Source organism: Capra hircus, chromosome 7, assembly GCF_001704415.2.
Source record: "Capra hircus breed San Clemente chromosome 7, ASM170441v1, whole genome shotgun sequence".
In the NCBI taxonomy this organism is placed as follows: Eukaryota; Metazoa; Chordata; class Mammalia; order Artiodactyla; family Bovidae; genus Capra; species Capra hircus.
This window is the reverse complement of record NC_030814.1, coordinates 66419794-66559371: the sequence shown is the minus strand read 5'-3', so window position 1 is coordinate 66559371 and position 139578 is coordinate 66419794. Positions and strand designations below refer to the sequence as shown.

Genomic DNA, 139578 nt, shown 5'->3' with positions numbered 1-139578 from the left:
CCCGCCCCCTCCCGCACCGGCCGCCCGGAGCGTCTGGACTCCACCCCTCCCCCCTCGGCCAATAAGAGGCGTCCCAGTAGCGCCCGGCCCCTGGAGCAGCGCTGTGCGTGGTGGTCGCGCCCGAGGCTGCGCCAGTGCGCCAGCCAGGCCCCCAGGGAGGGATGGATCCCCGGCCGCGGCGGCGGCGGCGGCGCAGTTGCTGCCCGCTGGTCTCCGTCTTTCTGCGAGACCCAAGCTCGGGGCGCGTGTATAAGCGCGGGAAGCTGATCGGCAAGGTGGGGACTCCAGCACTCCAACTCGGCGGCAAAGGGGGCCGGGCGGAGCCCGGGTCCCAGCCCGGCGGTGCGCAAGTGAGATCTCGACCCGCAGATGAGCCAGTGTGCGCCCTGGCTTTTGTCTCTGCGTGTCCGCGTGTCTGCGGGAGTTTGGAGGCTGGTGCGGGGCTGGCGTGGGTGGACGCCCGGGTCTGCGATGAACTCGCTGTGCGGCGCGCGTTGTGTGGCGGGAATCGGTGTTGGGCGTGCAGTGCTGTGTCGTGGGTTATGCGTCCAGGGTATGGGTGCGTTGTGTGTTTTGGAGCCCTTGTCCCTGTGCGTGTGTGTCTGCGTGTGTCATAGGTCTGTGCTTTCTGTGTGCGGGCTTTGTAGCATGTGTCCGGGTACTGTGTTGGGGTTCTGTGGACTGCGTGTCCAGGTATGGAGGCGTCTGTAATGTATCTGTGTGTCTTCGTGTTCATCTGTGTGTGTTGCTTTGGGGATGCAGGTAGGAAGGTGTGAGCTGTGTGTGTGTGTGAGAAGGCCTAGCCATCTGTCCTCACACCTGTACGCACCCAGCTTGACTCTCCTGCCCTACAGGGCGCCTTCAGCCGCTGCTACAAGCTGACCGACATGTCCACCAGCGCTGTGTTCGCGCTCAAAGTGGTGCCTCGCGGAGGGGGCGGGGCTGCGCGGCTAAACGCCCGCGGCAAGGTACTCTCTGCGCGTCAGTGCCTGGGGGCCCCAGGACAGAAGCGGGTCCCCAGAGAGATCCCTGCCCTGGGGTGTGGAGCTCGCCTGTGGGGGCATGAATGCCTCGGGTGTGGGCGCCCACCGGGTGTATACACATGGTGCCCTGCCTGCAGGTGGAACGCGAGATCGCTCTACACAGCCGCCTGCGACATCGCAATATCGTGGCCTTCCACGGCCACTTCGCTGACCGGGACCATGTATACATGGTGTTGGAATACTGCAGTCGCCAGGTGCGGGGGCGGAGTGAGAGGGAGGCATGTCCCCTCCCACCCGTGTCTGCTGAGCTCATCTGTCCCCCCACCCTTGTCTGTCTCTCCTTACCTGTTTTAACCTGAGACCACACCAGGCCCACCTATGCACCTCTGCCCACCCAAAGGCTCTCTTGACCCACCTAGGCACATCTTAGCCCATCTGTGCTTCTCCTGAACTCACCCAGGCCCCACTTGCCCACACCTGTCTCCAACTGGGCAGCCCTGCCCCCTTCCCCAGGTTCAGGGCTCCCAGGGCCACTCACATGGTGTAGCCCAGAGTCCAGATGTCTGATTGGCAGGAATGCCTGTTCCTGGACCCAACTGAACTTAGCTGCACCTTCACAGACCTCTTGAACTCAGCCCACTTAAATACACCTAAGCTCATCTGTGCCGAGCGTGTACCCACCTTGTGTTTATCTCTGGCCTACAAGCTCATGGTGGCCCCTCCGTCCACTGAACTCCTGTGCTCATCCTCGGGCTCAGAGCTCACCAATGCCCATGCCACAATAGCCACGTTCACCTGGGCCCGGCTGAATTTTCCTTTGCCTTCTTGGGTCCCTGGAACTCACCTGTGTCTCCTCGACGGTGGTGTGGCACCTGTCGGGCCCCTGCAGTCTCTGGCCCACGTGCTGCAGGCACGGCAGACGCTGACGGAGCCCGAGGTGCGCTACTATCTTCGAGGCCTGGTCAGCGGCCTGAGCTACCTGCACCAGAGGCGCATCGTCCACCGGGACCTGAAGCTCAGTACGGGCGGTGCTACAGGGCGGCGCTTCGGGGCGGGGTGAAGGCGGGGCTTCCACTGAAGCCACGCTCCTTCCTCATCGCCCGCTGCATCCCCCTCCACAAGGTAACTTCTTCCTGAACAAGAACATGGAGGTGAAGATCGGAGACCTGGGGCTGGCCACCAGGATGGGGCCAGGGGGCCGCTGCCACAGGTGACTGGAAGCTCTGAGTGGGCTCTCTGGGTGGGTGCAGGTGGGCCTGGTCTGGTGTGGGGCCCCCCAGTCTTCCTCAGCCCCCGTTATGCTCCCAGAGTGCTCTGCGGGACCCCGAACTTCCTGGCTCCGGAGGTAGTGTCCAGAAACGGACATTCCTGCCAGTCGGACATCTGGGCTCTGGGCTGCATCATGTGAGTTGCTCTGGGAGCCCCAGGCCTAGGGAAAGGGGGCCGGAATGCCCAGGTGGGGACAGGCACCAGCAGGTAAGGACAGGTGTAAGCATATATGGAGGAGGTTGAGTGTGGGGACAGGCAGGTATGAGCAAACATAGGACCTCAGTGTATGCAGCTGGGGGGCAGGCAGGAGCAGGCACCTGCCGTCACTTGAGCCTACAGGTATGAATAGGGATACAGGAGGGTGTATGTGCAGCAGAGGACGGGTTTGAACCTGCCCTGAGGTGTGGACAGGTGTGTGCAGGTTTTAGGTACACGGGCAGACTAGGACATTTGTACTGACATGAGGTATATGCAGGATTGGAACAGGTGTGAGCAAGCATAAATTAAAACTGGAAAGGTCTATGCAGGTGTCCAGGTGTGACCCAGGTGCAGGCAGGTGTACAGACAGATGCTGGTGTCTTCTGTGCAGACAAGAATGACTAGGTGAGAGTGGACGCAGGGCAGGTGTGAGAAAACGAGTGTGAAGCAGGAATGGTGTCAGGGATTGAGGGTAGGGGTACACAGGTAAGTGTGAACCAACCCTGGATGCCCAGAATAGATCCAAGCAGGTGCCCTGCTTCCTGCCCCCAACCCGGCCAGGTACATGGTGCTGACTGGCGTCCCTCCCTTCGTGGCGGCTCCCCTGTCGGAGATGTACCAGAACATCCGAGATGGCCGCTACCCCGAGCCTGCACACCTGTCTGCCAATGCGCGCCGCCTCATCGCCCGCCTGCTGGCCCCCAATCCGGCCGAGCGGCCCAGCCTGGACCACCTGCTGCAGGATGACTTTTTCACACAGGTGCGGGGTGTCAGCAGGACAGGGTGGCCCCTCTCTGGGGTGTCTCAGTAGCCCCAGGTGAGGGTCAGGACCCCCAGGTAGCACAGGTACTCAGGAGCAGCCTGCTGACCTCCAGCTCCCCACTCTAAAGGGCTTCACCCCGGACCGGCTGCCACCCCACTCCTGCCACAGCCCGCCCATCTTCGTCATCCCCCAGCCTCTGGGCAGACTTTTCCGAAAGGTGGGCCAGCTGCTACTGCCCCAGTGCCGGGCGCCCTGTGAGTACCTCTCCTTCCCCCATCACCTGCTCCTCCCTGCCCTGCATCTCACACACCTGTCATATCCCCTTCCTGCTCTGAAACCATCTCCATGGCAGATGCCCTCCATGTGGGGCCAGGCTCTGCCCCCACCCCCAAATCCTTGTGCTCCCTGCAGGTCCCTTGGCTTCTCAGAAGGCCTCAGGTCCTGGAGAAGATGGTTCAGACCCTGACTCCATGGAGTGGGGCAGTGAGGTGAGGGCCGGGAGCAAGGAGGTAGTGGGGAATGCAGAGGGCGTCCTCACAGCTGGCTAGGCACGGGGAGAAGTCACGAAGTCTCCATGGGGAGGCCAGAGACCGCCACCAGTTCCTAACATCTCCTTCTCCCTCCCCAGGACTCCCTGTTGGAGAGTGGGGCTCTGTGCCCCCGAGGGCCCCATCCAGCTGCTGGCCCAGGGGACCCTCCAGAGTGCCCTGGCGGGTGAGCATGCTCCATCCTAGACAGGAACTGTGGGCAGGGGTGAGGGTTGCGAAGTGCGGGGTGAGGACTGTGCCTTGCTAGCATCACAGCCCTTCTCCTGGCCTCAGTTTCCCCACGCGTAATGTGAGGACAGTGTCTGGACTCCTGGGTTGAACATGGGACTTTTCTGGATGTGGGAGCTGGGGGTGGGGTTGTCCTCCAGATCCTGTGTCCCCCAACAGAGATCTGTCTCCCCAGGGCCCAAGGGGAGTCCAAGGCAGGAGGTAGAGGCAGCCATCAGAAACCTGCAGCTCTGCCTGGATTCGGGCCCCCCAGGTAGGGGCGGCACAAGATTTGCTGAGAAGCCAGGAAGACAGACTTCCAGCTTCCCCTGGCCCGCCCCCTGGGCTGCTGGATTTCCCTAGGCTCCCCATTCCCGCCTTTTTCCTCTTCCAAGGATTCAATCCGGGCTGCCACATGGCCTTGAGGGTTTTTATTTTTAATGCCAAAAAAAAAAAAAATGCTTAATGAAATAAAGCAAAGCCCTGCAGTGTTTTGGACCTTACACGTGTTTCAGATTTATTCATTGCTAAAAGCAGCTGTGACCCCAGAGTCCCCCAGTTTTCTCCCCTCAAGGCAAGAGTAGCTTGGGTTGTTTTTGTTTTTCGGCCACACCATGTGTTATGCAGGATCTTAGTTCTCGCCGTCAGGGATTGAACTGGCTCCCCTGCAGTAGAAACGGAATCTTAACCACTGGACCGCCAGGAAGCCCCAAAAGTTGGTTTTCTATGCCCTGGACTTTTCTCCCATCTCCTGTGCCTCCACCAGGCCCCTTCAGGAACCCCTCCTCATGTCACTTCCTTCTTGTGCCCAGCCATGCAGGACCCCCCAGGAGAGCAGCAGCCTGTCTTCTGGGCCCCCAAGTGGGTGGACTATTCTAGCAAGTATCGCTTTGGCTACCAACTGTCAGACGGTGGCAACAGGGTCTTGGTTCGGGATAGCACCCACACCCACATGGCCCTGCACCACCCAGGGGGATAGGTCATGGAGTTCCTACCCACTGTGGGGCCAAGCCCTCCCTGCTTCGCCTTTCTTCATTCACTCAAGTATTTAATAAACACCTACTGTGCATACCTACAGGTGTGTACTGCCTGCTGGGGGAGAACAATGCTAAACAAATGCATCTCTAAATTGATTTTAGTGGCAGTTTTCTGAAGAAAATAAAGCAGATGAGGTGACAGATTCAGGGGGTGGAGGCAAATCCACAGAGTGGTTGTGGAGGGAGGGGATTTCTGGGGAAGTGATGCTCAGGTGAGACAGGAAGGATGAGAAAGGGCCTGTCAGGAACAGCATCAGAGGCACAGAGAACAGCATGTGCAAAGCCCCCAAGATGGGACCCAGTGCGGTGGGTTTGAGGAGTGGCATGGAGGCAGACATGAAGTCACAGAGCCTCACGGGTGACTGCTGGGGTTGGGGCAAGAAGGAGGAGTCTGACTTGTACTTTTATTAACAGGAGACCAGCAGGGAGGTGGCTGGATTAGCTGGGTGGACAAAGATGGTAATGGGCTGGGGTGGTGGCTGTGGAGGGGTGAGCAAGGGCTGCAATCTGGGTGTAGTTTGCAGGTTTGTGGGGGGCGATGGAGCGGCCACCAGGCAAGAGAGGAAGGTGGCAAGAGGGAAGATGGGGGGAGCCATCGGGATCTCAGCATGGACAGCCAAGTCTGAGGTGCCATGGGTCTGGAGTTCAGGGCCGGGGTCAGGACTGGATGGATAGAGAGGGCTTGGACCCTGCAGAGCTGGTTTCAAATCATGGTCCAAGGGTCTACAGGAGCAGGTGTCCTTGGGTGTGAGGTGCCCAGGATGGAGACCCTGACTCCGTGGTCACCGCCCTGTGCCCCCCAACAACAACCAGGTGAGCTATGCACCCCACTTGGGAAAGCTGCAGATGTTTACCCTGAGGAATTGGGCGCCCTGCTGTTCCCCAGGGTACAAGGTTCCCTGCTGGCTGTCCTGCGGCTCTTTGCCTGGTCCATGCGGTAGTGGCTTCAAGAGGTGAGGGTGGACGTGGGGGAGCCAGGGGGGCAAGGCGGTGGGGACCCCCGGCCCTGAGGCCTCCCAGCTGGCTCTGTCCACAGGAGGGGCCTGCCCATGCCCAGCTGGCCGGTAGCACCCGGCCTCTGCCTGCTGTGCTTCCTGGTGTCCGGGCAGGTGGTGCTGCTGCTCTTCAGTGACGGGATGGTGCAGGGGGTCAAGGGGCCCCTCAAATGGGCCTGGTGTGTTGGATGCTTTTGGGAGAGAGCCCTAGGAAGCAGTTGGTTCCTGGTGGAGCCAGGAACTGAGACTTATGACTCCCAAGCATAAAACTGGAAATAAAATGTGTTCAAATGATGGCAGAATGTCACTGGGGATCATGGTCCCATGTGGTCACCGGTAGCAGCTGGCAAAATGTCATCTCATTACAGAATCAGTTGTAGGTTTTCCTGAGCGATTCTGGCAATCTCCGAGAAATTGTAGCTGCTCTTAAAACAGACTTCCAACGCAGTAGTATACAATCCTTACTATCATAGAAAAATTAGTATGATTTTATTTTACAATGAAAACCCCATCTCTGTTTAGACCAGAGTGCCCTGACCTGGGCTGGATCTCAGAGGGCAGGACTGGCTTCAAATGGCCATGCCCAGCAGCGGGGAGAGCTGGCACCAGTGGGGAGCTGCTGTTCCCCAGGACGCAGGCTTGAGTAGGAGGTCTCACTGGGTGGGTTTGGGCAGTGGGTCCCATCTGAGCCTTGGTCTCCCTGTCTATGCAGTACAGCTCTGGCTCCTGGCCTGGAGTCCCCACAGGTGGGGCATCCGCTGAAACTCAGGTCAGGGCACCCCCAGTCTCCTGTCCACTTGCCCCCCCAGGGCCGGGGCCTCTTCTCCCTTCCACCCCAGCTTCTCCCCACATTGGCAGGTCAGCAGCAGCGGAGATCGGGAACAACTCGTGTTGAGCGGGGGTGGTGAGGAGCTGCTGCTCACACAGTCTGGGAACTGGGCCAGCCTGGCACCTCCTACCCGCTGGGCATCCTGCGGGGCCATGGCTGTGCCCCAGGCACCCACCAGCACTTTCAGCATGCCATCCTCATGCTACAGAGCATCTAGTGATCCCGAGGGTCAGAGTGGACCTCTGCATGTTGATACCCAGGACCCAGGGTCCATTTCTGCTCCTGTTGCTCCCCTTTCCCTCCTGAGGGACGTCCTTGGGGCAGCATAGGGAGCGTGCAGGGGGTGGGGGGACCTCGCTTCGCCTCTTGGCATGACTGTTCAACCCAGACTTGTGTCTGGATTTGTTCTTTTTCCATTAAAGGAGACTTGACTCTGCAGCCTGCCCCATCTGCCTCTCTTTGGGGCATTTGAGGAACTTTGGCGAGGGGGCACCCAAACCCGACATGATCTGAGCCCACTGCTCTCTGTGACACAGATAGATGGGCCAGATTGTCACCAACACAGAAATCCTTACCAAAGTGTGGTTCTGCCATGACCAAAACTCTGAAGTATGGAACACTGCTTAACAGATGGGCAGGGAAGACACAGATGGGGAGGCTGGGAAAATGGTGACCTCTGTCACGCCAGGGCAAGATATTTGGCACCTTTGCCCTAGGGAGGACCGGAGTCGTGGTGTGCTCCTAGAGCTGGAGGCTCTAGTTAATGGACAGCTGGTCGTTGTGTGTGAGAGGATAGTGTCAGAAAGATGAGTTCGGGAAAGAGCTGGCTGGCGAGCCAACAGAAATGAGAGAACTCAGAGGCTTGAGTCTGGCTGGTCTGGAAAAGACAATTGCTTCCTGAACCCAGATTGTAGGAGGAGGTGTTCTTCAATCCATCAGGCGCCCTGTGCTGGGTCAGGATCAGGTGGGGTGAAGCAAATCCCAAGGCTTTTTGTTTTGTTTTTAAGATATTTTTTGATACGGACCATTTTTAAGATCTCTGTTGCACGTGTTACAATATTGCTTCTGTTTTATGTTTTGGGTTTCTTGGCCATGAGGCATGTGGTATCTTAGCTCCCCAACCAGGGAGGTTCCAATCCTAAGGTTTTGAACAAAGGTTCTGAGCCCTTTGTTGACATCCTTGCCAACTGGTGTGGCTGCATTGTGGAGGCGGGAGGTTCAAGCCCATCTGCTGTGCTCAATGGGCAGATGTCTCAGGGGCTGGAGGCATGGCCCAGGCAGAGCTGCAGCCCTCATTCAGGTGGCCCCTCACAGCCCCAGAAGGATCCCAGGGCCCACAGACACCCACCTGCAGGCAGGGCACAGGGGCAACTGAAGAGGGACGAGACCTGTGCCAGCCACGGAGCAGGTCAGAGTTGGGAACCTGAGCCCACCCCTGGCAGGCTTTTCCCTTTGAACTGCCTGCTTGGAAAGAATCAGTGCAGGAGACCCAGGCTCAGTCCCTGGGTGGGTAGACTCCTTGGAGAAGGGAATGACAACCCACTCCAGTCTTCTTGCCTGGAGAATTCCATAGACAGAGGAGCCTGCTGCTGCTGCTGCTAAGTTGCTTCAGTTGTGTCTGACTCTGTGTGACCCCATAGATGGCAGCCCACCAGGCACCCCTGTCCCCGGGATTCTCCAGGCAACAACCCTAGAGTGGGTTGCCATTTCCTTCTCCAATGCATGAAAGTGAAAAGTGAAAGTGAAGTTGCTCAGTCATGTCCGACTCTTAGTGACCCCATAGACTGCAGCCTACCAGGCTCCTGCGTCCATGGGATTTTCCAGGCAAGAGTACTGGAGTGGGGTGCCGTTGCATTCTCCACAGAGGAGCCTGGCAGGCTACAATCCACTGGGTCGCAAAAAATCAGATACGACTGAGCAACTCACACACCTGCTATCAGTTTCCAAATTGCAACCTGACAGTGAAGCTAAATCCCCAGGGCTGATGCCTCTCATCTCTGGTCCTCTTCCTTCCTGGTCTTCTTCCTTCCTTCCTTCCTTCTCTGGATCTTTCTACCCATTTTCAGGCACTTATGCCCCTGTGGCTTCCCTGGTGGCTCAGCTGATAAAGACTGCCCACAGTGCAGAAGACCTGCTTTCAATCCCTGGGTTGGGAAGATCCCCTGGAGAAGGGAATGGCTACCCACTCCAGTATTCTGGCCTGGAGAATCCCATGGACTGTATAGTCCATGGGGTCTCGAAGAGTCAGACAGGACCGAGTGACTTTCAGTATATTCCTATGGAAAAAATTAAACCATCAGTGTTGCTCTTTCTCTCAACCCTGTGACTCGGTGCATTCCTGCCTCTGGGTGGAAAGACCCACTTGATGATTTTGTGGAAGAACGGAGTAAAGGGAGGGAACCAAGGGGCTGCGGGTCCATCAGGAGAGGTTGCAGGCCTGAGTGTGGTCAGACCTGGGAAGAGAAGCTGTTCTGCATAAAAGAGAGAGAGTTTAGAATCTCCCTGGATTCCCTGGAGAATCTGGAGGAATGGGGTGTGAGCAGAGAAGTACACAAACCGTGTGTGGATTGTGTGTGTTGTTTTTTTTTACTTTGCTACTATCATTACTACTGAGGTAACATGAGATGAAATTCACCGTTAAAGGGCGCAGCTCATGGCACTGAATGCATTCACACTGTTGCACAGTCACCACCCCTGTCTAGCTCCAGAACAGTCCATCACGCCAGAACACCTGTCCTCATCAGCAGTCACTCCTCACCCCCTCCACTCCCTCAGCCCCTGACAACCAAGAACCCACTCTCTGTGCCTGTGGATCTGCCTGGAGATCCACATTTCCCATTTTCTGTTCTGGACATTTCCCATCAACAGAATCACATGCTGTGTGGCCTTTTGTGTTTGGCTTCTCTCACCGAGTATCATAGTCTTTTTTTTTTTTTAATTAAAAAAAATTTATTTATTTGGCCTTGCTGCATAGCATGTGGGATCTTAGATCCCAGACCAGGGATGGAATCCGTTCCCTCTACAGTGCAAACCTGCAGTCTTAACCACTGGACCTCCAGAGAAGTCCCGAGCACGGTATTTTCAAGGTCCATCCACACTGCAGTGTGTCAGAACGTCACTCTTTTTCCTGGCTAATACTCTAATGTATAAATGGATGTTTCAAGTCACTCAGTTTGGGGGTGATGCATTACCCAGCAATAGTTAACTAATACACATGCCAAAACATGAAAAGGACCCAGCCCCTTTGCTGCCCAGAACATTTGTTTCTGGGAGTGGAGGGGAGGCAAAACATCCACGGTCCATTTAACTGTGCATCTTGCAAAATGACCTACCTAGAGTATTTATTTCCATCTGTTTGTGGGCGTAAGAACAGCAACAATCTGTGAAAATCACCCACACCCCGAGCCTACAATGGTGGTTTATTAAAAATAAACCAACCACGGAATATATTAATTTCATAACCTCCCAGGCCGATTCTTATTTCTAGGTATGAGAACTTCGAGAGATGGCAAAGTGCCCACACCACCCTCACACTGAAAATTTCTGGAATCTTCTTCAGAGAGGTTGACTGTGTGTCTTAAGAAGTAAAATTATTAGAATTATTAGCCTCACCTTTTGGGGCATTTACAACTGGCTGGAGCTTCATGAAATGGAAATAAATTCATTCCAGGGATGACCAGGCCTTTTTTTTTCTTTTAAGAAACCATGCAAAGCCTATTTAAACCTGAAGAGTGAGGGAAAATTTGGCTTCACTCAATTCTACCCTTTTCTCCCAATCTAAAGCGTCGGTAGAACCCAGCCTCTGGACTACCTCTTCATTGGTCTGTGAGAGTATGTCATGATGCCTCCTCCAATCACCAGCAAGTGAGGCGGGACCAGGGCTGTAGCATCCCGGGCAGGCACGCTGGTTGGTGCCATGGCAACCTGGTGTGCCATCACAAAGCCTAGCAGGCTCCAGGTCCTGACTGCGGGCATCTGGTTCCCAATCTACTCTAATTCTCAAAGTTCACCTAAGTGCTGGGGGCTTTCCTCTCCCCATTTAATAGATGAGAAGACTGAGGCACATGGGTTGCTAGGAGAACAGCTGTAAGTAGGTCAACCTGAATAACATCAGACCGCCTCACTGAAGAGTTTAAAAAATTCTGATGACTCCGGGAAATCATGCTGAGCAAAAAACAAAAACAATGTCACAGTCTCATATACTGTAAGATTGTGTTTATATAGCACTTTTGAAATGATATCCTTTTTGAAATGGAGGACATTTGAGTGGTTGCCAAGGTTAGGGAAATAGGCCACTGTGGTGGTATATACAAGTACCTACCCTACTGATACAACTGTAGACAACTAAATACACACACATACCCAAACACAAGAAAAACTGAGGAACTTGGAAATCTGATTTAGATATAAATGTATCCTGGTTGAGATACCGACTGTCGTTTTGCAAACGCAAACTTTGGGGGAGACTGGACAGAGTGTATACAGGATCAGCATTATTTCTTAAAACTCCAGGGGAATCTACAATGATCTCAATAAAAATTTCAATTAAAAACTCTGTATTGGACTTCCCTGGCAGTGCAGTGGTTAAGACTCCTTGCTTCCATAGCAGGGGTGCAGGTTTGATCCCTGATCCGGGAGCTAAGATCCCACATGCCAGCGTAGCTCAATGAAAATTAAAAATAAACCCCAAAAACTCTATTCCTTGGTTCCTCAATAAACTAAACATAGAATTACCAAATAATTCAGTAATTTTATTCCTAGGTCTCTATGCAACTAAGCCTGTGTGCCTCAAATACTGAAGCCAGTACTCAACAATGAAGACCTAGCACAGCCAAAAATTTTTCTTTAATTTTTTAACACAAAAACATTTAATTAAAAAAATTCATTCCTCAAGGATGAATGGATGACAAAAGGTGGTCCATATATACACTAGAATATTCTTCAGTCATAAAAGGAGAGAAGCCCTGACACTCCCTACACTGTGGATGAAACTTGAGAACACGATGCTCAATGAGGGAAGCAGACACACGAGGACACACAGGGTGTGATTCCACTGATGGCAAATGTCCAGAACAGGCCGATCTACAGACACAGATCCTGCTTGTCAGGGACTGGTGGGTGCGAAGTGACTGCTAATGGAGGTGGGATTTCTTTTTGGAGTGATGAGAATATTCTGGATTGAGATAGGGGTGATGGATGGGCCAAATTGTGAATATACTCAATCTACACGTCAAAGCGGTAAATTTTGTTATGTTTACTACAATTGAAAAAATATCCTGCTGCCCACATGGCACCCAGACTAATTATAGCATAACTAGGGGGACTCAGGCTTGGATATTTTTTAAACCTCCTCATCCACACTGAGGATCTGTGTTGGGAACCACTGGTTAGAGTACATGAACAATCCATGAGAGCCAGATCTCCAGGGAGTATGCGCCGGACGCAGATTGAAACCAACTAACTTGTAAACAATATCAATACACTTGAGGAAAGGGAAATGCTGCCTTGAGAGTTACTGTTAAGAAATCAGCCTTACCATGAGGACTCCCCTGGTGGACAGTGACTAAGACTCTGCTCTCCCAATGGAGGTTTGATCCCTGGTCAGGTAACTAGATCCCACATGTCTTAACTTTTTTTTTAAAAAAGTTATTGTTAATAATTTTAAGTTCTGATGGTGACATTGTGGCTACCTGTGTTACTCAGTAAGCATCCTGGCCTTGCGGACAAATGCAGTTTACTACAGAGCCTGGTGGAGGTGGGGCAGGTGGAGAGAAACAGCCAAGAATTGCTGGGGAATTTGAGAATTGGTTATTTGCTGAAGCTGGGTCCTTTGGATTGACCCTCTCTACTTGGATTTACATGTGACATTTCCAACACTAAAAAGTTTCACGAGTCAAGCATAAGTCATTTTAGCTGGGATATGAGTCCATCTTAAGGGTTGCTTGAAATAAACGAAAATCAGATGTTCCAACTCTGCAAGCGGAACCCTCCATGTGGGTGGGTATGTGGGGAGATTCCAGGACACAGCCTGTTCAGGGCCAATTTGGTCCAATCCCTGAGAAACAGGATGAACAGTTCTCACTGGGGGAGGGGAGGTTCCTGCCACCAGGGGAGACTTTAGAACATTTTCATCATCAGAACTGGGAAAGGGGGGCTCCTGACATCGAATGGAGGGGCAGGGATGCTGGTCAACCCTCTCAGTGTCCAGGATGCCCCTCAGAGGATGATCCAGGCCCCAAATGACCACAGTGCCTAGGGGGAGAACTTACATTAATTATTTGGAAAAATAAACTCCAAGCCCTGCTCACACTGGACACCAGGGTAAATTCCCAACAGTCAGATGGTGTAAACCAGGTGGCCTCCAGCGTCTGTGTCACCTCCTCTCCCACTCAGGTGTGTATTTAAATGTGCGCAGTATCTCAGGACCTCAGGAGGTCAGGCGGTTAGGGATCTGGTTAGGCTAAAGAAAAAACCCTCAGTTTCATTTGGGTAGGGGGCAGCGGTCCCTGTCGGGTCCGCAAACGTTTCGGGTTGCTGAGCGATGGATTGTGGGCTGTAGAAGGGGACCGGCTTGTGTCCTGAGGAGCCCGCAGGCGTGGGCCAAGGGCAGTTACGCCCACTTTACATAAATAATAAGGAGCGGGCTCTGCCGCTGTATCGGGCAGAGTGTCATGCGCGGCTCCGGCCACACGGTGGCGACAGAGGACAGGCAGTTCTCGTCCCTCCCGGCCGCTGGAGAGGCCCGGCTGGGAATGGCGCAAGGGGTTAGTAGCAGCAAAAGTGCTTGGGGCTTTCTGGCTTCCTCCAGCTTCCGCCCCGGAGCAAACCCGCTCCTGGAATGGCAAGGATCAAGGCGTTCAGTCCATATCCATAAATGTGTGTGGAATTAATTCTGCTCCAGGTTCACGAACCTGCCAGTCCCCACCTCACATCCTGGTGCTGCTCAGTCCCTAAGTGGTGTCCCAGCCTCTCGGAACTCATGGACTGCAGCACACCAGGCTCTGCTGTCCCCGGCTATCTCCCTGAGTTTGCTCAAATTCATGTCCAATTGAGTGGTGATGCCATCCAACCATCTTATCCTCTGCTGCCCCCTACTCCTCCTGTCCTCAATCTTTCCCAGCATCAGGGTCTTTTCCAATGAGCTGGCTCTTCACATCAAGTGGCCAAACCATAGCTTTGACTTTACCGACCTTTGTTAACAAAGTGAGGTCTCTGCTTTTTAATATATTGTCCACATCCTGTTAGGCTGCTCTGCACCTTTAAAGTCAGGGTGGAATTTAGGAACCACAGGAGGGACCTCTCCAGCATATATGTATCTCCCCGCAAATCAGTGGGTTCTCATCCCCCTCCATACCTCATAGAGTTACCACATGAAGCAAATAAAAACATAGCATGTTCTGTTAAATCTAAATTTCAGGTAAATAACTGAATGATCATCAGGAAGAGGGGTGTCCCAGGCAATATTGGAGACACATTTTGACTAAAAGCATGATCCACTGTGTATTAGAAATTCAAGTTCACTGGGTGTCCTCTATCTTCTAGGATGCATTATTTCAGCTCTGGCCTCTGGCTTCGGTGTCTCTTGGACATGCCCTCATTCTCATGGGGTGTTTTGAGGATGTCCTTACTTTCTGGCACCGCAAGATGTCTAGGCTCATTTTATAGTTTCCCTGTGCAGGGTATAGAATCAGCCATTTCTCCAAGGTGCAGGGGCAGCTTTTAATAACAGCTGTGTGAGTTTCCTATATTGAAACAAAGCACCACACATGTGGGGGCTTAAAGCAACACAAATTTATTCTCCCTAACAGTCCTGGAGGCCATAAGTCCTCAGATTCACACGTGGGCAGGGTTGTCCCCTCTGGAGGCTCCTGGAGAACACTGGCTCCCCCCTTTTCCAGCTTCTAGAGGAGCTGCATCCCTGGCTTGCAGCCCCTTCCTCCATCCTCACAGCTAACAGTGCAAATCTCCTGTCTCTCTGCCTCTGACCCTCCCTCTCCCTCTTATAAGGGTCCTGTGATGACACTGGGCTCCCCCTGGGGAATCCAGGGTTATCCGCATCTCAGGGGCCTTAACCCCACCTGCAGAGTCCCCTCTGCCGCATGAGGTGACACGTCCACAGGCCCTGGGATCAGGATGTGATGTCTTTGGGATTATTATGCTGCTGACCACATCAGCCCACAGGTTTTCCCTCACCCTTTGGCTTTGTCACCTTGGGGCCACTCTGATCAGGACTTCCACTCCTTGTTACTCTCATCACAATCTCTGGGCATACTGGCCTTCCTGTTTCTCTGTTTTAAGAGTCTACATAGTAAACAGCTTCCCTAGATGCTATCTCAATTTAAAGTAAAGCCAAACAACATTTAAGATTCAATCTCTTGGTTGCACAAGACACATTTCAGATGCTGGGTCACCCATGTGGCTGATGGCTCCTGTACCAGTCGGTACAGGTCTACAACAGTCCCATCATAACAAGATGCCCTATGGGACAATCCTGAACTGGAACGTTCCAGAGAGATGTGGCCCACAGAGGAACCTCCAGCCACCTGGGGCTATTTACATTTGAATTCTCTTGGCCGAAGTTCGGTACGGGCTGGTGTGTCTTTCTTCTTGTAAAGGGGAAGGTCCAAGGGTGAGGAAGACCATGGCAAAAAATGGGGACCCAATAAAAGTCCTGACACAGGTGGGAGAGATCAAAGGAGGAATTCCAAGGCCTGGCTCCAATTCACCTTTTCAACTCATCTCCCATTATTCTCACCTGTCCCTCTGACCAACCACTCTGTGTTCCCTGGAAGTGTCCTGGGATCTCATCACCTCCAAGTCTTTGCCATGCTATCTGCACCTGACTGTGCCATCCAGTCAACCCCTCAATCTAGCCCACCTACCATATCAGTTTCCCAGGGCAGCTTTTAAAAATTACCTTAAAGTGGGTGAAGGAAATGGCAACCCACTCTAGTATTCTTGCCTGGAGAATCCCAGGGACGGGGGAGCCTGGTGGGCTGCCGCCTATGGGGTCGCACAGAGTCGGACACGACTGAAGCGACTTAGCACCAGCAGCAGCAACAGCAGCAGGAGGGCGGGTTAAGACAACAGGTAAATGTTTTTCTTGTTCTGGAGGCCAGAAGTCAGGAATCAAGGTGTGGCAGGACTGTGATTCCTCTGAAGACTCCAGGGCGGGTGGTGGGCAGTCCTTCCTGCCTCTTCCAGCTTCTGGGTACTCTAGGCGTCCTGGGCTTGTGGCTGCATCAACCCCAGTCTCACCTCCAGTGTCACACAGCTTCTTCCCACATGTCTGTGATCCTGCTGTGTCTCTTACAAAGACATTAGATTTAGGGCCACCCTAACGCAGGATAAAGGTTTTTCTGATAGCTCAGAGGGTAAAGAATCCATCTGTGATGCAGGAGACACAGGAGACACGGGTTCAATCCCTGGGTTGGGAAGATTCCCCTGGTGGAGGAAATGGCAACCCACTCCAGTATTCTTGCCTGGAGAATCCCATGGACAGAGGGGCCTCCAGGGTCACACAGCTTCTGCTGGCATATCTGTGACTTCTGCTCTCTTATAAGGACACTCTCTTACAGGGCCACCCTGATGCAGGATGATCTCAAGATTCTTGACTATAGCTGCAAAGACTGGTCTGTAAACTCCCACCTGTAGGTTCCACGGCTGTATCTTTTGGAGGCCAATGTACCAATGCACTCCAAGACTGGAGCCTCACCAGTGCCAGGAGTGTGGACCTAGGTGTTTCCCCATTTACAGATGGGGACATTCCAGCAGGACTAGACTGGTACCCTGGATGCACGAGGTCTGTCTTGAGACCCACCTGGGTTCCACAGTCTGGGGTGACTACTCTCAACCAGAACGTCCAAGGTGGCCTCCATTTGCTCTTGGGGGTGCCCTCTCCATCTCTGGCTGCTTCCTCTCTGTCCCTGTTGCCCCTTCAGATGCTCCTGTTATCCCAAACTCTTGGCCTCCTGAAAGCCCTCCAGGATGCTCTGTTGTCTTCCTAGTTTCCCTAGTGGGCTGTGTTCTCCAGGTCCCTCAGTGCCTGTTCCCTGAGCCAGCAGCCTGTGGTCACCTGGCCCCTGGGCTTGTCGCTGGAGCAGTCCTGGGCCCCTCCCTGTCAGCACATCCCATCCTCAACTCACTCCACAGCTTCCTCCCACCTCTGGAGCTCTGGTGGCCCCTGCCAGCGGCCCACAGTCCAATATGTGGTTCCCCAGTCTTTGCCTCTGGGCCAGTCCGTCTTGAAGAACCATATCTGGCAGCCCCACACCCCAGAGTCCTCTGCTCCCAACTAGATGCCTGGGGGACAACACCTGAGGCTTACCATTCAGATGTTCCTTGGGCCCAGGAGACCTCAGGACCCCTCCTGGGAGGAAGACCTGCCCCTCTCCTCTATACAATGTCATCCTGCTGGGCATGGGAGTGCCACAGCAGCAGGCAGGTGCCCCAGGAAGCAACCAATATCACCACTCCCCTACATGGCTCACAGCTGTCCCCATGGTTGGTTGTCCCCTAGGATGTGGGGTCCTGAGGATAAGAGGACCTGGCTGGACCACCTCTCTGTAGAACCCCGATAAGATGCCAACAGCACCTGGCTTGTGGAAAAGCCTAGAAGCGGGATATCCTGAGCCCTAATGCTTTGACCTGGAAGACTAGGTGGGTGGGGCTGGATCTGAGCCCCCACCCCGATCCCTCCCCCATGCCCACCCACCCCACACCAGGCCAAGGTCTCACATGTAGTAAAAAGACTTTATTAAGAAGGCTTTGAAGTCAAAAAATAAAACTCTTGATACAATTTTCTGAACCCTTAGGTCAGCTCAGCAAATATATAATCAGTAATTTAGCTGTGTAAGATTAAAGGTCCGTTACTTTATTTAAAATAAAATATATTTTAGTCTTAAAATTTATTCCATAAAGTACATATTTCCCTATAAATTCCCTACATATACACAAGAGGTAAAAAGTAAAAGTTTTTTTAAAAAAAAAAAAACAAAAATTAAAAACTGTCAACAGAAACCACAGCAGAAAGGGATTAATAATTAAAAAAAAGTTAGAAAGTTCCGGACACCCCTCGCCCCCTCCCCTCCCCACCCCCCTCCGGCCTGCGCGCGGCTTACATACTACAGGGTAACCATATGATCCCCCCAAAGGGAGCCATCCTCCTCCTGGAAGTTTCTACAGAGGTTGAGACTGTGGGAAAACAAACACTGTCAAATTGATATCCGCTACATACAAAAGAAGTACAACCCAGAGTTGTAAAAATCGTGTTTTGTTTTTTCTTAAAAAGATCACCTTGGGCTGGGGGCAGGGGTTGGGGGGGACAGGGGGTAGGGAGTGTCTTAAATAAAAAGTGCAAGCAGGCAAGCAGGCCTTTTCTCTCTGGTTTATTTTAACCTGTCGACTCAATACTGTCATTTGTTAAGAACTGAGGTGCCGCTTGGCCGCGTCGTCTCCACGCCTGGGACCGGAAGAGTTAAAGCTCGTCTGTAAACACTGGCCACGCAGCCCACTGCCCCACCCCCTGCCTCCCCTCCAGGCCCTGCGCACCCACCCTGCACCCATTGATGGCCCAGGGGTGGGGGTGGGACCGCGGGCGCGCCAGGGGCCCAGCTAGGAAAAGATATGGATGGCCTGGGTGGCGGGCGTGCGGCAGGCTGGGCACTCTGGCTCGCTCTTGCCGCAGATGCGGACGGCGCAGTCCATGCAGAAGAGGTTGTGGCCGCAGGGTACCAGAGCGGCCATCACCTCGCCCTCGGCACACACCACGCACTCCCGCGCCGGGGCCGCAGGTGCCGGGGCCACTGGGGGCTTACGGCCACTCTCGGGGGCACTGGAGTCCAGCGCCGAGCACGAGGAGGCCGAGGAGCTGCTGGGCAGCGAGGTGGCTGCAGAGAAGCTGGCACTGCTTGAGAAGGACGTCAGGGAGCCCTGTGGGGGCCGCCAGGGCAGGGCACCTACTGGGTCCGGCGTAGGCCGGCGGGCCAGCGGGAGCTCCAGGCCCAGGCCACCGGGCTCGGGCAGCGTGGGTGAGTGGCGTGGTGTGCCGGTCCCGCTGCTGCGTCGGGCACCCGGGGCTGGCGGCGCGGGGGCCCCATTGACCGCTGAGCAGCCACCAAAGGCCGGCAGCGGGGTGGCCCGCTCGAAAGGCGCCCAGATGGTGGCCGCGGTGGGCACGGTCAGGTCCAGCGCCAGGAAGTCGAAGCCAAAGTCGCAGTCCTCGGGGGCGGGTGGCCCCGTGGGGGCCCCAGGACCGTCCCCACCGAAGGTGAAACCCCCGTTGCCAGAAGTGCTGTAGGGGCTGGCGGGGCCGGTGTCCGGCACCGGCACAGGCACCGGCGGCCCCCCGCGGCTGCCCGCGTAGAAGGACTCAGGGCCTCCCGGGGCGCCCAGCGCAGTGTCCCCACGAAGGCTGGCTGTGGGTGCTGGGGGCCGGCGGCCCGGGTTGGGGGCTTTGGCCCAGAGGCCTGCGGCCGCCCCGAGCAGGTCCAAGCAGACATCTGTGCCGTTGGAGTGGAAGTCGCTGTCAGGGCTGGCGTCGGTGAAGGCCCCCGTGCGCAGTGTGATATGGGCCTCGATCTCCTCGCGTGCCCGGTCCACGTTCTCAGGCATGCCCGTCACGGCAAACACCGGCTCCTTGTCACGCCCAGGCGTTACGATGTACGTATGCGTCCGTTGCTGGATGCGCTTGATGGTGGCGCCCTTGGGCCCCACCACCAGCCCCACCACGCGGTAGGGCACGCGCACCTGGATCGTGGTCTGTCCAGGCAGGTTGGGTGGGCCCTGTGCCGTACCCGGCAGCCCGCCCGCCTTGCTCCGCGTGGCCCGGATCACAGAGAAGTGCTCGGCAGCCGACAGGATCTCACGCTTGGCCATCTCCACGTCCTCCTTGCGGCCGGTCACGATAAAGACTGGCTCCTCCCCTCGCACTGGAGTCTTGATGTACGTATTCGTCTTGGCTCTCAGAGCCTTGATCTTGCACCCTGGGGTAGGGGAGGGGGAGACATGATGAGGGTGGGGACCCCTCCTCCGGACAGTCCCTCCAGGGCCGCAGCTGCATTGGACAGCCGGTGACCTGGGTGGGCGCCCCACCTTCCAGCTGTAACACCAGACTGCCACTCTACACGTCCTTCCTCCTCTATAGAGACACTGGTCACTGGATTCAGGGCCACCCCAACCTATCATGACCACACTCCACATCTGCCAAGACTCTTGCCCGGTAACGTCACATTCTGACATTCCAGGTAGACATGGATTTGGGGGGACACCTTTCAACCTACAACAGGGCCTCTCTTTGCCTTTTTGACAATCCCCCTGCTATGCGGCAGGGGTTTGTAGGACCAGAGCGGACACTGAGGCTGCGTGGAGGGAGGTACACAGAGTGTCCCTGAGATTACAGTCACGTGAAGACGGAGCCCAGGGCTGGAGGAAGGTGGTCACAAGCCCCAGGATGCCAAAGCTCGTGAGCACCACTGGAAGCCTGGAGGCCAGAGAAGACCCTCCACTGGAACCTCTGGAAGGAGCATGCCCCCCACCGACACCCCAATTTCAGACTCCCACCCTGCAGAGCATTCAGTTCTAGTTTCAAGCCATTCGGTCCACTGTACCGGACAGAGGACACTAACGCAGATTCTCTCACACCAACTCTCAGACTGCCTGGAGGGGAACCCAAGGCCTGGGTGGTGGGAACTTCTCATCACAAGACCCTCCCCCAACAGCAGATCCTGCGCCCCAGGTCAAAACACCTCCACAGGCCCCCCAGTGGTCCCAGCCACTGAGGGAAAGCCGGGGACATGCCCTGGGGGTTCATCACTGCTGCCCAGGTGACCCTGGGCCGTAGTCTGAGGGTTGACCCTGCAGAAAAGGGCTGGGACATCTGTTGAGGAGAGGGTCAGTCACGCAGGGTCCTTGACTTGGCACCTCACTCAGCATCTAGGCAGCCCTCCCAGGGCTAAGGGGAAGCTACCCATGAGAAATCGAAATGCCAGGTGTGGTTTCAACCAGGCCCCTGACACCCCACCCCCACCCCAGGGCCTTCTGAGACATTCTGAACGGGGCCCAGGAGACTGGGAGTCCCCCCACCCTCTAAGCACTGCGAAGCCAGAAGGACACAAGAATATTGTTTCCCTGCGGCACAGAGGGCGGCTCTGAGTGGAGTTAACAGTGTGGCTAAGTTCTCAACAAGAAAAGATACAAAGTTAGCCGGCAAGCCTTCTGCGCTGATGAAGTCAGAGTGATGGAGCCTGGGTCCGGGGCAGGCACCCTCACCCACAGCTGAATAAAAGCAGGGTAGGTGAGCAGGGGTCTGCCATCTCTCAGCCTCACCTCTTGGTCCCTGGCCATTTCCTCCATGCCCACCCGAGGTCCTCCCTTTGGTGGCTGCCCAGCCTTTCTGGTTACTCCAAAGGCACCCTGACCTGTGCCTGCCCCGATGGTCTCCTCCCTACTTTGCTGCTGGGAAGGGCCTCTCCTGCAGTCCCCTTGCACCTGACCTTTCCCATGTGCAACTTTACTTTCATATTCTCTTCCTTCTTTGCATCACATCAGAGCCTGGCATACCTTCCTCCAGGGAAGCCCACCCTGACTATACTGGGACAGGCCCCAGTACACACTTTTCGGACCTTATGTCTAACTTTCTGAACTCTCTGAGACTGGGGGACTGTGATGTAAGGCTGGTACACTGGGGGTACTTTGGGCATCTGAGGGACCGTTCCATGCCTCAATTTCCTCATCTGTCAAAAGAGAGCAGAAACAGACCCAGCCTCACAGGTTTTGGGCAGGATCTAATGGGCCAGGGACTGGAGCCTGCCCTCGTGGGGGAGCCTCAAGGGGGGTGGAACCCTGCAGCTTCCTGTTCATGGGACCCCATCCTGCCCTGACCTGAGAGCAGCCTCGGGTGGAGCCCTCAGTGGCCAAACAGAACCCTGCTCACGATCCCCACTTCAGCTGTGATAGCCACTGGACCCCCCACTAAGACCCCTAGAGGTGGCAGAGCTTGGGGGCATGGAACTGCACAAGACAGGAAAACTGGGGCTCCAGGAGTGACCCTGAGGGCTACTGCCAATTGGTGGGTACAGCAGAAATGCAGATTCCTGGGCCCTGCCCCTACCAAGGATTCCAACTCAGAGAACTGGGGAGGGCGGGTGACTTCCCCCAGCCTCAGCAAGCCCCATAGCGGCCGGACCTGCCCTCAGAGAGGCAGGGCCTTGGGTCCCCACAGGCAGCCTAGTTGCAGGCAGTCCTGCTTCCTGCTGCTCACATGAGCCTGGACCAGGATCCAGGCCACCCCTGCACTGAGTGTACTAGGCATTCAAGGAACCAAGTCCCACGGGAGCTCATGCAGGTGACCACAGACCACACTTACCCAGGGAACCTCTCAAGGCCACGTGGGAAGGAGGCTGTGTGCTGGGGGAGCACTCCTGGCTAAGGGGACAGTGGGGAAAGCATTCCACAAGCAGGTGGGTGCTGGGACAACCCAGTGGGGTGCTGTCCCAGAGCAAGGCTGAGTCACAGTCGGATGTCTGGGGACAAAGCTGGCTCCCGTGTGAAATAGGGACCCGTTGTGCAAGCAGGGAAGGCTGCAACCCCCAACCTGGGCCTGGGGATGGCTCTCTTCCTACGCTCTCCACTCTGGGTGGGTAGATAAGAATATCAAGGCATGGCCCCCATCACCCTAGGATCATCCCACAGGGATGGGGCCACACACAGGCAGAGAATAGCTAGCAGAGGCCCCTGAGGGACAATGAAGGGGACCCTAGGTGGCTGGCAGGTCAGGCCTGGTGCTGAAGACCCAACCCCAACATCCCAGTCATGGCCACACTGCAAACTATGGCAAGGGGAGCCAGGCAGGAGGGCACCGGGGTGGATGGGGGTGGGTCTTGGAAGGAACTGGGCCAAGGTCAATGGCAGCAGATATGTGCCAGCCCTGCCCACTTCTGATGACGGGCTGGGGTGACACCCCCCAACTGGTCCTTCTGAGTTTCCACTTTTTTGTTTGTGGAAAGGGGTCAGCTCCTGACACACCCAACCCTGGAGCCAGTTCTCTCCCAGCTCACCTTTTCTCCCCACAGTGCAAAAAGAGCCTGAGAGACTAGAGTGCAAATTTCGGCCCTACCAGCTGGCTCTGGCTGCACTTCCACCTCTGCCGCTTTACCCTCCTGGCCTGGAGGTGGCAGGTCCTCTTTAGGGGATACCAAGGGGCAAGCTGAGGCCCCCACTAAGTGGGTCCTCTCAGTCCCTCAGGCCTCTCAGCCTCAGGGACCAGCGAGCACCACAGGGGTCATGGTCCCTACCCCTTGCCCAGAAGTTGCACAAACCTAGCGGGGAGAAGACTGAGGCTCACGGAGCAGCATGGAGTTGTCCAGAAAAGGGAGAGCCCAGGTCTGTGGCTCTGGTTGCCAGAGGAGGCTGGACAAATGCACACCCCCTCCATGAACTCCAGGGAAGGGGCGGCCTTGGACCAGGGGTCAGACAGAAGAGTAAGTTCAGGGCAGGCCACGACCCTTGCACTCGGGCCAGCAGAGCAGGAAAAAGGGACAGGCTCCATGTTCAGGGACCCACAGGGTAGATGGGGCGGGGTGGGGGATTGTGACTGGAAGAAGGGCATAGTGTGTCTTCCAGGCTAGGCTTGAGAACTGGTGAGGGAAGACGGGAGCCACAGATACTTCAAGAGTCGGGAGCAAGGGCTGCTGAAGTTGCTGACCTGTTCTGGCATTTGTGCTCCACCCGGAGGCCCTGCACCCGACTTATTACGGGGCGGTGACTGTGTGTCGGCCGGGACTGGGCAGAGAACCAGCATCTTGCTTGAGAATTTTCACAAAAACCTCCATTGAGGTGCTCTCCCCCACCTCCTGTCGCAGGGAGGAGCCATTCTAGATTCAGGGAAAGCTCAGGGGGGTCCCTGCCTTGCTGCCTGCCATCAGTGGGAACCCAGGCGGACACCTGGTAAACGGGTACCAGAGGCACAAGTAAGAGACAGGGCGGAGCCTGACAACTCAGCCACCAGGCGGCTCAGATAAGACCAGGGCTCGGGGCTCTCTGCCTACTGCCCATGCCCCCAGGTGCTGCCGGGTGCATCCACAGGGTCTTGCCCTCATGCTCCACCATCCACGGATCAGCCTAGTGACCTTGGGTGGCATCCCTGGCCTCAAGTCTCCACATCTGCCCACAATGGGCTTCTGGACACTTGGCATGGGGCGGTTATCTTCTTCCAGGTCCCAGTGAGGTTACAGGGCACAGGGCAGGGAGGGGACAGTGCTGGGAGGGGACAGGGCAGGGAGGGGAAGTGTTCAGTTGGGGTCTCTTGGTGCCTGCCCATAGCCAAGGACCCCCTTATGGCAGTCCCCCGACCTAGCACCACACCTGGCCCTCCTTGTGTCCACATGAAGGGCAGACAAATGACTGACTGAATGTACCTGTGGTCGAAGCAGCAGGCTTGCTGGCCCTAAGGCCCCACCCACCCGGAACTAGTAGAGGGTGGTGTCCAGGTATTCCTGTGGTCCTCTGCCTGTGGCAGTTAGGGTGACAGGTCATCTTGCAATTCAAGCCCCCCACACCTTTGTCTAGCTCTTGTGACCCAGGTCCCAGAGGCAGGGTCCCCCAGCCCCATCACAAGCCCCGCCCAGGCCCCACCCCAAGTTCTAGAACCTGGCTGACCAACAGGGAGGCCTGAGCCCAGAGGTGTGGGCAAGAGAAAGTTGAGGCTGGTGGGCAGGCAGCTAAGAGGGTGGGTGGGTGTGTGCTGGGACGGGCACTGCCCACCACCCTCCAGCCCGCCCGCCCCGCAGCTCCAGGGCCAATGAGCGGCCGCCGGCCTGATGTCACCCAGCCTGGCTCTCTAACAAAGAGAACAATGGGGCGGCTGCAAAGACCTCCCGACAATGCTGCTTCGGGACCCCCACACCCTGGCCAGAGGAGGGCTGTCCGGTTGGATCCCCCCAAGTGGCTTTCACAAGGGGTCCTTGTGCACACCCTAGATCCCTGACTGGGGGCTGACAGCGGGAGGGATATTCGCTCACCCTGTCCTGCTCCCCACCCCTAGCAGGGTGCCCAGGCTGGCAAGTTCTAAGGTGTACCCTCTCTTTGTGCCACCAAATCTCTCTCCTGACCCTGCCAGAATGCCCTCGCCCCTAGCCCCCCTCACACAAGAGCGAACCGCCCCGGGCCATTTCTGGGTGTGGAGAGGGCACTGCCCGTCCCCAACCTCCTTATCCCCGGGATGGAACCTCCGGGAGCCCAGGGCCCAGCAGTGAGCTGCACGCAGGGCGCTCTCCAGGCTGGAGGAGCCCAGACAAAGGCAGCAGCGGGGCCGGAGGGCCGAGGGGAGGAGCGCGGGCCGCGCCCAACTTTCTCCCGCGGCCAGCGGCAGGACAAAGGCGCACAGGCGGCCACCGAGGCCCGAGCCCACGCGGGGCGTGGCCGGGGTCTGGTGTCCAGCTGTCGGCTGGGCTGGGCGGCCCCTCTGGAGGCGAGTCGCGCGGGAACCCCTGGGGCGGCGCCCCCGACGGCGGCCACTCACCCTGGCGACCCACGATCTCGGCGACGTGCTCGGAGCTGGGCACGGGCACGCACTCGGTCATGTTCACGCTCTTCTTGCGGCTGCCGATCACGCTCATCTGCTCCGCCAGCAGCGTCGGGGGGCCCAGCGCCGCGGGGTGGGGCGCGAAGCCTGCGAACACGTCGGGCGGCGACGGCCGAGGCGGCGGCGGGGGACTCACGTCCGGCTCCAGCAGCGGCAGCGGGCCGGGGGCCACGGCCACCCCGGGCGCCCCCGTCTCAGGCCCGTCGGGGGGCGCCGGCTCCGCCGCGGCCCCGCCGTCTGCGCCCCCAGTCGCTGCACGCGCTCCGTCTCCGCCGCCCGCGGTCGCCCCCTCCTCGTCCTGGTCGCCCGCGCCCCCCAGCCCCAGCCCCGAGAGCTGGTCCAAGGCCAGGCGCAGCGCGGCGGCCGCGTCGTCGGGCTCGGGCGGCGGCCGGGGCGCGGGCGCGGCCTCATCGGCGCCCTCGGGCGGGGGCGGCGGCGGCGGCGGCGGGGGACCCGGGCTGGGGTCCCCGCAGACCGGCGCCCCGGGTTCGCCGCCGCGCGCGCCCCCGCCGCCGTCGGGCTGTCCGGTGGAGCTAGGCATGGCGGCGCTAGCGCTCGGGCCCGCGCTCCCGCCTCCCGGCCGCCGGCCGCCCCCGCCGCCGCCGCCGCCCGCGCCGCCGCCCTCCGCCTCTGGGAGCTCGGCCGCCGGCCGCCGGCATCCAGCAGCGGGGCGGGGCGGCGGCGGGGCTGCTCGGGCGCGGGCGGCGGCGGCGCGGCGCGGCGCGGCTCTGCTTGCTTTTCGGCGGCGGAGGCTAGTCGGCGGCGGCGGCGGCGGCGCGGACGCTCCTTCCCTCCGCCCTCCCGCCGCCTCCCTCGGGCCGCCGGCCGCCCCGCCCCGGCCCCGCCCCCGTGACGCGGCCTCCGCCAACAATGGGGCGCCGGGCAGGGCGCACGCGCGGGGCGGGCGGGGGTGTCACGTGGCGCGGACACCGCTGCCGCGGGCGCTCGGGCGGGCTGGGCGCGCTGGCACGTGAGGGCGCGGCCGCAGGTAGGTGCCTGCGGCGGCCCGGGCCCAGGGTGCGCAAGGGCGTCCGGCCCCATCCTCGCCTCTGCGCCGGGGTCCCGGGCTCCCCACTCGGAGACCCCTAGCGCCCCGGCCTGGCTCGGTACTCCAATCCCCTTCCTCTCCGCGGCCCCCGTGCACACCTGGCCTCTGGGCACCCCCGGGAGGTCACGGGCACCCACATCCCCTAAGTGGTGGTGTTTCCGGGCTTTGGCTGGTTTCCACAGGCCAGAGCCCTCGGACGTGAGCGCCGCTGGGTAAGATTCCCCGAGAGCGGCCCCGCGTGTCCACGCGTAAAGCCATCCTGTCCTAGTGGCCTTCAGCGGCCCTTCGGGGGCTTCTTTTTGCCTTTGGGGCGAAAGAGCCTTCCGGTTTCCCTTTACATGTAAATAGATGGGCTGGAAGGAGGCTTGGCCCGCCGAGTCGCCAAGGGGACCTTGGCCCTAGTCCCTGGCTGGATGCCGCGGAACCGCAGGACAGTTGCATGGGCTCTTTGGGTGCGAGAGGGGACGGCCTGCCCCTTTGCCCAACACTGGTCTCTGCCTTGGGTCTGCTGCCATCCTCACCGGACTTGGATTCCTGCCCCGAATTCCATGGAGTCCCTCAGCCATAGCTGCACCTAGTCTCTTCTCTTCGTGGACTCGTCTCTCCTGGCAGGTGCCCCCTGCCCCTTGAAGCCCTCAGCTCCTTGCCTCCTCCTAATGCCTTTCCCGACCCCAGGCTACATTCCACCCAGCTTCTCTCCTGGGGTGTGAGAGGAACTTTTTTCCTTTTCTGTGTTTGAATGCTCTCAAGTATTGATTACTTCATCCTGACTTATGTGTGTCCCCTCCCCGCTAGGACTGGGCTCCTGGAGGCAGGCACTGGAGCTACAGAACTGCTGGGCTCCCAGGAAGCACTCAGTGTGTGACCCCGGCACTCCCTCCCATGCCTCCCTCTGTTCCAGCCACAGGCTTTGTCCTGTCTCCTCACCCAAAGTTCTGCTGGCTTTAGCGGGTGTTCAGGGAACAGGGGGACCTGCCCTGGCCCACCTGGCCAGCCTCAAGTCCCCCTGGGGGCAGGGCGTGGGGAGGGGCCTTGGTGCCTGCTCATCCTTCCCCCTTCCTGGGACCCCACCCAGGGTGGCATGCTGGAAAGGGGTTTGGGTGGGGAGAGGAGAGGCCAGGAATGGAGGAGACAGTGTTTGAGCTGGGGCAGAGTGGTATCCAGCCCTTACTGGTGACAGATGGGGAACAGGCCAGAGTGGCTTGTCCTGGGTGCATCCCTGTGGGTGGTCATGCATGCACACATGTGTTCTTCAGACAAGCTCGGACTGGTGAGAGTTAACAGCACAGTAGCAGGAGTTCAACATCAGCAGGAACTCTCCCAGAAAGTCAAGCAAAGAGACAAAAGGTGGGGGAAGAGAAAATAGAGGAAAGTGGACAGAAGTTGTCCAGGAAATAATGGGATAGTGGAGCCAGAGCCTCCAAATAGCTAGGACCCCACAACTTGTTTGGGGACTCAGGTGTCCTGGGACCACTAAGGGCTTTCGGGTCACATTCCAAAGGATCATTAAGAAAGCCGAGGTTCCTAGGGAAAGTGATGGCTGACCCCAAGGTCCATATCAAGAGGAAGGAGAAATCAGGATGTTTCAGGTCGCAGGTCATCACAAATTAGCTTAGTATACTGCAGGATGCACTCCAGCAAAAAAAAGGGAGTAAGTAAATGAAGAAACAGGTGCTGCGCTAGGAAGGTGAGTTTCGTGGGGCTGGATGATCATCTGAGGGGTTTGACTGAGGCCACTGAGGGGAACTGATCATCAGAAGCAAAGATTACGATTTTAAAAGAAGGCTGTCAGGCAAGAAATGGACAAGAATGAAAAGGGGGAATGGGGACTCTGGGGCCTTGATTTCAACATGCAGTTGGAGACACCTGAACAATGACCTGTTGTATGTGTAGATTTGTTCATGATGGCCCTGTGGTGATGTGCTTTAAAAGTCCTTTTAATAAAAAATAAAAGTCCGTTCAGAACTGCAAACCACCAATCTCTTAAGTGCTTTTCATGCTGAAGTATTTAGGGGCAGGGGGTGGTGTCTCCTTCGAAATGTACCAGAAATAAGATGAAGGGGAGGGATGGACAGAAAGGTGGATGGGGGTTGGGGGAAGCTACAAATGAAATGGCAGTCCTGGACCCCTGGGCAGGGTACTCCCCTTGGCACTGTTGACATTTGTGGCAGGGTCTTTCTTGATGGCTCAGAGGTAAAGAATCCCACCTGCCAATGCAGGAGATATGGGTTCGATCTGTGGGTGAGGAAGATCTGGAGGAGATAGCAACCCACCCCAGTATTTTTGCTGGGAAGTTGCATGGACAGAGGATCCTGGGTGGGGGGGGCTACAATCCATGGAGTTGCTGAGTTGAACACGACTGAGCAACTAATCAACAGCATCCGCAGGGAATGGGGGGACGCTGTGGGATATGAAGCAGCCTTCCTGGCCCTACCCACTATATGCCTAGAGTCGTCACCTCTCCTCTACTCCCTGGAGTAGTTTTCTGTGGCGCCATCTCTCCAGCCTCCACGCCTGAATCACAGGGTGTTCATCTCCCTGTGTGGCTATGTCCTCACTTTTTATAAGGGCACCAGGCATTGGATTCAGGGTTACTCTACTCTGTGTGACCTCATCTTAATAGTGACGTCTGCAAAGATCCTATTTCCACACGAGGTCCTGCTCACAGATTTAGGGGCTGGGATCCGGATGTTTCTTTTGAGGGGACAATGCGATGCATCAGACCTCCCTGGGTGCAGAATCACCAAGCTGAGAACCGCTAATCACCCCCACACACACACCCACGCATCTGGCATGGGGGGCCTGGATGGTCACTTAAAATGCTCTCAACCCTGCTCTTAAAGTCTAGTAGATCAGAATGAAACTGTTGCAAAAGGTCCCTGATGGGTCGGCTGACACCCAAATTGGTGAGGATGAATTTCTCTACTCGGTCTACTGAATCAAACGCTCATCTTTTCCAGAAACATCTGTGCAGACACACCCAGAAATGTTTTACCAGCTATCTGGGTGCCCTTCAGCCTGGTCAAGTTGACCCCGAAAATTAACATCATGGCGTGGTTATGTCTGGCTTCTCACTGACCAGAGTGTTCTCAGGGCCCGTCCACACCCATGGTAGCAGGTGTTAGGGCTTCTTTTTGTGGCCAAGTGACGCTCCTGTGTCTGGAGAAGCTGGATTTTTGTATTCACCATTGGATAGACACTTTGGCCATCATTTAAAAAAAATAAAATTATTTATGGCCATGCTGGCTTTTCATTGCTGCAAAGGCTTTTCTCTGCTTGCAGAGTGGTGGCTACTCTGTAGTTGAGATTCAGGGTTTCTCACTGTTGTGGCTTCTCTTGTCGTGGAGCATGGGCTCCAGAACACGCCAGCATCAGTTCTGGCGCAGAAGCTTAGTTGCTGGGACATGTTGGCATCTTCCTGGATCAGGGATCAAACCCATGTCTCACACATTGGCAGAGGAATTCTTTACCACTGAGTGATCAGGAAAGCCCTGGCAGTCACTTTTTGAAAAGCCTCACCTGATCTTATTCAGTGGGTATCATCCCGATCCCTCCAACCCCACCGAGGATCAGCATCCCTATTCTGAACAGTGTGGAGGTGTTCTGTTACTGTCGTCATGGCCCCCAGCCCCATGTGGCCAGGGCAGCTGAGGAATGCAGTGCCTAAGTTGTGACTGGTGGGAGTCCCGCTGCTTCCTCTGACCAGAAAGTCCCTGTTGCCAGGCATCACTGTCCCGTCACCCCCGGCCCATGAACCTGGGGGATCCTGAGGTGATAGGTTTCCAGGGCTTCCATAACAACTCTTTATCCCCTGAAGGGATAGCAGCGACAAGGCCCAAGAGGCTACAGTGAGCTGGGGGAAGCTGAGGTTGCAGGGGCTTGGCCACATGGCCAGGCAGGAGCTGCCTCCACTGAACAGGAAACTTATCTTCAGGGTAATGTCCCCCAAAGTCACCCTGGGGCCTGTGGACACATCACCTCATAGGGCAGAGAAAACTTTGCAGGAGGGATTAAGTTAAGGCCCCTAAGATGGGGATGACCCTGGACTCCCTGGGGGTCCTAGTGTCAACACAAGGTCCTTCAAGAGGGGGGCAGGAGATGCTGCACTGCTGTGAGGATAGAGGGAGGAAGGGGCCACAAGCTGGGGATGCAGCACCTCTAGGAGCTGGAAAAGGCAGGAGCCGGTGCTCCCCTGGAGTCTCTGGTGGGACTGGCCCTGCCCATGCCTGTAAGAGCCACAGAGTAGGAGTGAGGAGGGCCCAGGCCACCAAAGCCCTGACCAGTTGTGGATGCAGACAGAAGCTCTGAGGGTCCAGGCTAGGTGGCTGGGCAGTGGAGGAGCCAGGGTTCTCCCAGCTCCTGAGTCTGGCTTTGGGTCAGAAGAAAAGCCAGCCATGACCATTCCCCTAGGGGTGGAGGGGCTGCTGGAGTGGGGTGGGTGGGACCAGCTCTCTTGCTCACACTGCTGGGGCCTGACCATCAGGAGACCCCGCTTAGGGCCACGGGGAAGCCATCCACCATCCTTCCCACTCTCTGGCTCAGGGAGATGATGAATTTGAGGGAAGCTCCCGGCACGTGGACACAAAACCCCTGGATCTGGACTGACACAAAGCCCTAGGCCATACTCGCCTGACACGCTTTATTCGACACCACCCACAGAAGCCTCCCACAGTCTCCTGGCTCTCCTCAGGGCTGCAGCGGAGGGCTTTTACTGGGGCCTGTGGCTACCTGGGCAGTGGTGCTGCAGCCTCCACGGGGCAGTGCCCAGTCTTCAAGGCTTTGTGCTTTGACTGAACTTGGGAGGACAGGGTCAGCCAGCCTCCCGGGCTGGTGTCCTCAAGAGGGAGCCAGCAGTGTGACCCGGCCCCTGGAGGTTCCCAAGGCCACTACCACCCCGCCAGCAGGCCACCAACAGCCCAGGGAGTCCGGACGAGTCCAAACGAGGCAGTGACCCGGGCCTCTCCTGACAGTCATGGCCACAGGTACGGCAGGCATGGGACAGGTCTGGTGTTCACAGGCCACACTGGCCATGGCTCAAGCCTCCAGGCTGATGGATGGGCTGCAGGGAGGGTGCTGGCTGGGATCCACTCAGGTAGCAGGGTCTCCCTTCGCCCAGGCCCTTGGGCTGCTTGGACTGGGGCAACACGACTCCGCTCACCTTGTTCTGCGGAGGCCGCTGCCCAAGCTGGCCAGAGATGCACCTGATGAGACCCAGGCCCAAGGGTGGCGCTAGCCTGGAGCCTGGCCCGAGTCTGGCTGTGAGCAGTTAGTTCTCCGTCAGGCTAGGCCAGGTCGGAGACAGCGAGGTCTTCAGACGCTGAGGCCCGAGTTCTCGTCTGTGTGCGGCCAACACAAAGTTCGCAGCAACAGAGATGTTTGGCCCCCGGGGGACCATGAGTTTATTGTGGGTGTGCTGCCCGGCTGGTGGGCCTGGGGAGCCATCCTGTACTGCCTCTGGGAGCGCTGACATGTAGCCTGGGACATCACCCCTCACGGGCACAAGTCAGAGGCGAGACTGTTCCACATAGGTTTCTCCAGTCCTAGGAAGCCTCGCAGACAGCCTGGTGGCAGTTGTCCTGTGTGAGGAGCTCAGGGCAGTGGCCGTGGGGACCAGGTTGGCCTGAGTGCGGTGTGGAGCAACCACCTGAGCAGGGGCCTCCTGCGGACGGGCCGGGCACTTCAGAGAAGCAGATGTGGGGGGTCCGTCAGGCGAGGGGCTGTCCTTCAGCCGAGCTCCTGTGGCCCAGGGGAGGGGGCACACCAGGGCAGGGTGAGGGCCGAGTCTGAGGTGGCCCCATGCGGGCAGACTGGCAGGTGGGGCCCCTGCAGAAACAGATTGAGTGGCGTGAGTGCCTGGCCAGTCCAGAGCTGCCGCCGCAGGCACAAAAGGCCAGGCCTGGTGGCACCTGCTCTAGACGTGCTCCATTTCTGGGTCCTGGTCGGGCTCCTCCTCCTCCTCGTCCTCGTCTTCCTCCTCATCAGCACCCGCCCTGTCCAACGGTGCCTCACCGTCCCGGGCCAGCTCCTCCACGTGGGCCAGCATGTCGGCCATCAGCGCCTCCTCCAGCCGCTTGCGGACTTGCTGCACCAGCTCTTCCTGCTTCCTGGGGACACACGGACCCAGTGGCCAGGGTTTCCCGGTTTCAGACAGACCCGAGCCCCACGCTGTCCCACCTGCATTTGCCGCTGCCCCTCCCCAAACCAGCTCTGCTGAGAGGGCCGCTGTCAACCTGGGCCCACAACCCCTGGGCCCTCCCTGCCTCTATGCCTGCCCCTTCTATATGGACGAGACTTCCTACCATCACCAGCCCATCCTCGGTGCCCCCACACTGATGGCCAAGAGGGCCCCCTCCAGGCAGGACCAAGGCCACAGTCCTGCCTGGGCCCTGTGGTCCCCACCTTGCTGACTCTATTTCTCCAAGTGGATCTTTAAACGTCACCCAGACACACAGTTGTGTCTTGACCTATCACTTCTGTCACCTCCTACCCACTCCTTCCACATGAGGCCTGTGTGTGTGGTCTAAGCAGGGGTGCTCACCTCTCACGAGGCTCCCCTCTCACCAACCCCCAGCACTCTAGGTGCAGCTGCTCTGCCTTGCAGTCTCCTGCCCACCCCCCACCCAGAGCCCCTTGAGGGGCTCACAGCCCAGCACAGAGAAGCTGCTGCATGGCCAAGAGACCTGGGCTCTCTGGAGCACATAGCCTTTGGGGAGGGAGGAGCAAGGGGCAAACTACCTGATGTCCTCATCAGTCACCATAAAGGCCTTGCACAGCGGCTGGGCCGTGTTGAGCCACACCCCAGGGTTCTTCTCCACAGCGGCCGAGAGCTGCCCGGTGATGGGCGTGGTGCTGGTGTGCAGGGCACTGGCGATGGCCGACAGCAGTGTCTCGTCTGTGCAGCCGGGACCCACTCCTGCTGGGCATGGGAGATGGTTACCAGCCTTGCCCCCTCAGCCCTTCTACAGGTTTGTCCCGAACCTCTCTCTGCAGTGGGCAGCCTGCGGTGACACAGGAACACAAGCTGCCCTCGCAGTGACAGCAGGGAAACCAGACCCCCAAGGCTTCTCAGGACCAGTGACAGTCCCGTCCCCAGGGTCAAGTGCACCCTGGCTGGCCCCAGGCTGGGGGAGCCAGAGCCTTGTCCCTCCTCTGTCCCCTGCTCCCTCTGTGGCAGGTCACCTTGCAGACCCTTGGGGAGGTCCATGGTCTTCACCAGCTCCTCTGCGATGTCAAAGGCATTCAGGCCGCTCAGCTTCTTCTCCCAGAAAAGCTGCCACCAGACACATATCAGGCGAGGGGATTCCCAGGCCACCCGCCCCCACAGCAGGCAACACGGGGGCTGGGGTTTCAGCGTGACCTCTGACCCCACACTTGCTGGGGCTATTTGCACCCCAGGGCGGAGAAACCCCAACCCCATTTCCGGCAGGATGAACACCCCAGACATCTGACTTGCTGTTGGATGGTCTGTGGTCCCTTCACCCCAGGATTGGGGGTCAGGAGGCCGTCTCCACCTGGGCTGAGCCCGGGCCCGAGGCCCTGGGCATACAGTGGGCTCGCACCCTCAGGCTTTACCTTGAGACCCAGGAAGGGTGTCTAAGGGGTGAAGACCTAAATGGGAGGGTGGGAACACAGAGGGTTCTGACCTGTTACCCGGAAGGCTGCAGCCCACATGGCACCAAGGGCACTGCCCATAGTGAGACCCTGCCCTGCAGGTCTCCCAAGTGTCGCCCCTGTGCCAGCCATGGCCTCCCGACCTGGGCCAGTACCCCCACATCTCGCTATCTATTGGGTGTTTGTAACACATGCAAAAATGTGCTAAGTCTTGGTTTTTGGAAAACAGTAACACTGCATATGTGAAACATCACTGACCTGTTCGTGACAGTGGTGCCCAGGAGGCCCCTTGTGTGTGTGTGTGTGTGTGTGTGTGTGTGTGTGTGAGAGCGGGGAGACTGCTTCCTGTGGGAGTGCACTCCAGGATGACAGTTCCTGATCAACAGTGCTGGGGGCCCTGGGCCTACCAACTGGGCTCTGAAGAGTGGACCAAGCTCCAGAGCCCACCTGACCCAGAGGCATGCCGCAAGTGTCAAGGTGTGTGTGCGGGCTCACCTGCCGGGGCTGTTCCACAGCCTTCTGGGGGTCGCTCTTCACCTTGTTGCTGGGGTGGTTGGTGATCTTGGTCACTGGCTGCTTGAAGATGGATGCTGTTTGCCTGACTGGGAGGGCTGTGTTCAGGTCAGGCTTGCCCTGTGGACATGGGATGGGGCAGGTCCTCAGAGTGCCTTCCTGTCAGTGAGAAAGCTGTGCTCCAGGGCTTCAGGGTCCCCAGCACACCCTCCAGCACCTCTGGACCAGAGACAATGCTATGCCCAGGCCTGGGCTGATGTGCTGCCCTTGGTGAGCTTGGCTGGGGGCTGTGGACACACACCTGCCCCCTCCTGCCTCATGGCCCCGTTCTCTGCAGAGCATGGGCCGGTGCCCTTAGCCACTTCTGTCCTGCAATCAGGGCAGGGGACAAAGTCCCTGAACACTTGTTTATTGGAGACTTGTAGACACTCCAGGCGCCAGGGGCCCAAGCACAGACTGCAGCTGGGCCTTTCCTGGGTAGGTGACGGGCAGGTCCCGATCTTCCTTCTGCTTTTCCATAGCTGCTGAGTCTCCGCCAAGGAGCAGCCACGCATCTAATTCCAGGACAGGGGGTGGTGGTGGTGGGGGGGGGTGAGCTCCCCCCGCTGCCCCCAGCAGCAGCTCCCATGGGCTCACCTTGACCTGGCTCGGGGAGTCGTAGCGCACCCGCTGCCGGCCCTTGTTCACCTTGCTCATTAGCATCTTGCCCGTGCGGAAGTCAAAGGTGCTCAAGTCCATGGAGCCGCCCAGGTAGCGTGCCAGCTGAGGCTTGCTTCGGAACTTCTTCCCGCTTGGGCTGCGGACATAGAGGGTCAGCGGAGGCCAGGCACCCATTCCCCCAGCACAGCAGATGCCAAGGCCAAGAGCAGGGACAGATGCTCCTGCCTATGGCAGGATGGGGCCAGCCCTGGGAGCCTGGCTGACATTTCTGGAACATTCCGGAAGCAGACAGTGTTGTTGGGAAGCATGAGCCCCGGCTGTGAGGCTCTGCAACCTGTGCAGCCCGTGGACCGGGCCAGGCCTTGCCTCACCTCTCAGAGCTCACACCACAGGTGACCAGCATGGGACCCTGCACCAGCAGTAAGGACTGGTCACTGGGGACAAGGACGGGTGCGGCCGCTTTGAGAAACAGTCCAGCAGTTTCTCTAATGGTTACAGAGCAAGTCCACCTCTAAGTATCCAAGAGGAATCACGAAACACGTGGCAAAAACACTGATGCCTCGTCACTCACGGAAGCTGACTTACACTGGCCAAGGGAAATGGCCTGGATGTCCCCCGACCAGGGGACCTCACTCAGCCACGAAAATCCCAAGAACTAGTGAGTTGTACACGTGAAGGCTCCAGCAGGCCTGGCACCCATCCAAATCATCCTTGTTGCTCTCCGTCCCTGCCACTCTCCATCTGAGGCTGATAAGGGCTGCATTTTGTAGACCTCCCCTGAAGGCCTTTAGTCTGAGCTCATGCCAGCCCACACCTGCCCCCTCCAGGTGTCCCTGAGTACTGCAGACCAGCGACAAAAGCAGGCAGCACGGAACCCATGCTAAATATCAGCTGGGCAATGCCAGCTCTGCCCTCCACACCTCCCACCCCAGGGTTCCAAGGCCGCTGGGGACTCTTCTGGAAGATCTGCTTTTCCCTTACTCCCTGTGCTGGCTGACATGAACAGAGTTCATATCCTGACTCCAGCTTCATGGGCCGAGGCAGGACCTAGACAAGCCCTCGCCCCCACCCACTGCTGTCCTGCTCACACAAGGCCAGGGAAACAGAAATCCAGGCTGCAGATCTAGGGCTGGGGAGCAGGGGTATGGGGCAGAGGTAGTTGAGGTCTAGGGCTGTTTCTGGAAGAACAGAAGGATCTACTATGACCATGGTGACAGCTGCACTATGTGTGATCTGTATGCTTTACACACGTGACAGTACTGATGTCTCCTACCTCAGTAAAGCTGTCACAATAGTGAAAGTGAGGCCAAGTAGGTGGGGGCTGCCAGCAGCTGGAGAGCTAATGGATGTGGGTCTCTTCTAGGTGACAAGAACGTTCCAGAACTACAGTGGTGATGGCTGCACCATGTGTGTGAATGTTCTAAAAACTGCTGAGCTGGACACTTTAAAAAACTGAATCATGCAAAACATGAACTATATATCCTTTTTAAAAACAGTTTTTGCAGACTTATATTGGTACATAAAGATGTCTGAGGTATTTTATCCAACAAAACAAAAAAATCTAGATTTGGTAAAACCTGACATACAACAAGAGTGGCCATTCTACAGAACAAGGCCCACCCCGGGGAGCAGATCGACAGCCAGAAGCCAGATGGAGGGTCCCCTGAAGCACTGGGGTGTTGTGGGGGTGGGAGCCAGTGCCCAGTGTGGACACAGGGCTGTGGGAGGGGTGAGGAGTGGGCAGCAACCCCAGACCTATAAGGGAGCTTGTGACCCAAGATGCCTTGTGAGGTCTTAAGAGCAAGACACAGCTGGTTCCAGCCAAGCTGAGCCTGCTGTTCAGGGAAGGGGGCCGATCTGCTGAGCACCACCTGTTTTCCTAAGGGTATTCCAAATTTTAAAACGAGCTCCGCAAAGTCCTCTCTGTTCCACTCACCCTAAAGAGTGACGCTAACTGCCAAGTCCTCAACTTCCTGCCTGGACTGTAAATGACAGCCACAGCTGTAGTCAGCTGCTTCATTCTCATCTCCCAGTCCTCAGGGCCCGGTTGCCAAGCTGGAGGCGAGTGTGTGTGTATAATCCCTCCCCAAGTATGTGAGGTGACACCACCTCTCCTGCAAAGAACACTGTCTCCCCACTACTCTGTGGACCAAGACACCAAGGTTCCATGTGCCCAGGGGCCGGGCTAGGATCCAAGGGCAGCTATGTCCGACTCAACAGTCCTGAGAGCTGCCTTCCCTCTGCGAGAAGAGTACCAGGGAAATCCACGTGCTCCTGCCCGGGCACCTGGCTCCACATCGGGGGCTGAGAAGGCCAAGGATCCATATCCCAGAGAACACTGTGGGTTTCCTATCACAGCCCCCAGATCACCCACTTCCTGGGACCATGCAGATTACCTAGACCAGAGGCCTGGGAGAGGCACTGGACCCCACACCCCCATTCTGTCACCTCTCATGGGATCTGTCCAGTCCCATTCTGGAGGCTTTCCCTACCACCAGATCCCAGTGCTCAGGACCAGGGCCTTGGAGTGGGGTGCCACTGTCTGAGGCCCAGACAGGCTCCCAGGTAGGGAGCAGGTGGGGACAAGACCTAAGATGATGGCAGTACGGGGCCTTTCAGCCACCCTGGCCACGGTTCAGCTCCTGAGCCTCCTCGCAGGCTCCTCCCACTGCCTGGACACTCCTCCTGGCTCCAAGGCCCGGCTCAGCTCTGGACCACCTATTCAGACAAGCCCTCACTGACCTACCCCCAGCTCAGCTAGGCACACTGTCATTCACCCCTCAGAGACCCCTGCATCTCTGCATATGTCATCACCTGTAACTATGAAAGCAATGGGGCACTTGATGACTGGGGCACCAGCTGTCACCCAGGAGAGGAGACCTAGGGCTTGTTCCCAGCTGAATAGTCAGCAGTTGCTACAAAGGCGTCTACTAAATTAACAATGGATTAAAGGCACAGAGACCTGCCTCAGTCTTTGGATCTAAAAGGAAGAAGTAAGTACACAAGTGTGTTTGGAATTAAATAAGGGCACGTGGTTCCTAGCCAGAGGCCACTTCAGGCACCTGGGAGGACAGAACCAGGATTCAAGTTTTCTAAAGAGCCAGCGATGCAGTCAGATACAGTGAAGGGGAATATACATACAGGTCCCTAAGAGATGCTGATTGTAACCTCACTATCTCTTGCTTGACCTTTCCAGACGACAGCCAATCACAGTGTACACTGGAGGGCTACCAGCGCTTTTCCGCTTTTCCGACGTGAGAACCTGAGCTAGTCCCGGGCGAACTGCCATCCCTTTCCTGCTCACTTCCCTCACTCCTCCCAAAAGGCGGCTAGCAAAGGCCCTGAACCTGCTGCACACTTCTCACCACCTGGCAGGCATTCAACACGTGGCAGGTGTCCTGCCTGCCTGCCTCCCTTTCGCCAGGGTCCTGAAGCAAAGGGGAGGGAGCCATCAAAACCGGCTCAGAAACAAAGCATCTTCACCAATCAAATAAAAAAAAGGAACAGAAAAGCAAACCGCAGGTGGCTGACGGTCTGAGGCTGGGGTTCCAGCCTCTTACTAATTGTGTCACAGAGGTGTGGGTCCGTGCTACCTCACCCAGGCCAAGGGCAGGTCTCCGTCCAGTTTGGGTATGGGGGAGGGTTCACAAAGGCCGTGTCCCTGGTCTGGCGACTGCAAGGTCCACTACCCACGGTGCCAAAGGACAGAAGGGCGGATCTTAAAAGACATGCAGCTCTGGAGCCCAGTAGCCCTGGTAAGGGGCCAGGAATCTACATCCCTAGGCAGCCTTCCCTGGTCCCCCAGAACCAATACTGCTTCCGGAAACCCTGGCTCCCCATCCGCCCAGGCTGCGCCCGGCTCGGGAGAGCCCCACGCGGATCAAAGGGACAGCCCAGCCCCCACCCCTGCCTCCCAGCGGCATCTGGCTCGAATCGGGGTGCCCCTTGCCCAGCCGGCCGCTTCACCGCGGCCGCCGAACAAAGGCCTCCGCGCGCCCGGGAAGGGTTCCAGGGCCATGCGGCCGCGTGGGAAGCGCAAGCGCACTGAGACAGGGCCTCGCCGGACACGCACGCGCACCGGGCTCGGCCCAGCCGGGCACGCACGCGCAATGGGCAAAGCGCCCGCCGCGCGCCGGCACGCACGGACGCATGCACGCACAACGCACGCGCGGGGCCCAGGCCGCGGCCCCGGACCGGGCCCCCAGGCCGCCGCAGAGGCCGCTGGGAGGCGCCCGTTGGGGCCCTGCCCGGCCGGCACGTTCATTCACCTATAGTAAAAGACATCCCTGTGGCCGGCCGACAGCCCCGACCTTCTGGGCACTTCTTCCCTTTCCCAGCCCTGCGGGAGCGCCGGGCACTCCCACCTCTTCCGCTCCATCGCGCCCGGGTCCTCGGCCCGCCGCCGCCGCCGCTGCCGCCCGGACCCCCGCTCGCCGCCGCCGCCGCCGCCTTAGCTGCCTCCGCCGCTGCCGCCGCCACTTGCCGCGGCTGTTCCGGCCCGCAGGCCCCCACCCTCCGCCCCCAGCCGGGCGTGCGCCGACTTTGCCGCCCTCTCGGCCCCCTCCCCGTGCTCGCCAGCCCCCGCTCGGGGGGCCCGCTCCGCCCACCCGCCCGCGCGCGGGGCCCCGTGCTGCGCAGGCGCCGAGCAGGCCCCGCCCGGACCACCGCCTCCGGCCCCGCCCCTTAACGGCGGCGCCAATCAGCGTGCGTCCTGGAGGCGGGGCCTACGGCGGCGCGCGGCTTGTCTGCTATGCGCGTGCGCTTTGGGCGGTCCACGCGTTCCTATTAGCGCCCGGTCTAAGCTACCTCCCTTGAGTGGTCTTTTCCCCGAACCTCCTCCGCTGTCCCTCTGGTGTTTCGGGATGCCAGTCCAGTGCCGGATTGCTATCCTGCTGCTCCCCTAGTCTCGTCATTGGCATCCACGTCTAGGCGCATTGTAGGTGACCACCCACCTCCGCACCCCAAGGCCCACCCGATGCTTTAATGACACCTCAGAACCCAGGCGCCAGCCCCTTCTTCCGCCTCCTCCTTGGTCCACCGCATTCTGTTTCCGTGGGCTCTAGGACCTTCCTCGGAAATCTCCGTCCCTCTTATGTCTCCTCACACTCCCCTGGGAGCTCCCCTGGCTCCGCTGCTCCCCCAGGGCTGAGCCTGGGCGGTCCAGGGCAGGTATTTCAGAAAAGACTTATGAGTGAGTGGCCGAAGCTGTGGTCAGTGCCAGGAGTGAGCTGGACCTCCCGTCAGGCTTTTCCGGGCTTCCGGCCCGTGGGGGATGGAAGGATGCGGGTGGGAAGAGTCTGGGCTCCCCCGAGGGCAACCAGCTGGGTCTGCAAGGCCCTAACTCCCTGCAAGTGCAGCCCTGGGTCTCCCGGTCTCTGCTCTGCTTGGAGGCGGTGCCTGGGCGGAACCCCAAAGATCGAGGCAGACAGGTGCCACTTGTTTAAAGTCCCCGGTAACTGCAACTTATTCGTTACGTCCCTTTCTCTTCTGGGTTCCCCAAGGCGGGTAACTGGGCTGTTCTCCCACAAACAAAGGACAAGGTGGCCGGGCAGGCACCCTGATGGGTGAGCGGTCATCCGGTTACAAAGCTGGTTTCCAGCACCGGATGCTCGTGTGCAGTTCAGGCCCAAATCCAGGCCTCGAGGACCCTGGCCTTGCAGGGAGGGCAGTGCTGGTCACTGTTGTATTTTCTCCCAGCGTGTGTGACTTTATTTTTCTTTTTAAAATCGTAGTTGCGAAGATAGACAGGTGCATTGTAATCAATGAAAGCACGGGTGAAGACGCTTAAAGGAAAAAGTTGTCATCCTTCTTGCCGCAGGAGCCCCCAGCCCTGCTTTTACTGCTCTTGGGTGCACATCAGCTGGAATTACTAGGTCATCTGGTGATCCTGTGTTCTTAATTTTTTGTTTTGATTTTTTGAGAAGGGCAAAACATTGTTTTAAACTTTTTATTTGTATACGATTTTCAAAGGTTACTCTGCTTTTGCAGTTGTTACCAAATATTGGCAGTATTCCCCTTGTTGTGGAGTACATCTTTGAGCTTGTCCATATCCAACAGTTTGTACCTCCCACTCCCCCGCCTGTATATTGCTCCTGCCCCCACTGGCAACCACTAGTTTGTTCTCTCTGTATATATGTGAGTCTGCTTCTTTTTAGTTATATTCACTAGTTTGCTGTATTTTTAGATTCCGCCAATATGAAATAGCATACAGTTACTTTCTTCATCTGAATTTTGTTATTTTTTATGGCTGAGTAATATTCCATTGTATTGATATACACACACACATACACACAGAGACATCCATATATACCACATCTTCATTATCCATTCATCTGTCAATGGACATTTAGGTTGCTTCTATGCCTTGGCTATTGTAAATAGCCAGAGCAGTAAATAGTGCTGCTCTGAACACTGGGGTGCTTGTATATTTTTGAATTACTATTTTTATTTTTGTTTTGTTTTTTGATATATACCCGGGAGTGGAATTGCTGGATCTTATGGTAGTACTATTTTTAGTTTTCAGAGGAACCTCCCTGCTGTTCTCCACAGTGGCTGTACCAATTTACATCCCTACCAACAAGGCAGTAGAGTTCCCTTTTCTCCACATCATCACCAGCATGTGTTATTGGTAGACTTTTTGATGATAGCCATTGTGACAGTTGTGAGGTGATACCTCATTGTGGTTTTGATTGGTGTTTCTCTGATTGATCATGCTGAGCAATTTTTCATATGCCTACTGGCCCTTTGTTTAATTTTTGGAGAAGCAGCCAGGCTCTTGTCCACTGTGGCTGCGCCCTTTCTGTTTCCCCCCGGGAGTGAACAAAGGCTCTGATCTTTCCACACCTTCCAGGGTTAGTCTGCGGGTTTTGACAGTCGCACACGACAGGTGTGTAGTGTCAGATCACAGCATGACATCAAGAACCAGCCCCGCCAGTCTCTTGCCTCTCAGGGAAGCTGACCCCAGAGCATAGATAGTGGGCCTGTGGGTGCTACTTGGCCCAAGCCAGGCCCCTGGGATTGTCCTTGAGGGACTGCCCCAGAGGCCTGACCAGGAGGGTGGCTGACCCGGGGTGCCGGTGGCAGATGCCAAGGGGAAAGGCCAGGAACACTGCACGAGAGGGACAGGGGCTGGCCAACTCTCCTGTTGGGTGGCCACTGGCTCTTTGAAATAAACTCTGTTTGCCTTGGCCTACTGGCCCAGTCCCTGAGCAGACACCCTCTCCTGCCCATCTCCACAAGGTGAAAGGTAGAAATCAAACCAGGAGGCTTAAACCATGTGAGGACCTTGGAAAGACTTTCAGAGGCAGGGTCTCGCTCCCCTGCATCTGCTACCATGGAGGGGCTGTCCCAGGCCCTGTGGGGTATGGAGCAGCATCCCTGCCCCCTCCCATCCTAACTCATGCCAGGAGGATCCCCCCCAGTCATGACGACTACAGACATCCCCAGCCAAGGGTTCCTCCAAGCTGATACAAGGTATGTGTGGCACTCACCTGAGGGAGAAAATTTAGTGAGCACCAAAAACGTCAAGATTTATGGCACTTAATGTACTATTTTAACATTTCAAAATGAAAAAATCCATGATGAGCAAAATGTCAAAATTTTTTACTGAAGTATAGTTTATAGTGTTTATGCTGCACAGCACAGTTACATGTAGTTATACTGCACACTCAGTTATATGTAGATATATTCTTTTTCATATTCTTTTGCATGATGGTTTATCATGGGATGAATAGAGTTCTCTTTGCTATACAGTAGGATCTTGTTTATCCATCCTATATATAATAGTTTGCATCTGCTTGTCCCAAAAACTCCCAGTCCTTCCCTCCCCACTCCCTCTCCTCCTTGGCAACCACAATTCTGTTCTCTATCTCTGGGAGTCTGTTTCAAAGATATGTTCATTTGTGTCATATTTTAGATTCCACATATTAAGTGATATCATATGGTATTTGTCTTTCTGACTTACTTTGCTTATTATGCTTATCTCTGGTTGCATCCATGTAGCTGCAAGTGGTATTATTTCATTCTTTTTGATGGCTAACGTTCCGTTGTGTGTGTGTGTATCACATCTTCATCGATTCCTCTGTTGATGGACACCTAGGTGGCTTCCATGTCTTGGCTGTTGTAAATAGTGCTGCTATGAACATAGGATGGATGTATCTTTTCGAATTATAGTTTTTGGTATATGCCCAGGAGTGGGATTACTAGATCATATGACAACTTTTTAAAAATTTTTGGCCACACCATGGGCTTGTGGGATTTTAGATCCCCTACCAGGGATCAGATCTGGGCCCTTGGTAGTGAAAACACAGAGTGCTAACCACTGGACCACCAGGGAAGTCCCTATTTTTTGGTTTTATAAGGAATCTCATACTGTTTTCCATAGTGGCTGCACCAATTTACAGTCCCACCAACACTGTAGGAGGGTTCCTGTTTCCACATCCTCTCCAGCATTTATTAGCTGTAGATTTTTCTAATGATGGCCATTCTGACTGGTGTGAAGTGGTACCTCACTGTGGTTGTGATGTTCATTTCTCTAATAATTAGTGATGTTGAACATCTTTTCATGTGCTTATTGGCCATCTTTGGAGAAATATCTATTTAGGACTTCTGCCTATTTTTCAATTGGATTATTGAATTGTAGGAAATGTTTATATACAAAATGTCAAAATTTTAAATAGATTAAACAGTGCTGTTTTAAAGGCTGAGACAAAATGAGGAAGATATGCCCATTATATGTTTTTATATAGTTTTTGATGGTTAATTTTTCTCTCCCAGAATATTAAAGTGGTTGAAAAAGTTAGCCTAAATATTGTACTTAATCCAAACCTGCATTTATTAGAATTTTACTTTTTTGCCTTTCACAGGAGCAAACTCTGATATTTTCATTAAAACTATTAACCATCATGAAAATACAGAAAAACTCATGTATGGCGGGTTCACATTTCCTTTTGTCTCAGGCTTTGATGGGGCCTATGGGACTGTCCACACCTGTGAGTTAGATATTGTTAAAAAAATAAAATAAGTGTAACTTGTCTCACAATCCATCACTTATTGGTACTCAAGTGAAATCTATTAAATACAGAGATTTAGGTGATGTCTGAAATCACATCACTCCACAGATAGTTATAATGGCAAATGACAGGAACAGAATGTCTCACTCTTCCCTCACAGCTCAGTTGGTAAAGAATCCGCCTGCAATGCAGGAGATCCCGGTTTGATTCCTGGATCAGGAAGATCCTCTGGAGAAGGGATAGGCTACTCACTCCTGTATTCTTGGGCTTCTCTTGTGGCTCAGCTGCTAAAGAATCTGCCTGCAACGTGGGAGACCTGCGTTTGATCCCTGGCTTGGGAAGATCCCCTGGAGAAGGGAAAGGCTACCCACTCCAGTATTCTGGCATAGAGAATTCCACGGACTATATCCATGGGGTCTCAAAGAGTGGGACACACTGAGTGACTTTCACTTTCCACTTCAATAGACTGGTTGAGCTTCCTAGGGGGCGCTAGTGGTAAAGAACCCACCTGCCAATGCAGGTTTGATCCCTGGGTTGGGAAGATCTCCTGGAGGAGTATATGGCAACCCACTCCAGCATTCTTGCCTGGGAAATCCTCATGGACAAGGAGCCTGTGGGCTACAGCCCCTGGGATCACAATGAGTGGGACACCACAAAAGCAACTGAAGGTGCATACAGTAGACTCGTTAATAAACGTTGGTACCAGGCAGCTGCTTAAAAACTGAGGATGCGGTGTGGGTTTTAATTGAAGTATAGTTGATTTATAATGTTGTGGTAGTTTCAGGTATATAGCAAGTGATTCAGTTATACACATGCACGTATATATTCTTTTTCATTATGGTTTATTATAAAGTGTTGAATGTAGTTCCCTGTGCTATACAGTAGGTCCTTGTTCATTTCATATATAGTAGTGTGTGTATTGGAGAAGGCAATGGCACCCCACTCCAGTACTCTTGCCTGGAAAATCCCATGGACAGAGGAGCCTGGTAGGCTGCAGTCCATGGGGTCACTAGGAGTCGGACACAACTGAGCAGCTTCACTTTCACGCGTTGGAGAAGGAAATGGCGACCCACTCCAGTGTTCTTACCTGGAGAATCCCAGGGACACAGGAGCCTGGTGGGCTGCTGTCTATGGGGTCGCACAGAGTCAGACACAACTGAAGCGACTTAGTAGCAGCAGCAGCAGCAGTGTGTGCATGTTAATCCCAAACTCTTAATTTATTCCTCCCTCCCGCCCTTTCTCTTTTGGTAACCATAAAGTTTGTTTTCTATGTCTGTGAGCCTATTTCTTAATAAGTTTTTTTGTATCATTTTTTAAAGATTCCACATATAAGCAATATTATAGATTTGTATTTTTCTGTCGTTTATTTTACTTAGTATGAAAATCTCTAAGCCCATCCACGTTGCTGCAATACTTCATCCTTTTTATGGCTGAATAATATTCCATTGTATATATATACCACATTACCCATTCATCTGTTGATGGACATGTAGGTTGCTTCCATGTCTTGGCTATTGTGAATAGTACTGCTATGAACATTGGGATCCATGTATCTTTTCAAATGAGTGTTTTCATCTTTTCCAGATATATGCCCAGGAGTGGGACTGCAGGATCCCATGGTAGTTCCACTTTCAGTTTCTTAAGGAGCCTCCGTAACGATTCTCCACCATGGCTAAACCAGTCAGTGTGGGAGGGTTGCCTTTTCTTCACACCTCTCTAGAAGTTATTATCTGTAGACTTTTTAATGATGAAGCTGGGTTCCTTCTGAAGCGCCCTGGCCTCCAGGAAATAAACAGTAGGTGAAAAAGGCTGGTACACAAAAGTACGTAGCGCACGCCACTCCTTGTGTTAAACTGTGTGAAGCTGCTGTGGACTCAAAGTGTGTGTCAGTATGTCTCCCTGAAACGTGTGTGTATATTGACACCCCAGCCCCCCAGTGTGGCTGCATCTGCAGACGGGCCCCCAAGAACGCTGTCAAAGTTAAATGAGGTCAAAAGGGACCTGATCCCCTAGAAGAAGCGTGTCCGAAGAGTCCCCAGAGAGCTCCCCTGCTCTCAGATCAAGGGAAGGGCACGTGAGGACGTGGTGAGGAGGTGGCTGAACCAAGCCTCCAGAAGTGAGCTCAGGCTGCAGCCTCCAGAACCAGGAGAGGTTCACTGCAGCCTCGGCGGCTGGGCCTCTGTTCTGTGGTGGCAGCGCAGGCAGAGTCATGAGATGGCTGTTTTCACAGAGAGGATGTTTCTAGCCTCCTCCGGGACTTGGCAGGTGTTACACAGTCCATCCTCCTGCACCTGCTCGTGTTTGTATCTGTGCCTATGCAGATAGATTCTCAGGTGCCTCCCTTCAAGACACAGAGTCTCCCCTGAACGAGATGTGGAGGGGATGGCCTTAGACTTTTGAGTGGCTTGTAAAAGGCAATTCCCCCAACCTCGCCCACCATGTAGTAAGGAGGCTCAAGTCACACCTGAGAGGCCCACATGGGGAGCAGCCATGTGAGGGGGCCTCGCGGAAGCCCCAACACCTGCCCACCCCACCCCCACCATGAAGCTGATGCCTCTGTTGCAACTTCGTGAGGCCCCTCAGCCAGCACCCCTCAGACAGATCACTCTCAAAACTCTCAACTGTGAGGTAATGTTTGTCCTAAGCCACCAAGTCAGAAGTAATGTTTAGGCAGCAAGAGATAAAAACACCATGCAAGTATCACCCACCACACATCTGAAATGATCAAACCATGTCTGCCAGCCCCTGGGAACCCCAGACCTGTGCAGTTCTGGCACTGAATGGGTCCCCAGGTCACTGCACCCCAGCATGAGCACGTGCAGGCGGGCAGGTTTCAGAGCGAGGTTTAATGCCATGTGCGTCCACACACGGAAGCTATTTCCACCAAAAGAGGAAATAAACTCGTGCCAGGGACTTTCTAGAGTCCATCCAGAGAGCCTGGGCAGTTCCAGATGCAGATGGCAGGAGGCAGCACAGCAGACATCTGGAGGGGGGACAGAGCAGGGTGAGCAGACGCCACTGCCATGTGCTTTCCCATCTGTGAGATGGGCATCCCTCCACCCGCCGACCAGACCCAGGCAGGCTGAGCTCCAGGATAGAGCCCCAAGGGGCCACACCCACCCATAGACCCAGGTTGCCATCCTATAGTTCTGTACTACCGGGCAGGGGGCTGGTGCAGGGCCCTGCTCTCAGGATTGTTCAGGTGAGCCCCCTACACCTGCCACCCCAGCCATGGACCTGCAGGCAGTTCTGCTCCTCTGCCTGCTTCAGGGATCCCAGGCTACCCCCACTGACTGCTGCTGAAACTCACCAGAGGGGCCTGAGGTTGTGAGTTTAGTCATCCTTCTTGAACTTGCCGGTTGATGTAGGGCACCCAGTCCAGAATCAGCCGCCAGTCAGTGGCCCATACCAGCCCCACAGCACCCCACGGCACCCCACAGGCTCGCCGTGGGGACCCTGCAAAGACAGCAGGGGTCAGGCCTCAGCACCCCTCCAACGCAGCTGTTCATCAGGTGTCTGCCTTTGCACCTGGCCCTGCCCCACGTGTGGTGGGGACACATCTTGCTGATGACCCCGAGAGGCAAGGGCCATTCCCGTCTGCCTTTCATATCAAGATCTGCTTAAGGTTTTATTTGAGGAATTCTGCTAAAGAAAAGAAAAGCCCAAGCTCAAGCTTGTAACCATAAGGACAGAAAAAGCTTGCAGGGAGACAACATTAGCGAATGCAGTTTACAGCAGCTCCATCCCCGAGACAGCCAATGGACAGAGGTAAAGAGTTGTCAGGGACCCATCCTACTGATGAGACCATGGCACAGAGAGGGCAAGCCATGTCCCTGAGACACACAGCCCGCTGGGTGCAGAGCCAAAGCAGGGGCTCCAAGACTACCACACCCCCACGTTTACATCCAGCAATGGGCATGGTCAAGGACATCCCCAACAATCCCACCTCCTGGACTGTATACCTCCCTTTGAGTGTCAGCTGGACCCAGTCACACCCCTAATGAATAAAATATGGAGAGGGGTAAATCACTGCGGATAGTGACTGCAGGCATGAAATTAAGGCACTTGATCCTTAGAAGGAAAGCTTTGACAAAGCTGGACAGCATATTAAAAAGCAGAGCCCTCACTTTGCCGACAAAGGTCCATATAATCAAACCTATGGTTTTTCCAGTAGTCATGTATGGATGTGAGTGTTGGACCATAAAGAAGGCTGAGTGCTAAAGAATTGATGCTTTTGAACTGTGGTGCTAGAGAAGACTCTTGAGAGTCCTTTGGAATGCAAGGAGATCAAACCAGTCAATTCTAAAGGAAATCAACCCTGAACATTCATTGGAAGGACTGACTTTGGCCATCTGATGTGAAGAGTTAAAAAATTTTGACATTTTGCCTATCATTGGATTTTTTCATTTTGAAATGTTAAAATAGCTACATTAAGTGCATAAATCTGACGTTTTTGCGTGCTCACTAAATTTTCTCCCTCAGGTGGAGCTTGCCACACATACCTTGTTATCAGCTGGCAGGAACCCTTGGCTGGCGGATGTCTGTAGTCGTCATGACTGGGGGCGGATTCCTCCTGGCATGAGTTGGATGGGAGGGCGCCAGGGGATGCCTGCTCCATACCCCACAGGGCCTGGGACAGGCCCCTCATGCTAGCAGATGGCAGGGGAGCGGAGACCCTGCCTCATTTGAAAGTCTGTCCAAGGTCCTCACATGTTTAAGCCTCCTGTTTGATTTCTACCTTTCACCTTGTGGAGATGGGCAGGAGAGGGTGTTGCTGCTCAGGGACTGGGCCAGTAGGCCCAAGGCAAACACGAGTTTATTTCAAAGAGCCAGTGGCCCACCCAACAGCGAGAGTTGGCCAGCCCCTGTTCCCTCTCGTGCAGTGTTCCTGGGCCTTTCCCCTTGGGCATCTGCCACCGCGCACCCGCGGGTCAGCTCACCTCCTGGTCAGGCCTCTGGGGCAGTCCCTCAAGGACAAATCCCAGGGGCCTGGCTTGGCGCCAAGTAGCACCCACAGGCCACTATCTATGCTCTGGGGTGGAGGCGGATCAAGGGCGGCCGCCGTCAGCTCCCCTGAGAGGCAAGAGACTGGCGGGGTGGGTTTCTTGATGTCATTGCTGTGATCTGACACTACACACCTGTCGTGTGCGACTGTCAAAACCGCAGACTAACCTTGGAAGCGTGTGGAAAGAATCAGAGCTTTGTTCACTCCCGCGGGAAATACCCCGAAAGGGCGCAGGGCCACAGGCGCGCAAAGAGACCTGTGCAATTCTCCAAAAAATTAAACAAAGGGCCAGGGACGCATACTGAAAAATTCGCCTCAGCATGATCTAATCAGCAGAAACACATAAAACCACAATGAGGTATCACCTCACAACTGTCACAATGGCTATCATCAAAAAGTCTACAATAACACATGCTGCTGATGATGTGGGAGAAAAGCCGGAACTCTACTGCCTTGTTGTAGGCGATGTAAATTGCGTACAGACCACTGTGGAGCAACACAGCGAGGTTCCTTGGCAAACTAAAAATAAGTACTACCATAAGAATCCAGCCAATTCCACTCCCGGGTATATATCAAAAAACAAAACAAAATAAAAATAGTAATTCAAAAATATACAAGCACCGTGTTCAGAGCAGCACTTATTTACTGCTCTGGCTATTTACAATAGCCAAGGCATAGAAGCCAACCTAAATGTCCATTGACAGATAAGGATAATGAAGACTGTGCCGTAATATATGCCGATGTCTCTGTGTTGTATGTGTGTGTGTATATCAATACATGGAATATTACTCAGCCATAAAAAAATAACAAAATTCAGATGAAGAAAGTAACTGTATGCTATTTCATATTGGCTTGAATCTAAAAATACAAGCAAACTAGTGAATATAACTAAAAAGAAGCACGACTCCACATATATACAGAGCAGAACAAACTAGTGGTTGCCAGTGGGGGCAGGAGGCCGCAATATACAGGCGCGGGGAGTGGGAGGTACAAAAACTGTTGGATTATGGACAAGCCTCAAAGATGTACTCCACAAACCAAGGGGACATACTGCCAATATTTGCGTAACAAACTGCAAAAGCAGAGTTAACCTTTGAAAATCGATATACAAATAAAAAAGCTTTAAAACAATGTTTTGCCCTCTCAAAAATCAAAACAAAAAATTTAAGAACACAGCGATCACCAGATGACCTAGTAATGCCAGCTGAATGTTGCACCAGAGCGTAAAGCAGCGGCTGGGGCTCCTGCCGCAAAAGGAATGACAACTTTTTCCTTAAGCGTCTTCACCCGCTGCTTTCATTGATTACATGCACCTGTCTATCTTCGCCAAAAACTACGATTTAAAAAGAAAAATAAAGTCCACACACGGCTGGCGAGAAAATACACAGTGACCAGCCACTGCCCTCTCTGCAGGCCAGGGTCTCGACGCCCTGGATTTGGGCCTGAACTGCACACGAGCATCCGCGTGCTGGAAACCAGCTTCTGTAACCGAATGGACCGCTCAACCCATCAGGGCTGCCTGCCCGCCGCCACCTTGTCTTTGTTTTGTGCGAGAACAGCCCATTACCCGCCTTGGGGAACCCAGAAGAGAAAGCGACGTAACGAATAAAGTTGCAGTTACCGGGGACTTTAACAAGTGGCCCCCCGTCTGCCTCCGATCTTTGGGGTTCCGCCAGCACCGCCTCCAAGCCAGAGCAAGAGGACGGGAGAACCAGGCTGGCACTTGCCAGGGAGTTAGGGGCCTTGCAGACCCAGCTGCGTTGCCCTCGGGGGAGCCAGACTCTTCCACCCGCTCCTTCCCATTCCCCCACGGGCCGGAGCCCGCAAAAGCCTGACGGGAGGTCCAGCTCACGGGCCTGGCACTGACCACAGCTTTCGGCCACTCACTCATAAGTCTTTCTGAAATACCTGGCCCTGGCCGCCCAGGCCTCAGCCCTGGGGAGCAGCGGAGCCAGGGACCTCCCAGGGGAGTGTGAGAGACATAGAGGCGGACGGAATTTCGAGGAAAGGTCCTAGAGCCACGCCGAAACAGAATGCGGTGGACCAAGGAGGCAGGCGGATAGAAGGGGCTGGCGCCTGGGTTTCTTGAGGTGTCATTAAAGCAGCGGGCTAGCCGGCTTGGGGTGCGGAGGTGGGTTGGTTTCAACCTTACAATGCGCCTAGGGACGTGGATGGCCAATGACGAGACTAGGGAGCAGCAGGATTAGCAATCCCGGCACTGGGGACTGGCATCCCGAAAACACCCTAGGACATGTCCGGGAGTGTTTCGGGGAAGGCCATTCAGTGCCGGATTGCTATCCTGCTGTCCTCCCCTAGTCTCTCGTCACTTTGGCATCCCCCGTCTGAGGCGCATTTGTAAGGTGACCACGGCCACCTCCGTCACCGCCAAGGCCCACGCCGATGCTTTTCATGGACTCATCTCTCAGACGCGCCCAGCCCCACGCCATATCCTTCTTCCGCCTCCCTCTTGGTCCACCGCATTCTGTTTCCAGTGGGTCTCTAGCGATCTTCTCCGGAAAATCTCCGGTCCCTTCTTATGTCTCCTCACACTCCCTTGGGCAGCTTCCCCTGGCTCCGCTGCTCCCCCAGGGGCTGAGCCTGGGCGGTCTTCCCAGGGCAAGGTATGTTCAGAATAAGTACTATATGACGTGATGTGGGCCCAAGCTGTGGTTCAGTGGCCAGGAGTGAGCTGGACGCTCCCGTCAGGCTTTTCCGGGCCTTGCCGGCCCGTGGGGAAGTGGAAGGATGCGGGTGGGGAGAGGTCTGGGCTCTCCCCGAGGGCAGACCAGCTGGTCGCTGCAAGGCCCTAGACTCCCTGCAAAGTTGCAGCACTGGGTCTTCCGGTCTCTGCTCTGCTTGAGTCGGTGCCTGCGGCGGATCTCGCAAAGATAGAGGCAGACAGGGTTGCCACTATGCTGATTAAAGTCGCCCGGCTAAACATGCAACTTAGTCGTTAACTCGCTTTCTCTTCTGGCGTTCCCAAGGCGGGTAACTGGGGCTTGTTCTCCCAACAAACAAAGGACAAGGGTGGTCCGGCGCAGCACCCTGAAATGGGATGTGATGCGTGGTCATTATCCGGTTATACAAAGCTGGTTTCCAGCACCGTGATTGCTTCGTTTGTTGCAGTTTCAGGCCCGAAATTCCAGGCCTTCGAAGGAAACGCTGGGCCTTGCAGGGAGGTGCAGTTGCTTGTCACTTGTTGTATTTCTCCCAGCGCTCGATGTGGACTTTATTTTTCTTATTTTAAGAATTCGTAGTTGCGGAAAGATAGACAGGATGCATGTGTAATCAGATGATAAGCACTGGGTGTAAGACGCTTAAAGGAAATAAGTTGTCTATCTCTTCTTGCTCGCAAGGAGCCCCCAAGCCATCTGCACTTTTACTGCTTCTTGGTGCACATTCAGCTGAATTAGCTTAGTCAATTCTGGGTTTGATCCGTGTTCTTATTTTTTTGTGTTTTGGAATTTTTGAGAACGGCATAAACATAGTGTTTTTAAACTTTTTATTGGATACCGATTTTCAAAGGTTAAGCTCTGCTTTATGCAGTTGTTAGCCAAAATATGGCAGTATCCCGCTATGTTGTGGGAGTACCATCTTTGAGCTTGTCCATATCCAACAGATTTGTACTCCCACTCCCGGCCGCCACTGTAGTATTGCTCCTGCCCCACTGAGCACCACTAGTTGTTGCTTCGTGCGTCTGTATATATTGTGCAGTCTGCTTTCTTGTTATAGTTATAATTACTAGTTTGCTGTATTTTTAGATGTCGCCAATATGAATATGCATACAGTTACTTCTTCAAATCTAATTTTGTTATTTTTGATGGCTGAGTAATATTCATTGTATTGTATACTACCACACAGCATACACACAGAGACGATCATATATAACCAGCATGCTCTATTATCCATTCATCTGTTCAATGCGACATTTAGGTTGCCTTCTACTGGCCTTGGCCTATTGGTAAAATATAGCCAGCAGCAGTAAATAGTGCTGCTCTGAACACTGGGGTGGCTTGTATATTTTTGCAATACTATTTTTATTTTTGTTTTGTTTTTTGATATAATACCCGGGAGTGCAGATTTGCTGGATCTTATGTAGTACTATTTGTTAGTTTTCAGAGGAACCTCCCTGCTGTTCTCCACAGGTGGCTGTTACCCAATAGTTACATCCCTCACCAACAAGGCAGTAAGAGTTCCCTTTTCTCCCACATCATCACCAGCATGTGTTATGGTAGACTTTTTTGATGGATAGCGCATTGTGACAGTTGTGAGTGATACCCGTTTCGTTGGTTTTGATTAGGTGTTTCTCTCGAATTGATCATGCTGAGACAATTTTTTTCATATGCCTACTGGCCCTTTGTTTAATTTTTGAGAAGCAGCCAGGCCTCCTGTGTCCACTCGTGCGCTGCCCTTTCTGTTTCCCCCCAGGGCAGTGAACAAAACGGCTCTGATCTTTCCACACCTTCCAGAGGTTAGTCTGCGCGGTGTTTTGACAGTCGCACACGACAGGGTGTGTAAGTGTCAGATCAGCAGGCATAGGACATCAAGCAACCAGCCGCGCGCCAGCTCTCTTTGCCCGCAGGGAGCTGACGCCCAAGACATAAGATAGGTGGCCTGTGGGTGCTACTTGGCCCCTAAGCCAGGCGCCCTGGGATATGTCCTTCGAGGACTGCTCCAAGAGGCCCTAGACACAGAGGAGGTGGCTGACCCGGAGGTGCCGGTGGCAGATGCCAAGGGGAAAGGCGCAGGAACACTGACGACGAGGCGACGGGGCTGGCAACTCTCCTGTTGGTGGCCCCTGGCTCTTTTAAATATAACTCTGTTGCCTTGGCCTACTGCCCAGTCCCTGACGCAGACACCGCTCTTTCCTGGCCCATACTCACACAAGGTGAAAAGGCTAGAATATCAACCAGTGAGGCTTAAACCATGGTGAGAGGACCTTTGGAAAGACTTTCAGAGCAGGGTCTCGCTCCCTGCATCTGGCTAACCCATGGAGGGGCTGTCCAGGCCCTGTGGGGTATGCGAGCAGCATCCTGCCCCCTCCCATCCTAACTCATGCCAGGAGATCCCCCCCAGTCATGACGACTCAGGACATCCCCAGCCAAGGGTTCCTCCAAGCTGATACAAGGTATGTGTGGCACTCACCTGAGGTGAGAAATTTAGTGAGCACCAAAACGTCAAGATTTATTGAGCACTTAATGTACTATTTTAACCATTTCAAAATGAAAAAATCCATGTGATGAGCAAAATGTCAAAAATTTTTACTGAAGTATAGATTAATAGTGTTTATGCACTGCACAGCCACAGTACATGTGTTATACTGCCACACGTCAGTTATATGCTAGATATATTCTTTTTCATATTCTGGGTTGCATGATGGTTTATCATGGGATGAATTAGAGTTCTGCTTTGCTATACAGTAGGATCTTGTTTATCCAGTCCTTATATATAATAGTTTGCATCTGCTTGTCCCAAAAACTCCAGTCTTCCCTCCCATCCCCTCTCCTCCTGGCAACCACAATTCTGTTCTCATATCTCTGGAGTGCTGTTTCAAAAGATAGTTCATTTGTGTCATTTTAGATTCCACATATTAAGTGATATCATTATGGTATTTGTCTTTCTGACTTTACTTCTTGTATTATTCTTATCTCTTGTGTTGCATCCATGTAGCTGCAAGTGCTATATTTCATTCTTTTTGAATGGCTCCGTTCCGTTGCTGTGTGTGTATCACATCGTTCATCGATTCCTCTGTTGATGGACACCTAGGTGGCTTCCATGTCTTGGCTGTTGTAAATAGTGCTGCTAATGACATAGGATGGATGTATCTTTTCGAATTATAGTTTTTGCGTATATGCCAGGAGTGGGGATTACTAGATCATATGACAACTTTTTAAAAATTTTGGTCGCACACCATGGCTTGTGGGATTTTAGAATCCCCTACCAGGGATCAGATCTGGCCCTTGTAGTGAAAACACAGAGTGCTAACACTGGACCACCAGGGAAGTCCCTATTTTTTGGTTTTATAAGGAATCTCATACTGTTTTCCATAGTGGCTGCACGCAATTTACACCCTGTCCCACCAACACTTGTAGGAGGGGTTCCTGTTTCACATCCTCTCCAGCATTTATTAGCTGTAGATTTTTCTAATGATGGCCATTCTGCTGGTGTCAGTGGTACCTCACTGTGGTTGTGATGTTCATTTCTCTAATAAAATTAGTGATGTTGAAACATCTTTTCATGTGCTTATTGGCCATCTTTGGGAAATATCTATGTTAGGACTTCTGCCTATTTTTCAATTGGATTATTGAATTGTAGGAAATGTATATACAAAATGTCAAAATTTTAAATAGATTAAACAGTGCTGTTTTAAAGGCTGAGAAAAATGAGGAAGATATGCCATTATATGTTTTTATATAGTTTTTGATGGTTAATTTTCTCTCCCAGAATATTAAAGTGGTGGTGGTGAAAAGTTAGCCTAAAATATTGTACTTAATCCAAACCTGCATTTATTAGAATTTTACTTTTTTGCCTTTCACAGGAAGCAACTCTGATATTTTCATTAAAACTATTAACCATCATGAAAATACAGAAAAACTCATGTATGGCGGCGTTCACATTTCCTTTTGTCTCAGGCTTTGAGGGGCCTATGTGGACTGTCCACACCTGTGAGTTAGATATTGTTAAAAAAATAAAATAAGTGTAACTTGTCTCACAATCCATCACTTATTGGTACTCAAGTGAAATCTATTAAATACAGAGATTTAGGTGATGTCTGAAATCACATCACTCCACAGATAGTTATAATGGCAAATGACAGGAACAGAATGTCTCACTCTTCCCTCACAGCTCAGTTGGTAAAGAATCCGCCTGCAATGCAGGAGATCCCGGTTTGATTCCTGGATCAGGAAGATCCTCTTTGAGAAGGGATAGGCTACTCACTCCCTGTATTCTTGGGCTTCTCTTGTGGCTCAGCTGCTAAAGAATCTGCCTGCAACGTGGAGAGACCTGCGTTTGATCCCTGGCTTGGGAAGATCCCCTGGAGAAGGGAAAGGCTACCCACTCCAGTATTCTGGCATAGAGAATTCCACGACTATATCCATGGGGTCTCAAAGAGTGGGACACACTGAGTGACTTTCACTTTCCACTTCAATAGACTGGTTGAGCTTCCTAGGGGCCGCTAGTGGTAAAAGAACCCACCTGCCAATGCAGGTTTGATCCCTGGGTGGGAAGATCTCCTGGAGGAGTATATGGCAACCCACTCCAGCATTCTTGCCTGGGAAATCCTCATGGACAAGGAGCCTGTGGGCTACAGCCCCTGGGATCACAATGAGTGGACACCACAAAAGCAACTGAAGGTGCATACAGTAGACTCGTTAATAAACGTTGGTACCAGGCAGCTGCTTAAAAACTGAGGATGCGGTGTGGGTTTTAATTGAAGTATAGTTGATTTATAATGTTGTGGTAGTTTCAGGTATATAGCCAAGTGATTCAGTTATACACATGCACGTATATATTCTTTTTCATTATGGTTTATTATAAAGTGTTGAATGTAGTTCCCTGTGCTATACAGTAGGTCCTTGTTCATTTCATATATAGTAGTGTGTGTATTGGAGAAGGCAATGGCACCCCACTCCAGTACTCTTGCCTGGAAAATCCCATGGACAGAGGAGCCTGGTAGGCTGCCAGTCCATGGGGTCACTAGGAGTCGGACACAACTGAGCAGCTTCACTTTCACGCGTTGGAGAAGGAAATGGCGACCCACTCCAGTGTTCTTACCTGGAGAATCCCAGGGACACAGGAGCCTGGTGGGCTGCTGTCTATGGGGTCGCACAGAGTCAGACACAACTGAAGCGACTTAGTAGCAGCAGCAGCAGCAGTGTGTGCATGTTAATCCCAAACTCTTAATTTATTCCTCCCTCCCGCCCTTTCTCTTTTGGTAACCATAAAGTTTGTTTTCTATGTCTGTGAGCCTATTTCTTAATAAGTTTTTTTGTATCATTTTTTAAAGATTCCACATATAAGCAATATTATAGATTTGTATTTTTCTGTCGTTTATTTTACTTAGTATGAAAATCTCTAAGCCCATCCACGTTGCTGCAATACTTCATCCTTTTTATGGCTGAATAATATTCCATTGTATATATATACCACATTAACCCATTCATCTGTTGATGGACATGTAGGTTGCTTCCATGTCTTGGCTATTGTGAATAGTACTGCTATGAACATTGGGATCCATGTATCTTTTCAAATGAGTGTTTTCATCTTTTCCAGATATATGCCCAGGAGTGGGACTGCAGGATCCCATGGTAGTTCCACTTTCAGTTTCTTAAGGAGCCTCCGTAACGATTCTCCACCATGGCTAAACCAGTCAGTGTGGGAGGGTTGCCTTTTCTTCACACCTCTCTAGAAGTTATTATCTGTAGACTTTTTAATGATGAAGCTGGGTTCCTTCTGAAGCGCCCTGGCCTCCAGGAAATAAACAGTAGGTGAAAAAGGCTGGTACACAAAAGTACGTAGCGCACGCCACTCCTTGTGTTAAACTGTGTGAAGCTGCTGTGGACTCAAAGTGTGTGTCAGTATGTCTCCCTGAAACGTGTGTGTATATTGACACCCCAGCCCCCCAGTGTGGCTGCATCTGCAGACGGGCCCCCAAGAACGCTGTCAAAGTTAAATGAGGTCAAAAGGGACCTGATCCCCTAGAAGAAGCGTGTCCGAAGAGTCCCCAGAGAGCTCCCCTGCTCTCAGATCAAGGGAAGGGCACGTGAGGACGTGGTGAGGAGGTGGCTGAACCAAGCCTCCAGAAGTGAGCTCAGGCTGCAGCCTCCAGAACCAGGAGAGGTTCACTGCAGCCTCGGCGGCTGGGCCTCTGTTCTGTGGTGGCAGCGCAGGCAGAGTCATGAGATGGCTGTTTTCACAGAGAGGATGTTTCTAGCCTCCTCCGGGACTTGGCAGGTGTTACACAGTCCATCCTCCTGCACCTGCTCGTGTTTGTATCTGTGCCTATGCAGATAGATTCTCAGGTGCCTCCCTTCAAGACACAGAGTCTCCCCTGAACGAGATGTGGAGGGGATGGCCTTAGACTTTTGAGTGGCTTGTAAAAGGCAATTCCCCCAACCTCGCCCACCATGTAGTAAGGAGGCTCAAGTCACACCTGAGAGGCCCACATGGGGAGCAGCCATGTGAGGGGGCCTCGCGGAAGCCCCAACACCTGCCCACCCCACCCCCACCATGAAGCTGATGCCTCTGTTGCAACTTCGTGAGGGCCCCTCAGCCAGCACCCCTCAGACAGATCACTCTCAAACTCTCAACTGTGAGGTAATGTTTGTCCTAAGCCACCAAGTCAGAAGTAATGTTTAGGCAGCAAGAGATAAAAACACCATGCAAGTATCACCCACCACACATCTGAAATGATCAAACCATGTCTGCCAGCCCCTGGGAACCCCAGACCTGTGCAGTTCTGGCACTGAATGGGTCCCCAGGTCACTGCACCCCAGCATGAGCACGTGCAGGCGGGCAGGTTTCAGAGCGAGGTTTAATGCCATGTGCGTCCACACACGGAAGCTATTTCCACCAAAAGAGGAAATAAACTCGTGCCAGGGACTTTCTAGAGTCCATCCAGAGAGCCTGGGCAGTTCCAGATGCAGATGGCAGGAGGCAGCACAGCAGACATCTGGAGGGGGGACAGAGCAGGGTGAGCAGACGCCACTGCCATGTGCTTTCCCATCTGTGAGATGGGCATCCCTCCACCCCGACCAGACCCAGGCAGGCTGAGGCTCCAGGATAGAGCCCCAAGGGGCCACACCCACCCATAGACCCAGGTTGCCATCCTATAGTTCTGTACTACCGGGCAGGGGGCTGGTGCAGGGCCCTGCTCTCAGGATTGTTCAGGTGAGCCCCCTACACCTGCCACCCCAGCCATGGACCTGCAGGCAGTTCTGCTCCTCTGCTGCTCAGGGATCCCAGGCTACCCCCACTGACTGCTGCTGAAACTCACCAGAGGGGCCTGAGGTTGTGAGTTTAGTCATCCTTCTTGAACTTGCCGTTGATGTAGGGCACCCAGTCCAGAATCAGCCGCCAGTCAGTGGCCCATACCAGCCCCACAGCACCCACGGCACCCCACAGGCTCGCCGTGGGGACCCTGCAAAGACAGCAGGGGTCAGGCCTCAGCACCCCTCCAACGCAGCTGTTCATCAGGTGTCTGCCTTGCACCTGGCCCTGCCCCACGTGTGGTGGGACACATCTTGCTGATGACCCCGAGGCAAGGCCATTCCCGTCTGCTTTCATATCAAGATCTGCTTAAGGTTTTATTTGAGGAATTCTGCTAAGAAAAGAAAAGCCCAAGCTCAAGCTTGTAACCATAAGGACAGAAAAAGCTTGCAGGGAGACACATTAGCGAATGCAGTTTACAGCAGCTCCATCCCCGAGACAGCCAATGGACAGAGGTAAGAGTTGTCAGGGACCCATCCTACTGATGAGACCATGGCACAGAGAGGGCAAGCCATGTCCCTGAGACACACAGCCCGCTGGGTGCAGAGCCAAAGCAGGGGCTCCAAGACTACCACACCCCACGTTTACATCCAGCAATGGGCATGGTCAAGGACATCCCCAACAATCCCACCTCCTGGACTGTATACCTCCCTTTGAGTGTCAGCTGGACCCAGTCACACCCCTAATGAATAAAATATGGAGAGGGGTAAATCACTGCGGATAGTGACTGCAGGCATGAAATTAAGGCACTTGATCCTTAGAAGGAAAGCTTTGACAAAGCTGGACAGCATATTAAAAAGCAGAGCCCTCACTTTGCCGACAAAGGTCCATATAATCAAACCTATGGTTTTTCCAGTAGTCATGTATGGATGTGAGTGTTGGACCATAAAGAAGGCTGAGTGCTAAAGAATTGATGCTTTTGAACTGTGGTGCTAGAGAAGACTCTTGAGAGTCCTTTGGAATGCAAGGAGATCAAACCAGTCAATTCTAAAGGAAATCAACCCTGAACATTCATTGGAAGGACTGACTTTGGCCATCTGATGTGAAGAGTTGACTCATTGGAAGAGACCCTGATGCTGGGAAAGGTTGAAGGCAAAAGGAGAAGGGCGCAGCCAAGGATGAGATGGTTTCATCACCACCTCAATGGACATGAGTTTGATCAAACGCCAGAAGACAGTGGAGAACAGAGGAGCCTGGGTGTGCTGCAGTCCATGGGGTAGCAAAGAGTTCACTACTTAGCAACTGAACAACAGAATCAGAGCCACCTGCCCTCGACCCCACCGTCCTGGCCACTGGCCTTAGGGCCTGTGGATGCTCACAGAGGGAGGTGGCAACGAACCTGACCTCCAAACGGCACCCAAGGTGATGCTGCTGAGAGTCCCTCGTGGGCCTTCCTTACACCCTCAACACCTCTCCTCCATTTCTCACAGGAAGACACCAGGGCTCTGAGAGGGGCTAAGTGCAGGGTCTCCATCTGGTGAGCATGTATGCTCGGAATCTGACACAACCGCACAGTGCCTCCTTGCGGTGAGTCCTGCTTCCCGGCCTCCGGAAGCCAGTGTAGAGTGCAAGGCTGCACCCATTCCTCTTTAGTTTTTACATCAATCTCCTGTCATGGATCATACCGTTTTAGTTTTTCCTTGTCCAGGGACTACAGTGTCAGCCTGCAAGGTTCTGTTTATCGCTGTCTCTGGCACCCAACGCAGTGCTAGGTGAGAGCACACACTGGTGCTCATTGGGTGCTGATGAGGGTGTCGCTGCTCTGATAAGGCAGACAGGGACAGATAGATAGACGGTAATCGAGGGCTCGAGCTGCCCCGGGGGAGGGGCGATAGGGGTCTCTGGTGGTCCCACCCGACGCCAGGGACCGCTTTTCGGCCTGAGTTGCCCCAATTATAAAGTGCCACTGTCACTGTCCACCCGAAGGTCCCTAGCAGCGCCGCCGTCTAGGGACAGTCCCCACGTTTCACTCTCCCTGCCATGGCTCGAGGACACGACTGCCGAGTACAGGTCCCTGTTTCTCAGCGCCCCACGTTGTGGGTTCCCCAATCCCGCTGCCACGTGGGGCCACACCCATTCCACCCGTCCCCCACGGGGACCAGGGACAGATACAAGTGTCGGCTTCACAGCAACGTCAGGCAGAAAAGAAAAGCCAGGAGCGCACAGAGTCGGTTTCCAGGCTCCAGGAGCTGAGCGGGGGCGCTGGGCGCGGACCGGGTGGGCACCATCGTGGCCCCTAGGTGGAGCGGGTTGGGGGCCCGCCACACGAGTGTGCCCGGGGAGACCACGCAGCCGGTCCGTGCCTCATTTCCCCATCTGGGACCCGGAAAGACAAGGGGCTCGGGGACTCGGGCTACGTCCTCACCAGTTTCTGGCCAGCTGGCGGTAGCGCGGGCCCAGGAACCTGGTCAGCATCGCGGCGCCTTCCCTGCTCAGGGTGACCCTGGCCCTGCCGATTCGGGCGCACTGCGCAGGCGCGCTAGCCGCAGCGCGCAGGCCCGCAGGGAGGCCCCGCCCTGCCCCGCCCGCTCCAGGGAGAGCTGGCAGTGGGACACCTTGAGACCGCCGCCGCTGCGCACGCAGATTCACAAGCTATTTACACTAACTTCCGGGAACGGTCTGAAGAACTGACTGGAATGGGCGGGCCCTGGAGGCCGGGCCTTGTGATCACGTGATGCGCAAAGCTGGCTCAGCCTCTGGCTGTCAGAGCGTCCGGAAGGTGCGCAATCCGCAATTCGCGGCGTTTTGTGTTTGTGTCCCAGTTAGGTGCTAGAACTTTACTTTTAGTTAAAGAAACTGAGACCTGACGGGGAAGCGACTCGTCCAGAGTCGCACAGAGGGGAAGGGTGGCGATTTGAACTCTCTTTTGGAGGAATTGGGCGTTGTCACTGGACTCGCTGCGTGTGACATCTTGCCAGATGATAGTGCTTCCTCTAGCCTCGGTTTGCTGGCACTAAGTTGTGTGTTGCTCGGAGGCGGGCCCAAAATTGTTTGCACGTTTCGTTTGGGAGATATTCCTCATTCCAGCAGCAGAGGGGGGCCTGGCTCCTCACGCTGTGTGCATTCAGAATACCACCTTTTAGCTGGTGGACCCAGAACAGGCGAGTCCTCGTCATTCTGGGGCTCCAGCAGCGAATGTAGGCTTGGAGATGCGGACTGGACACCGTGGAGTTTGTCTGGCCAGCCCAACCCATCCTCCTGGGATCCGCCCTGGGCACCTCCTGAGACTATAGCCTCAAACCTGCCCCTGGCCGCTGACCAAAGGGTTGGTTAGAGACCACGGTCTGGGCACGACGGATGCTCGCTGCTACTGAGTTGAACATAGTTTCTCTGCCTTTTCAGATGCCCTAGGATTTCTTACGTTGGAATCAGAGAGGACCTGAAATAGGCTCTGTCCTTGATGGAAAACCTAAAAAGTGGGATTGAGGGGCCACCCTGAAGATTGTAGAATCTGAGACAGAGATTAGAAAAGATGAGCAGACATGGGCATAGAGGCCTTCGGGCTGCAGGTCCTGGATCCAGCAATTTCTGAAGCTCTGCCACGTTGCTCCTTGTGCTTAATGCACTTCAGCTCAGGGGGCAGAATGCTTTTTTATTTCAAGTGATAAAAATCAGATTAAGAGGAAGTAAGTAAGGCATGTTAGGTGACTTCAGGCTCAGCTGCATCCAGGAATCTAGCAATATCATTACATGCTGTCTCTCCATCTCTCAACTCCTGCTTTCCTCTGTGTTGCCTGTACTCTCTGGTGAACTCTCTCTGAGCAGAGGCACTCAGAAACTCCTGGTTGACATAGAAACTCCGGGTTGACATTCCAGCAGCCCTTGTAGGAAGATAGCACCTCTTTCCCAATAATCTCAGAAAATGCCCCAAAGCTGGTCCTTACTAGCATGTTGTGGAAACAGAAGAGCCAGCCCTTCTCATTTGAGGATGTGGGCTAAAATTGGAGGAGCCCCAAAATAGAATACGAGGATTCTGTGACCAGAGAGATGGTGAATAAGCAAGAATGGTTGCCCTCCCACCCTCACCCCTAGCCACCCCTGGGTTGCATGTAGGATCCCCGTTTGGCCCTCAGGAAACCGAGCTCTTTTCTCACGTTAAATTCACATTACATACAATTAATGCAATGGCAGGTAAGAGGGGTACCTGGACACAGACCCACAGGGAGAGGCCACCTGAAAATAGAGGTGGCGATCAGGGTGATGAGGCTGCAAACTAAGGCACACCCTGGGCCCCTGGAAGCTGGCAAGAGGCAGGAAGGACCCTCCTGTGAGGGCCAGGAGGGAGCATGACTACCACACCTGAAGCCCCATCCCCGGAATCCCTTAGGCCCGCGTGGAGCTGTTTCAGCTGCTCTGGGAGCCATGCAAGCGCACACAGGAAGTGGCGCCATCCCTGGAGCGTGTATGCCCAGTGACGCCCAGGCATCACCTTCCTCACCCCTTTTCATCCAGAAGCACAAAACAGCTGAAAGATCAAGGGAGAGCCAAGTATTGTCATAAAATGTCATTTATTGCTACAGTGCTGTTATGTACAGGACAGGTTGCCAAATCGACTCTTAAAGAGGATCACTATTAAAAGAATCCAGCCAGCTGTGTTGAGTTGTATAAAATTATTTTACTTAAATTTTTTTTGTTTTAAAAAAAGTCAGTTATCCTGAGGCACTCAGAGCACAATTTTCCTGTAACTGTGATTCTTCCCCCTCCCTCAAGGCTTTTTCCCTGGGCTGGGTTAATCTCATTTTATATATATATATAACATATAAAACTTAAATTATATATGTGATAGAGTTCAGAAATCTGTGGGCCTCAGGGAGCTGCAGAGGGAAACTGAAGCAGCTTCCCCAGAGATAAGACCCACAGACCAGAGGGATCACCTAGGAGTGTGACTTGGTCTTGGCAGGAGAGCCCAGGGGAACCCCAGGAGTCCAGAGGTGGCCCCCCCAAGCTGGGATATCCCACCCATCCTGGTCTTGGGGTTTCCTCAAGCTTCTCATGGGATACCCAGCCACAGGGGCATTCCAGTCTTGGGGGACAAGCAGCCCCAGTGCTTGGGGAATGAGGGTGGGAGTCTTCGGGTAGATGCCTGGGACGCTGGTGGTGTGGGGTGCCCACAGCCAGCCTGGGGGGTCCATAAGGCCTCTGTGCAGGAGAGAAGGGAGGGCAGGTGAGATCCCACTGGGCCTGACTCCATGCCTAGGTGACACAGAGTGACCATCTTGGACTTTCAGTTTAAGTCTGGGATGGTCCCAGCAGTCCAGGTTGAATTGGCTCCCTTGAACACAGGTGAGAAGGGTACATGGGGAGGCTTGGGAGCTGGCACTTAGAGCCTGAGGGTAGCCCACCCTCCAGGGTTGCAAACACACAGACCAAGGGCCTTTCTAGGCAGGCACCCTGTACATCCCCACCCCCCCAACATACACATCAGGACAACCACTTGGAGAGCGGGGGTTTCTGTGCTAGAGTTCGAAGCAGGGGCTCAGGTCCCCTGGCCAAATAGGTGAAGATGTACAAGCCCTGAGCCCAGGAATGCTGGTTTTCACAAAGTCCTATCTTGGAGAGGTCCACAGGCTCGGGGCTCAGTGTGGGGCTAGCAGCAGGACGGAGGGACGGAGCTGCTTACAGGGGAGGAACCTTGACCTTCTGAGCTGGGATCATCCCTGTCTCCACTGAGATTCCCCATCAGGGTGAGGCCCACCCACCATTTCACAGAGAGCAAATCTTAGAGAACAGGCCCCCCACGTTAGAACTGGAACAAGATGGCAGCAACCACCCGTGGGACCAGCAGCTCTCAGAGAGGATGGGAGACCACAGGTCTACATGAGGTCTTTTTTTGCCATGCTCCACTGCACGTGGGATCTTAGTTACCAGACCAGGGATGGAACCTATGTCCCTGAATTGGGAGCATAAAATTTTAACCACCGGACCGCCAGGGAAGTCCTGGGGTCATTTTAATACAATTTTTAATAATCTGGTTGATAATGAAATGCAATGCTAATTTCTAGAAACAGCAGCAGAAATAGCAAGAGACAAGACACTTTATACAAAAAAATTTGCTTACAAAACATATGCAAAAAAGCTAAAAAAAAAAAGCATTCTAATTTTCTTCTACGTTATATATATATAAAAAAATCTCGTAACTAAGGTTCCTTTTATTTTCCTTAAAAACAAAAACAACGATTAGGCTTAGGCACGATTTGCTGCTGGCTCCGAACAGCTTCTCCCTCCCGTGAGCAGCATGTTTGACCTCATACTTAACTTAAGGCATCTTTTTTTTCTTTTCTGACAAAGTGTATATATTTCTGGCTTGCTTTCTTGCTTGGTTTCAGGTTCTATTGCCAAAAACAAACAAACAAAAATGCTCCTTTGGGCCCAGGCCCGGGCGGCAGGGCCTAGACACAGTTTCAGGATCCATCCGGTAGGAGACCTGGTGGCCGGGCCCGGGGCGATGCTGGCTCGAGGTTGACCTCGGGCAACGTGGGGCGGGGATCTGGCCTCCGGCGTGACCGTCTCAGGTAAGACCGAGGTGGGGTCACTTGTCCGGGCAACATTCCTGTCACAGGTGCCCGGCAGGGTTGTGGGCCTCGCCCAGGCCGGGGTGGGCAGCCGACAGCACCATCTGGGGGTCTCCAACCACGCCTGATACCTTCTCCTCTTCCCTGCGCTTCAAGCAGGCCGCTTTGGGGTTCAGGTTACGCTCTGAGGGGAAGGGAGAGCACTGTGGGAGAGGGTCCACCGGGGAGAGGGGAAGAAGTGCACCTCCGTGTCTCTGCCCGTCCGCATAAGGCCGCGGGGGCGCAGTGGGCAGAGCGCCGGTGGGCAGGGCGGGAGTGGGGTCTGCAAAGTGGGCGGAGCGCCACTGGTGGGGAGGGCGGGGCGGGGCGGCCGGGCGCCTACCTCGCACCTGCTGCTCCAGGCCCAGAATGACCTGCACGGCCTGTTGCAGGATGAGCAGCTTGGTCTGCGCCTTGTCCGACTTGAGGTGCAGCTGGCACATGCGCCCCAGCTCCCGGAAGGCCTCGTTAATGTCCCGCACGCGCACCCGCTCCCGCGCGTTATTGGCCATGCGCCTCTCCCGGTCCCTCAGGTCTTTCTCCTCCAGGGACAGCACCTCCTCCGTACTGCTGAGTCACAGCACCAGGGGCCCCATTAGTCCTGGGCGGGGTCGTGGGGAGGGCACCCGCTGGCTGTGCGGGCGCACGCCCTGGGCAAGCTCCAGGGGCGCCCTGTGCCTGGCTGCAGGCAGGGCCTCGACCCCCACCCCAGGGTAGACAGGGAGCTTGAGCGCAGTCTTTGCCCCCTGCCTGCTCCCCGTGCCCAGGATGGCCCAGGAAGCAGGGGAGGCCCCATAACCCCTCCCGGGATGACGACCTTCCCCTTCAGAGCAGTTGTTTGCTGAATGATGGAGCTGGGCCTAGCTGGACCACCTCAGGCACAAAGGGCCTGGGACCTCTGGAAAGAGGGTTCACAGCGTTGAGACCCCTCACTCTGGGCCCCTAGAAATGTCTCTCCCCATGTTGGACTCTGGCTGCCCGACAGCCACCCTGTCTTGCCCGCAGACCCCTGGAGCCTGGTACTTGCACTGTGAAAGCTGTATGGTGGATGCAGTGTCGAGCCCTCCCCAGTCTGTAACAGGGGCTCAGTTTGCCACCTGGAGACCACGTGGTTAACACCCAGCTCAGGCCCCCGCTGTGCAGCAGGGGGCGCTGCACAAGCCATCTCTGCCTGTTTCCCAGCACAGGGCCAGTCTCAGACACCCACCTTGTGGCCTGGGGCCCTGCTCTACCTGCCTACCCTGCCCCCTCAGGCCTAAGTGACCCCTGTGGGTGGCGGCAGCGGCCGGAGCCCAGGACAAGCGCGCAGACCAAACTGACAGTCAGGCCTCAGGTCCCCTTTCTTCCCTCAGGTCCTGGCGGGCAGGGGCCATAGGGGAAGAAAGGCCTGGGCCATAGCCCTGGCATCCAGTGCTCCAGTGCTTGGGCGCAAGTGCGAGGTGAGGAGGGCGGCTGGGGGAGGGGAAGCATGGGAGGCAGAGAGCAAAGAGGCAGGCGCGAGGGGTGGGACACACACACACACACACAGCATGACACGCACATCGCCATGGAGATGTGGAAACCTCAGAGCTGAGGGGATAGAGGACAACAGGCCAGGGCCCTAGCTCCAGTCCAAGCGACAGCACTGCAGAAAAGAAAGGGTTAACAGGGCAGCAAAGGTAGGGTGGGGGAGTTAAGGAGGCAGCGGTGCGGGGCCTCGCTCAGCCTTTGGGATGGGGGTGAACCCCCCTGCAGGTGGGGCTGATGGGCTCTCGTGGCCATAGAGTGCCTGCTCAGAGCGACAGAGAAGCCTGTGGGACCCAGGGGACGCTAGATGCTGCCAGCCCAGCTCTGGGCTTCGTGAGAAGGAAGGACTGGGGAGGTGGAGGATTCTCTGGGGTCTGGGGACACAGTTTTGCACCCAAGTGCCCAGGTCTAGAGGGCTAGGGATCTGGAGTCTGTTCTTCCCATCTCAGAGAGAACAATGAGGCCAAGACAGGCAGAGGGCCAAGATCAGGAGCGGGGTATGGTCACTGGGGGAGTGGTCACTGCAGTGACAGTCACTTTCAGGGAGGGTGGTCACTGTCAGGGGCGATGGTGACAGCAGGGAAGCGGTCACTGAGGGAGGGATGGTCACTGCAGGAGAAGGAAAGTCAGCGGGGGGTGATGTCACAGCAGCAGAGATGTCTCTGCAGGGAAATCACGGGATGACATCACTGCAGGGGGGCGCTCATAGCAAGGGGTGACATCACTGCATGGAGAGATCATAGCAGGGAAGATCAAGGCAGGGGAGGTGGGCTCCAGGAAAGGGGGGCGAGCAAGGGCAGTGGAGGGAAGGGAGCGCGCCCCCACTGACCTCGCACCTGCTGCTCCAGGTTCAGGATGACCGACACGGCCTGGTGCAGGATGAGCAGTTTGGTCTGGGGCTTCTCACTGTTGAGGTGCAGCTGGCACATGCGCCCCAGCTCCTTAAAAGCCTCATTGATGTCTCGGACCCGCAGCCGCTCCCGTGCGTTATTGGCCACCCGGCGCTCCTTCTCCCGCTCAGCCTTCTGCTCTGGGGGGAGAAGGTCGTCCTCGTCCTCGTCTGGGCTATGGGGCCAGGGGCCAGAGGAAGACAGTGAGGCAGGGCTGGGGGTGGATCCGCCGCTGCCACGGGAGTGGGCATCCCAGGCGTGTGCACGTGCACCCCCGGGAGGCCCTGTGCACATGTGTGGTGGGCCGCGGGAGGGGAGGAGAGCGGCACCTGGACCGGGTGCGTGGAGCTTTGAGGTCCTTCTTCTCATCCTCGGCTGTGTCAGCTGCCACGTTCTCTTCATCCTCTTGCTCTTCCCGCTTGATGTCGGTGGTGCCCGGGGCAGTGCCGCGCCCAAGATCTGCAAGAGGCAGGGGTCAGCAGGCCATGTGGAAGCCCGCGGAGAGCTGGTCCCCAGCCCCACACGGGCATCCGTACCCAGACCCCGAGGACCAAAAGGCCTTGGAAATAAAGTACACAAAGAGATTATGGCCACTCAGGGCCGGAGAAGTCTCCTAAAACACTGAAGCACTGTCCTCGAAACAGAAATCAATAAACTTGAATATACCCAACTTGAGAACATCTCATCACCATGAAAATAAGCAGCTGAGCCACAGAACAGAGACTCCTCACCCACAAGCTGAGAAAAGGGAGGAGTCTCAGTGAGGGGAGGGCAGGAGTGTCTAGGGAGCAGGCAGGGCACCTGGGCACCGCAGCTGCTTCATCACCCCTAATGGAGGAAACACCATGGGTCTTAGCACCGTGGGTGTGACCTCTTGGGAAAACCCTCTGGCTTGACCTGGAAAAAGCAGCAACACACAGACCCGGAAATCCCAACCCACACCAGGAGACACTGCTCAGGAGATTCTGGAAAGTGCCAGCACAAGGGCCCAGGGTGGGGAGGGGCCTAGTGTCCCCTGAGGCCAGGGTGGTCCTTGCATGGGTGGGAAGGCCACCCAGCAGGATGGCGACATAAAGCAACCTGCGGCGAGGGTATACAGCTGCTTGAAGTCACTGTGGATCCCAGGAAGGTCTGGGCTGTCCTGTAGGAAGGGGTGACCCCCTGGGAAGAGACTAACTCGGGTCTCTTGGCCCTGCTGGCACCAGGCTGGGCGTCCTGGGCCCTGTCGGGTCTGGGTAGCATCCCCACCAGACAATGCCCCCCCAACCCCAGGATGAGACCCTGGGTGTGGAGGGATGCAATCTAGACATCCAGGAAGCACAAATCAGAGCCAGGCTGGTTCTAGGGGTGGGGTGTGCAGGCAGGCATTAAGATTGTGTGGTGGGGGCCTTGTCAAGTCTGCATAGCACACTATGTCACCTCACAACCTGTTTTTCACAAGGTTGCTGAGGGCGGGGTGGATGGAGCAGCCTCCATGAGATTCAGGGCTCTAAACCCCAGTGGGCAGCCTGCCACAGTTACCCCTTTCTGCTAACGATCTGCGAAGTAGATGGTTTTCCCCTGCTGACTACGGGACACGCAGCATGCTGCCACTCCCTCAGTCTTGAAAAAAACCCTCTTGACCTCACCCCGTCTCGCTACTGCTGACTTCTCTGCTTCCCAGAACAATTAACACCCCAGAAATCCACTGACCTTGGCCCCCCTGCCCTGGCCGGGTCTTCAGCTCAGCATCTGACACAGTGTGCCCTCCTCCCCAAGCCTCAGTACTCGCCCTGATGCACAGATCTAGGATCTGCCCTGTCCGCACTCCACCTGGGACCCTCCAACTCCAACATGTGCCAAGGACGCCTAGATGCCACCTCCAGACTGGTACCCCACCTCATCTACCACGTCTTCACATCCTTCAGAGCCCCTGGAAGTTGCCCCTCATGGCCTCTGCCCAGGTTGGTCCCCAGCAGCCACCGACACCCTCCTTCCTGGAGAAGCAGTCTCTTCTGCCCCCAGTTTGTCCTCCCAGCAGCAGCCACCAGAGGGCGCCTGTGAACACCTGAGCAAATCCCAGGCCCTCTTCTGTCCACAGCTCTCCAGGCTCCCCACCTGCTCTGAGGTAAAAGCCCAAGTTCTCCCATGGCCCACAAGGCCCTGAACCACCTGCCTTCCCCTCCTCCCTCTCCTCACTTGGCTCCAGCTGTTCCTCCAACATGCTAGACACAGTCCTGCCCCAGGGCCTTTGCACGTACTCACCCTGGCACCTGCCTGCTCACTCCTAACTTTAAAACTGCACACTCTGCAGCGCCCCCTCCCCGCCCACCAACTTTCCCTCCAGCATGTGTCCTGACACGCTCACTTCACCTTCCGACTTCCAAACAAATCACCCCCTTTCTCTGCTCAATCTGTTTTGTTCCCCAGCTCCAGAAGCAGCAGTGCCCCCACCCCAGCCTTGTGGGACCCCAGGACCAGGCCCAGTAGGGCTTCTCTGGCGAGGCTGAAGGTGGCACTGATGTGGAGAGTACATTCCTCTGCCCCTTCCTTAGTACCCTGGGGCCTCAGTTTCCTCAACTGGAAATGGGGGTAGACAGTCCTGAGCCCCCTTTTCCAGACGAGGAACAAGGGGTCAGCCCACTGGTGGGCCCTCCAGGGTGTCTCAGCACAGACAACGCTGCTGAGACTCACCACCATAGGAGTCAGGCGGCCGGGAGAGGTCGGGGAGGGCCACATGGTTGTGCACGAGGCCACTGCTGCCAGACAGGCCGTCCTCCGAATGGCTGCTTCCCACCTGTGGATGAGGGGGGGTCACTGGCGCTGGCCTGGCCTGTGCAGCCCACCCACCCTCCTCCCAGGTCTGCCCTCACCAGCACTTACCAGGCCTGCATGGCGCCCACCCAGTGGCATGACAGGGCCAGCGAAGCCCGAGGTCAGTGCCCCATGGCCAGGTAGCAGCCCGTGCACATCGCCTGCAGTGCCCACAGCATGGCTGCGGAGCACGTGGATGGCTTCATCCAGGTGATCCTCCACTTTGCTCTGCTGCAAGAAAGGTGGTGAAGGGCTGGGAACAGCCGCCAGCGACCTTGCTGACCACTGCCTTGGACCTCATCCCCAATAAATTAGTTGAGACGTCCATTCTGGTCAAGGGGCACCTGTCCTGTCACACATTCTGCTGTTTCCACCACATCTGGGGCTCTTACAGGACATGGTTTCCACGTGACCATGGCAGAAACGAACTGCTGAGCCAACCTGCCCCCCTACCCCATCAGTGGACCTCCTCAGGCACCCACCGTCCTTGGAACAGGTATTCCTATCTGTCCCTGTGCATCTACCCCACACTCCCACCATGGCGCACCCTCCCCAGCCCCCAGGACGCTCACCAGGCCATGGAGACCCCCATCGTAGCTGGGCGATAAGGCACCGGGGGCTCCTGGTCGGGGCCACTGGGATGTCCCTGGAAGGGGCAGGAGACATGCAAGTGAATGGGCACAGGTTTGAGGTGTGTGCCACGCAGCCTGACACAGGAAGCAGCAGGGCTGGACCGGGAGGCCCAGGCTACAATGCTCAGACTGGCCACATGGGGGCTCCCACGCCCGCAGGTCGGTCTAAGGGCTTGAGCCTGGATCTGGGCCCAGCTGACCTGGCAGCTCCTGTCTGGGGTGTGCACCCAGTGGGAAGGTCACAGCTTTGCACCTCAGTTACCACTTCTATGAAACCCATGGGGAAGGAGGCTCCTCCCAGTCCCACCGCACCTAAGCCCTGAGAACACTGTACAGGCCTATGGGTACTGTTAAAACTGCCCACACACCCCAGAACCCTTGGTCGTCCTCTCTCCTAGGACCTGAGTCCCCGTCCAGAACACAGCACAAGGCACACAGTGGGCGTCTAACTAACAACCGTAGGGGTGAATAAACGCCAACACGCCCATGTCTGCTCTGGCTCTTGGGTACCCCAGGGCTCTCCTGGATCCCTCTGCCTCTGCAGTGCATGGAGCACTCCCTCCCAGCCTTAGCCTGTTTTGTGACCTGAGATCCCCCTCCTCCAGGCTGCCCTCCTCGACAGCCTGGGAGACAACCGTGGGAACATGAGCTGAGGCAGATGGTTGGTCCAGCTCCCCACCCAACTGGGGCTGCAGTCACCAGCCCTGAACCCCTCCCCCAACACCCTGCACAGACCTGGCAGGCCCTGTGGGGAGCCCACGGGGGTGGAGGGGCTGGAGGAGAAGTTATTGCTTGAGTGATCCGGGGAGTAGATCTGTGATGGGACAAGGAGAAAAAAAGCCACCAGGTGGCCTGTCAGGGCCAGCTTCTCGGGGTCACTGGCTCAGCCACCCACCACATCCCACGCCTCACCGAGGCCAGGGCCTTGCCAAGGGCATCTCCGGAGCTGCTGGATGTGGTCCCACGGGAGCCTGTGAGTGGAGAGATGTGAGGCCCTGGCTGACAGAGGCTACCGCACAGATGCCCCAGCCTGGCCCTGGGCAGCCCAGCCAGTCGGGGTCTGCTGCCGTCCAGTACCTGCCTCTGCAGGGCTCTGGGGCCAGGTGGGCTGTAGGGCCATGTGAACAGCACACTTTGGCAGCCTCAGTTTCCCCAGTGGGGGCCCCTAATGAAAGAGCCATTTTGAAACAGCTGAGGGGGGCTAAGGAGCCGATGGTAACAATGATAACCAGGACCACACTGATAATGATACCAACAATACTAATCTTGAGCCCATGGGGGTGGGGGATAAGGGGCTGTACCCAGGAGGCTGTCCGCCCCGCTGACAGGGGGCGTGTGGCTGGAGATGCTGCTGTAGGTGCCTGCAGGGCCCGAGAAGGTGGGTGCGGCTGGAAGCCCGCCATTCACCTCTGCTCCGTGCAGCTGGTAGCCCTGCAGGGTGGGAAGGATAGGTCAGAGGGGTCACCCCAGGGCACTGCCCCCCACCTGCCAAGGGCCACCCACATAGCTTACCATGCGCTCATGCTGGTGCAGGCTGCCAAACCCGCCGCTGCCCCCCACAGAGCTGCCGCTGCCTGCCGGGAGGGGCAGGGGGGATGAGCCCCCGCCCAGCATGGGCCCAAAGCCCGCCTGGCCTGGGGCGCTCCAGAGTTCGGCGGAGGGGTGGAGACTGCCATCTGCGGAGAGGGGGATGGTAAGGTGGGTGGGCACAGGGACCCCCGGCCTGCTCCAGGCAGCCTGGGTGAGCCCCCATACCTGCCATGTAGAATGGGGTGGGGTAGGAGCTGCCGGGCGTCTTGGCGGATGGGTAGGCCGTGGGGTCCCTGCCGTAGTCGTCCCCTGAGCTGGGGGGGTACACCTGCAGGGGCCGCGGGCATGGTCAGGCAGGAAGGACTGGGGCTCAACTCTTGTCTCCACTCCACCCCACCCCCCTGTACACTGTACAGCTCCAACCCCTCCCTCCAAAACTGTGGTGGCCAGTGTCTGCGGCTTGCTGGTGTCATCACCTATCTGCAGTTCCTTCTTTACCCCACCTCCTGCCCACTCTGCAGAGTCCCAGATTCAGACCTGAGGCCTTTGTAGATCAGACGCCTCACCCTCACCCAGACAACCTTTTCCCTCCTTAATCCAACGAACTCCTATTGATCCATCAAAGCCCAGCAGTGCTGCCCCCAGCGTTGGAACCTCCCTTAGACCAGCCCTCATCACAGGAAACCTGGGAGCCTCAGAGGCAGGGCCCTGGGTAAACCTTCTGCCCCAGCTGCTCCAAAGAAGTAAGAGAGCAAAGGCCTTCTAGGATCAGCACCAACCCTGATCAGCTGGCACTGTCTGGAGAGTGCTTGGACTGACTGGCAACGTCTGCCCAGGCAATGGAGCAGAGAGCGGGGAGCAAGTGATGCGTCAGGGGGGATGGAGTGGGCTCAGGGGCCTCTCACTCTGATGTTTCAGATGTGACATTATGAGACGAGGCTTAAAACAACCTCCACTTGCCTGACCGCCACCCCTAGGCTTCAGGATTTCAACCTCGGATGGTAACCCTGAGCCTGGAGTGGGCTGGGTCAGCCTCGGGGGCTGTGCTGGTGGCCAGTGAGGGAGGCAGGCAGAGAGGGCAGTGACCGATCCAGGGAATCCGGCAAACTGCCTTTTCTCTCAGCGTGATTAAGTCACAGGAGCTCAGCACTGGGAGCCACTGACGGCTCGGCACCATCTGCTGGGCCTGGCTCCCTGCCAACCACAGGCAGAGGGGCAAGGATGCAGGGTGGCTCCAAGCCAGGCACAGGGAGGAGGAAACCCTCTGAACTGCCCCCAGGATGCCCACCAGCTCCCGCTCCCAGGACACCTGTTCAAGCCCTTTCTGAGGAGCCTCAGCCACACGAGACCACTTATCTTAAAACACAAGAGACCCAGGCTAGACCCAAAAAAGCACTTCCTGACTCCCTCAGAGCTGGGGCCTCAGGGCAGAAGTCCCCCGAGCCCTTGGGGCTTTCACCAGAACCCACGTGGGGCTGGCCCACCCTGGGGGGTGTCACAGAGGCACTCAACCCATAGGGCCCATCTGTCCCACAACTCACTGAGGATGGGAGGCCAGGTGGCACCTTCCGGACCTTCTTAGGCTGCGAGTCTGTCGGGACAGGAGGAGTGAGAACCCCGGCCCGGCTCCCACCCTCACCCTGGACCTTCCCACCAGATGTGTCTGTCACCAGGGGTGGCAGACAGCCTCCTCCACCACCCACAGCTCAGAGAGGGGACCTGGGGGCTTTTCTCTAATAGAACTCAAGTCTCTGTCCACGCACAGAACCTGGGGGGTGGGCGTGTGGACTTCATAGGACGCGACCGCTGGGCCTCAAGGGGACTGTCACCCTGGCCCACTCACCCAGGCTGCTATCCGTTGCTCTCCGCCGAGGGTGCCCAGAGTAGGAATAATACTGGGACCCGCCCTTGATGCCCGAGGGGGACAGAGGCCCTGGGCTGCTGAGGGCCAGCTCACTGGGGAGGAAGCCCACCTGAGGGAGGGAGGGGGGGGAGGTGTCACCAGTCAACCCCCCCCCCCAGGCAATTTTGGTTAAAACAATAAGTGCAAAGGCCAAAGCCAGGTCCTGGGGTGGGTGACCTGGGGAGGAGCTCCCTTCTGGCCAGCACCTGTGGAGTGTCTCTGATCAAGGCACGAATACAAAAGACAGAGAAACACTGTCAAACCTGAAGATGCGCTCAGACTGGGCGCTAACACACACAATTGTGCCTAGGGAATCAGCCGGTTTACTCTGTATGTATCCCTCCACTCTGCCTTTTTAAGGCAAACAGTTTAAACTTGCAGACACTGGTATAAAATGGGACTCTTCCCTGGAGAGTAGGCGTGACTGGGGCTGAAGGCCCACAGCTGCAGCCTTAGCCTTCCCGTCTGTAAAATGGGCACGCCAGCCACTACACGGCTCAGGGGTCATTGTGGGGACCGACGGGGCCAGGCAAGGTCTCCCTGGGCAGGGGTCCTGGTGGCCAGCAGACGTCCTGTGGCTGTGATAGCTGCCACACTGGCTGTGGCCTGGTGAGCACAGGGGTGGTGCTGTCAGCAGCAGGGCCTAAGACTAAAGCCCCCAAGGGGTGGGGGAGAGGGCCTAGAGAGGTGACCAGGACAGGAGGCCACAGGGGACCGCTATGCTGGGTCACTGCCCCATCAGCCTTGCAGCAGGGGTGACAACCTTGCCCAGGTTGGAAGCTGTGGGCCGGACCACAGGGCTGAGGTGGCCTCAGGTTCCCTGTCTGCCACTTGAAGCTGGGTGGGCAGGTGTCTCCTGAAGCCCCTTCAGCTGTGTAGGGGGCCCCCAGCCTCTCCTCCACACGCACCTGGCCTGGTCCAGGGCCTGGCCTGTTTTAGCTGCTGCTGGCGAGTGACCAGCACTCGGCTCAGCCAAAGCAGCTTCACAGATCAGGAGGAAATCAGGATGAATTTGTTTAAAATTAAAACTAGAGAATATAAGGTGCTGACCAGAGATTAGGTGCTCCCCCCGTCCCTGCCCACCTGTACCACCCCCCAGTCTGGAGAGTGGGGTTCTCCAGGCCCTGCAGTCCCATGCCCTCTCTGTAGACACTGCCTCACCTGCGTCAGGCTGCTGACCCCGGTGTCTCTCCCGAAGGCAGCGTATGCACCCCGCTCGCTGCCCTTGCCTGGGGAAAGGAAGGAGGGTCACCCGGAGCTGCCTGCACACAGTAGGGACTCCACAGTGCACAACATACTGAGAAACATGGTGGGACACTGCTCTCCCTACAGGGTAGCGAGGGCCCAAGGGACAAGCGGGGGTCCAGCCAGATGCTGCCCCCAGATAACCTGCAGAGTATCCTGCAGACATGCCAGGTCCCCCTCGTCTCACCCCCAAGTTGGGACAGCACCAATTTGCCCCTCCACTCCGAGCTGCGGTTTCCTCTGTTCAAGGTCATGAGGTGTCAACTCCCCAGAGTGCTGGGTTCCCAGGGGACAGGCTGGGGTCTCCGCTACTGCCTTAGTTCAGCACTCAGGGCTCAGGCTCCTTCACCAGCCTCCAGCCAGGGTTAGCTAATGAGTGAGCAAGTGATGTCCCTGGGGATGCTAAGTCAGGTGACTCGGTGAACGGGCCCTCCCTCTACGTGGGTGGGCAGGCCCCCGCTGTGGGGGGACAACCGGTCAGAGAGAACTGCTGGTGTGAAGGGACTGCTGCAGCTACACAAACACCTGGATCCAGCCTTGTCTGAAGCAGGTCCCTGGATCAGTCAGTACCTGAGCCATTCGAGTCTGTTTCTGGCTTCTGCTGAGCACCAACTTTGAGGGTGGACTGTACTCGGCCCTATTGTGAGTAAGGACTCAGAATATTTGACTGACTAACGTGATTTATTCTCAAATTGGGGGGGGAAATCTCCCTTTTATTTTAAAGGACAATTCCAAGTAGACTTCTGGAAGAAATGCTGTTTCGGGGGCAGGCAGAGGGACCATGCTCCTACCAATATGCAGATACCCCACAGGCCGCACCCTCCTGTGCAGCTCAACCTCCCATGACCCCTCCATGCAGGCAACAATGGGCCTATGTAGGGATGAACAAACTAAGGCCTGGAGGCCAGAGGAACTTGCCCCACAGTCCAGAGAGTGAACTTCCTTCCTCCCAGGGCGGGTGGCTGTGGGAAGCAGAGCTGGCCACCCCAGCCAGGGCTCTGGGCGCCCGCCCTTCCACCCCCCATCGAATATGGGGCAGGCACTAAATAGGGGGTATCCTGAAAGGAAAGGTGAGGAGACGAGGAGAGGAAGCAGAAGTTCTGGGATGGGACCCGCAGTGACCAGAGCCCTGTGGGTATACAGCAGGTGCCTAAGCCATGCACCAGGCCCCTACATCAGGGCAAGACCACCAGGGCTCGTCAAGGAGCCGGACCAGGTTGGGAACCATACTGAAAGACTGACCCCACCCCTAGGGCCCTGGCACTCACTGCCCACGCACCACCACAGCCCCACCAGCCCTGGTCGACAGGTGAGAAAACCGGGGCCCCAGGAGGTGAGACCTCGGCCACATCGCCACTAGTTCCCTGGGTGTGTCCTGGGCTCCCTGCTGCCCTCTCTGAGCTCCTTGGCCACAGGAGAATGTGGTGGGCGCAGACACAGCTGGGCTTTGGACCCTGCTGACCAGGCTAGGCTGTAGGAACTGCCCATGTTGGAAGAGGCTGAAGGAGGCCCGAGGGGGATCCTCTGTCGTGGCAGGTGCAGAAGTGACCCCAGGCTCCTGGGTCAGGCCCCACCTCCCAGGCTGGGAGATACACACAGATGCCCGCTGGATACAGCAGGTGCTGGACACTGCTCTCCCCAACCCCCTTCCCAGGGCCGCGCCCAGGCCACACTCATCCATCTGGCTACTTCGCGGTGTATCCAGCCACACAGGGCTTGAACCCAAAGCCCCCTGACACTGGCTGCCCCCTGGCTGGTTGGCTGGGGACCCCCAGTTCACCCACCTTCCCAGTGACCGCCAATCCTGCCATGACCCTTGGCCTGGAAACCACCCCCCACCCCCCCAGCCCCTCTCAACCCCCAGAGATACCAACTCCACCATCAGCCCCAATGCTTCCCTCAGAACAGGGAGACCAGGGCTCATGGGGACAAGGGTCCTGGGGGCCAGGTCCCTTCTTGGTGAGCAAGATGGGGGTGGGCCTTCGGGTCTGGGGAGCTGCAGAGTAATCACTGCCAGTTCTCGGAAGGCTCTGTGACAACCCATCCGGAGGGTCAGGAAGCCAGGCCTCAGGGTGGGGGACCCTCGTCTGGATCCCGATCCCCACAGTCAGGACGTGGGCGCTCCAGGGAGAGCGGACAGGCCTCAGCCTGGTCCTGAAGTGGTCAGGACTTCACTTCCCAGCTGCACTTGAAGGGTCCCCACCCATGTCCTCTCTCTGGATGGATATTCTGGGAGCCTTGGCACTCAAGTACACTGACCACCCTCCGGACCAAGTGGGCGTGTGGGGAAGTGTGGGGGGCACGGGTGCCACACATGTAGACACTCACCTCCGAGCCCGGGACCCAGGAATGTGGAAGAAGGGAGGCTGCTGTGGGACTCACCAAAGTGGGCGCCATCACTATAGGTCTGCGGAGAGACAGCACGGGTGAGGGAGGCACCCCCGCTTCAGGGCTGGGAGACAGGCTTGGGGAGGCGCCTGGCTCAGGACACGACCCTGCAATGCAGAGCCCAGAGTCCCTGCAGACCAGGCTGGCATCCAGTCTCACTGCTCTGGGCCCACCCCCCCATGCAACACGACCCCAGGGAAGGAAACCAAGGGTCTCGGCCTCTAGCGGCCCCTCACCCGGCCAGGGTCGAAGGAGGAACTGTCTTGCTCACTGGTGCCCCATGAACCCGAACTTGGCCGGTCCTCGAGACCTGTAGGGCAGGAAGGCAGGGGTCAGGGGCCTCACCTGCCCACTCCACACCAGCCCCCACCTCTGGCCAGAGGTAAGAGGTGGGGTAGCCCTTACTCAACCTGGGATGCTTTCCAGGCCATTCTGACCCACCCTGGAGCCTATCCAGATGCACCCACCCCACTCTGCCCACAGTGACACCACCACCAGTGTCAAGTACCCTGGGTACATGGGTACCAAGAAGACCAATTCCACCCATCCAGGACTGGCCCCCATCCTGCCAGGAAAGATGGAGCCCTTGACTGGTCTCTGGGCCTCTCAGGGGGCGGGGGACGGGAAACAAGGGATGAGCTCTCATCTCCCCTTTCCAGTAGCTGCCAACTCAAAAGGTGGGGCCGTGCCTTTGTTGAAAGGAGCAGCAGCAGCTACCACTGACTCCCCGCCAAGCACACAGGCTGGCGCCTGGGAAAGTGGAATCCAATCTGGAAGACAGAAGCTTACCCCGCTCACCCAGCCCAAGGTGTGGCAGGGGTTAACGAGTTGGAACTGGGGACAAGGACCGTGGATGGAGGGGTGAGCAGGGTGGGGCCCTTATCTCCCTGAACACTCGCCAGGCACGGCCCAGGACTCTCCCCAGCTCATTCAGGGGCAGACAGCACATGCTCGTGCTTTTCATGGGGGAGGGGTGGGTTGTCTCCAACACTGCCCATCAGGGGCCACAGGGCTCAGGGCCCGGAAGAGCAAAAATGAGCAGTCCTGGGGCCCCTCCCGTGTCTCAGTTTCTCTCCTCAGTAAGTGGAGTCATGAACACATCCCACTTTGCAGGACTGAGGGTGTCCACATCTGACACTGAGTCAAAGCTCCCCAAGCTAGGCTGGGCGAGAGATGGGGGGAGGGCCGTGCCCAGCACTGTAGGCTGTGCCAAAAGACAATCCCTCCTCCCCGCCCTGACCCTGCATGGTACACATCCAGAACACCCTAGCTGGAACCTTCACCCAGCCTTCCTTTGCTCATCTGTACCAGAAACTTACTTCAAACTGCAGCCTCCTATTTTGGTGCCTTTCTGTTAATCATCTCCCCTGGAGAACTGGTGTTTAATTGCTGTCTAATTTGCATAATCATGCATATTAATCTTCTGATGAATATTCACATAGCTCACTTAAGATTTTGTTTTCTAATCAAAAATTTCCAGTGTGATTATGATGGGGGGCTGAGACTTGCCATGGTAAGCAGGGGGTCATACAGGGAGCTCCCATGGTCTCCATGAATCCATCCAGCATTTGCCACCAGGTTTGGGGTATCTGTTCCCCAAGGCTCTGGGCCTTCACCTGGACTACGGGAACTACAGCAGCTGGTGGTGGGGGGTGACCTTGGGCACAGGGCCAACACTTGAGCCCCAGTTTCCCTCCACACCTGCTTACCTGTCGTCCCCTTGCCCTCTAGCACAGCCCCTCTCCTAGATGAACTCATTCTGTTCTAGGTCCCCCACTCCCGTGGGCATTCGCAACAGGCCCCAGGAACTTCGAGCAAGAGCAGGAGACCAGGTCCAAGGCCACAGCCAAGCCTCCCGGCACCCCAAAGCCTGGCAGGGCTGAGGGGCGCTCCTGGGGCCTGACACCCAGGGACCCAGCCAACACAGGCCCCACAAGATTTAGGCAGAGGCAATCAGGCCCTGCTCTTCCCTTTCAGGTAAAAATCTCCTCCCCCAGGCCCAGCCTCCTCCCTCCTAGAAACAGCAAAAATAGGGATGACCCCTCCCCCACTACTCCCATTAAGTTATCCCCCCCCACACGGGTTAATTACACATTTTAATAACCCATCATGAATATTCATAACACATTCCTTGTTCATGTTCTAATTAATATGTACTAATAGAATAAGACTTCACAGTCTGAGTGTATTTTTTTTTTTAATAATCACACTCTTATTTTAATAAAGCTGGAGATGAAGTGGTGGTGGGGCCGCACCCAGAAAAATCACCTCTCTGCTCAATCCTGGCCCACCACCCCGGCAAGAGGCAAGAGATGGACGGAGCACAAGGTTGGGGGGTTAGGTGCGGCACAGAGGGACTTGCCCAGCCCGCACCCCAGCTGGCTGCCCCCTTGGCCAGGTGACATGGCGGGAGGGCGCCTCTGAGGGGCCTCGGTACTGGGTGATTCCTCCACAGCAAGTCTGCCAACTGGGACCTTGGACCAAGTCCAGCCCTTGCCTCCTTTTGTCAATAAAGCTTTATTAGTACAAGGTCACGGGCATTTGTTCCCACACTGTCTACAACGGTGTTTGTCATTGTAGAGTAGTTGCACATACTGTCTGGCTCTTTATCAGAAAGGTGAGCTGACCCGAGCATGGAGAATCCTAGAGCCAGTCCCCCTGTATAAAGCAGCCAGACCAGAGGACTCTCGTACCTGGAGTGTGGGGAAGATGGTCATGGCAGCTGAGCAGGGCCCTGCAGTGCCCCCACCTCAAACCTGCAGCTGTACAGCCATGGTCGCTGTTGGGGGTTCTATCCTGCAGCGCCAGGCCTTGGGTCCCAGGCTAAATCCAAGGAGCTATCCTCTCCCCACCTCACTCCAACACTCGCTCTGCAATCCGACCCTGGCTCAGCCAGGGTGTGTCCCCTGGGTCAAGCCACCACCCTGCACCAGTGTCCCTCCAGGTTCCCTGTGCACCCACTACCCTGGGCAGGCTAGCTCTCCTCCCTCCCTCCAGCCTCTACCAGGGCTCTCCACTGCCCTCAGGGTAGAGACCAGACTCCTCCCTGACCACAGTTCTCTCCCAGCTCACTCCTACCTGACCCCCAGCAGGTGAGCAGATCTCGACCCCACCCAAGGTCTGCCTGGGTGGTCCCCACACCTGATGACGCTTTGTCCCCCTCCGTGCCCAGCGATTCTTGCACAGGGCTAGTCCCCAAACAACCTCCACAGACACCCGCGGCCCCCTCCACTGATCCGACAGCTACTGAAACCATCAAAACGTCATCTGCTGTGCCATCCTCCCGTGGTCACATGTGGTGACTACTTGCCTGCATTGTGGCCTCCAGGACCGGGGAAGAGTTCCCACCACCACCAGGGGCTAATTAACACACACTCAGATGGACGTAAGTGGCTAGCGACTGCTGCATTGGACATGTGAACCACCCAAATAAAAACTAAATAATAACGATATAAACCACAACACACACCATGATCACACCTGAGAAAAAATTAACAGCACCTAAAGGGCTCCCGCACTGCCTCCAAGCAAGATTTGAGGCTAAAGAGAAAGTCAGTGGGAGTAACACCCCACCACTTCCAAACCAAGGCTTCACTCCAACCCAACCTCTCATGAACCCCTGGAGAGGAAACCCCTAACCCCAGGGGCTTCCCCAGTGGAAGGAGCTGGCCTTCAGGTGGAGGAGGGGGTCCCACAAACAGATGATAATGCAGAGAAACGGGGTCCCTCAGGTGCAGAAGTTGCCCCGCCCCTCCTATGAATTTCAGATTCCTCACAAAGCACAGCAGAAAGACCCCCTTCTGTTCCAGTCTAACGGGCGGGTGGGAGGGTCTCGACTCCACCCCACCACCAAACCTAAGTTCAGAATCCCAGTCAGGAATTCCCTGCAAAAACAGGCACAGGGCAAAACAAAACCAGAATACGAAGACAGCCATGTTCATGGATTTAGGATCGATCCCAGGAAACAGAAGGGTATCTAAGACTACCACCATCGCATGTGCGTTCCCAAGGAAATTGCAGAGCTTGTGGGTTCCCTGGAATGGATAGAAGATAAGGCTTCCGGGAGAAAGGAAACAGGAGAAACTAATAATTTTGCAGCACATTCGCCAAAGCAGCATCAGAGGTGGGGAGGCGGAAGTGACAATGCAGAAGAGGTGATGAAACACAAGGGTGGGCTCTGGGGATGCCCCCAAACACCAAGGAAGGGGGCATTCTGAGACCCCAGGCGTCCAGGGAGAACAAGGGAAAAAATCACCCAAACTGAAAAACACCGAGTTAAAAACAACCTAGCTGCTCAAAGGGAAAAGTGAAGAGCTGGAGGACTGCGCACACCTCTTGGACACCACGTGCTCGCATCCCCACGCAATAATACAATGCACAGGACTGAAGCTCAGGGAGGTATATAGAGGCCTCCCTGGGGAGTACCAGCCCCAGTCCCATCCCAACCCACTGCGGCTCACAGGAGGCAGGTGCCCAGGTGCCGCTCACCAGAAAAGCAGAAGCAAAGTGACATCAGCTGCAGCCCCTCCCTGTAGAACATCCAGAAGGAAGCGCTCCAGGCAGGAGGGTAATCCCAGCACAGGCCACTCCAGTCAGGAGGAAGTGATGAGCGGGCACCTTTGACCCACACATTAAACAGAATTTAAGACACTATCCCACCAAGAGTGGGCACCAGAGTGCACAGGTGCTGCACTGCCCGGGGGACTCCCCATGGTTTCTCCCAAGGAACCCTTGAGCAGCTGCCATCATCCCCACTTCAAAGATGAGGAAACTGAGGTCTCCTAAGTGGCAGAATTAATATAACAAGAACACGTGTTTCCCAGCTGGATACAAACACACAGGACAGGACTTGAAAAGAGAAATGACATTTTTAAAAAGTGGCAATGTATTCAAACCAAACAGGAGGCCAGGGGAAGGTCACTTTCCCGCAGAGCATGAAGATGTGATTTCACTTTTGGGGAGGAAACAGCCTGATCCAGGAGGATCCCCCTGGACCTCCACCAACAGAGTTGCAAACCAGCACAGGCTGCCAAACTCAACCCAAGAAAGTACACCAGACCCGGATGGCAAGGAAGAAAAACTACCATCAGTGTATGAAAAGTGTGACAGGGATGCAGACTCGACTTTTCTGAAACCTGAAAAGCGCTCTGGAACAAGTGACTCGGGAAGACGATCAGACGCACATAGACATACCAAATAACACCAGTGAAATGGAAGGACCAAGACATTTATACACAAGTCTGAATTCAAGGCTTAAACTCTCGCTGGAATGGAAGGTGGGTTTTTGCTGACAGTGGGCAGGACCCCACTGTCCTGTGTCCTTGACAATGGACAAATGAAAAGCTTGACTGCAATGAGCAGGAGACGAAGCTCTCACAGCTCTGGGTCAAAGTGTCCCTCAAGGCCTTGGGAACAATGACAAGAGGGCCATTTCAGGCAAGCAGGAAGACCCCGCACCTCCCCAGCAGTGGCAACAGCCCAAGCCATGGTTACTCGTTGCGTCACTGATCCAGAAACGACCCAATCGAGGAACAAACCCTCCACTCCCCAACTGGAAAACTGCAAATCTCCGAAAGAACTTGACCAGAAGGGAAAAAAAATTTTTTTTTATATTATCAAGAATCTACATTTAAAAATAATGAAAACACACATTATTGAAACCAACGAGATATGGCCAAAGTGGTCCTCGGAGGGAAATTTATAACCCTCAAGAGAACACAGGTAAACAAATGAGACTTCAATTCAAAAGTAAAAAGAAAAACTTAACAAAAAAGGAGGACTAAACACAGAAGTAGTGGGGAACTCCCTGATGGTCTGGTTAGGACTCCAAGCTTTCATTGCCAAGGACCTGGGCTCGATCCCTGGTTGGGGAACTAAGATCCCACAAGCGACATGGCATGGCCAAAAAACAAAGAAAGTGAGAAAGTAAAATAAAACAATACAGAAATAGGGCAGAGAAAAGCAGTCAACTGATAAACATCAATTCCACAATGAAGTAGACTCCTTGGAAGAAAAGTCAATAAACAGATACAAGGAGATTTCCTTGGTGGTCCAGTCGTCGAGACTATGCCTTCCAATTTGGCAAGACTCTGCCACCAAAGGGAAGGTGGGCTTAATCCCGGTCAGGGAACAAAGACCCCGTATGCTTCGGGGCAACCAGGCCCATGTGGCACAGCTACTGAGCTCATGCACCTCAACTAGAGAGCCTATGCACCACAACTACTGAGCCCACATGCCGCAACGAAAGATCCCATGTGCTGCAGCTAACCTGTGATGCAGCCAAACAAACAAATATTCAAAAAAGAAAAAGGCTGAACCCCATATGACATGCAAAGCGCAAACCTGAGGCTGGCAGATCTGGTCTGGCAGTTAAACAAGGATATAGACCAAATGCGAAATTCAGGGTGCTTCAGGGTAAGAAAAACCATTAATTTCTGGACAGAGTCAGGAGGTGGGGAAGGAGGACAGCAGGGGCAGTCCTGGGGTGCCCAACACACCATGATGATGCCAATCACTCATGTGGATAGTTGTACAGGACCAGAAGGAAATGCCCGGAACATGATGAACAGTCAGCGAGATCTATCTCAAATCAACAGCCAGGATCAGGCCCGGTCCTGCTGACAACAGCCAAACAGCACAACAGCACATGCCTGTGCGGTTCCAGAAACACTGGCTGATGAGAAAGGCACATGGCATCCTCACCAGGATGGAGGAAGCCGGGTACCTGCAGGTGGTTTACTTGGAAAACCAAGCCAAGGGAAGAATCCAATTAGGGGATGTCAGGAGGCAACCACGTAGAAAATATGATGAAAAAGATCTCCAAACAACAGTTGTTCAGTTGCAAGTCATGTTTGACTCTTTGTGACCCCATGAACTAAAGCACGCCAGGATTCCCTGTCATTCACTATCTCCCAGAGTTTGCTCAAACTCATGTCCATTGAGTCAGTGATGGCATCCAACCATCTCATCCTCTGTCGTCCCCTTCTCCTCCTGCCCTCACTCTTTCCCAGCACCAGGGCCTTTTCCAGTAAGTCGGCTCTCCAACCACAGAATAGAAAGTCCTAAAACATCTAGAAACAACCCTTACTGCAGGATTATGTGACCAAATTAAGAAAAAAACAAAAACTATAAAGTGATTAAGTGCCTTATAATTTCAGTTTTCAAAGTTTATCTTAAAAACTTAACACTAAGGGTTGAAATTTAAGGGAGAAGACACCAGGTTCTTACAATGTAAAAATGCAACACCATAAAGACAAACAGTTCTTCCTAAACTTATCTATGAATTTAACATAAAATCAAAATCCTGACAGGTTTTTTTTTTTTTTGAAGGGATGTGGGATGAGAGGAGACATAATTATCCTAAAGATCAAAGAAAAGAATCAGCATATCTCAAAATATGTGGGTGGGGACCTGGAAAACAAAAATTGAGGTAAGACTATAAAATACACCACAAAGCTATAGTAACCAACACTGGGTAGTACTGAAGTAAAACATTTATATTTTTATAGGAAAGTAACAATATAAGGCAAAAATTCATGGCTAAATGGCAATTTAGAAAATGCTCTGAGGCATACTGAACCACCAAGAAAGATTTTCTTGAGTTTATTCTGTTCTAGAACTTCCTAAATTAAATGCTTACTCCACTTCTTTCCATTGTATCTGAAGACTGTCAAAGACTATGATTCCTCTCCAAGCACAGCTTTGACTGCACCTGTTTCTTATGTTTACATTATTGCTGATTTCTGTCTAGCCTGGCTGTGTTGTACTTTCCTCTTTAACTCAACAGGCAGACAAAAGGAATTTTGTTATTTCCAAGTAGTTAGGCTTTTTGTTTATTTCTGCATTTTTTGGTCTTTTATTTGTAGTTTTACTGCACTGTTCTCAAGAATATGAGGAATTATATTTTGGTCACTTTTGTGTGTTACATCCTTTTATTATGCTTGGTATGTGATCTATTTTTATAAGAAGTGTGATCCCTATTTACAGGGCATGGCCTTTGAAGGATAAGTGTTTCTAACTGAAGGTGCCTTTCAGGCCTCATTGCAGGCTTTTCATCAGTATCTCTGATGAAAAGGGCCCAAGAGTGTCTGTTCTAAGCAGTCCCACAGGTTAGCAGGATATGTGCCATTGGCCAGGAACTGCTATGTAAGTTCAATCTTGATCACTCCATCATTGAGGTTCTCTACCTCCCACTTATTTTTCACTTCTTTGCTCTCACAAAAGCTGTAATGGCGTCCTTTTCTGCCCTCCAGCGTCTTTTCCTGTATATTCCTCAATTTGATGGAATGAGGAACAGGCACATTCATGACCGTCACATCTGCCCTGCAGAATGGACTGTCATCTAATTCTTAAAAATTTCTCAGAAATGGCACCAAGGCTAGAACAAATGGAAAGACTTGACAACATAAAAATGAAACCTGTAAACCACTGAAAGGAATTGAAAATCTACATCATCAACAACAGTTATAAATGAAAACTTGTGAAAAAGGCTGCAACACAGATCACAAAACACTAATATCCTTCCTATAAAAGGCTCCTGCAAATCAGTAAGAACAGTATAGGGCACAGGACGCTACAAAGAGAATACAGCATTGGGTGGTTAGCTGGGATGGTTACTAAACTCTCAAAGTTTCAGCTTTATCCTAAGTATAATGGGGGGGATGACTGCACCTGTCTCACCACCCCAGGAGGACTGAGGACTCAGAATGAATGATCTAGGGTTGGTTCCTGGAGTACAGTGCTTGAGAAATGCTGATATAAGTTGCTGGTAAGTGTTACTATTGCTGTTGTTTAAAAATTCATCAGGCAGCCATAAAAAGGAACAAACTGTTGATCCAACAACCTGGACGGGTCTCCAAGGAAGTGTGATCAGTGGAAAAAGCTGACCCCAGAAGGCTCTGTGCTGTGTGGTTCCATGTACGCAACATCCTCAACACAGCGAAGTTGGGAAGATGGAGAAGAGGAAATCAAGGGTTGCCAGGGTGACGTGGTGGGGAGGGGTGAATGGCTGCAGGTGGGAGGTCGTAGGGCAATGGAATAGTCCTGAAGAGACCGTGGGGGTGGCTTCACGGTGCTACATGTGGGATACAACTGGATGGAGCTTCAGACACACAAATGGTGCACGCAGGACTTATGAATAAACTAAAATACTGAGTAAACTCTGTGGCTTGTACCACGGTCGGTCTCCTGATTCCGTGTTATATGAGAGGAGGCTGGGAAGGCGTAGGCTGGCGAGGGGCTTGGGGCTGCCCTGCACATTTCTTTACAACTTCCCATTAATATATTGTGATTTCAAAATAAAAAGCTGACTAAATCCAAGTAAAAAGGGAGAAAGGCTCAAGACAGTGATCAGAAATTCATAAGAAAATAACCCATCTGACCAATATGCTTTTGGAAAGATAATCGCTCATTAACACGTTAGCGCCCGCTAAAGAGGCGGATTTGGAAGAGGTGGGGGAAGAGCCGACCCTGGGATGCCAGAGGGACATCCTCACCATGGACATAGGTCCACGGCCAGCGGTTCTGGTCTGGAGCTTAGGCTGAGGCTGTAACCACACGTCCGTGCTGACCCAGGGCGGATGCCGCCTTGCCTGCCTGTGAGGTTTGTACCAAGACTGTGTTACGAACATTTAGAAACACAAACCAGGAGAGCTGCAGAGACATGACAACAGAGAAGCCCTTCCTCTGGGGTCAGCCAGCGCCTCCTGACGTTTCTGGGTAGGGGGCCCTTGACCCTATATTTGGGCACAGGAGGTGCTGCCACTGAGACAGCTGTGCCTCGGGGTTTCCCAAAAGGGTGGGGGTGGAAAAACTATTCTCATTCTACAGCCTTCTGATCTAACACAAGCAAGCCTCCACGTCAAGTTAGCGTGTCTTCAATGTCTCGACAGAGTCTCTAGACAGAGACAGCACAGGTTGGCAGGGTGGCTGCTCAGCCCATACAACCCGAGACCCTCTTGCTGGAGACCCCTCCCCACGGCCTGGGCAGCTGCTCTTCTGATGCAAAGTGCTTTTTTGGAGCAGGTCTAGGAAAATGCAAGTGGACTTGAAGGAATTCTAAGCAGACACTGAGCCAGGATGTACAGAGCAGAAAGGGAGGACTGGGCTGGCAGGACCCACTGGAGCTCTCATCCCCTTAAGGCAACCCTGCCTGTCTGGAGGGCGGTGACCCAGGCTCAGAAAGCAGGGGGCTTCCCCAAGCCCCATCCTGCAGTTTGACCACCAACACTCATCCCTGGCCTCTTCCTGGGGTCTCCAGCTCCACCAGGGAAGGAGCAAGGGAGAGCCCCCTAAAGGGGCCAGTCTCTGTTCCTGGGGTTCTCACATCTGGAGCAGGACCCCCCTTTATTGTGAGCTCAAGGCAGACATGGAGACGGCCCTATGTCTCAGGTCTTAAAGCACCTTCATGCCCAAGGACTCATCGAATCAGCTGACAGGGAGACTTGTTTTATAGATGAGGAAACTGAAGCTTGCAGGCACGTCACCTGGGTCAGGTGACACAGCCTGCCCTGTGTCTGACAGGACAGCAAGGAGGGGGCCCCTGAGCTCAGGTCTTAGGGCTCCCAGCCCCGTGTCCCCTCCCTCACTCCTGGCAGCACTAATGGCTTGAAACGAACTGGGGACCTCGGGCTGGTCCAGCCACACCACACCCTCGTGGGCAAGAAAGCTTAGCCCTGACATACAAGGGGTCAAGACCAGACCCTTCCCATCCAACATGGTCAGGTGGGGCTGTAAGTGAAATGGGCCTGCAAGAACCATGGAAAATCAACCTGAAAAACCCACAGGGGAGCCCCCAGGCTGGGCCAGGTGTGGGGTGTCTTTGGAGGACTTTCCTTGGGGGCTCCTGGCCCCAAGCGAACCCTGGAAAAGGGAAGAGAGTCAGGAAGAGGCCTGGGGAAAGGTGAGGGAGCCACCTCACCTTCCTGAGGAGGAAGGACAACGCCACCTCCTCCAGGAAGCCTCCCAGGGCCTGGCCTTCTGCTTAAAGCAGGAAAGCAGCAGCAACCCCAGCTCCTGAGGGTTGTTTGGGGGGCAGGGTGGCCGGTGGGGATTTCCACACTTCAGGAGGACGCCAGCCAGCCCTGAGGCCACTTCCTCCGGCGGAGAGGAAGGCCAGTGCCGGGCAGCAGCAGACAGTACCACCCCCACCTTTAGGAGGTGGGGGTGAGTGAGCACAAACCACCCTCGAAACTCCCCCCACCTCCAGCCGGCTCCCTGCAGCCACCCCGATGGAATCTGGAGAAGATAGACACTTCTATTGTGACCCCAGAGACATGAAAGGACACAGCCTCCATCCCAGGGCCATAGAAAGAGACTGAAGTCCACATACAGCACCAGCCTTCCCAAGGAGATGACCCCCCAGCAATCCTCCCCAACAGGCACTGAGCTCGTCTCTCTGCCCACAGCCCTCCAGGGCTCCCACCTCCCTAGGGGAAAAGCCTGAGTCCTCCCCTGAGCCCACCAGGCCCTCCACGACTTGCCCACCCTTCCTCCCTCTGCTCCTCCAGCACCCCAGGAACTGTCCTGCCCCGGGGGCTTGGCATTCACAAGCCTCAGTTCAGACATCTCCCCGGAGACGGCCCTTCTGCCCGGCTACGGGGTAGCTTTCCCCCAGCACTCTGCTGCCTAACCCCTGCTGTAAGCTACTTGCGGCCTGTCTATCTTCCTTGTCCACCCTCTGTACTTGGTGCCACAGGGGTGACCAGCTCATCCAGGAGTGCCAGGGACAATTCCGTGTAAACACTCAAACCCCCAGATCTAGAGCACACCAGGCCAGGCCAGTCGCTCACCCCAAAGCCTGGTCTTGTATACAGAATGTGCCAAATATACACTTGACCAAGAACAGCCAGGAGCTGCGCAGGATGTGGAGAGCTGGGGTTCCATACCACACCCCTTCTGACCTCGGGTTCCCCCCTGGGGAGGGACTGGAGACCCAGAACCCACTGGGACCAGGGAGACCTTGGAGGCCCAAGTGCCCACCTTAGCCCGGACAACAACTCTGCGCTAACCACTGGACTCCCTCCCCTAGCCCCATGGCAGATCAGAAGACCATGACAACGACTGGCTCTTCAGCTTCCCTCAGGCTCACTGTCGCCCCATCTCACGACTACCTGTGAGCCTGGAAACACTACCCCAAGCCCCTCATCCCCATACCACCTTGTGGGCCTGAGCACTGCCCCCAAACACCTCCTCCCTTGGTGCCTGGTCCACCAGCCCCCGACAGTGGTGGTCCTAGGCTGCCTGGCCCACCCTCCAAGCAGTGATCTCCTCCCTCAAACACAAAGCCAGGAGGCAGTGGGGTCCTCCTACCTGAGCTTCCAAACTGGGTCCCAGCCAGGGAGGCGGGCCGGCTCTTCCCGTTGGCCACAGGCAGCGGGAACATCTGCAGGAAGGGAGGGAGAGGGTAAGTGGGGATCACAGCTCTGCCGGGGTCCTGTCCCACTGGGACCCCCACCCCCAAGGAGCACCTCCTAGATCAAAGTCACCAGTGGAATTCAAAAACTCCTGTTTACCGCTTTCCAAAGATGAATTAAGAGCACTTGATATAATCCCTACTCTTAGAAAGGATACACTTTTAAGTTCCAGCTTTAAATAAAAGTGATCATTTATACCTCAGACGGATCCCCAGGCATTGGTATTCCAGCCTCCGACCCTGACCTTCCCTGACCAGCCTGGCTCCCACCTTTCCTTGTGTCCGATCCCCCAAGTGGCAGGGTGAGGGGAGGACACCCAGGCTCCACTGCCAGGATGGGGAGCAGCCCCACATTCTAGGCTCTGCTCTGAGGTTGTACCCCTCCCTGCCAGTGACTGGGCAGTTCTCCTGAGGGTGGGGGCACCCAGTGTGGGAACATCACCCCCCAACCCCCACCGGCCTCCCCACTCACTCACCCAAACCCACGGTGTTAAGTCCCTCAAGATTAAACAGCTTAGCAGCATTAACTGGGAAAACCCAACATCAACAAACCCTTGTGCCATAGAAAAAAACAAAACACAGTCCTGCCCTGCCCCAAGGGTCTGAGTTCAGAGGTTCTTTTTGGGCCCCAAGTGACTCAGACTGGCCTGAATCAGGGCTTAGGACTTAATTGGGGGGCGGCTGATGGCCCCCAAACCCTCCCTGGCCAACCAAGAGGTGAGGGTGTGGGGTTTGTGGGTGTGACTGTTGGGGGTAGCATCACGAGCCTGGGGAAGGACCAGGAAGGGGGTTTCTGCCTGCACACCCCATTCTACAGAACGGGAAACTGAGGCCACAGGCTAAGCTGGCAGGTTGAGTGCAGAGGCTCATGGCAGGTGAACACCCAGGCTGGATGTGCGTTCTTGGGGTTTGTGTCCCCTTTGGGGGCAGTGCGGTGCTCACTGGACCCAGGGCCCTGTCCTCAAGGTGGGCCCCTTTCCCACTGGGGACCCTAGGCCTGCGCCGGGGGAGGGGCAGGCCTGGGGGTCATCAGTCAAGCTCCCCCCGAGGAGCAGGGGCTCAATTCCATTTCTGTTTCATCCTCCAGGGTGCCGGGGGCCGCTGACGTGGCACTTGCCACAGGGGGCACTGGGCCGTGTCCTGTAGGTGCTTCAAGTCTTGTGATCAGCCCAGACAGGCCCCCGCACTGCTCACAGCCTCAGTGTTTCCTTCTGTGAAATGGGGCTCAGGGCTCAGGACGCGTAGGCTGTTGTGAAACCCAAGCACACGGGGGCATGCACAGGGCTCAGAGGAGTACAGTCGGACCACCATGCCAGCGCCTGCCCACAGCACCCTCCCCGGCCCCCAGCTGTTCCAGGCCATCATCAGGCTGGGGACAACCTCAGGCCCAGCTGAGGGACAGCGCTCCGAGCCCACATGCACTCAAGACCACCTATCTAACAAGAAGCCCCAGACCAGGAGGACATGGATCTTAACAGCTGGGGGCAGCTTTCTTTTCTGGTGTTTAAGTGACAGTTACCTCACTTCCTTCACATGGACCTGCCCCAAAGATACGCTTCCCTTTAAAATCTTTTTGTTTTAGTCGATATTAGGTTGTTTTAAGAAAACAAATTAAGTCAACTTCTATGGGGCAGGTGGGAGGCAGAGCTGTGAGCCGCAACCGGGGCTGTGTCTGGACCTCTCTCCCCATGATGACAAGGAGAGTGAAAAAGATCCAGTTCTGGGTTTCCCCAGAGGATAGACACTGGGCACCTTTCCCACTCCACCTCAGTCTCCTTATCCATGAAGTGGGTTGCTGGCTCTGAGCTGGTGGGGGAGGGGGCAGTCTGGACCCTCCAGACAGAAAGGGGAGGTGGGCAAGTGGTTGGGGCTGTCGGGTGGCAGGGGGAAGGGGCCAACCCCTCCCCTGACCCCTAAGCTGGTCTGTTCCAGCCCAATAGTCTGTGACTTGTCAGTTTAACAAAAAACAACTGAGTAGCACCCCTGGTTACTCACCCGCGGAGGAAAAAATAAAACGGGGCTTAAAAATACCAGCCTGGCCCTTCCGGAGCCGTGGCCGCTCTGTCCCGAGGGCTGTTTTTCCGCAGGGTGGCTTCAGCTTGGGGACTTTTGTTTTTGACAGACCTCAGTGTCCTAGGCCTCGTACCAGCAGATGATCAAATTCAGACCAAAAGAATCAAACCAAAATGGTGCTCAGTGGGGCAGGGAGAGGGGCAGGATTTAGTAAGTCCACATGCAGTCCCCAGGTTTACTTCTGTCACAGGCAGCCCACCTTACAGATGGGCAAACCAAGGCCCCCACTCCTCCAAGGGAAGCTCTAGCTTCCAACCCCCAACCCCCAGGCCTGTCTGAGCTATGTGACCTCCGGAAGCCAGCACCCTCTCTGAAGCTCCATCCACCTGGCCAGGAACAGGCTGTGGCTGGTGGAGCACACGGCCTAGGAAGTGTAGGGACATCCTCTGCCACACCCCACACTCCCATCCCTCCAGATTCCTGTGCATTGCTCTCAAGGTCTTTGGTCACTTACGACCCCAGCTCCTGCTGACACTGTGCACTACAATCACACGTCTACTGAGTGTGTCCTCTCTCCATTCACAGAAGGCCCCCACATTGGGCACTCCCATTTTTTTGCATCGACAGTGCTGTGAATAACCCTGATCACACCATCCTATAGATCAGAAGCAAGATCACTGTCAAGATCACTGCACGCCCAAAGCAAGCTGGGGTCTCAGGGCCAAGCCTCCGCAAGGAGGAACTGAGGGCCCTGGGCAGCCCCACCCTTACTCTGGGCCTTAGTTTCCCCAGCTGTAAAGGAGTGGGCTGGACCCACTCTGTGCCAAGGCATACAGTTGGATGACAGGTGCCCTGAAGCTGCACCCTTTTGTGGAGGTGTCAACCCATCCATTGGCAGCTCCCTAAATCCCCCCAACCCCACCTGGGGTCCTTTGACCCAAACAAGTTTGAGGTCCAGACACTGGAGGTGTTTTTGGCAGTGGCTTCTTCCCATGGTCCTAGGGCCCTGGAGAGCTAGGTGGAGAGGAAGGGTGGGTAGGGTCGCTCACCATGCTAAAGTCCAGGAGGTCACTGAGCTCCTTGTCGGTGCCTACAGGCGCCATCCTTTGCGACTGGTTCATTCTCCAGGGGCAACGAGGGGCCGGGGTCAAATCCTTAGGCCTAGAGACAGCCCTGCGTGGTGGCCACCACGGGTGCAGGCAGAGGGGAGAAGGAAGGAGAGAAGAGGCATGAGTGAGGACAGGCGAGGTGGACAGATGGGGAGGCTGTTTAAGAGCTCCTCTAAATGCTCCCAGGGTCTGGGTCCTTCGCAGCCAGGATTCCGGGACTGGGGCCCCTAGAGACTCCTCTCCAGGGCCATGGGGGAGTTTGAACAACGGGGTTCAGGCAGCACAGAGCAGATCCCCTGAACTCCCTCAGCGACCACCAAGGAATCAAGTTGCAAATGTTACACTGGATGCGGGGCGGAGTGGTCCCTTCCCAGATAGGTCAGAACCCGCCCCTTTCCCCCGCCACCTCTCCTATTTCCTCCCACCCGCACGCTTCCCACCAGCCCCGGCCCCGCCCCCGCGAAGAGGGAGGGGCGACCCAGCCCCGCCCCAAGGGAAACTTGGTGACCCCCCCCAACAGCTGTCAGAACACGTTGAAGGCCTGGTCACCCCCAAACTCAAAGCAAAATAAATTCACAAGTAAGACTGCAAAGCCCCCTTCCTGTCCCACGACTACACTGGCAGCGGGGGTGTCCCGCAAAGGGACCGACCCACAAAACTTCCCACCACGAAAAACAACCGAACTCTGAAAAGAGAAACACCACCCTAGGGTGTTTTATTGTCATGATATATCTGGCAATTATTTTTAAGCAACTTTGAAAGTATCTCTTGCCCTGGGGGAAGGGGGTCCCAAGACCCGAGTCTCCCCCATCCCCCCAAGGTCCCTAGGGGCTCCATTCTAGAATGAGGGGGAATCCACCTGCCAGGCACCATCCCACACCCAGAAGAGAGAGAACAGGTCCCCGTCCCACAGTCAGACAGCGAGGCCCCTCCAGGGTCTCCTCCCGGGCCCCCAGTGGGGAGGAGGGCGGCAAGCAGAAACCGTGGGGGCCACGAGGGAAGCTAGGGTTCCGAGGTGGTGGGAGACCCGACTTCAGAAGCGGAGAAACCCCCGCTTTGTTTGCCAACTGGAGACGGGTGTGAAACGGATGCCCCGGCGCACCCCCTCCCCCGCGAAGCTTTTTCTTTTTTGGAGGGCGTGTGAAACTTTTTTTTGAGGAGTACGAAACCGCACTTCTTCGTGGGGTGGCTGAAACCGATTTTAAAGCAGACCTGAGGGGGGGCTGAAACATGCTTCTCTGGGGGAGGTGAGATACTTCCAGGGTGTCACGAGGACTTTGGGGGGCTCGAAGCCACTTTGGGAGGAGAGGGGCAGGACCGTCGTCCTGGGGGGGGGGGAAGAGGGGGCAGGGGGCCCGGGAAACCAATCCCCACCCCACCCCCCGCAGCCGGTGCGGGCGGCGCGGCGGAGCCCGGGAGCCCTTTGAAGCTTGGGGCGCACCCGCCGCCCGCGCCCGCGGAGCGCAGAGCAGATGTGTCCCCCAGCCTGGCCCCGGCCCGAGCCCGCAGGCGCGCGGCGCACCTTCCCCGCAGACAAAAGGACGCTCCTTCTCCCTCGCTCGCTCCCCTCCAAACTCCGCCGCCGGCCGGGCCCCCGGGGAAGGGGGCGCCCGCGGCCCCCGCGCTGCTGCCCCGCCACAAACTTGGGCGGCGCCGCGTCACCCCCGCCCAGCTCCGCAAACTTTCCCGAAGTGCCGGTCGGCGGGGGCGCGCGGGCCCGAGCGCGCTCTCCACGTCGTCGGCCCCCTCCGGCGCGCAAAGTTGGAGAACAATGACTCCGGCCGCGCCGCCCCCAGCCCAGCCCGCCCCCGCCCGGCGTCCCCGGGTCCCGGCTTAACGGCGCCGCGCGAAGAGGCCCGGTCCGCCGGGCACCGAACGGCGGAGGGTCCCAGGGAGCTCACCTGCTCGGTGCGGCCCGGCCCGCAACGCGCGGGGGGCGGTGGCATGAACGGCCCCCCCGGACAAAGAGGCGTCGCGGCCCCGAGGGGCGCGCGTGGGCGGCGGCGCGTGGCCCGGCTCCCCGCGTGTCCGCCCCACGGGCCCTGCGCGCGGCCCTGGAGTTGGCGGAGACGGCGTTCGACGAGCCCGCGGTGCCCTCCTGCCGCGTCGCTGGGCTCGGTCCGGCCCGCTACGCCCGCGGCCGCTGCCTCATCTTCCTGCGGCGGGAGACATGTTCCGCCCCCTGCCCCGCGCCCCGCCCCGTCCTCGACAGGCCCCGCCCCGAGCGCCCCGCCCCGTCGCTTCTCGCGGATCCCTCCGCCACCGCCCGCTCGCCCGGCCGCCGCCGCCCGCCCATACGCGCACACTAGATGCGGCTGCGAACCCGCGGAGCCCGGCGCCTGGAAGGGGGAGCGCCAGAGATCTGTCGGCCAACGGCGGGGGCGCGGAGGCAGGAACTATCTTTCAGCGCGGAGGCGCACGAGAGCTGGGAGGATACTTGTGACGCAAGCGGGAAGGGCCGTGAGATGGAAAGATAAGGCGGAGAGGCCGGGGCCAATCGGAGGTAGCGAAAGCATGATTGGCAAGGCTGCCTGCAGGTCGTGACTAGGCCCCGCCTCCTCCCCGCCCACTTCGCTCGGCCTAGCGAAGAGGCGGGACTCTCCGAGCTGAAGGCCGCGAGAAGCTGTGCGGGGCGGGGAACAGCTGGTGTTTTATTCTCGGGTTTGCGTGGCCGCCCGCACAGTCTCTTCGTCTTGGTCGTATCTGAGTTTCTAGGTCTGGCCCCTAGTGCTGGGTTTTGCGAGCGGGCATCCTATGCCCGGAGTGAACGAATCAGACCCATTTTACCCTTGCGGCCACGGCGTTAGCTCCGTTTTAGGGTCTGAGAGCTCCGCGTGGAACCCACTCTATGCTTCTGACTTGCTGGTTGCCTTTGGCTGCCTGAGACTCAATTTACTGATCTGTTAAATAGGATTTGGGCCTGAGTTTGAGCTGGACTGAGACCTGACAGTCTCAGCTGCGGTTCCGGGGTCGCAGAGTCGTATATGACTGAGCCACTGAACTGAACTGAATGAGACCTCTCAAAGCTTTCTGACTCTCTGTGAGTTCACTGAGATCCCAAGTTCACTCCACAGCCAGGAGCTCTTGAGCTTTTGGGAATCGTAGACGCTACAGAATGGAAATTATTATTATTATAAAGGAAAACTAACGCACTCTAACACGATTTGTGCCCCCCCCGCCCCCCGCCCCGTGTCCGCAGAGATAAAATCACAGTCCCTTCCAGGCTGGGAAGAAGACAATGTCCCCCTGGCCCAAGGGGCTCCAGCCATAGTGGCCTCCAGAACCTTCCAGGCTCACTCTCACCTCTAGGCCATTGCACTGGCTGTGCCTTCTGCCTGAAAGGCTTTTCCACCCCATCTGGAACCCCAGGTCCCCACAGTTCAGGGCGGTCAGGGAGGCCCTAGATCCAAGGAGCAGGACTGAAAGCAAGGGAGAAAAGTGGGAGCCCAGGGGGAAGGGGAAGGGGAAGGGGAGACGACTCCAGGGCAGGCGGGAAGCTCAGGTGGCTCCCAATAAAGCCTCTTCCTGCTATATGGGGACTGGGCTGACCCTCCCCTTGACCCTCAGCGCCAAAGTGCTGCCATGTGCCACAGGTCTCAAGAGGGGACTGAGGATTTGGGGTTGTCTGGGTTCAAATCTCTCATCCCACCTGGCATCACTTGCTCAAGCTCTTGCCACTTTGGGCCTCAGTTTTCCCATCAGGCAAATGGGAGAGTGTAGTGATGGTCACTTTGTAGTGATGGTCACATGTGCCTCCATCCTGTGGCCTCTCTCCACTGGAATACCCAAATCTCTGGAGTGAGGGCTCCCAGACCACAGCCTTTCCCCACACCAACCCTGATCCCACAAGTCCAGGGTCTGCTCTGGCTTGCCCCTATCCTGGGAGGCTTTCTTGAGGACCAGGCTGGGGCTGCAGGCCCTCTGGACCCCCAGACGACTCAAGGTGGGCCAGCACGCTTTCCCCTGACAGTGCTAAGGGTCTAACCTGTACAGACAGAACTGGGGCCAGTATTCCTGGAATTGACACACCCCCTGAAGGGGGTAAATGATCCATTCATAGGCCATGCAATTATTGAGCACCAAGGGTATGCCAAGCTTGGTGCCGGGTGTGGGATCGCAGTGATGACTATGACTTGTCTACTCCCTTTCCTCCAAGGCAAGATGAACTGTCAGAGGCCCGCTGTTTTAGTCCCAAATGTGCTTCTTCTATCCATATGTTCAGCTGTCAGGTCCTCAATCCTGAGTGATTAAACCCATAAACCCATTGTACAGATGAGGAAACTGAGGTTCAGAGAGCTCCTCCCTGGGGTCCAGTCCACCTTGGGGCTCACACCTGCCAGGAGGCTCTCCCAGGACCCACAGGCCACCATTGTCTTCCCTGGGGAGGCCCAGCCTGGGGCTGAGTCACCAGGTGGAGCAGCCCATGGGGGACCACCACCCCGCCTTGGCTGCCGCCTCTGCCCAGCCCTGAGGCCCGGGTGTTCCCTACAGGGCACTGGCACAGGGACAGGCAGCCAGCAGCTGGTGCCAGGGGCCCCTCAAGGGCAGCCCACAGCCCACCCCCGCCTGTCTGACTTTGGCCTTTGTTCTCCTCTGGTGCCTGCCAGAGACCTGGGGCCAGGCAAGAGCAAGGGACCTGCCTCCCCCAGTGGGGGCTTCCTCCCTCCACCCAAGTCACACCTACTGTGTGCTGTCCTGGGAACCTCGGGAAGAAGACAACCCCAACTCTGGTTGGGAAAACTCATGCTGAGGACAGAATTCCACTAGTGAGTGGGGTTGCTGGGGACAGAACACAGCAATGGTGATGGAAACTTCCAGAAGACAGTAGATTGGCACGTCTGAGTTAACCATGGATTTAGGACTTGAGGGCCACTCTTCTGACATCATTTTCATTTGTCTCCAGAGTGGGCACCTTCTCCTGGTTGTGAACGGACCCCCCAAACGCACTCTCCCACTCCCACCCCACCCAGCCCCGCCCTGCTGTTCCTTAGCCCAGGAGTAAGGGAGGGGTCCTTATCAATCAAGCCAGACCCCTTACACAAACCTCGGTTCATGGTCCCTAATTGGGGGGGGGACAGGGTGGGGGCAACTGCCTAGAGCTGGGGTCTTAATGGGCCATTGGACCCCCCTGGAGGGGCCTGGCCCTGGCTTGTCCATGCTCTCCGTGACTCCTCCCACACAGATCTGATTGGGGTTCCCTCATTCATTCATTCTCCCTGGCTTCTGAGAGGGAGGTCTCTGCAGGGTGTGCTTCTTGGGCCTGGGGCCAGGGGCTCTCCCTGGATATGGGGTGGGGGGCTTCTTACCCTCTTCAGAGGAGGGAGGAAGTGCTGGCCATGGAGGGCTCAAAGCGGATGATGGACAAGCAGCAGCTCTGCTGGCCATGCTCCCACCTCCCAGCCTGCCTTCCCTGGTGCTCAGAGCCATGGGCATAAGGAGGGGTGGGGACCCAGTGATTGGACCCGGTTTGTCCTGGGGAGTCAGTGGGCCAGGAGGGTGCCAGGAGCCCCAGCCTCATGCTTTCCATTGTCGGGTTATCAGAAGAGTTTGGGGTGAGTTCCCTTCTCTGGGGTGGGTTCCCTGGGGCAACGACACTTGGGTGTGACCAGGATGAATGGTCAGTGGGCAAAGAACAAGGAGCCTGGGGGGCAAGGGACTGTGTGGTGTACTTTAGGACTCCATGAGGCTGGAGCCCAGAGAATCGGAGCAGAGAGGAGCCACGGTCAGGGGCACTGGGTCTGCATGGCAGGTGTGCTATGGAGTCATGGTGGGGGTCTGAGCAGGAGGGGCACATGGTCCCATGGCTACATTTGGAGGTGGATTCAAAGGGTTGGTCCTGGGGGTAATGAGCTGGGTGGACTGGAGGTAGGTTTGAGGGTTGATGGAAGGCTTACCCGGGGGTGGGGGTGAGAAGGCAGCCATCCATGGGCGCTGGGTGTGGGCTGGGGACCTGGGTTTGTGAATAGTGGTGCCCTTTTGGGAGCAGGGGTATCTTAGGGCCAGGGACCAGATGAATGGGGCACAGGAAGTCCACATTCCCGCCCTGCCCAGGCCCCAGGGGACAGAGCCTTGGCTTGGCCATGAGGGACTTCATGAGTGAATGAATGAGTGCCCACCCTAATCTAAAAACCCCAGCCCCAAGCTGAGCCCCAATTCTGCTCCCCTATTCTAGACTGAACCTTGGGCCCAGGCTGAGCCCCCAACCCTGGACCAAGCCTGACTGCACTGCACCTCTCCCAACTGGGCCCCCCACTACCACCTCTCCGTGCCCTGTACCTGTCCACCCCCAGGGCTGGTGCCACCTGTCCAGGGCAGCCCTTCCCCTTCCTGGCCGGGTGCCCACAGCTCCTGACTCAGGGCCCCCGGGGGCCTGTCCCACCACATTCCGGGGCAGCTTGTACAAATATGGGGTGCCTCCCGACCAGCCCCCAGGCATTATCCGGCCCAGTTCCCCTGGGGGTGGATGGGGTGAGGGGGGCAGGGCAGGGGACAAGAAATCTTGCCAGATTCCCACTGCCCACGCCTGTGGCCCCACTGACCTCTGCCTTGGAGGCATGGGGGTTCCTGAGCTTCCTGTGGGAGGCAGCAGGAACCACCCATTGTTCAGACAGGGAAACTAAGGCTCCAGCCCCTGCCTGAGGCAGGCCAGCCTCCTACACATGGCCCACATGCCCGCCCGTGCTCTTTCACCTGTTCGTGTGCATGCGTGTGTGTGTGTGTGTGTTAGTCACTCAGTCATGTCCGACTCTTTGCGACCCCATCGACTGTAGCCTGCCAGGCTCCTCTGTCCATGGAATTCTCCAGGCAAGAATACTGGAGTGGGTTGCCATTCTCTTCTACAGAAGATCTTCCCAAGCCAGGGATCAAACCCAGTTCTCCCACATTGCAGGCAGATTCTTCACCATCTGAGCCACCAGGGAAGCCCTCACCTGTTCCTTGGCACCTTTTGGAATCGAGAGCGTCCTGGCGATTAGCACCTTGCCACACTAAGGTGTGTGGGTTTTACTCAAGGATTCTGGGGAAAGTCATGGGGGCAATGTGGTCTCCTTGGAGACAGGGGAGCTGAACCTGAAATGCTGAGTTGGTCCCAGGCTGGCGAGGGTGCTCAGGAAGAGGGCATGGGGCTGGGGCTGGGAGTGGCCTGGGATGGAAAAGCCCTTCCATAGTGTGCGCTGGGGGCCCTGGAGAGCACTTGGCAGTGAACAGCACCCACCCCAGTCCTGGCCACCCTGTGTGGGGCCAGGACCCCACACCGGTCTCTCCTTCCCCTTTTCCACCGTAAGTTACCAGGCCTTTGCCCTGGCTGTGCCCTCCTTCTGGGTCATCCTTTCTCTCACTTGTGCCTGGCTCTCTCCTTCTCATCCTTCGGCCCTCAGTATCCGTGTTGCCTCCTCCAGGAAGCCTCCTTGTCCAGAGCAGGCCAGGCCCCCTTCCCCTCTTATAACTCCTGTCACCTTTCATCTTTTTGCCATTTCTGTCACCCTATCACTCGAACCAGATCAGGGGCCCCCAAGGGCGAGGCTCAGGCTTTCTTGCTCACTGTTGCCCCATGAGGCTCAGAGCATCCTGGGGATAGCACAGGCCCGGGGAGTGGCAGAGAGGCAGCTGAGGTCCAGTGGGGCTCCTGGTTCTTGGGGATAGACGTGGAGCCAGGCAGGTGGATGTCTAGAGGAGCACACAGCCCATGAGCTCTGCTCCCAGCCTCTTGGTCCCGCTTGCCAACGGATTCAAGTCCCACCTCCCACTCCCCACCATGAGCCTTGGCTGTAAGACGCCAGCATGCATGGCTGGACGTGTCATCTTGGAGCTCTGCACCCCAGAACCCTCTGAGGGCTGGGTCCCTAGGTGGGTGTTTACAAGGGCCAGGTCAATGGGGTCACCCATTAACAGGATGCAGGTTTTCTGCTGGGCATCTCCTGGGATCCCTACTGGTGCTGCACAGGTGGCAGAGATGTTGGGGGGAGGGGGGTCTGTTAATCAGCTGAGCTCTCTGTGCTCCAGGGATGGGAGGGAACTGAAAAGTTTGGCTGCCCACTTCCCCCCACCTCCTTGCCTTCCTTAGGAGTGGAAAAGGCACAAAGGCCACAGCTACAAAAGGACAAAAGTCTTCAAATGTGACTCTGTAGATATGCCTCTGACATGTAACAAACCAACAGACAAGATGGGAATTCCCAGGTAGTGCAGTGGTAAAGAACCTACCTGCCAATGTGGGAGACACAAGAAATGAGGATTCGATCCTGGGGTTGGGAAGATCCCCTGGAGTAAGAAAGGACAACCTGCTCCAGTTTTCTTGCCTGGAAAATTCCATGGACAGGAGAGCCAGGCAGGCCACAGTCCATAGGGTCACAGAGAGTCAGACACAACCAAGCGACTTAGTACACACACACACACTGATAAGATGTGACATATGGAGAGAAAGTATTTTCAACTGTCATGCGAGTGTATGTTCCTCGGTTCTTTGTCTCGTCACAACAAAGATTTGGAGTGATGGACATTAAAGCCTCAATGGAGTGTCACAGCTCTCAGGTCTTGGATAGACCGTGTTATAGCTCTCAGGTCTCGAATGGACCATGTTATAGTTCTTAGACAAATCAGTATTACAGCTCAGTATTACAGCTCTATTTTATTTAGAAGATAGCAGGAAAATCCATCTTCGAGGCATGAGGGCATGTCGATCCAAAGACACGAGGAGAAGAGCACCCCAGGGCGCGGGGGTGGGGGGGGGAGAGAGAGAGAGAGCTAGCTTTGGCTCCTCTTTTTATATGTGTATCTCTCCCTGGGCCTGTCCTATGTAAATTGGGCCAGCCAGGAGGTCCTCACTGGCTCAGACCTTTTTTTGTTCTATTTTTGTGGGCTTTTCCCTTCCTTGTCTTTAAGCCACTGCCATTTTGGACTCCTTTTCCCTATTCTACCTACCTAACACAACCTAGTAACAGAATAAGGATTTATGTCCCTTCATATACAAAGAGTTGCTACAAATCAATAAAAAAGCACCAAAATGGAAAACTGGACAAAGAAAGGAACAATTAGTTTACATGTGAAGCCACACAAATGGCTGCTGGAGAGACAGAAAAGGAAGCTTAAAGTCACTCATGACGAAAGAAATGTAAACAAATATGCAAATAAGAAACCACATTTTGTTCTAATAGTTGCCAAAATGATAAAAGATTGATCACGTCCTGCAATAGTGAAGCTAAGTGTGGAGGTCCTCTGAGGGTGTGCTTAATAAAGAAGCTCTGCATCCCTTTGGACTCCCTCTCTAATTCCAGCCCTAACACTCAGAAATCTATTAAAAATGATAGTGCAAGCAGGGGTGTTCATTAGAATGTGGTTTGTGGCAGCTATTACTCGGAAACAGCACATACCAACCACCAGGGATGAGAGAGGATCCCAGCTGTGGCTGAACAGGGAAAACTGAGCTGCTTGATGGGGCAGGGGAGTGTTGCATGCATGTTCTGAGCCAAGGACATCTGAGGTGGACTGTTCAGATTAGATACAAGTTCGAGACCCACAGCACCATTTTGGGAGCACAGTTTGTGTGAAGCAAAAATGTGTGTATCAAAAAAACACAGGAGGAGGAAATGCCCCAAGGGTTCAGCGGTTACTCTGGGTGCGGAGTTGGTGGGGGGGGAACTTTCAGTTCTTATTTTATATTTATATTCATGAGGTGGGATGAACTTAGAGGTTGGATTGTGTTTTCGGTGTGAGTGTGTCTGTTCTGGCATTTTTAAGTTTAGTTTGTCAATCCCTGATTGAGGTTGGGTCTCTGAAGAGCCATGGGAAGGGGTGGGGTGGGTTTCCACGGGGGAGATCGAGATTCCTTTCAGGAACTGGGTTCACTGGGAGTTCCCTTGAGGGGGCAGACTTCCAGATGCCCCTTGGGTCCTCTGGGGGAAAACCCCTGGTGCTCTGGGGAGGGGCCCCCTGGGTGACCTTGAGCCTAAGCCAAGTACAGGGAGCACTGCAGAGAGAGTCTGGCATGGGTACTTCCTCACTCAGAGCCCAAGTTCTCATCAGTTCAAGGGGACTGGAGATCTTACCACCCACCAGGGACCAGGTTGGGCCGCCTGGTCTCCTGGCAGGTGCTGGGGGAGCCCTGAGGGGCGGCCCCTTCCCCAGGGGCAGGGACGGCCCCGGGCACTGCACAGAGGAACTGGGTTGTGTGGGTCACAGAACTGCCCCTCTAAAGGTATCAGTTTCCCCCGCTTTGCGGGGAACCTGGAGAAGCGTGGAGGGCATGCCTTGGACCCGGAACCACCAGGGTCTTGGTTTCTCATGTTGGGCCTTCCCTTGACCCTGTTGTGTGGGCGGGGCCTGGCCCCAGAGTGTTCCTAGGCTTCCTTCCACCCTCTGCCAGCCTAGGTGGCTCCTAACCCCTCCGTACATCACCTATAAGGTCTGCACACAGGCACAAAGAATAAGAAATTCACTCCTCAACTCCTAATTCCTTCCCTACCTGGGGGTCTGGCTGTGTCAGGCTGGCAGTGACACTTGCAGTCAGGGCTGGGGTCCAGGCAGGCCCTGGGGTTGGGGGTGCAGGAAGAATCCAGAGCAGGAGCAAACTGAGGTCACCTACAGGGTGTGCTCCAGCCAGCTCCCCCCAGACCCCCCATCCATGCTGGTGCCCCCTCCCTGCTCCTTGGACATCATGACTCATGCTGACCTCAGGGCCTTTGCATAGCTGGCCTCTTGGCCCAGAGCACCTCCCTCCCTCATTCTCTCCTCAGCCCATCCATCCCCAAGACTGTCAGCTTTGCTTGCTCAATGTCTCCCTCCCAGTTCCTGCAGGGCAAATGCCCCCCATCCCCACCAGACTGTCCTCAGAGTCCAGCCCACCCAGTGGAGAGGCTGGGCAAGACAGTGGTCCCCATTTCACAGGTGAGAAAATCCCAACTCAGAGGGAGAGGCCAGAGGTCAAACAGGGAGAGGCACTTAGAAGCGCCCCCCTGCCCAGCCCCTCTCCACCAGGGCAAAGGCATTTCCTTCTGCTCAGGGGGCTGTGGGGTCCTAGGGCAGCTGGTGGGGCGCCTAACGGGTCTTGGGGCCTGTGTGTGTGGCAGCAGCAGCTGGGGCTCCTGGGGCCCAACCCCCACTCGGAGTGCGAGTGGGAGGTGGGGGAAGGGTAGCAGCAGCTGGCGCCTGGCCCTGTGCCAGTTAGGAACCTCCGCGGGGTGGGGCTGCCCTGGGACTGTCTCTGTCTCTCTCTTTTGGCCTCTGTCTCTGTATCTCCCTCTGTCTCTTCTCTTTCTGTTTCTCTGTTTGCCTCTGTCTCTCCATCTCCCTCTGTGTATGTCTCTGTCTTTCTTGGTCTCTGCCTCTCTGTGTTTCTTTGTCTGTCTCTCATCAGAGCTGGGGGACTAGCCCCATTTCAGGTCATTAGGATCTCCCCTTTACCTCCACCTGCTGGGTGTAATCACGTGAACTGAAGGACCCCCACCTCTGCACCCCCGCTGTGGTCTCTATCCCTCCCAAGATAGGGAGCCTGGGACACCCCTCTTGTGGGCTGGGGGACCCTGGGCAAGTTTCCCAGATGCAAAGTCTGTGGGCATCCTCTCTGGGCCAGGGGTAGGGTGGGCCACAGCCAGTCTGGGAAGAAACAGTCACTAAGGAGCCACTTTACAGGCATCTGAACCTGTCCTGGGGGGGGGGTCCCCTACCTTAGTGACACGAGAGAGTCCCGGGGAGGGGATACGGAGGCCAGAAGTGATCCTGCAGGGGGGTGGGGTGGGGTGGGGAGAAGCCCAGCCAATGCAAAGGCCCTGATGCCTGGGGCAACCCTCAGCCAAGTTCCTGGGTCCTCAACCCGAGGTCACGAAGCAGACTGATCTGCCCACTGCCCCACATGAAGACCCCTCCCCCACCTCGGAAGTGTGCAGGCAGCCAGGAGGGCACTGGGGGTGGGCAGGGGGCAGGGTGACTGCCTCCCCAGGGCCCTGACTGCCCAGTCTCTACATTCCCCCACGTCTGCCAGTACAGCCATCCCCTGAAACCTCCCTGACAATAGACTCCGACACAGCGGAAATATCCCCAGGGGGCTGCGGCTTGAACACCCCTTGATTTGCATTTTTGCATATTAATGAGGGTGGAGCTGCTAATTCTGCCACGTTGTTTTAAAGGTGCAGAAACGCTGGAACTGCTGAGGAGTGAGGAGGGGTCATTCCTCACCAGGAGTAAGGAAGAGGGGCCTGGGTCCCCAGATACAGGATCCCTGTCCCTCCGTCTCAACCGTTGCCCCTTGGGTCACAGGGGTGGGGTCCCCCAGTCTCTGTGCCTTTTGCTCTTGAAATTGGGGCATCAACCTTGGGAGCTGTGGGGCAATGGGAAGTCTGGAATTTTCTGTCGGGAGCTCTATCCTGAGCATCCCATGGTGGGAAAGTCGAGAACTGAGGATCAGACTCTGCCGGAAAATCTTTGGATTCCGTCATAGACTCTGGATCCAGCATCATCTCCATCTTCTGAGTTCAGGCCGGAAACCCCACTCCCCACCACCACTCCCCGCAGCCCCGGTCGGGGAGAGGGGCGTTCTGACCCCACTTGTGGCCCTAGGCTCTCTCAGCCTAGCCTCAGGACTCCTTCCAGCTCCCCCTTGCACATGCTGCTCCCCCGCCAGATGCTTCTGCTTTCCCTACAAGTTCACCTCTGCTGTGGCCCTCCAGGCCACCCTGCCCACGCGCCTGTTTAGCCCTGTCACCTCCAGGTCCCCATCCCGAAACTGGGAGACCGAGGCACAGGCTGGCGAGGTCACACAGGGTCCCCCCCTCAGACCACTCCCCTCCCGTTGGCCGCGGGGATGAGGGCTGGACCCTGGGGGTCCTTGCGGCGGTTCAGGCCAGAGGTGCGCACTTGGGCGCGTGCTGCCACCTGGTGGTGCCCTGAGGTGGGTCTGAGGTTTTCCTCCGGCCTCGGAGACCCCACTCCAAGGAGCACAGCGCGCGCTGGGGGACCCAGGAAGTCCTCGGGTGCAGGGATACCGAGGCGGGCCACAGTCCACGGGCCTGGGGGTGCGGGCAGCAATGGGCAGGATGGAGAGGCTTCAATGATGAGGAAGGAAATGGAGGCCCGACCCGGCTGCCCTGTCCTGACCTTCTCCAGACCCCTCCCGTCAGGCCTGTGACTGCTCCAAAGCTTCCCGTTCCATTGTCACCCTAATCTGAACATTTTATGTCCACACAGACCCCTGGCCTGACCTGGTGCGAGGTGTGAGCGCGGGGCAGGGGAGACTCCCCTACGCCGCCCGGGACAAACGCACTGGGGGCCCCGGGGCCAGTGTCCACCAGGGGGCGTCCGCTGCCCAGAAACCCGCGGAGGCCTGCCGCGCGCGGTGGCCGTCTGCGCACGCGCGTGCCCGGTGCCTGTGGGCTCTGGGTGTTCGCTGCGCTTGTGATGTCCACGTGTGCCCGGTTGGGATCTCGCACGTGTGAGTGCACTGTGCTCGCGTGTACGCAGCTCTCAGCTGTGCTCACGCGCTCGGTCCTACCGGCACGCTGGCGTGTTCATATGCTCGAACGTGTTTACGTTGCCCTGCAACAGCTTGGTTGGGTACCGTGTGCTCAGGACCTGGCGCGTCCGGGCACAGGCGGGCACAATTTTGTTTGCACTTGTGAGGCCTGTCTATCCACGCGTGTGCACCTGGGATTGCCATAACCAGACGTCCACATTTCCTTTGTGCATCGATCTGTCTGCCTGCCCTCGAGAGGGGTCCTACCTGTACGTCTCCAAGTACTGCCCGGCATATCTGCAGATGCGCAAGTCCTGGCAAACACGTGTCCACGTATTCTGGCATGTTTATTGAGTGTTTACACATGTGCATGCTCACGTGTGCACTGTGATGGGGCACACATACACACGTGTGCTCGGGGATGTTAATGCACATCTCCATGTCAGGGCTTCCCTGGTGGCTGGCTCAGACAGTAAAACATCTGCCTGCAATGCAGGAGACCCGGATTCAGTCCCCGGGTAGGGAAGATCCCCTGGAGGAGAGTCCCCATGGAGAATCCTATGGACAGAGGAGCCTGGCGGGCCACAGTCCATGGGGGTCACAGAGTCAGACACAACTGAGCGACTAACACACACATGCATGTACCTATGCTTACAGCCACAGCCCACACTCAAGTCCCCCTTCAGAGACACTGCTCCCAGCAGGACCCCTTCCCACCAGTCAGCTGTCAGAACTCTCTAACAGGTCCTCCCTGAGGTCCTGACGTGCATTTTGCCCCTTCCCTGCTCTCCCGTTCTTGCCTCTCTGGCCTCCACCCAATCTCCTCCCGCTGGTGGTCACAGGCTCCGTGTCACCTGCAGGTGTCACATGTCACCTACAAGGAGACAGGAAGCATCTGGCTGTGTTGACATCTGGGCCTTTGCTGTGGCCGTTCTTTCTGGCCCAACTTCCCCAGCTGCTGACATGTCCCCAGCTCAATGTCACCTCCAGCCAGTGCTGCCCTTCACCACGTCCAAGAACAAGGAAAGCTTGCTCCTTTCCTTTGTTGTCCTAATCTGGGTCTTGGCTATTGCCTGTCCCCCATGAGGAGTCATGCTCTGTGATGTCACGGCTGATTTCTGGCATCCCAGGGACACCTACCTGAGAAACTGGCAGAAGGACACAACCCACAGTCCCCTTGATTATGGGAATCTATGCCATGCTCTGACAACCCAGGCACTGTCAGCCGGTCCTGGAGAGGCTCCACCATGGCAGAGCCTGCCTGATATCCAGCCGCCCCCACGTCCTCTCCACTCTCATCTCTCTCCCTAATGGTTCCCTCTCCTCTCATCAAACTTCTGTTCATCCTGTAGGGCCCTATTCCATTGGTCCCTCTTCTAGGATGCCTCACCTGGTCTCCTGGGGGTGAACGGATGAGAGGCTGCCATGGAGGCAGGGTGATGGCGAGTGGTCCAGGCCAAGTGCACAGACAAAAGCCCATCAGCGGTGCACCAAGAGCGGGCTCCAGGGAGGGGCGAATGCCGGTTCCTGGGTGCCCTGCAGCGGCTGGCAGAGCTGACAGCTGCTCAGGAGGTTCTGATATGAGCAGTGTGTCCCTCTACTGAGCTTCTCCCCTGTGCCTCTGTCCTTCCCTCTGCCTGTCTGTCCCCTCCCTCTATCCCTACCTCCCTCTCCTCTCTCCCTCTGTCCCTTGGTCACCCCTGGCCTGGCCATACCCCCAGCCACAGGGGGCCATCTCCTTGGCAACGGTGGCCATGGGGTCAGTGGCTGGATCAATCTCCTCTCACCCGGGTAGCCCTGACCCTGGACCCGGAAGGTGACAAGGAAGTAGGGTCAGGCCTGGGGTCTGGGCTGGAGGGATGTTGTGGGGTTAGGACAGGGGTCCCTCAGCCAGGGCAGCGGTGGCGAGGCGTGGAGAGGGAGAGAGGGTTTCTGGTGGTATGGTCAGCAGAGTAAGAGGTCAAGTGAGCCCTGGGCACATACTGACTAGAAGATTTGCCCAGGCCTGTTCTTCCCAGCACTAGTCACCACGTGCGAGGACCTGGAGGAAGGCTCAGTCATTGTCCCAGTTTGCAGCCAACAACAAGGACGCCTGACTGGGCCCTGGTCACAGCTGGCCCTGAAAATTAGGGCTGTGTCCACAGCACGCCAGGCAAGTCCACATTCCTGAGTCGGCTGCCATCACAGCTTCTGGAAGATTCCAATACTGCTACTGAGCAGTCCGCCATCACTGCTTCTAGAATATTCCCCCCATCATCACTTCTAGAATACCCCATTGTCACAGCTTCTAGAATATTCCATCATTACTGTTTCAAAAATATTCCTCCCATCACCACATCTAGAACAGCCCACTGTCACAGGTTCTAGAATATTCCACCATTACTGTTTCTAGAATATTCCTCCATCACCACTTCTAGAATAGCGCACTGTCACAGCTTCTAGAATAGCCCACCATCAATACTTCTAGAATATACCCCTCTCATCACCACTTCTAGAACATTGTACCATCACAGCTCTGAAGAGTCTACCTCCACGGGCCTTTAGGTTTTTCCTTTTTGGGATCAGGTCATAGAAGTTTCCCAAACACACCAGAAGGAATGGGCTCTCTCCCTTCCTCAGCGGCCGTGGGGACAGCTTAGCAGAGCAGCCAACAGGGGTGAGGGCCACAGGGGGCCCTGGGTACAGGTCGATGAACCTGGCCTGTGAGAACATTGATCACTAAGTGCGTTTGTATAGATCCTGGGACAGGTTAGCCCTGGCCCTGGGGGAAGCAAGGCAGGGCCAAGGTAGCCATGGGGCGTGGGGGGGGGGCCCTCCGCTGGCTGACTGGGGACGCTAGGGGTGCAGTATAGCACAGAAGATAACCTCATTCGTGTTCTCGTCTTTTCGAGCCTCACTTTCCCCATCCGGGAGGTGAAGATGTGGAGGGGGTTTGCGGTGGGCCTCCTGGGCCCCTCTACCCAAGGGAAGCACCTCCACCTCAGAGACATCAGGCTACTGGCCCAGAACCACACAGCCTCAGGGGTGGGGGCTCTGCGACAGGCTCTGTTGATGCAAAAGACTTTACCCAGGGCCTTCCCACCCTGCGGCAGGCACTAGGGGGCAGCTGGGGACCCCCTCCCCGCCGGCCGGGGCTGCTGGCCCTTTAAGAGACTCGTTTTGGCGCGGCCTCGGGGTTATCGATTGCAGCCTTGGAAACACGATTAGATTATCCCGGCTGGGAACGGCAGCCTGGCGGGGGCCGCGATGGGGGAAGCAGGCTTCTTGTAAACGGCTCCCCGAAGGGTACTGGGGCTGGGTCTCCGGGGCTCGATGCTGGGGGCTTCCCGGGTGCCGGCGGCCCTGTGCTCCAGATACTAGGGGTGGATAATCGATTCCTCCGTTTTGTGAGTAGGACACTGGGGCGCATAGAGGGGTGCGCTTTTGTCCAGCACATTTATTGAGCGCCTTATGTATGTGAGGAGCGTGAATTCAACAGTCACTATATAGAAAAACGTCATTGAATAGTATTATTATCATAAATAATCATCCCTGCTGTCCTACGAAGCCTTTATCTGAGTCCACTCTGATTACTGTGACAACTGGTATGGGGTGGGGTAGCCTATGATCCCATCTTGCAAATGGGGAAACTGAGGCCTGAGCTTTTGCAAGCTTCAGGGGCTGAGCCAGAACATGTAGCTTCCTCCCTCCCCACGAATTGCCCCCCTCCCCCTCTGATTCCTGGGGCACCTCCCAGGTGAGTTACTTATAAAGGGAAGAGACTGGTTTGCTGGGACAAGCCCTTCAACCAACCCTACTTTGTACTGCAAGGCCAAAGGCATCTAGGAGGCATTTGAGCTTGGTGGGTCGGTCTAAAGGCAGATTTACAACCCCTTCCCCAAATGTGGGCTGAGCAGGTGGTGAGTGGGAAGCAAAGAGCGGGGAGGATTGATGGGCCACCGAGTCTGTGGCTGGGGCGCCACCTCCATCACCAAATTCTGAAGCCTGGGAAGAAAGCTCCACTCATCCAAGCCTGCGCACTTGCGTGAGACCACAAGTGACTTCCTTGACCACCTACTGTGTGCCCAGGCGCAACCCCCACCCACTCTCACCTGAGCTTACCTGCAGGACTTGCAGTAAGAGTGGATCCCTGCGTCCACCCACGTTCACCCTGGAGGCGCCCTGAAGCCCAGTTCCAAATGCTCTTAGAGTCAACGTTTGTCAATTGACTAAATAATAGTACTTAGCAATAATGGAAACTGTGCTTGTGCTTCGGAGAAGGCGACAGCACCCCACTCCAGTACTCTTGCCTGGAAAATTCCTTGGACAGAGGAGCCTGGTAGGCTGCAGTCCATGAGGTTGCTACTAGTCGGACACGACTGAGCGACTTCACTTTTACATTTCACTTTCATGCATTGGAGAAGGAAATAGCAACCCACTCCAGTGTTCTTGCCTGGAGAATCCTAGGGACGGGGGAGCCTGGTGGGCTGCCATCTCTGGGGTTGCACAGAGTCGGACACGACTGAGGCGACTTAGCAGTAGCAGTAGCAGCAGTACTTGTGCTTAGTCACTCAGTCATGTCCAACTGTAGCCCATCAGGCTCCTCTGTCCATGGGGCTTCTCCAGGCACGAATACTGGAGTGGGTTGCCACACCCTCCTCCAGGGGATCTTCCCAACCTGGGGATCAAGCAGCAAATTAAATAACAACAGTTTAGACCAGATGTAGCTTCTTTTTAAAAAAATTTATTTAATTATTTGGCTGAGTTGGGTCTTAGTTGCAGCATGTGGGATCTAGTTCCCAGGCCCCCTGCATTGGGAGGGTGGAGTCTTAGCTGCTGGGCCACCGGAAAGTCCTTGGATGTCACTTCTTGATTACCCACCCAGCCTCATCATTCCAAAAACCTCTATTATCCAATCATTCTCAGCATTTATTGAGTGCCAACTGTATGCCCCAGCTACCGCTTTCATCCCCTCAACATCCCTGTGAGGCTGGGAATATGACCAACCTGGTCTACAAAGTAGGAAATGGGGTCAGGGAGGTGGAGGGGGGGCTTTCTCAAAGAGCTGAGAAGACGAGATTCTAAACCCAGACCCATCTGTGTCTGACCCTCAGCTTGTCTCTGAGGAAAGGGGTTGATCTCTTGTCCTGAGGTTCTGAATGTGGAGACACTAAGGCCCAGAGCCAAGGAGAGGCCCAGGTGTCTCCCAGAGCTTTGAGGAGGAGCCAGGAAACAGTTCAGGCAAAAGTGGGATGAGCCAGGTGTGGGCTACAACCAGACAGTGTGACCTTGGGACCATCCACAGGAAAGGGGACTGATCCTTGTGGGAAGGGTCTCAGGAGAAGGAGGTCCAGGGAAGGGAGCATGCCCCTGCCCTCCCACAGTGGGAGGGGACCCCAGACCAGCCAACCAGAAGGGCCCTACACACACACACACACACACACACACACACACACAGAGCAGGCACTTAATAGATGCAGGTGGAGGACTTTCCTGGTGGTCCTGTGGCTAAGACTCCAAGCTCCCAAGGCAGGGGACCCAGCTCCATCCCTGGTGAGGGAACTAGATATCTAACTAAGACCCAGAGCAGCCAAATAAATTTAAATAAATAAATATTTAAAATTTTTAATAAATAAATATTTTTAAATTATTGTTTTTTAATAAATTAGAAATGTAGAGTCAAGGCCCAGGGGTGACCATGGGAAGGATTGCCTGGGGGCTGGGCCACAGGAGGGGTGAGGGGCCCACCTGTCCTCCTGGAGTCACCCCTGCAAAGCGCAGTGTCGGCCTCTCCCAGCTGCCTTCCCTGTGTCCTTTCGTAAACCTGTGTCTCTCTGCATCTGTCTCTCCCTGTCCCTCTGTCTCTCTGCCCCTCTCTCTGCTTCCCTGTCTCTGGGCTTGGCTGCAGTCACATCTCCCCACCTCTTAGCTCCGGCTCACCCCCTCCCCAGGCCATCCCAGGTGCCCGTGGCCATGGCCTTTCCGGGTGCCCAGCCCCCAGCCATGAAGAGCCTCTGGGGCATGAAGAGCCTCTGGGGGCTGGAGAGGACAGCCCACAACCTCCCAGCCTCAATGACTTGAGAAGCTCCGCAGACACTCCCCGCATCTCCCAGAGCGGGGTCTGAGGCTGCTGGGCCTTGTGGCTTTGGCCCAGCCCCTGCCCTCTCTGGACAGTGTTACCCGGCTGTAAACTCCCAAAGGGCTGGGTTTCCGGGAAGCCAGAAACTGGCTCAGCCCTTATTTGAATGCAGGCTGGGAGAGTCTGTTGTCTGGCTGTGTCCTTCAGTCTGGGGTCCCAGGCAACCATGGCGAGCAGACACCGGATGGTGGGAGAGGAGAGAGTGAATGAATCCACCAGTCCCTCAGGTATGATGCCTCCCTCGGGCCCTCCACTCACATCCTGCTGGGGCAGCGGCAGTCAGGGGTGCTGGACCAGAGGAGGGCCAGTACCCCTGGGGCTGGGTGTTCCCCTCGCTGCCTCTGGGCTTGGGCTTGAGGTGGTCCCACCCACAGATCCATCGAGATCCATCCTAGGTGCTGCAGGCTGAGGTGAGCAGGGTGGCCTAGGTCTGGAGGGGGCAGCAGTGGGGCAGGAGGTGGGACAAGGAGGGAGACTGTGACACCATCCGGGCTGGGCTGCAGGGACCTGTGGGCCGTGGGGAGGTCTGCGGTCTTTATGTTGAGTTCACTGGGGAACCCCAGGAGGCATTAGAGTGATGGAGGGGTGAGGCTGGGCACGGGGAGGGAAGGAACCCTGGGGATAGGAAGAGGCCAGCTGGGATGAGGCTGTTCTGAGACCATGTGAATATCTGAACTGGGGAAGGATGGAGAGCACGATCTGCCTTCCTGCTCAGCCCCTGACACCCAGAGGAACGGGGTGCCAGGAAGGAGCCTAGGGCCAGGAAGGGGTGCAGGGCAGTGGCCATGGCCCTGCTGGCCCCTCAGAAGCAGTAATTAAGGGCTCCCGGCGTCCCTGCGGCGTGATGTATGTGCGCCTTAACTAATCATTTATTAGGTCACTGATGGTTCGTCAATATTAATTCATTTATTTAAACAACTCGGCTCCGTAATGAAGATGTTGCCTGAGAGGGGACGCCGGTGGGTGGTGGGGCCGGGGCTGCAGGCAAGGGGCTCGGGCCTAGGTCTAGAGGTCTCTGGGGCCCCGGGGAGCTGATGTACAGGTGACATGTCCCAGCAGCTCAGGGTTACACCAACATGCTGCGCCCATGAGGAGACCAAGGCTGGAGCAGGAGGGGAGATGCCTGGAGGCCCTGTAGCAATTGGGGAGGGTGGGGAGAACTCAGGCTGACCCCTTAGGACATGACACTGCTCTCCGGCCCTCCTTGTGCAGCCCCACCAGCCAGCCACGGGCTGAAATGCTCAAGGCTGGCTTGCTCCCTGTGCGTACTGTGCCCTCTGCCCGGTGCATCGTTCCCTCACTCCTGGCCTGCCTGCCGACTTGGACTTGTTGGGGGAACATTCAAGAACAAAAATCAGATCACACTCCTCTTCTCTCTGCTCAAGAGCAGTCTGTGGCTCTTCAGTGCCCTGCAGAGGAGATCCAGATGCATCTGCCTCCGCTGACCCCTGCCGACCCTCCCCATTCAAAGGCGTCCCCATCACATCTCTAGCACCCATGACCCTGTCCTGGTGATTTGTTTATCTGTTTGTCCTCTCTTTTCCCTGCCAGCCTCACCTCACTGAAGGAAGGGAACTTGTCTGTCCCAGAGTGTGGGTGACAGGCAGCAAATGCCACCCCACCCTGCAGCAGACACTTTGGGGGTCTCAGGTCATGGCACTGGGGCCCCTGTCACTTCAACACAGCTGCAGCTGTCTGTCCCCAGTGAGCCTGGGGCTCCCTCTGTGCTTTGGAGGGAACAGAGGTGAGGGGCGATGTCCCTCCACATCCTGATGGATAAATCCTGTCATTTGTCCTTGGTAGTGACCACTCTGGGGCGTGTCCCTCCAGCTCCCTCCCAGGAGGCCTCCTGCATAACCTGCCCTCACTCAGCTGGTCTTGGGCTCAGCTTCTGGGGCCCCCCAACTCTGAGACACTGTGATTGGAGTCTCTGAAACAGGTCCAGGGACAGGAAATCCACATCACAAAGCTCTCCAATCCCCTTGCTCCGGATTCTGCCATTGTAAAAAAAAAAAGAAAGAAAGAAAAATAAGGTGATCATTGAAATCTGAACAGAGATGGCAAAGACACAAGAATGAGGGTGTAGAAGGTGTACAGACTCCAGGGTACCCGTCTTATTGCTCATCCCATTCTCTGCCATTCTGGGATCTCAGAACTCTGGAATGCGGGGATTTGGGAATATCAGGATCTTGGGATTCTGTGATTTTCAGGGTTTGCAGCTTTATTCTCTTCCAGGAAGGCATGGCAGCTGCAGAGGGAGGCAGGCGACTCGCCCCTGAGGAATTTCTAGATCCCTGCTGGCCTGGGGCAGATTTTATTCCCTCTTCTTCCACCAAGAGCCTGGTGGTGTGTGTGTGTGTGCTTAGTCGTATCAGACTCTTTAGTGACCCCATGGAGTGCAGCCCACCAGGCTCCTCTGTCCATGGGATTTCCCTGGCAAGAATATTGGAGTGGGTTGCCGTTTCTTCCTATAGGGATCTTCCCTACCGGGGATCGAATTTGGGTTTTCTGCATTGCAGGCAGATTCTTTACCACTGAGCCATCTGGGAAGTTTGCCAAACTCACCTGGCTGACCTGTTTGGCCACAGGGACCTGAGTGTGTCATGGACATGATCATTGTCTCCTTCCTCCAGAAGGGGACACTGAGGCACCGTGTGGCTAGGTTACACAGCAGGTGAGTGTCAAAGCCAGGATTCGAAATCCTGGTCTCCATCTCTCTCACCCAAGATACTTCTTTTTCTTAAAAGATTTATATTTATTTGACTGTACTGGGTCATAATTGTGGCATGTGGGCTCTTTTGCTGTAGCATGCAGGATCTAGTTCCCTAACCAGGGATCAAACCCAGTCCCCCTGCATTGGGAGCATGGAGTCTTAGCCACTGGACCACCAAGGAAGCCTCCCACTCAAGACTTTTCTAACAGTCATTCATCCAGGGCCCGCTCCTGCTCTACAACCTCCCTGCTGCCCACAGGGCCATGTCTTGGGGCCTCCACCCTCCCTGTCTTGGCAGCCACAGAACCCCCTCTGTCTGTTGCTCACTCTGAAGGCTGAGTTCCAGCCCAGCATCCCCCCACCCCCCCACCCCTACCCCCCACCCCCACCCCCAACCCCCCCACCCCCGCCGAGCCCAGGACTTTGTGAGATTTCAGCTGGTCCCCTCAGTGGGCCTGTCCAAGGGGCCCTGGGGAGGCCAGCCCGCAGTTCCCTCCACCCTCCCAGCTGTGGCCTCTATCTTGGTTCTGGTCTGGCCTCTGATGGCTGTAGTGCCCATTATACAGATGGGGAAACTGAGGTTCAGCCAAAGCAGCAGGCTTCCCTGCCAGGCACATCTGACAACAATAACAATGAGAATATCTCACTGCGGGGGTGTGGTGAGAACTGGTCATTTCATTCATTCACTCACACCCCCCAGGGTGCACCTCTCTGATCCCTGGGTGACCTGGGGTCCCAGCTGATGAGTCCAGATGGGGTGGAGAGAGAGCTGGACACAGTCATTCCCAGCCCCGTGAAGGTCAGGGTGGGAGAAAGAGGTCTGGGGGTAGGGCAGGGGGTCAGGGAGGGGCTGAGAGCCAGACCTGGGGGAGGACTTGAAAGATGAGGAAGTGAAGAGGAAGGGAATTTCTGGTAGGAAGACCAGTGCTTGCAAAGGTGCAGAGCTCTGGAAAGCCCTCCTGTTCTTAGAAATCTTGCCTGGCTGTGGCGAAACGTGCGCTTGTGCTCAGTCTCTTCAGTCACGTCTGACTCTTTGTGACCCCGTGGACTGTGCCTGCCAGACTCCTCTGTCCATGGGCTTCTCCAGGCAGGAACACTGGAGTGGGTTGCCGTGCCCTCCCCCAGGGCATCTTCCCAACAGCGAGGCTCAGATTGCAGCCGAGGTTCCAGGACCTGTTGAGGGCTCTGCTCTCTTGCAGGAGGAGGGCTTGCGGTGGGGTGGGGGGTGCTCAAGCCAGGGAGGGCACTGCCCCTGATTTGCCTCCCAGATTTATAACTCCACTGTGGGTGCAAGTGGGAGCTAGAAGCTCCACTGAGAATCAGGGACATTGTGAGCATTAACTGAGTACCTACTGTGTACCAGCCTTTGACCTCATGCTCAGAGGTGACAGCACAGGGCTGGAGCTGGCATGTGAGGGGCGGTGGTTCTGCCCACATCCCGTCCAGACAGCTGGGCCCGCCTCCCAGGCCAGCGGAGGCTCCCATGGTGCACCGAGGAGGGCCTTCACTGCCTTGGTGAACAGCTGGAACGGCTAGGGCTTGCAGGGCCAGGAGTGGACCAGTCGTGTGTGGCAGACCAGCGCTGGTCCACATCTGGGGTCTCCACAATGCCCGAGGAAACTCCTGGCCACTCGGACAGTGCACAAGGTGGGCGGTCAGGGCATTAAAGTTAACTTCCTTTTAAACAGACTTAATTAGTGTTCTCCAGTCCCACATAAATTAATCGTGGCCGGCCACGGAGGCTGGAGTGCCCGATCGATGGGCCGCTGGACGGCAGCAAGGAATCCTCTGGCTCATCCGTCAAGTCGCTCTGGCTGATAACGGCTCACGGCTTTATCTTCTCCAATCAGGCCCAGGCGGCCACGGGAGTCTGGGCAGGAGCGGCCCTTCTCTGGGTCTCCGTTTCCACATCTGTGAAGTGGGGTGATGCTCAGATGAGGGGAGGCAGGCAAGGAGCCTGCAAAGGAAGGAGTAAGGTAATAGTAATGCTCCAGTGGGCCATGGGGCCATCCTGGGGCTAAGTATCACTTAATTTAATGCTGGTGAAGGGCTACAAGACTCCAGTTTTTGAATGTGTCAGCTGAGGGCAGAAGAGGCCATGTAAACTGGGCATCAAACTCCAGGATGTAGTTTAACCATGTCCCAAGGTGTCTCCTGCTCCAAGGGCTGGGACTTTGGGGGTGGTCACCTGAGGCACTGGTTATGCACCAGTTGTATTGGGAGAGGGGCAGGGAGGGTTGGAGAATTGCCCAGGAGACCATGTATCCCAAACTCAGATGAGGAAAGAGGGCACCCCAAGTCTTCTGGAGTCAGTGCTCTTGAACAGGGTGGAGGAATTCTAGGACATGAAGGGTGCTGGCAGCTCCTTTGCCCTGCCAAGGCCAAACGGCCAGGCAGGGGTCCCCAGGAGCCCTCTGAATGGGGACTGAGGCCCCACATTCCTGCATGTCTACACAAAGGTATCATGAAAACCTCCTGGGCACCAACCCAGCCCCCCTATCCCCACCCCGGGTCTGGGCAGTGGGAACATTATAGTGAGAATGTGGGAAGTGGCCTCTTTCCGAGGTAGAGACAAACAAATGAATGTCTACTTAGAAAACCATGGAGGGTTCAGGGAGGGCTTCCTGGAAATGAGGGCATTGGGCTGAGACCTGGCGGAAGGGCTAAGGAGGAGGGGTGGCTGAGGGTAGATCGCAGGTGGAGACTGTGGGAGGTGTGAAGAGGTTCAAGAAAAACCCTAAACCTGGAGCCATTCTGGAGTTGGGAGGAAGACAGTGAGGTGGGGCATTTGGTGAGGGCCTGGGGTTGCAGCTGGAAACTTCCCTGGGGGCTCAGACGGTAAAACGGTAAAACGGTAAAACGTCTGCCTACAATGCGGAAGACCCAGGTTAGCGGGAGACTCCGGTTAGGTCCCTGGGTCGGGAAGATTCCCTGGAGAAGGAAATAGCAACCCACTCCAGTACTCTTGCCTGGAAAATCCCATGGACGGAGGATCCTGGTAGGCTACAATCCATGGGATCGCAAAGAGTCGGACTTCACTCAGTCGGACTGAGACTTCACTTTTCCCTTGGCTTTGCATCACACCGAATTTATGTGGGGCGTGGCTTCTGTGGGAGTGACCGCTATGGGGCGTGGCCTGGCAGGGTCACCCCTCTCTGAGCGCAGAGCTTCGGTAGCAATATTTCTTGACAGGGGAAGAATTTGGACTAAACTGAGACCCGGGAGACTTGTCTAGAAGTCGGGGAGGCTCGTGGCAGACAGCTGGACACGGGCTGCTAGGCCTGTGGGGTAGCATGGGGCCCGAGCGAGGAACAGGATGGGGAGGGGATGGAGCCTAAGGGGTATTAGAGGCTCTGCCTGGCGGGCAGGGAGGGCTCCCCAAGGAGAGGACTTTTTTTTTTTTGATGGTGAGGCCAGTGTATGTGGAATCTTAATTCCCCGACCAGGAATTGAACCCATGTGCCCTGCAATGGAAGCACAGACTCCTAACTACTGGACCACTAGGGAAGTCCTGCAAGGGGAGGGCTGCAAGCGGAGGGCTTTGAGGAAGGAGAAGGGACTAGCTGGGTGACAAGAAGACTCAGTTCTGCATATGTGCATAAGGCCCTGAAGAGGGTACAGCAAAGAAGCTTGCTCTGTGGAGGCAGAGTGGGGGGTGGGGAGCTGAAGACCCCTAAAACCCCGGTGGAAAGTGGGCAGGGCAGTCAAGGATATGGGTTTTACCGAGAAGGGAGGGAACCACGAGGAGCTCGGGGACAGTGGGGGGAACTTTCAGCAGGTGAGGGGCTACAGTGCAGTTGTCTTTTCGGAAATCCTTCTAGTTCCCGGTGGAGGTTGTCCCAGGAAGGAGGAAAGAAGGGTGGAGGTGGGGGACTGAGGTCCAGGCGGGAAACAGGGGTGCCATGGCCTATAGGGGTACAAAGGTGGAGAGAGGTGGCCAGATTAGGGTTCGTTCTACTAGGGGGTTGGAGAGTCCCTAAGGACCAACCCCACCCAGAGGGGAGAGGCGTGACTTGAGGGGGGCTCCCTGTCCCTACCCCTCACATCTGCCAGAGCCCAGACAGAAGGCTTCGATCTCAGTGGCTGGGGGCTGCCTGGAATTCTTATTCATAAACATATTTCAGGCCCAGCCACTGAGCTGGGATCCCAGCCCTGTGTGTCTACCGGTCACTTCTGCTGTGCTGTGAGCTCAGCCAGGTCTGGAAGCAAGCTGCTTTTCCTGGCCCAGCACCAAACAGCCACCCAGACAGGCGGGTCCTCCACCTGGCTGGCCTCACTCCATCCTTCTGTGCAGTGGGGCTTCATGTGGACTGGCCTGGAAAAGAGGTTGTTAATGGGGGCTCTGCTGGCAGGAGAGGGAGGCTGGGGGTGACCCCTCCACCCCCAGCATGAGCTCCACCCTGGGGAGACGGCAGACAAAGTCCCACCCAGGGGAAGGGTCAGCATAGCGAGCCCCCTTCAAGCTTCAGATTCCCCATCTGGATCCGGTTGTTGTTCAGTCACTCAGTCATGTCTGAGTCTTTGTGACCCCACGGACTGTGGCACGCCAGGCTTCCCTGTCCTTCACCAACTCCTGAGTTTGCTCAAACTCATGTCCATTGAGTTGGTGATGCCATTCAACCATCTCATCCTCTGTTGCCCCCTTCTCCTGCCTTTAACCTTTTCCAGCATTAGTCTTTTCCAATGAGTTGGCTCTTTGCACCAGGTGGCCAAAGTCACCAAGCAAACAATACCAATAATAATAATAATACATGTCCAATGCAGCCGAGAGGGGCTTCCCAGCAAACCCTGTTGCTTGGGCCAACTGACCTTCCTCTCCGGGCCTGACAGGAAGAATCTTGGCAGATAGAGAAAAACGATGCCTTTGGAAAATGCTGGTTAAGGTGCAGCTGGCTGAGTAGGGTCCCGGGCAGACACACCCAGTGACAGCCAGCCCTGCATCCATGTCCCACCTGATTGGTCTGCTAGGTGCCTGAGGCCAGCCACTGGGCTCTCTGAGCCTCAGTTTTTCCCCCCCTGTGAAATGGGCATGGTTTGTGCCAAGAGGCTGGCTTCTGAAGGTTGGAGCCATGGACTGGATATGAGGGAAGAGGTGACCCGTGTGAAATGAGCTCTACCTCCATTAGAACTTTGCCTCCTGGAGGGGAGGTCAGGTTCCCTCCCCTCGGTGTGTCCCCAGAGCTGTTAGGCAGGCAGGCAGGGAGGGGATGAAAGGAGGGGCTGCTCCTTCCCTTTAGGGGATCAGCATCTCTCTAAACTCCCTGAATGTACAGTAGGTCTGTGTACCTGTGAGCCTCGGTCTTCCCAGCTCTGAAATGGTCATGCTGACTGGACTGCCCCGTTTGAGCTGGGCCCCTGGCTCTGGGCTATTTGCACCCCCAGAAGGACAGGGAGCTCACCTCCTCCCCAGAGCCTGCAGTGGAAGTTTGATGTGTGCTAGGCTGGGGCCTGGGGATAGGTCTGGGGGAGGCAATTCTGAGAAAAGGTGGAGACAGTTCTGAGAAACCCCGAGACCCTGAGGGACTCCTTCCCCTTCTCAGAAATGCTCCCCCACCACGCGGGAAGATGCCTGAGCAGGAGATGCTGGCAGCCAGACACGGGCAGGGGGCTTGGACCACTGTGGACGCCGGCCCCTGACAGTCCTCCCTCTCCCCCTGCCACTCCCCGTCTTCCCCGTCTCCAGTCATAGCCCTCCACCCAGGCCAGTGTCTCCCACTTCCTGCCTGTCCCCAGGGGGCTGCCATCCTTCTCCTCCAGGCCCTGGGCCCACCTCCCCCCGGTCCAGTCCCTCAAGATTCTGAGCTGATGGCTCTCTGCCCTGCCCTCAGCCCCTCCCTCCCTGGGTTCACTCACTGCTTTGGGCTGACAACCCCGTGAGCCCAGAATTCATGTCTACTCAGCGCAAATCTGGGACTGCTTCCACCCTGCCTGCCCTGCCCGCTGTCTCCTCCCCATCCTGCAGAGGGGGTGGCACACTGACCTACAGCTCCTCCTCCCAAATGTTCCCCGGCTGCCCTGGCCCAGGGTCATGCTAGACACAGGTGACCCTCCAAAGTTTGACCTCTCTGGGTGCCACCCCCAGGAAGCAGACTCAATCCTGGGCCACCCCTCCACCTTGGTGTCTTGTTGGCAGCCCTAGGGTGGCTGGGCCACTCTGATGTCAGGCTGGGAGTGAACGCCATAGGCTCCAGGCTGACCAGCTTGATTATTGTACACAGCTGGGGTCCCTCCCAGGGCCGCCTGGGAGGCAAGATGCCGATCCTTGCCCAAGTGCTCACACCTGAGTCCTTACATGTCCCAGGTGGTCCAGAAGGAAGGTGGGATTCTGGTGGCCAGTAGTAGTGGGCTGAGATAAAAGGGGGGCCCTTGCCCTGGTGTTGGGAGAAACTGGGCAGAAAAGGAGGAATATTCCTTGGTCAGAGAGACCCCCAATCCTCCCATCCCCACCCCCACCTGAAAACCAGTTCTCCCAGGATCCAGAGCGCGTGGGTGGGGGGTGGGAGAGGGGATTAGACTCAGGCCTGCAGCCCCCCACGGGTGTCCCTGAGGCCCACTGGAGCGGTCTCTGTGGGGCAACCCTCTCCATTAAGGCTCTGCCCACTCTCCCCTCAGGATGTCGCATCCCTAACTTCTGGGCATGCCAGCACCCCCTTGGAAATCACTGATAGGTCCCTTTAGCTTTCGAAATCCCCAGCCCCCAATTTCTGCCACAGATATCAAAGGTTTCACAAAGATCAGAATGGTTCTAAGAAGCAGACAGGAAAAAAAAAGTGAGAAGTTTTGGAGGCAGAGGAACTGGAGTCCTCAGTCATGGTGGGAGAGGAGGTGAGATGGGGTAGTTGAGATGGGATCTTCCCCGGATCCCTGGGAAGTTACACAATCATCGCCCCCTGGCTCTGCGGTCCCACCCCCAAGGCAGCCACAGCCTCAGGTTGCCATTCTGGATTTTTTGAAGTCGAGGTAAAATTGACTTCAGGTAAAGCTAACTATTCTGCAGTGAACAATTCACTAGTTTTCAGTACATTCACAGTTGTGCACAAACACCACCCCTGGCTCCAGAATATTGCACAACCCCAAAAGAAGGCCATTCCCATCAGCAGCCACCCCTACCTGCTGCCATCCTAGCCCCTGACAACCACTCCTTCTCTGTGTCTGTGGGTTTGCCTGTTCTGGACGTTTCCCATCAGTGGCATCACACCCTGTGTGTCCTTCTGTGTCTGCTTCTCTCACTGAGCATCGTGTTCTGAGGGTCTGTCCACGTGGTAGCGAGTGTCAGGGCTTCTCTCCTTTCGACAGCTGAGGGACGCTCCTGTGTGTGGAGGGACCACAACAGTTTACCTGTCACCTGCTGGTGGTCTCTCCTGTTGCTTTCACCTTTGGCTGCTATGAACAAAGGTCCCCAGATTTCTGTTTGAGCCCTGCCTTCCGTTCCTCTGGGTGACCCCTGGCAGCGGGGCTGCTGGATCTCATGGCGATTCTGTTTCTTTTCAGGAACCACCAAGTTGTTTCACACAGGGGCTGCCCCATCACAGCTCCTGAGTTTCACCTTCATCCTCTGGGGAGAAATGGCCACCTGAGAAAGTGGGGCTGTGAAACCAAGAGGCATGAGGAGGTGGATGGCCAGCCCAACTCAGCCAGACCATTGTTCAGACCCTCTCACTCCCCCTTTGACCTCAGCTTCCCCATCTGACAAGTGGGCAGATGGGGTCAGACTGGGACTTCAAATCTTTACATGCCACAGTAGAACAATGTTTTTTCAGACAATCGCTTTGCAGAAGGCTACCTGGTGGCTCAGATGATAATAACATCTGCCTCCAATGCAGAAGACCTGGGTTCAATCCCTGGGCCGGAAAGATCCCCTGGAGAAGGAAATGGCAACCCACTGCAGTATTCTTGCCTGGAGAATCTCATGGACAGAGGAGCCTGGCGAGCTACAGTCCATGGGGTCACAAAGAGTCAGACACAATAGAGCGACTAAGACTTTCACACTTTCATTGGTTTGGATGGATGAAAGTGGGGTCATCTACTCCAGGTGGGTTTGCTGCTTGAAGACGTATGAGCTTCCTGTTGTTGCTGTCATAAACACCACAAACTTAGCACTTTAAACCACATGCATTGATTCAGTCCCGGAGGTCAGAACTCTGACATGGGTCTCACAGGCATGGGCAGGGCTGCTCCCTCTGGAGACTCCAAGGGAGCACTGACTCGGCCTTTTCCAGCTTTTAGAGGTGCCACATACCTGGCTTACGGCCCCTCCCTCCATCCTCATAGCCAGCAGCCCGGCATCTCTCTCTGCCTCTGACCCTCCCCCCTCCCTCTTATAAGGACCCTGTGATGACACTGGGTCCCCCGGAATCCAGGGTCATCCCCATCTCAGGGGCCTTAATTTAATCCCTTATTCAAAGTCCCCTCTGCCCCATGAGGTGACATGTCCCTGGGGCCTGGCAGTTAGGGGTGGATGTCTTTGGGGGCCACTATTCAGACCACCACAGAGGACAGCCCCCGACCCACATTCACCCTCCCTCATCCCATGCCTACCTTGCAACCAGGACACCATTCATAGCCTCTGTGACTGCAGGAACATTTTGTGCCCCTGGGATTAGATGATCTCCAACTTCTTCCCACCACTCACTTACTCAAAAAGCATTTATCCAGTACTGGCTGTGTACTAGGGCTCTCCAGCAGGGCCAGCTTTGCAAGCAGGGGACCTATGCAGTCTCCCAGGCCTCCACGCTTGGTTTAACACTCTGCTGCCACCATCTTGAGCTTCTTCTTGATCATTTGATCTCTGACCTTGTGCTTGGTAAGTGACGTCCATGGGGACTATGGAGCAGGGCTTGAGCTCAGGACGCACACACGGACCACTAGCCCCCCAGTTCCTGCCGCCCTGCTTGCATCACCAGCCTCTGCAGCATTGGCAGAATATTTCCATGTCCAGAAGAAAACACCCAGTGTGAGATGAAAACACCCAGGTTTTGGGCTGTTTCATCTCTTCTGATGAGAACAAAACATGCATGCACAGTCTATGAAATCCCGCATGTCTTTGGTGTGATTCTGGTGTGAAATCCAGTGTGTCTTTGATGTCTTCGGTGTGGTATCTATAGGTGTGATTCTGCACCTACAGGACATGCAATCTGGTATCTGTGTGTACAATCTGTGTTGCACAAAATATATGGTCATGTTCCTGTTGACCATTCAAACTTGTAATGTTTCTTTACTTAAAAGACACTGACAAGCCACCAAGATTTACTGTATAGTACAGGGAACTAGAGTCAATATCTTGTAATAACCTATAATGGAAAATAATTTCAAAAATAATATGCATATATGTATAACTGAATTACCTGGCTGTGCACCTGAAACACTGTAAGTCAATTATACTTGAATAAAATATATATTAAGAAAAAACAAAAATTAAGTAATTATTGATATATTTTTTAAAAAGACACTGAATTGCAAAAACTCATGGAAAAAACCATGACAAGTAGAGAGAGAGAGAGAGACACCGAGGGAGAAAGGAGAAAGCTGTGCATTTTAGCACCTTGAATAACACTTGATTTCTTGCTTTCAGAATGGGTGGTCCTTCATTTTCATTTTGCAGCAAAGCCCCACCCGTTATGCTTTGGGTCCTGCATTCTGGGCCCTAGAGATGGCTGTGAACAGACAGGCGTCTAGTGGGAGGGACACTCAAGGACTAGGTGAACATTTTGAATGTAAGGTAGACAAGATAGTGATAGGAGTTGGGGAGGAGATTGGGGAGGGAAGGGAACTGTGGTTATGTATTTGTTACATCTGTGAAATGCCGACTGTGTATTAGTGGTGATGGTAATTTAATTTCAAGTTGTCCGATTAAAAGAGGGTCCCACTTCATTCTCCCAGCCCAGCTGCCCTGCAAGTGTCCCCATGGTGCCAAGCACACAGCCTTCTATTTCCTCAGCAACAGAGGAAAGGATTCCTCCTTACTACAAGGAGACACTACACGATTGGCTGGCTCCAATGAAGTACTCCCACTAGCCAAGACATGGTTTTAGAAGGTTCTCTGAGATTGGGAAGAAACAAGCCTGGACCCAGATATTTTTAGGCCCAGGTGTAAGGGCTGGGGTGAGGGAAGCCAGAGAAGAAGGTATGATCAAAAGCTATGCTGGGGACCCAGATGAGGATTCACAAAGGACGGGGCATTGGACCTGGGGCTTTGAGGAAAGTGTCAGAGTTTGCCTGGCCATGAAAGTGGAGGCCAGAGGAAACACCATCAGTGAGAAAGAAAGCATGGCTACAAAAGGCGGCAGTGATGGAGGTGGGCTGAAGAGCCTTCTAAGCCAAGTCAGGAGAGTGGGACCTTTGCCCCACCAAAGAAGAGGCAAAGAAAATGTTTAGATCCAGGGTCTAAACTGGATCTGTGAGTGAAAAAGAGCCCCCTGAGGTCAGTGTTGGGGGTGGTCTAGACCAAAAATCAGCAAACTATGGCCTGAATGCCAAATGTGGCCCTTGGCCTGTTTCAATAAAGTTTTGTTGGCACACAGCTATGCCACTCATTTCTATATCACCTATGGTGCTTTCACTACCAGAGTACAGCTGAGCTGTCCTGACAGAGACCAGCTGACCCAGAAAGCTGAACTTATTTACCCTTGGCCCTTTGCAGCCTGGTGCAGAGGAGTGAGAGCAGAGCTGGGGGCCCAGGAAGAGGTGAGGCTGTGGGGAAACTGAAGAGGGGGCCCTTCCCAGGGAGATCAGAATGCAGGACGGAGGATGTGGGAAGGCCTGAACGTGGAGGTGGAGGAGGTTGAGTGGACAGCGTCTTTAGCTGGGAGGTGGGTGGCCTGCTAGGCCATCGGTGATGAGGACACAAGAAGGACCCTAAGTCCAGTGAAGCTGGCTGAACTGGGGGCCTGGGGCAGTGGAGTTGGCTCTCAAGGGAGGAATGCAGTGGCCCATGGGCCTAGAACCTTCCATGGGGCCCAGAAGCCGTGGGCCAAGTTCCCCAGTGGGCCCTGTGGCCCTGTGGGCTGCCTTCAAAGGGGCCCCTGTGTTGCCAGAGGTGACCTGGTGACTGAAGAACAGAAGAAGCCTCCCCCCAGCCGGAAGGCCTGAGGGTCTGGAGCTGCGCTGCACACAAGGATGGATGCCGACATCCATCACGTGTGGAAGTCCTCCTGGTGGCCGCCTGGCTAGTCTAAAGGGAACTGCAGAGTCGGGAAAGTTTTCCCTGAGAGGAAGCCCTGGAGCCACCATCCAGGGCATTTCTGGGGTGTGTGGAGACACTGTAAGAGACCAGGGGAAAGCTGTCCACGCTGTGAGAGGCAAAGGTGGCCTGGTGACTGAGCAGAGCTCAGACAGAGCTCAGAGGACAACCAGAGGCCCGAGGGCTTCATCCCACACAGAATGGGGCCCTTGAGCCTGCACGAAAGGCCCGTTGGCCAGGACAGCTCCCTGCGCAGGCCTATGACTCTGGCGCTGGGCCGGGCCCCTGTGGCCTCCCATGCTCCCCGGGCCCCCGCCTGACACAGCCCCTGGTGTGCCGAGGATCTCCGGAAGGATGGGCCGTTGGGAAGGCCAGGCGATCGATAGCTCCGTCAGCGGCGGGGGCGGGAGGAAGCCAGGCCCCAGGCGTCTGCCTGCTGTCCCCCACCCCACCCTCCAGGAAGGCGGATAAGACTCAGGGACCCTCTTGAGCGAAGCCGGGCACCCGCCTGCCACCCGGCACCCCTATCTGCGGCGGAAGGACCCAGTTCCTGAATTGCTTGGATGGGCCGCATCGCAGGCCTCCACCGAAGCCTTTAATAGCCTGGGCCTAATGTTTTATTGTTGGTTTTAAAAGTGTAATTAGTTCAAGTGTAAACAGAAAAAACCTGCTTAATTAAGAATTTTTAAACAGGGGCATAAAAGCGCTGGCGGAAACACTGTGAACCCCTAACTGCTTTCATAAAATCGATCGAGAAGAGGCTCCGAGCGCACGGGCCGGGCGGGGCGGGGGCGCGGGGGCCTGTGGGCGAGCCTCGGGACTGATGCCTTTCACCCGGCCAGGCGCAGCCCCAGGGACCTGCCGGTTTACGGTTGGGGTCTGGGGACCCGTACCTAATGATTTTTACGCATTAGTGGAGATGAGAGTTGGCTAAGACCAGACTGTTTAAGAAGCCTTTATGGGTGTCTTAGAGCTGAGTCCCGTGATCCCAGGGCTGCCTGGGTGGTGAGAACCCCCACCCCCACCAGGGAGGCTCTCCTCCTGACCCCTTCTTGGGCCGGTGGCCGGGTCATCCTCTCCTCATGGACCACGCACACAGGATGGTGGACAGGGGAGCTCGGTGGTCACTGGCTCACCTCTTGGCCTATCAGGCCAGTCCCCTGCAGGTATGGACACCCACCCTCCGCATCAAGTGCGTGGGCTTACTGAAGGATGGTGGCAGCGCCTGCCTTCCACAGGGGCAGGAGGTGTCCACAGAGGTGCTTCAGGCTTGGAAGGAGCCAGGGTTCAAGGCAAGATCATCTGGACCCGGCTGCTGGGAAGGGGCTGGGTGGGACTGTCACCCTTCACCCAGAGGCCATACAGGCCCCAGGCTAGGCCCAGCACCTCACCCAGTCCCAGAGTTTGTCTGCTTGAGCATCACATTTGAGAAGCAGAGGGAAATTTCAGAGAGCCAAGTGGTTGATGGCACCATGCAGGGGTATAGACTGGAGCCTGGGGGCAGGGATCCTGAAGGTCCTGGGACCAGCCTGGTAGGGCATGGAGTGCAGGCTGTGGTCCAGCCCCAGTGCTGTCTCTGTGAAGGGGTCCCATCTTCCCTCACCCTCTCCCCCACAGCAACTTTCTGAGAATAAGAATATGCGGTGATTGCAAAGTGGTTGGCAGGTCTAGGTTGGGATCTGGGACCCACTTCCAGTCTCGGAGCCTCGGGTGTTGAGAGGGGTTGGTGGTCTTCTTTACCTTTGTGCCCTGAGAACCTCCTTGGTCTGCCCACTCTTGCTCCCTAGAGATGGAGATGGGGGATCAGAGCCAGCCAGAGCCTAAAGCCTCGCTTGTCAGGAGCTTCTCGGATTCTGCTGCTACTGTGGCTCCAACCCATGTGGCCAGAATGCTGCCCCACTGGACTGGTCTGGAGACTGAGGCTGACTCAGCCCCATGTGACCCAGGAGTCGGTCCAGTGATTCCTGGCTTCGATGCCTGAGCTTGGGTCTGCTGAGCCACATGGAGACCGCCTGGGAGGGTCAGAAGGAAAGCCTCCCTTTCCAGAGCAGAGAGGCCACCTGCAGGAGGCCTGGGCTCCATGTCTCTGGAATCTGCGCAGGAAAGAGCCCTACAGACACCCCTCAGGTGATTAGAGAGGCTGAAACGGCTGCCTAAAGCAGCCCAGCGGCTTGGGGTTGGGGGACCGAGAATCTTGGGGCCTCTCTTCCTGAGGGACAGGGACCAGGTGGATCCCCTTTGACCCCCTGCCCACCTGCCCAGTGGTATTGGGGGTGTCTGGGCTGAGCCCATCAGTCTAGGGGGTGCACCGTGTACATCATAATGATATCGATACATGGAGGGAGGCCGGGGCCCAGCACGGAGGCTGCCGCCCGGGGCCTGCCTGCTCACAGCCGCAGCCACGAAGGCAGATCAATAACTGGCGAGGCAGGCAGACTGGGGATTTCTCTCCTCTAATTGGGAGGTGTCAGCAGGGGGAGAGGGGGCAGAGCCCAGATGTGCAGGTGTGGCTGGCCCCTCTGTGCCAGCGCTCAGGGTCTTGGCCCTGCTCGGCAGCTCTCTCGTTCGTGAGTCTAGCTCCGTCTCTCTCCCTGCGTCTCTGTGTTTCTTTGTCTTCTGTGTCTTTGCATCTCTTTATCTCTCCTTTCCTGTTGGTCTCTGCTTCTCTGGGTAAGTCTTTGTGGGTCTCTGTCTCTCTTTTATTTTTAAATATTTAGGTATTTATTTTTATTTGTTGGCCATATAGCATGTGGGACCTTAGTTTCCCCACCAGGGATTGAACACACACCCCTTGAATTGAAAGTGCAGAGTCTTAGCCACCTGCCACTAGGGAGGTCCTTCTCATCTCTCTTTCAATCTTCATTTCTCTGTCTGTCTCTGTCCCTCTCAGTGTCTATCTCTCCTTGTCCCTCTCTGTCTCTCAATCTCTGTCCTTCTTTGTATCTCTCTCTTTTCCCCCCCTCTCAGAATCTAAACTAGAATCTGAAATCTCTCCCAGAAAGCACACTCAGGAGCCCTAGTCCAGGTTGGGGTGAGTTGGGCTCACCTCCCCATGGAGCCGGGCCCCCCACTCTGGCCCCGGTTGAATGCCCTTCACCTGCAGAGGGTTTGTTCAAGTTTGAACAAGTTCCTCCTCCTGTAAAAGCCATGAGACCTCCATGGGAGAATCCCATTCTGGCGGTGACTGCATTCCTGGTGATCATCATTGGGTCTGGTACATCATGCCCCATCTATTTGGACCCTTGTCCTTTATAAGGTGGGGGTCTGTGCTACAGATGAGCAGACCCATCAGCTCCCTGTCCTTTCCCCACCTCGCACATGCTTGAACCTTCCTCTTAGTGGGACCCTGACTGAGCTCTTAACCCTTTGGAACCTCAGGGCTCTGTTTGCAAAGTGGAGGTGAATTTCAGAAAATGACTCCCGTTCCCTGTGATGAGCAGGGTTCCCTCAGCAGGCAGATGCTTGTGGGTGTGAGGAACAGGAAGCTGGATTCCAAGGGCACCAATAATAGAACTGTGGAGTGGATCTACGGGCTGAAAGTCAAAGATGGCTGTTGCAGGTAAGGCTTGATCCAGCAGTACAGCTTGGTTACCAAAATCCCAAAGATGATGGCCAGAAGCCTCTTCCCTCCTTCAAGCTCAGTGGGAGAAAGACAGAGAAAAAGGAAAGGAGACAGGGAGAGGGAGCGAGGCACATCCCTCATGGTCCCTGAAGCATTTCAAGGCTTGGATTGAATCATTTAAGTCACAGGACGATCCAGCCTTAATCCCTGGGGATGGAAATAGGGGCCACTGAAAAGGGAGAAGGACGATACAGATGTGAGCAGCCAATGCTGGTGCAGAGAACTCTTCCTTCCTCTGGGAGAGGGTGGGGGAGTCGAGGAAGGTACAGCAGATGCTTGTGCAGCTGGGCTTAATCCGGCCCACAGGTCCAACCCACCAGTGGTCAACTCCAACTTCTTTCCACCTCCAGCTCCAGTGCCCCCTCCTCCAGGCAGCCTTCCTTGACTGCCCCTCCCTGAATTTCCCCAGATTGAAACCCTGCCTGGCCCTGGTCTGTACTTATCTAGCTCTGTCCCTGGCCCTTAAGGCCTCGGGTCTCATGGCCTCTCTGCCCTTCTGCCCATATTGTCTACATGTCATTCTAATAAATCCCGCTTCCCTCTGCTGCCCCTGCCCAACCTATTTCCCCTCCTGTAGGAGTATCTTGGGGCTTTTCAGGTGGTGCTAGCGGTAAAGAACCCACCTGCCAGTGCAGAAGACATAAGAGATATGGGTTTGATCCCTGGGTCGGGAAGATCTCCTGGAGGAGGGTATAGCAACCCACTCCAGTATTCTTGCCTGGAGACTCCCATGGACAGAGGACCTGATGGGCTACAGTCCATGGGGTCGCAAAGAGTCGGACATGACTGAAGCAACTTAGCGTAGCACAGCACAGAGGAGTATCTTGATCAGGGGAGGATCTGGAAAGTGGGACAGGAGTGCTGTCAGCCAGCGTCTCAGCTAGAGAGGGAAAAAAACACAATTCTCTGGTGAGATTTGAATTTCAGAGAAGCAGCAAATACATTTTTCGTGCAAGTTTTAATATACATTCTTGCCTGCAGGCATGTCCTGGCTGTAGGATACCACAGGGGCTGTGCCTTCCAGCTCCCCACACGCTGGAGTGGGTATGGGGAGGCCTCCCCCAGGGCATATGAGGATGGGGACCTGGATCCCCGCAGTCATCATCAGCACTCTGCACCCAAGACCCACTTTTACTAAACAGTCACTGTTCAGCAGAACTCACATGTGACTGGGTCTCCTGATTTAATCTGGGGACCTTGGTTGGGGGGACCGGCTCTGCAGGGCCTGGCTGACCTCCGGAGCATTTATTAAGCACCTATTGTGGGGCTTAGACACTCCCCTCAGAGGTGGGGGCTGGGCCGGGAGACCCGAGTAACCAGTTCCTCGGGGATAGTGTGACCGGGCCTCTGGAAGCCCCCAGCCGAGCCAGGCCTGGCCACTGCATCCCTCCCAAGGCTCGATCACGCGCAGATCGATGCCTTCCCTCACGGTGTGGTGTTCGCAGGAGCTGTAGCCTTGATCGAAGCAGGCAGGGAAGGGGATGGGGAGGGCAGGGAGCAGTGGAGTGGGATGGGGGATGGACTGAGCGCGAGCGCGTGTGTGTATGTGTGTGTGTGTGTGTGCCTGTTACATTTGCGCAGCTGAGGGTGCACGTGTGCCCACATCTGTGTGGGAGCATCAGTGTGTCTGCTGGCCAGCGGCTGGTGTAGACATCCAGCCAGCCTGTGCCCTGGTGTGGATGTTGGTGAGTGTGGTCTGTGTAGACATGTGTGAACACTTCCATGCATGTGGTGGACCCTCTGACCTTGTCTTCTGTGCTGGTGGCCTGCCCGTGTTGAAGAGGTCCCCCAGGGCCACGGGTGGTGAGGGTCAGCAGGGACCCTCAGGAGGCCAGAGTCAGGGGTGTCGAGTGTCCTGGGTTGACGGCTCTCCCGGGGCTTCCTGCCTTGGCTGGCCACACGTGGACACCAGGGTGGTGGTTCCAGGTGTCCACCTCCCCTTTCCAGCTGGACAGGAGTGGATGAGACCACCGGGTCCTTCGGGCAGACACTTGGCCACCATCCCGCTAAAGCCATTTCATAAATCCCCAGTGAGGGAGGGCCCGGGGGTCTGGGGGGATCCAGAGACAGCGACAGAAACAGAGAGAAGGGGGAGGGGTGGGGGACAGAAAGGCTCCAAGAGACACCCAGAGAGCGGCAGTACACACTGTCTCTCTCTCTGTCAACTTGACTCCCCCAGGCCCGTAGGATAACAGGTGCTTACACAGAAACAGGACTAAATGAAGAAGCCCCCTGGGGCACTCGCTCCTGGGGTGATCTGAAGGGCAGAGCTTGCTCCTTCCCTCAGAGGCCCCTGCTGGTGTGCTGGCCTGCAGAGCTGGGGGGTCAACATCCTCACAGCTGGTGGATGGACCCCACCATGGGCGCTCTGCCCAGCAGTTCCCCCTACTTACACCCTTCTGCTCACAGCAGCTGGAGGGACTGACATGCCAATTAGCTTGTGCCACTCTCCTGCTAAGACCCTCACTGACTCCCTATTGCTCTTATGATCAGATGTAGACTCCTCAAGGTGGCCATGTCAGAGGTGGGTCCTGCTGTCCATCCCCATTTCAGAGAGATAAATGCTGAGGCTTGGAATGGAAAAGCGACTCAGCCAAACTTCTGAGTTCTGGCTCAGCTGGGAGAGGAACAGAAGCAGTGGCTGGGCCTGAAATGGTACAAGAGGGAGGTTGGACACGAGACAGGAGCCCAAAATGGGGAAGGACTTGCTCAGTCTCCAGAACACAAATGCAGTACCCATAATATCCCAACATGAACACACTGGCATGTTTGTCCAAAAGAGACTCACTCAGGTCCTAGTGACTCTGCTGCTGCTGCTGCTAAGTCACTTCAGTCATGTCCGACTCTGTGCGACCCCATAGACAGCAGCCCACCAGGCTCCCCCGTCCCTGGGATTCTCCAGGCAAGAACACTGGAGTGGGTTGCCATGTCCTTCTCCAATGCATGAAAGTGAAAAGCGAAGCCGTCACTCAGTCGTGTCCAACTAGTAGCAACCCCATGGACTGCAGCCCACCAGGCTCCTCTGTCCATGGGATTTTCCAGGCAAGAGTACTGGAGTGGAGTGCCATTGCCTTCTCCGTAGTGAGTCTTAGTCGCCAACAATTATGACACAATTTCAGTTCTTGTTTCTAGGCTGCAAGTTCAAGGGGAGATGTATCTGCATGAGCTGAGAAGTGACAGTGAGGGAAGAGGCAAACGGTGTAGACCCAAAGTCAACAAGTGAGGTTTCATGCTGCTGCTGCTGCTAAGTCGCTTGTTGTGTCCAACTCTGTGCGACCCCATTGACAGCAGCCCATCAGGCTCCCCCGTCCCTGGGATTCTCCAGGCAAGAACAGTGGAGTGGGGTGCCATCACCTTCTCCGGTGAGGTTCCATACTTAGGGGATATTAAGTGCAGAAATCAAAAGTACTACAAAGACCAGTCATCACCCCAGAAAAGCAGTCTTCATCTGGACCCCCATTTGCCCAGAAGTCACAATCCATTCCTCAACTCTGTTTCAACAAAACATCAAATCTTTGAGATATATATATATGTGTGTGTATATATATATATATATATATTTTTTTTTTTTTTTGACCACACTGCATGGCTTGCAGGATTTCAGTTCACTGACCAGGGATGGAACCTGGGCCCTGGCAGTGAAAGCTCTGAATCCTAACCACTGGCCACTAGGGAACTCCCTGGGATATCATTTCATATATTAAAATAACGTAGGCTTTATTTTCATTTGTTGTTCAGTCATTCAGTCCTGTTCAACTCTTTGTGACCCCATGGACTGCAGCATGCCAAGGCCCCCTTCTCCTCCTGCCTTCAGTGTTTCCCAGCATCAGGGTCTTTTCCAGTGAGTCAGCTCTTTGCATCAGGTGGCCAAAGTATTGGAGCTTCAGCTTCAGCATCAGTCCTTCCAGTGAATATTCAGGATTGATTTCCTTTAGGATTGACTGGTTTGATCTCCTTGAAGTCCAAGGGACTCTCAAGAGTCTTCTCTAGCACCACAGTTCAAAGGCATTAATTTTTCAGCGCTCAGTCATTTAAGACAATCATGATAAAAGGGAGAGAAAATGAAAGAAAAGTTGCCCCATCCATCTGTCACAGGTTGAATATAGCATTGCCGCCCCAACCCAAATTCATGTTCACAGCAACCTCAGAATGGGACCTTCTTTGAAAACAGGGTCTTTGCAGATATAATGAGTTAGGGTCTTGAGATGCTTTCCAGACCTGACTGAGGAAGTGCCATCATGGGGGTTGACATCCACCATAACAAGGACCAAAAGGTTCATTGCAAGGAGCCCAAGAGCTAGGATGCCTATCAAAGGCTGCTGGTCAAGTTGAACAGGTTTCTGGCCAGACCAAGCACCTCCATTTTCAGTCAAGTTGTACTGAAGAGATTGTGAGCTGCGCCAGCCGTCAACCTTGGTCCCTTTTCCAGATGATAGAGAAGATGAAGTTTCCAGGCTGGACAGGCAAAACGGCTGTGGTCGTGGGGGCTACAGCCAATGATGTGTGTGTCTAGGAGGCGCCCAAACTGAAGGTGTGTGCTCTGTGCCCAGAGTTGCATCCTCAAGGCCGGGGCAAGATCCTCACCTTTGGCCAGCTGGCCCTGAACCCCCCATGGGCTCTGGCCCTGTCTTTCTCTCTGGTCCTCCCCAGGGCTGAGAGGTGTACAGGTATTTCAGCAAGGCCCCAGGAACCCCGCATAGACACACCAAACCCTCTATACACTCCAAGGGCCGGAAGCTCGAGCACACCAGAGGCTGATGAGCCAGTCTTGGCTACACAAACTGACCCCAGATTCTACCTTGTTATAGAAAAGATTTGTGATGCTAAAAAAAGAGAAAGAGTCTTGAGATGACATCATTCTGGATTTAGGGTGTGACAGAAAAAGACAGAGAAACATACAAGGAATAAGGTGATGTGAAGAGGAGGAGCAGAGACTGAAGTTATGTGGCCATAAGACAAGGGCTGCCAGCAACACCAGGAGCTGGGGAAAGAGGCTGGGTTTTTCCTGCAGAACCTCCGAAAGGAATCAGCCCTCTGACACCAGGATCTTGGAGGCAGGCCTCCAGAACAGAGAGAGAATAAATACTGTTGCATTAAGCCATCCAGTTTGTGCAACTTTGTTGCATGGACCGGACAACACTCACACCTCTTCCTACTGTTATAGCATCTGCCCTGAAACATTTGTGTGTGACCTTTCACCCTTTTTCCTGTTGATGGGAATCTTTTCTTCCTATGTGTAGTTCATCCAAGACACTGCTCTCTGGTCAGTTTACAAAAGTATGTGACCGTTTTCCTAAGTAAATACTCAGCAGTCGTCATCTTAAATACTGGGACATAGATATATCATCATATATTCATTCATTAAAGATTTATTTATTTTTGGCTGTGTTGGGTCTTTGTTGCTGCAGGTGAGGTTTCTCTAATTTCAGCAACTTGGGGCTACTCTCTAGTTGCACTGATTGGGCTTGTCATTGCAGTGGCTTCTCCTGTGGTGGTACATGGGCTTAACGGCTCCTCTGCATATGGAATCTTCCTGGAGCAGGGATCAAACCTGTGTCCGCTGCATTGGCAGGTGGATTCCTAACCACTGGACCGTGAGGGCAGCCCTATCATCATTTGTTGAGCAAATTGTCTTGTTTTGAACACTTAGGTGGCTCCCATTCTTTTTCTGTTGGAGACAGGACAGCTGTGAGCATCCTTGAATTTAGATACTTGAACACACCGTGAAGTTTTCCTTCAGGACATTCTCAGTGTAAAGGAGTTGCTTGTCAGAGACCATGAGACAAATATTAAGGCCCTGATGATACATTTTCTCAAATCATCTCCAAAGTACCATTAGCAAATGCACATCCTTTAGTTGTGTCCCAGCTGGTACATTTGCCATCATCTACGCCAGCCATGGGAACTGTTATTTTTTAACCCTCGAAATGTTGAGGTATACATTTCAGTTATTTGTATACTGATCAGCAATTCCACTTCTAGATATACACCCAAAAGAATTGGAAAGAGCTACTGAAACAAGTACACACATATTCACAGCAGCGGGATTCACAGGAGCCATAAGTGGGAACAATGTAAGTGTCCACTGATGGATGATGGACAAACACAATGTGGTCCATCTATGCAGTGGAATATTATTCAGCCTTAGAAAGGACAGAGATTCTGACACCTGCTACAACCTGGATGAACCTTGAGGATGTGATGCTCAATGAGAGAAGCAGACACAGAAAGTTGATTCCACTCACAAGAGGTCCCTGGAGGAGTCAGATCCACAGAGACTGAAGTAGGTGGCGGGGCCAGGGGCTAGGGGAGGGTAGGAGGAGTCAGTGTTTCACGGGAACAGGGCTTCAGTTCCGGAGGATGATGGTGGGGATGGGTGCACAACAATGTGAATGTGCTTAATGCCGCTGAGCTGTGCTCTCAAAAATGGTTAAGATGGGGAGTTCTACGCCATGTAGATTTTGCCACAATACAAAAACATTTGTAATGAGGAAAAAATGAGGTAAAATGTGTTTGCAGTGAAATGCACAGATCTTGGTCTGTAGTTTGATGGATTTTAACAAATGACCACTCGTTATGTGAACAGAATCCTACCACATCGGAACGCTGTGGTTCTAATTCATGAATTCTGGTTTTTCATGTTATCGGTTATTTGCATTTCCTCTTATGGGAATTTCCTCATTGTGGTTTTTGCCCATTGCATCAGGGTGGGCTGCTGCCAAGAACCAAAATAAACCTGAACAACCCTAGAAAGGAGGCTGCTCAGTCTAGACACTGCACATCTCTAAGTGCCCATGTGAACCAGGGGTCCAGGGAAAATCATGCAGTAAGAGAGCATCAACCGAGACATGTGTGGGTGACATGTGCTTGCACAACCTCAGCCTGTGTCTGCAAGGAGACCCCTGACCCTAGTAATGCATATCCCTTGGGAAGCAGACTGAGATGGTGGGCTTTTTGCTCTGTTCTATCTGCCATGGCTGAAAATATCGTTTGCCACTCCATATAATAAAGTCAACATGCTCAGAATTTAAAATGTATTGGGACTTCCCTGGCTGTCCAGTGGTTATCCATGCTTTCACTGCAAGGGGCACGGGTTCCATCCCTGCTCGGGAAGCTAAGTCCAACAAGCCACATGGCACATACAAAAAAGAAAAGGAGAAAAAAGAAATAAAATGTACTGCTGGTGTGCCATTGTTCCCAAGAGCAGAGCATCTTCCTGAGCCCAGATCTGAAGACTCTTTTCTGGTTGAAACATCCACCTCGTCTCCCCTGCCTCATGCCCACCACTCACATTCCATCTCCAGGTCTTTGACTCTCAACCTTCCCTGGGCAGAGGACTGAGGGTCCCTTCCCAGCTCTGAGTCACCCCTGCACTGAAGGGCCAGATAAATGTTGATGGGAAGATGGGGAGGCAGACATACGGATGGGGACACAGATGAGTGTATAGATGGCTCAAAGCATAGAAGGGTGGTGGAGGCTAGATGAGAGGAAACACAGGAAGGTCTTAGAACAGGGCCTGGCACATAGGCAGTCAATTAAATGTGACCTTGTGACAGGATGGGGAAGGGATTTCACAGGTAGACAGTGGAATGGATGAATGTCTAGGTGGTAGGAGGATGGATGGAGGAAGGAATGAATGAAGCCATGATCGGCAAGTGAATATGTAGGCAGACTAGGTTATGTGAATAAGTGCTGACATCAATATGGCAACAAGTGGTTGGGTAGATGGAGGATTGGACAGATGGAAGGATAGGGGGATGATGGATGATGATGACAGATAAATCTATGGGCCTAAGGATGGATGATGGATGATGTATTAATAGATGAATGGATGAATGGACAGATGGGTGGATGGATGGACGGATATAAGAGCATATTATAGATGGTGAAGGTAAGCCTGACTGGCTGGCTGGGTAGATGAATGAATGGATTGATGAGTCTATGGATGCATGAATGAGTGGATGGGCCTATGGATGGATAATGGGTGATGTATTAGTAGATGAATGGATGGATAGATAGAAAATCATATAATAGATGGTGCATATGAGGATGACTGGATAGATGGATGAGTCTATGGATAGATGGAAGAATGGATGGGCCTATGGATGGGTGATGGATGATATATTAATAGATGAATGGATGGATGGGCAGATGGATGGATGGATATAAGAACATATTATAGATGGTGGATGAATGGATGGATAGATAAATGAATGGGTGGGTGAGACTGTGGATGGATGAGGGATATTTGGGAGGATAAATGAATGAGTGATGGATGGATAACTAGGT

The 139578-nt window shown here is 55.4% G+C and overlaps 5 protein-coding genes and 2 pseudogenes across 12 annotated transcripts; 2 read left to right on the top strand and 5 right to left on the bottom strand.

Moving 5' to 3' along the window:
* On the top strand, nt 103–7046 carry PLK5 (polo like kinase 5). The gene is given in 16 exon segments (XM_018051652.1): nt 103–275; nt 855–968; nt 1121–1237; nt 1873–2002; nt 2106–2193; nt 2292–2387; nt 3012–3210; nt 3341–3467; nt 3625–3725; nt 3879–3927; nt 4165–4242; nt 4781–4945; nt 5892–5958; nt 6042–6179; nt 6810–6921; nt 6924–7046. Coding segments are annotated over 16 exon segments (1818 nt in total). The 5' UTR covers nt 103–161.
* MEX3D (mex-3 RNA binding family member D) lies at nt 17563–25965 on the bottom strand. Its single transcript, XM_018050418.1, has 2 exons — nt 25347–25965; nt 17563–19812 (listed from the first exon to the last, which is right to left on the bottom strand). The coding sequence occupies exons 1-2, from the start codon at nt 25948–25950 to the stop codon at nt 18443–18445; spliced, it is 1974 nt and encodes a 657-aa protein (XP_017905907.1). The 5' UTR covers nt 25951–25965; the 3' UTR covers nt 17563–18442.
* Nucleotides 31060–39715, bottom strand: MBD3 (methyl-CpG binding domain protein 3). Of its 2 annotated transcripts, none has more exons than XM_018050417.1 (7): nt 39606–39715; nt 35218–35377; nt 34564–34701; nt 33637–33727; nt 33193–33370; nt 32364–32561; nt 31060–32280 (listed from the first exon to the last, which is right to left on the bottom strand). In XM_018050417.1, exons 1-6 carry the CDS (start codon nt 39617–39619, stop codon nt 32369–32371), a joined length of 774 nt encoding a protein of 257 aa, XP_017905906.1. In that variant the 5' UTR covers nt 39620–39715; the 3' UTR covers nt 31060–32280; nt 32364–32368. The 2 variants fall into 2 exon arrangements, with proteins under 2 accessions (XP_017905906.1, XP_017905905.1); XM_018050416.1 differs by having other exon boundaries at nt 31078–32280; nt 39510–39694.
* On the bottom strand, nt 47563–47765 carry LOC108636458 (annotated as a pseudogene).
* Nucleotides 58775–61745, bottom strand: LOC102168533 (cytochrome b-c1 complex subunit 10). Its single transcript, XM_005682919.3, has 3 exons — nt 61613–61745; nt 59255–59398; nt 58775–58930 (listed from the first exon to the last, which is right to left on the bottom strand). Exons 1-2 carry the CDS (start codon nt 61660–61662, stop codon nt 59278–59280), a joined length of 171 nt encoding a protein of 56 aa, XP_005682976.2. The 5' UTR covers nt 61663–61745; the 3' UTR covers nt 58775–58930; nt 59255–59277.
* TCF3 (transcription factor 3) lies at nt 63737–96393 on the bottom strand. 7 transcript variants are annotated; one of them, XR_001918307.1, is made up of 20 exons: nt 96121–96393; nt 94160–94283; nt 90995–91067; nt 78922–78995; nt 78626–78704; nt 76214–76281; nt 74993–75122; nt 74691–74740; nt 73375–73477; nt 73132–73295; nt 72921–73050; nt 72532–72590; nt 72355–72433; nt 71560–71633; nt 71057–71218; nt 70868–70970; nt 68524–68653; nt 68134–68369; nt 66142–66368; nt 63737–65943 (listed from the first exon to the last, which is right to left on the bottom strand). XR_001918307.1 is itself a non-coding variant. In XM_018050411.1 (19 exons), the coding sequence occupies exons 2-19, from the start codon at nt 94229–94231 to the stop codon at nt 65801–65803; spliced, it is 1929 nt and encodes a 642-aa protein (XP_017905900.1). In that variant the 5' UTR covers nt 94232–94283; nt 96121–96392; the 3' UTR covers nt 63737–65800. The 7 variants fall into 7 exon arrangements, 5 of the variants coding, with proteins under 5 accessions (XP_017905900.1, XP_017905901.1, XP_017905902.1 ...); XR_001918308.1 differs by having other exon boundaries at nt 66142–66365; XM_018050411.1 differs by lacking the exon at nt 66142–66368 and having other exon boundaries at nt 96121–96392.
* Nucleotides 135528–136047, top strand: LOC102179097 (annotated as a pseudogene).

Bases quoted from the DNA above. Each gene is read 5' to 3' on its own strand.
- TCF3 (XM_018050411.1), bottom strand. From the start codon at position 94,231: ATGAACCAGTCGCAAAGGATGGCGCCTGTAGGCACCGACAAGGAGCTC. The intron at 78,705-78,921 runs GTGAGGGGCCGC...GTCTCTCCGCAG, and splicing joins CCTCCTTCGACCCTGGCCGG to ACCTATAGTGATGGCGCCCA. The intron at 73,478-74,690 runs GTGAGTTGTGGG...CGGCCCCTGCAG, and splicing joins CACCTGGCCTCCCATCCTCA to GTGTACCCCCCCAGCTCAGG.
- MEX3D (XM_018050418.1), bottom strand. From the start codon at position 25,950: ATGCCTAGCTCCACCGGACAGCCCGACGGCGGCGGGGGCGCGCGCGGC. The intron at 19,813-25,346 runs GTGAGTGGCCGC...CCCCTACCCCAG, and splicing joins CGAGATCGTGGGTCGCCAGG to GGTGCAAGATCAAGGCTCTG.
- MBD3 (XM_018050416.1), bottom strand. From the start codon at position 39,619: ATGGAGCGGAAGAGGTGGGAGTGCCCGGCGCTCCCGCAGGGCTGGGAA. The intron at 35,378-39,509 runs GTGAATGAACGT...CTATGTCCGCAG, and splicing joins AGGGATGTCTTTTACTATAG to CCCAAGCGGGAAGAAGTTCC. The intron at 33,728-34,563 runs GTGAGCCCGCAC...GTCTGGTGGCAG, and splicing joins CTGTGGAACAGCCCCGGCAG to CTTTTCTGGGAGAAGAAGCT.
- LOC102168533 (XM_005682919.3), bottom strand. From the start codon at position 61,662: ATGCTGACCAGGTTCCTGGGCCCGCGCTACCGCCAGCTGGCCAGAAAC. The intron at 59,399-61,612 runs GTGAGGACGTAG...CTGTCTTTGCAG, and splicing joins CGCCAGCTGGCCAGAAACTG to GGTCCCCACGGCGAGCCTGT.